The sequence below is a fragment of the Calliphora vicina genome, chromosome 4 (assembly GCF_958450345.1).
Source record: "Calliphora vicina chromosome 4, idCalVici1.1, whole genome shotgun sequence".
In the NCBI taxonomy this organism is placed as follows: Eukaryota; Metazoa; Arthropoda; class Insecta; order Diptera; family Calliphoridae; genus Calliphora; species Calliphora vicina.
This window is the reverse complement of record NC_088783.1, coordinates 118602560-118746738: the sequence shown is the minus strand read 5'-3', so window position 1 is coordinate 118746738 and position 144179 is coordinate 118602560. Positions and strand designations below refer to the sequence as shown.

The window sequence follows — 144179 nt, the reverse complement described above, 5'->3', positions numbered from 1 at the left end:
TAAAGTTTCTGCAAAAATTGTTTTATTCGATTAAAATATTTTTTAAATCGACAAAATATTTATTGACGTTTTTTAATTCGCATTTTATTTCTGTTACCATTTTTTATTCGATTAAAATTATACTAAGGATTTTATTCTAAAATATTTCGATTCGATTAAAATTTCTCATAAATTTTATAATTTGATTGAAGTTTCTCTTAATTTTAATTTTTTATTCGAATCTACAACATTTTTTTATTCGATAAAATTTATCCTAAAATTTTTTATTCGAATAAAATTTCTATAGAAAGTTTTCCATAAAAATGGAACTAAACTAAAGTATCGATTTTATTCGGATGAAATTTCTGTAGATGGTTTTTTATGCGTTAAAATTCCTATAGACATTTTTTATTCGTTTAATATTTCTATTAACTTTTTTGATTTTCTTAAAAAGTTTCTTAGAACTTTTTATGCGATTACAATTTTTATTTTTCATTCGATTAAAAAAAATTCTTCTAAAACTTTTTAATTCGATTCATAAATTTGTTATTCGATTAAAATTTATATTACAGTTATTTATTCCATTTATCTTTCTTTTAAAATTGTTTAATTCGATTAAAATATCTCTCAAAATATTTTTATTCGATTAAAATTTCTCATAAAATTTTTATTCAATTAAAATTTCTCATAAAATTTATATTCGATTAAAATTTCTCATAAAATTTTTATTCGATTAAAATTTCTCATAAAATTTTTATTCGATTAAAATTTGTAATAAAATTTTTATTCGATTAAAATTTTTCATAAATTTTTTTTATTCTACATATTAATCATTCTCTTAAAAATTATTTATTCAATTAAAATTTCTGTCAAAATATTTTTATTCGATTAAAATTTCTATCAAAATTGTTTATCGAATAAAATTTATCCAAACATTTTTTATTCGATTCGAATTTCTAATACAATTAAAAATTTTCGATTAAAATTTCTATCGAAATATTTTTATTCGATTAAAATTTTTTATCAAAATATTTTTATTCTATTAAAATTTCTATAAACTTTTTTTTATTAGATTAGAATGTCTATCAAATTTTCTTTTATTCGATTAAAGTTTCTTTAAAAAATTTTTTATTCGATTCAAAGTTTTATAAAACTTTTTTTCCGCCAAATTTTCTGTAGAAATTGTTTAGTTTGATTAAAATTTCTATTTATTTTTTTATATTCGAAAAAAAAATGCATAAAATCTTAAATTCCATCGAACGTCAATAAATTGTTCAATTAAGAACATTTATTCTATGACCCCTCTAGTTTATTCAATTTCTCTAACCAAAATTCTTTATCAAACAATTATTTTAAAGGTTCATCAAGACATATACTTAATATTGTCATGTACTATAATCTAAATATAACTCATACATCCAGTTGTTTTAGCAGTAGCACATATTATTCATTTAAATGTGTATTTTTTAACTTATATATCTGTGTAACTTTAGCAAATACTGTGCAAAATTCTAATTTACATTTTATTCCTGAACTGCATAGAGCATTTGGGTAGAATTGCACAAAAGTCGTCCTCTAGCATACGATTTCATTAGTTATTTACTACATGAATTAACAAATAACTCTAGAGCACAAATTTTCAAAATACATATTTACATTTCTAACCCAAAAAACACATTCTAAATCCAACTGCCTGATATAGTGGCTGGACAACTAAGTACATTAACCCAAAGTATTATATTTGGTAGATGTTGCTGCACAAAAATGTTGATACTTAAATCTGGGGGTACAAAATTCGTACCTGTTATGTAATAGTCGATATAAATATGTTTTAGTTTATTTTCGAAAATAATTTGTTGTGAGTTATTTAAATAATTTAAGATTTTCTGCACTTAATACTACTGATTTCTGTTACTAACATAGCTTCCTTTAACACCAAACATTTATTTCCAAATAAATTTGTCAACTACAATAGTATATAATCACCTACGCCCACTCATACACAGAATTATATACAATCGTCATAGATTTTGAGGAACCTATTCACACATAATAATGTTTGTTAATTAACCCCGTAAACGAGTTTCAGCCAAACAGCAGGAAAACTAAAGACAACAAATGCTGTGTGTATTTTGGGAAAATAATTACATTGTTCTAACGAAATGTCAAGGGGAAAATCATTTTAGTTAACAAGAAAACCATACTGTCGATAAGTAGAATTTTCACAAAGACAAATTAGTTCAAAAGAATAGAAATCAATAATGAATCCCAGGTATACTTTCAAACAAATTTAATTTAAGAAATATTTCCATAAGAATTTTGCGAGTAATTTATATTGAATATTAATTTTAATCAAATACAAAATTTCAATAGAAATGTTAATTTAATCGATACTTCTTAATGAAATTTTAAACAATTTTTTTGTAAATGGTATTCAAATATTAATCGAATAGAAATTTTCTATAGAAATTTTAATCGAATAAAAAATTTTGAAAAAATTTATTCGAATAAAAAAATTTAAAAAGATAATTAATAAAAAAATCCTGTAGCTATTTTAATCGAATAATAAAAATTCTGTAGCAATTTTAATCGAATAAAAAATTTATAGATATGTATGTGTATATTTTAGTCGAATAAAAAATTATAGAAATTTTAACCGAATAAAAAATTTATGGAACTTTTAATTGAATAACAAATTTATATACATTTTAATCGAATAAAATAATTATAGAAATTTTATCCGAATAAAAAATTGATATACATTTTAATCGAATACATTAAAATGTATTATCGAATACAATAAAAAATGTCAACAGAAATATTAATCGAAAAAAAAATTTTTTAAATTTTTATTCGAATAAAAAATTTGTTTAGAAATTTCTATAAAAATTTTGATCGAATACAAAATTTATGTAGAAACAGAAAATTTTTAAATTTTAATGGAATACAAAAATTTGTTTAAATATTAATCGAATAGAAAAGTTCTACAGAAATTAGAATCGAATAAAAAATGTAAAGAAATTCAATCGAATAAAAAAATTTAAAATATAATCGAATAAAAAATTTCTATAACATTTTTAATCGAATAAAAAAACTATAGAAAATTAAATCTAATAAAAAATGTTTATAGAGATATGTGTAAAATAAAAATTTTAAAAAAAAATGTTATCGAATAAAAAAATTGTATAGCAAAATTAATCGAATGAAAATCAAATCTATAGAAATTTGTACCTAATTAAAAATGTCTTAGCGATTTTAATCGATTAAAAAATATATAAATATTTTGATATACATTTTAATCGAACACATATTATTATTAGATACAATAAAAATAAATGTTTTTAAAAATTTTATTCGAATAAAAAATTTGTATAGAAATTTCTATAAAAATTTTGATCGAATACAAAATTTATTGAAATTTTAAACGAATCAAAAATTTCTAAATTTTAATGGAATACAAAAATTTGTTTAAATTTAATCGAATACTAATGAATAGAAAATTTCTATAGAAAATTTCTATAGAAATTATAATCGAATAAAAAATGTAAAAAAATTCAATCGAATAAAAAAATTTAAAAAAATAATCGAATAAACAAATTCTATAACATTTTTAATCGAATAAAAAATGTATAGATATTTTAATCGAATAAAAAAACTATAGAAATTTAAATCTAATAAAAAATGTTAATAGAATATGTATAAAATAAAAATTTTAGAAAAAATTTGATCGAATAAAAAAATATTCGAATAAAAAAATTCTATTGCAAAATTAATCGAATGAAAATTAAATCTATAGAAATTTGTACCTAATTAAAAATGTCTTAGCAATTTTAATCGATTAAAAAATATATAAATATTTTAATCGAATAAAACATTTTTATTAATTTTATCCGATTTGAAAATTAATAGAAATTTTAATCGAAAACAGCATTCTATCCAATAAAAAAAAATAATCGAATAAAAAATTTCTAAAATATTTAACCGAATAAAATTTTTTTATAGAAATTTTAATCGAACAAAAAATTTGTAGAAATTTTAATCGAATAGAAAATTTCTATAGAAATTATAATCGAATAAAAAATGTAAAAATATTTAAAAAAATAATCGAGTAAAAATTTCGATAACATTTTTAATCGAATAAAAAATGTGTAGATATTTTAATCGAATAAAAAAATAATATAAATTTTATTCGAATAAAAAATGTAAATACGTTTAATCGAATATTAATATTAGATACAATAAAAAATGTTTATAGCAATTTTAATCCACAAAAAATGTCTTAAAAATCTTATTTAAATAAAAAATTTTTATAAAAATTTTAATCGAATACAAAGTATTCTATATAAATTTTATCAAATCGAAAATTCGTATTAAAATTTTAAACGAATTTTAAACCATTTATGAATTTTAAACGTATCAAAATGTTTAAATTTTTATTGAATACAAAATTTGTTTTAAATTAATCGAATACTAATCGAATAGAAAATTTTTACAGACATTTTATTCAAATAAAAAAATTTATAGAAATATTAATCGAATAAAAAATGTTTTAGCAATTTTAATCGAATAAATATTTTAATTGAATAAAGAAATTATATAAATTTTTTCCGATTAAAAAATTTAGAAAAAATTAAAAGTTTTATCGAATTAAAAATTAAAAAAAAAAATTTTGAATTTTTTTATGGAAATTTTAATCGAATACTAAAATAAATGAAATATTCAACAAAAAAAAAATTTTAAAATAATCCAATCAAAATTTTCTATAAAAATTTTAATCGAATAACAAATTTGTAGAAATTTTAATCGAATAAAAAATTTCATAGATATTTTAACCGAATAAAAAAGTTATAGAAATTTTATCCGAATAAAATTTGTTTAAAAATTTTTAATCGAATAAAAGAAATTATTGAAATTTATATAAATGTTAATAGAAATTTGAATCGAATAAAAAATTTCTAGAGATTTCTAAAAAAGTTATGCGACTAACAAATTTACGTTTTTTTTATTGATTAAAAAATTCTAGAAAAAAAACTGTCTATTTTAACTAAAATGTTGTTTAAATTTCATTTTGTTTTTATAGTTTTGAAAGTTTTGCATTAATTTTAAATAATTTCTCTATTTTTTTTAAGCATATAAAGTATGCATTTCTTTTTTAATAAAGTTAGTAGAATTTTTTATTGCCGCCTTTTCACTTAACCCTGCTCTACTGTCATGCCTTGTGCAAATAAGCCGTTTTGTATGCTTTGCATTTAGTTAACTTATTGCTGGTGACAGCTGTTAACAATGTCTCTGTTATCTGTCATTCTAAATAACGAGAAATCTAAGAAAACAAAGTTGAGAAACAAAATCGTTGAAAACTGCAAACAAAAAATCTCCACTATATACAATATTTTTGCAGAGGACAACTTAGACTTTCGGGCTATTGTAAAGCCAGAAGTCATTTAATTGTTTTAAGTGCATAGTTTTAGGAGCAATAGGAAAGGGGTAGCAACGAGTCACAGTTAAATGCGTTTTTTCTATATTATTTTATGTAATATACTTTAAATTTAATTACATTTACAGCTTTTCAAAATCAGGCCATTCTTTATTACTTTATTAAGATTTTAAGCAGATTTGCTTGCTTTAGTTTCAAATGAAATCAAATAATCTTTATTTAATCATTTTGGGGCAACAATAAGAAAAAGTAAAGCAATCCTTAGTTTATTTATCTTGCTATCCTACTTCTTTTTTACTTAAATTGTATCGCGTATTATATTGTTAATGGTTATCCTTGAAAAGAATAATATATTTTATCGTACTGATGTTCGAAAAAGTCTTCAGGGAATTTGCACAAAATATTATCTGGTTTTTTCGGTGTTTGCAGTTTTATGTTAAAATGCGAATAAATCAATCATTTTGAGATTATGCAAAAACTCAGCAATAGAGAAAAATTATATTTAGAGGGATTTTTTTTCACCATAAAGCTGCTTATAAGTAGGATTGTTCATTTATTACTTGGGGGACTGCTGGAATACATAACAAATTAATGACTGAAATTGTTTGACAAGGAAAATAGATTGCTTGATAATTATGAAAGCAATGGAAGATTAAAGATACTTTTAATTAGTTTTTTTAAACTAATTAATAAATTCTTCTTCTAATATTAATCTTTGCTTTATTATTTCGTTCACAGAGTTTACTTTAGATGAAGTTATCCAAACAACCGCAATGAATGAAATGAATTTTATTTTTTCCCCTCCATTGTGAATTCTGTGTACTCCTTAAGCTATGCTCCACTTCTGGCAACTTTAACCCACAACATTTAGCCAGTTTGTTAGCTGAATACAGGCTTCACAGAAAAAAAGAAGAACAACTAACTAAAAACGTAAGCAAACACCAAAAAAAGACTTCTTAATAATCTTTAGTAGTTGCTATGTATTTGATACATTTTGTTGGCTTTAACCAGCTTTCTGCTGCCATAAAATCAACACCTTTACCAGGATATAAGGATTTTGTGTTGTTTGGCTTTTAAACTTGTTTAAAGCAATGTTTGGATTTGGGAACAAGTAAGTGCTATGTATGAGTGTTTACTATAAATATTTGTTTTATTATTTTTCCAAAGTGTTGACACAACTAAGTGCTTTAATATTTAATGGGGGAAGGGGCGAGGAAAGTATAATTGTAAAATATTTTAGCAGATATTCGGAATTTTTAAATTTAACTGTAAATGATCATATAAAACTAAAATTTCTATAGATTTTTTTTTGTTTAAATTTGAATATCAATTTTGTATTCGATTAAAATTTCTATAGAAATTTTTTATTCGATTAAAATTTCTCTACAAATATTTTATTCGATATAAATTTCCATAGAAATTTTTTATTCGAATAAAATTTTTATAGAAATTTTTATTTAGTTCTAATTTTTATAGAAATTTATTGTTCTATTTAAATTTCTATAGATATTTTTATTCGATTAAAATTTCCATACAAGTTTTTTGTTCTACTTAAAATTTTTATAGAAATTTCCACAAAATTTTTTTATTCGATTAAAATTTCTCTACAAATTTTTTATTCGATTATAATTTCTCTTCAAATATTTTATTCGATTTAAATATTTTTTCGATTAAAATTTATTGTTTTATTTAAGTTTCTATAGATATTTTTATTCGATTAAAATTTCCATATAAATTTTTTGTTCTACTAAATTTTTTATTCTATTAAAATTTTCATAGAAATTTTTTGTCTCTACAAATTTTTTATTCGAATAAAATTTTTATAGAAATTTTTATTTAGTTCTAATTTTTATAGAAATTTATTGTTCTATTTAAATTTCTATAGATATTTTTATTTGATTAAAATTTCCATAGAAATTTTTGTTCTACTAAAAATTTTTATAGAAATTTCTACAAAATTTTGCAATAAAAAATTTTTATTCGAATAAAATTTTTATAGAAATTTTTATATAGTTCAATTTTTATAGAAATTTATTGTTCTATTTAAATTTCTATAGATATTTTTATTCGATTAATATTTCCATATAAATTTTTTGTTTTACTAAAATTTTTATAAACATTTTTTATTCGATTAAAATTTTCATAGAAATTTTTTATTCGAATAAAATTTTTATTGTGTTCTAATTTTTATAGAAATTTATAGTTCTATTTAAATTTCTATAGATATTTTTATTGGATTAAAATTTCCATAGAAATTTTTGTTCTACTAAAAATTTTTATAGAAATTTCTACAAAATTTTGCAATAAAAATTTTGTATTCGAATAAAATTTTTATAGAAATTTTTATTTTGTTCAATTTTTATAGACATTTATTGTTCTATTTAAATTTCTATAGATAGTTTTATTCGATTAAAATTTCCATAGAAATTTTTTTTCTACTAACAATTTTATAACATTTTTTATTCGATTAAAATTTTCATAGAAATTTTTTATTCGATTAAAATTTCTCTACACATTTTTTATTCGATTTAAATTTCTCTTCAAATGTGTTATTCGATTAAAATTTCTACATTGTACATTTTTTTATTCAATTAAAATTTTCATAAACATTATTTATTCGACTAAAATTTTCCTAAACATTTTTTATTCGATTACAATTTCCATAGAAATTTTTTGATCGATTCAAATTTTTATAGAAATATTTTATTTGATACAATTTTTTTTATATATTTGATTTAATTTTTATTTAAATTTTTTTATTTGAATAAAATTCTCAGATACTTTTTTTATTCGAGTCAAATATCAATATTAGTTTTTTTTGATTAAAATTTCCACACACATCTTTTTATTCGATTATTATTTTCATAAACATTTCTTATTCGATTAAAATGTACACATCAATTTTAAAATGTCCACATACATTTTTTTATTCGATTAAAATTTCTATAGAAATTTTTTATTCGTTTAAAATTTCTATAGACATTTTTATTTCGTTAAATTTTCTATAGAAAATTTTTTATTTCATTATAATTTCTCTTTAAATATTTTATTCGATTTAAATATTTTTTCGATTAAAATTTATTGTTCTATTTAAATTCTATAGATATTTTTATTCGATTAAAATTTCTATATAAATTTTTCGTTCTACTAAAATTTTTATAAAAATTTTTTATTCGATTAAAATTTTCATAGCAATTTTTTATTCGATTAAATGTCTCTACAAATTTTTCATTTGTTATAAATTTCCATGGAAATTTTTTATTCGAATAAAATTTTTATTTAGTTCTAAGTTTTATAGAAATTTATTGTTCAATTTAAATTTCTATAGATATTTTTATTCGATTAAAATTACCATAGAAATTTTTTGTTCTACTAAAAAATTTTATAGAAATTTCTACATAATTTTTTTATTTGATTAAAATTTCTCTACAAATTTTTTATTCGATTATAATTTCTCTTCAAATATTTTATTCGATTTAAATATTTTTTCGATTAAAATTTATTGTTTTATTTAAATTTCTATAGATATTTTTATTCGATTAAAATTTCCATATAAATTTTTTGTTCTACTAAATTTTTTATTCTATTAAAATTTTCATAGAAATTTTTTATTCGATTAAAATGTCTCTACAAATTTTTATTTAGTTCTAATTTTTATAGAAATTTATTGTTCTATTTAAATTTCTATAGATAGTTTTATTCGATTAAAATTTCCATAGAAATTTTTGTTCTACTACTTTTTATTCGAATAAAATTTTTATAGAAATTTTTATATAGTTCAATTTTTATAGAAATTTATTGTTCTATTTAAATTTCTATAGATATTTTTATTCGATTAAAATTTCCATATAAATTTTTTGTTTTACTAAAATTTTTATAAACATTTTTTATTCGATTAAAATTTTCATAGAAATTTTTTATTCGAATAAAATTTTTATTGAGTTCTAATTTTTATAGAAATTTATTGTTCTATTTAAATTTCTATAGATAGTTTTATTCGATTAAAATTTCCATAGAAATTTTTGTTCTACTAAAAATTTTATAACATTTTTTATTCGATTAAAATTTTCATAGAAATTTTTTATTCGATTAAAATTTCTCTACACATTTTTTCTTCGATTTAAATTTCTCTTCAAATGTGTTATTCGATTAAAATTTCTACATTGTACATTTTTTTATTCAATTAAAATTTTCATAAACATTATTTATTCGACTAAAATTTTCCTAAACATTTTTTATTCGATTACAATTTCCATAGAAATTTTTTGATCGATTAAAATTTTTATAGAAATTTTTTATTTGATACAATTTCCATAGAATTTTACATATTTGATTTAATTTTTATACATATTTTTTTATTTGAATAAAATTTTCAGATAATTTTTTTTATTCGATTCAAATATCTATAGTAGTTTTTTTTCGATTAAAATTTTATTATTTTATTCGATTATTATTTTCATAATTATTTTTTATTCGATTAAAATGTACACATCAATTTTAAAATGTCCACATAAATTTTTTTATTCGGTTAAAATTTCCATAAAAATTTTTGTTCCGATTTAAATTTTTATATACAGATTTTATTCGGTTAAAATTTCTATAGACATTTTTATTTCATTCAATTTTGTATAGAAAATTTTTTATTTGATTCAAATTTATGATTTTTATTCGATTAAAATTTTTTATTCGACTAAAATTTTTAAATTTTTTCTATAGAAATTTTTTTATTTGATTAAAATTTATAATTTTTTTTTTTTATATAATTTTTTATTCGATTAAAATGTACACATCAATTTGAAAATGTCCACAAAATTTTTTTTATTCGGTTAAAATTTCCATAAAAATTTTTGTTTCGATTTAAATTTTTATATACAGATTTTATTCGATTAAAATTTCTATAGAAATTTTTTATTCACTTAAAATTTCTGTAGACATTTTTATTTCGTTCAATTTTCTATAGAAAATTTTTTATATGATTAAAATTTATAATTTTTATTCGATTAAAATTTTTTATTCGACTAAAATTTTTAGTCGATTAAAAATTTTAAAAAAAATATTCGTTTAAAATTTTTCGATATAGCCATGTCCGTCTGTGTGTTGAAATCAACTTTCTGAAGCCCCCAAATAACTTACATACACGAATGATACATCAATATCGCCGAAATTCTTCCTGCTCGGTTGCTATTTAAAATCGAGAAAATCGGTTTTTTTTTCACCAATATTTTTTTTCACTAAATATTAAAAAAAAAAAATTTTTAAATTAAAAAAAAATATAAAATTTAAAAAAAAAATTTTAAAAAACAATTTCGAAAAAACAACTGGAAAAAAAATTTAAATTTGTTTACCTAAAAATATTTAAAATTTTTATTTTAAAGTATAATTTGGTGCAGGGTATATAAGATTCGGCACAGCCGAATATAGCTCTCTTACTTGTTTTATATCGTATCAGTTAAGAAAATATCTACTGATTTTTTATCCATCAATTGATTAAGAAAATTTCTATATATATTTCAAGGAAATCACATTACAAATTTTATTCCATTAAGAATATGTTATTTGAAATAGAAATTTTATTCGATTAGAAAATTTTTATGGAAATTTTATTCGATTATGAAATTTTCTTTAAAAGTTTTATTCGATTAAGAAAATTTCTATAGAAAATTTTTATAGAAATTTTATTCCAATAAAAATTTATTTGGAAATTTTATTCGATTAAGATAATTTTTATAGAATTTTATTCGATTAAAAATATTTTTATAGAAAGTTAATTCGATTAAAAATATTTCTATAGAAATTTTATTCTAATTTTATTCTATAGAAGTTTTATTCGATTAAGAAATTTTATTCGATTAAGAAAATTTTTTTTTTAGAAATTTTATTCATCTATGAAAATTTCTATAGGTTAAAATGGTGTAAAGTTTTGTATAATGAATAATATTTTTTTCGATTAAACAAACTTTTAGAAATTTTATTCGATTAAGAATTTTTTTATAGAAATTTTATTCGATTAAAAAGAATCAGAATTCTATTCTATAAAGAAGATTGCATTGACATTTTATTCGATTTAAAAAAGTTAGCTAGAATTTTTATTCGATTAAACAAATTTCTATAGAAATTTTATTCGATTATGAAAAAAAGTTTTATTCGTTTATGAAAATCTCTTTAGAAATTTTATTGGATTAAAAAATTAAGAAAATTACTATAGAAATTTTAAGATTAAGTAATTTTTTGTGGTATTTTTTTCTGTTAAGAAAATTTGTATAAAAATTTTATTCTATTAAAAAGATTTTTATTGGAATCTCACTTAGCTTGTGTTTTGTCTTTTCTATTTTGTAACACAGTGTAATATGGTCAAGCAATTGTTACCCAAAATTAAGTTCAAAAGGTAACTAGGACATGTAAATATGTAAGTTTGTATTCCTTAGCAAAACAATAGCATTTTGCAAAACAATTGTAATGAAATTCCCAAACGTTTGTTGTAATTGTGATTACAATTTTGCGATATGAAGCAAACAGTTGAAGCAATTTGGCCTTAATTGTAGGACCATAAATGAAGAAATTGGAGGTAAAATTTGCTTACAAAAATTGATTGGAAATTAACGCTGATGTTAACAATAGAAATAGCTAAAGAAATTCAAGGAATAATAATATAATATATCTGTAAATTGAGACAAATTAAAACAATTAAAATTTAAATCAAATTTTATGGAATTTTTAAAAAAGTTTATGTCTTTTTTTGAAATAAAAATTTCGACTTCATTTTCAATTGAAGGGCAAATTCGAAAACTGATTTTACGTATTAATTTTGTAATTTATCTGTTTGTATTGTTTTTTTCTTTAAAAAAACATAATGTTGAAAATTTCATCAAACTTTTCTCGATACATCTCTGTACTTATATTAAATATGTTAAAATATTTTAGCAAAAATGTGTATTTTATGATATTTAGTGTCAAGAAATCACAACTTTTTATAGCAAAATATTTATTTGTTTAGGCCAAAATACAAAAGGAAAAAATTTACAATAAACAAAGAAAGTGAAAAGCAATATCATTTACATTATTTTTTCTTTGAGTGTCAAGCTATTTGAACCAATTGTTATTTATGCTAATTTTTCAATAAGCTTCTCAATAAGGTTTATTGGAATTCATATTTCTTATTCAAACTTTTAGTCATAAACTATTTATTTAGATTTTAAGAAGTTTCAGTTAGTAGCCAATACTTTTTGGCTGTTCAAGTTTTTATTGTCTAAAGATATTACAATGTTTGTCTTAATACAAAACATATTTTTTGGGAGATGCTCAGAAAAGAAGCAAAATTCTTTATGTTTTTGAATAAAATTTGCATAAAATAAAACGTAATACGGGTATATTAGAAATTGTTGAACCAGTGTTGTAGTAAATTAAAATTGAAAAATTTTTATAAAGATAAACTGATCACAAATTTAAACATTTTGAAATTGCGAAAAAAAATGTTTGGTTTTTATAATTTTACTAACGCTTAAGACAAATGATGGTATAAATATACATTTGTTGTTCTATTTGTGAACACAGAACTAACGTAAATGGTAATATTGATCTACAATAATGATCCTTCCCATAATATTCTATGCAGATTTAGTTATGTACTCTTCTCTATTTGCCTGTGTTTGTAAAACATGTTCACGTCCAAAGTAACAGATCTAAATATATAAGATTTTTTCAGGATGTTTATCACAGTCTTAGAAGTTTTGGTATTGAAAACCAGTGAAATCGTTGTAGCGAAAAGAAATTTACAAATCAAAAAGTCTCAAGTCTTTATTATATCGTCCATATTCGCTCGTCTATAGCCCCTTGTTTATAGATTTCCGTCTACAGTCTATGGTTTATACTCTTTCGCCTATAGTTTCTCGTCTATATTCTCTCGCCTATATTCTCTCGTCTATAGTATTTGTTATAGTTTCTGGTCTATATTCGATCGTCTCTCGGCTACAGGCTCTCGTCTATATTCTCTCGTCTATAGTCTCTGATCTATAGTTTCTCGTCTATATTCTCTCGCCTTTATTCTCTCGTCTATAGTATTTGTTATAGTTTCTGGTCTATATTCGATCGTCTCTCGCCTATAGGCTCTCGTCTATATTCTCTCGTCTATAGTCTCTGATCTATAGTTTCTCGTCGATATTCTCGATAGTCTCTCGCCTATAGGCTCTCGTCTATATTCTCTCGCCTATAAGCTCTCGTCTATAGTCTCTGATCTATAGTTTCTCGTCTATATTCTCTCGCCTATATTCTCTCGTCTATAGTATTTGTTATAGTTTCTGGTCTATATTCGATCGTCTCTCGTCTATAGTCTCTCGCCTATAGGCTCTCGTCTATATTATCTCGTCTGTAGTCTTTCATCTATAGTCTCTCGTATATATTCTCTCGTCTATAGTATTTGTTATAGTTTCTGGTCTATATTCGATCGTCTCTCGTCTATAGTCTCTCGCCTATAGGCTCTTGTCTATATTCTCTCGCCTAGAGGCTCTCGTATATATTCTCTCGTCTATAGTCTCTCGTCTATAGGCTCTCGTCTATATTATATTATATATATATTCTCTCGTCTATAGTCTTTCGTCTATAGTCTCTCGTCTATAGCCTCTCGTCTATAGTCTCTTGTCTATAGTTTCTCGTCTATAGTCTTTCGTCTATAGTCTCTCGTCTATAGTCTATAGTCTCTCGTCTATAGTCTCTCGTCTATAGTCTCTCGTCTATAGTCTCTCGTCTCTCGTCTATAGTCTCTCGTCTATAGTCTATAGTCTCTCGTCTATAGTCTCTCGTCTATAGTCTCTCATCTATAGTCTCTCGTCTATAGTCTCTCGTCTATAGTCTCTCGTCTATAGTCTCTTGTCTATAGTCTATAGTCTCTCGTCTATAGTCTTTCGTTTATAGTCTCTCGTCTATAGTCTCTCGTCTATAGTCTCTCGTCTATAGTCTCTCGTCTATAGTTTCTCGTCAATAGTTTCACGTCTATAGTCTCTCGTCTTTATTATTTAATCTATATTCGCTCGTCTATAGTCTTTCGCCTAAAATATCTCATCTATAGTCTCTCGTCAGTAGTTTCTCGTCTATAGTCTCTTTAGTCTATGTTATATCATCTATCGTTTCTCGTCTATAGTCTCACATCTACAGTCTCTTGTCAATGGGCTCTCGAAAAAATTCGTGGATTTATATAACCAAACTATTGTTGCAGTTTTAATTGTGTGAATAAGCCTTAATGTTGAAACAATTGAAGTATAATTTAGATTCGATATAGCCGAATATAGCATTCTAGTTTACTTCCATTAAACTAGCACGTAACATAAGCAGCTATTGTTATTTTTTACTTTAAACAAATGATTTTCATATTTACCAGAAACTTATGCTAAAGCGTGCGTTAAAGAATTTATTGTACTGAGCAAAAAAAAGCAAGTTCTGCTTTTTTTATCATAGAATTTTTCACATAACAGCTGAAATAATAGCTATTGTTTTTGTTAGCATGTTTTTCTTAACAAAATGGTATTTGTTACATAAGAATACTTTTTTATGAAAATGACTATGGAAAAAATGAAATAATGACAAAGAATCGGATTACGTGATGGTAGTAGATTTAGTGCAGTTAAAATAAAGCTGCATAAACATGAAGTTATTTAAAAACTAAAATACCTAATGTTTTTGAAATAACATGTGGTGAAACTGTTAAAGGATTAAACATTATTTCTTACTGAGAGAATGAATTTTTCAGGAAAACTATGAAAATGCTTGCATAAGTCCTTTTCCTCCTTTGAAAATAAAGAAATTTCGTTTTTTTAAAGACAAAGATCATTTATAGCCTCTCAAAAGTATGCTATAAATTTTTAAGTGTTTCTCAAGAGTATAAATTTAATTTTGTTGTCTTCAAAAAACATAAATTATATTAAAACTGCTTTCAAATTCTAGGTGATATATGTTTATCTCCTGAAAAGTATGCTTTAAAAAATTTACATTAAAAATGATATACATTTCAAGTTATTTTAAAATACATGCATATACATAATAATAATTGCCATAAAATTTACAAAACATGTCCTTAAATATAAAACCAAGTTAATAAGGTTTTTTTTTATAAAACAACATAAATTAACTTTAGCATATGCTAAGGCGTACACAGTCTATTAAAAAATGGAAAGACACAAGAATTGTAAAGTTCTTAAAGGTTAAATGAAATTTATTTTTTTTCCAAGTTTTTTACTCTATTTATCATTTTTAATAATACTTATCGTTTAATGTTGAAATGTAGCTTTAAATATATAATAAAGAAAGGAACCAGAAATAAATTAAATTTGTTTGTAATGCCTATTTTAAGGCTTAATGACTGAACATCAATCTTAAAGTTTAAAACAGGAAGTAAGTTTTATAGATGTTTCAAGTTTTTATGGAGAGTTGAATTCAAATGAATATATTTCTTATAAAAAACATGCAAAATATGAATTCGGACATATACTGACTTATAAGAAAGGTTGGTATAACACAATTTGCCTGCATTATATGAAAAATATTTAACAGTTTTGAAAAAGGACAAGGTTTGTTGAGCTTTAGATGAGTAAATACAAGCTTTTTATATAAGTATTTGGTATTGGTGAGAACCTAAGGACTTTTGGTAAAATAAAATAAATGAAGAAAAATATAAAATTTTAGTTAATGTAAAATTTTAACGATAAAAGATATCATAACCAAGTTCGGAAGTAATGGAGATACAAAAGTTCTTTAATCAATGGCATTTTAATTTTTGCCAGTTTTTATTTTCAAAAACTGATTTTTTTTAGAAAATTGTCCACTGTGATGTTATTTACCATGTGATAGTAAAAAGAACATTATCTGTATTTAACTTACATATGGGGGTAATCAAACGTAAAGCTTTCTCAAGGATCAGAACTTTGTGTTTTTAGAATTTTTTCCTCAAACCTAATTTTTTTTTCAAAATTAACCAAGTTTGGATAGAGCTGGGGGAGGATGTGTTCCCTTAGAGGAGCTAAATTTTATTTTGCTTAATTATGCCTTAAGTTGTCTTTACGAATCATATAAAAATTATATATAGTCCTGAAAAAAAAAAATTTTCTATAAAAGCAAAAATAAACACCGACTTTTTTCGAAAAAGAAAAACGTAAATATGACCTTTTTACATCTTTCAACTTTGGATGCATGTAATTTTTTATAGGGAGCAGTTAACTATTAGCAATTTTGTTTTATATTCTTCAGAATTCTTAGAATTGGACCCTCCATAGGCCCGCCATATCGAAAAAACCAAAAAAATCCTGAGACAATTTAAAAAAAAAATTAAACTAAAATTTTATTTAAACTAAAACAGGTACCTACAAATATAACCGATTTTTTTATAGACCTTCTCACGGACTATTTATATTTGAAATTTCAGTTCATTCGGATCAGAAATGGATTTTTGGCGATTTTTTAAACAAATGTGACACCTGAGGTTACCAACTTAGAATGGCGCCTATTTCGCCTACGAAGCAGATCAACTGTAAATCAACTCGAAAACACCTTAGCTCCAATCTTGTGAGTATGTCTATATTTTCTCCTATTTTTCAAATTTTTTATAGACCTTCTCACGGACTATTTATATTTGAAATTTCAGTTCATTCGGATCAGAAATGGATTTTTGGCGATTTTTTAAAAAAATGTGACATCTGAGGTTACCAACTTAGAATGGCGCCTATTTCGCCTACGAAGCAGATCAACTGTAAATCAACTCGAAAACACCTTAGCTCCAATCTTGTGAGTATGTCTATATTTTCTCCTATTTTTCAAAAACAAAAAAAATTTCACAAAATTTTTTTTCACGAATTTTTTTTTTTACCAAAAATTGCTTTGGTGTATGACATATACGATTAGGAAAACCCAAAAACAGCATTCTTTGTTGATTTTTAAAACACATTCATTAGAATTTTTTTTTGTTGAAAAAACTTTTTTATAAATAATTTTTTTGCTCATATTTTAGTTCATCAATTTTAATAAATGGCTTTATATTTTAAATAAAACAAAGAGCCTGAAGCTTTATTGCTTTAACGACATCAAAATATTTAAAACAGCTGTACCATGGCTGGACTTATACTTGATTTTCTCAAAATACTCAGAAATTAATATTAATCATACGCTCTGTTAGTTAAAATTAATAAATAATAAAATTGTACCTAACTTTAGCAATTTTCCAAAATTTTTTTAATTTATTATGGTTTATTTTTAAAGCAGCTATAAATGATTTAGTTTTAAAATACATTTTTTTTAAAAAAATTCTCTTTTGTTAGCAAATAACTTTTTAAAATTTAAATTCTTAAAATTTTTATTTCAGCTTAATTTTTAGTTCAATCATTTTGAAAATGTTCTTAATATTTAATAAAAAATAAGGAGCTTGAATCATTTTTCTTTTAACGGAGTAAAAATATTTGAAATCGCCTTACTATAACAGGATTTATAAGTGATTTCCTCAAAATAAAATAAATAAATATTAATCATACGCTTTGCTAGTGAAAATTTGAAACACACAATTTCACTTAACTTTTGCAATTATCAAATAATTTGTTGATTTATTATGGTTTATTTTTAAAGCAGCTATAAAATGATTTAGGTTTAAAACACATTTATTATGGAAATCCTTTTTGTTAGCAAGGACTTGGACAAAATTCTTAAAAAATTAATTTCAGCTTAATTTTTAGTTCCACAATTTTAAAAATTTTCTAAATATTTTAAATCAAATAAAAAGCCTGAATCATCTTGTCTTAAAAAAAAGTAAAAATATTCGAAACCACTCTACTATAATAGAATTTATAAATGATTTCCTCAAAATATCCACAAATAAATATTAATCATACGCTCTGTTAATAAGAATTAATAAATAATACAATTTTACCTAACTTTTGCAATTTTCCAAAAATTTGTTAAATTATTATGGTTTATTTATAAAGCAGCTGTGAAATGATTTAGTTTTAAAACATATTTTTTAAAAAAAATTTCTTTTTTTTTGCAATAACTTGGACAAAATTCTTAAAAAATTAATTTCAGCTTAATTTTTAGTTCAACAATTTTAAAAATTTTCTAAATATTTTAAATCAAATAAAAAGCCTGAATCATCTTGTCTTTAAAAAAGTAAAAATATTCGAAACGACTCTACTATAACAGAATTTATAAATGATTTCCTCAAATTACCCGCAAAATAATATTAATCATACGCTCTGCTAGTGAAAATTTAAAACACAAAAATTTCACTAAAATTTCGGGTTTTCTAAATAATTTTTTTAATTGTTATTTATAGTTTTTAAAGCATGAAAACTACCTTCCTTTAGAAATATTTTTTTTTTGATTTTTTAAAAATTGTTTAAAAAATGTAACTTCTAAACAAACTCCCTGTGCTTTTGTATATATTTCTATACAACCTCCTTAAAGTATGCTATACTTAAAATATTCTTTAATAATTCACTTTTTCCCTTTATTTTCTATATTTTTCTATTTCTTTAGACAAATATTTAAAATTTTCTACTTCACCTACTGCCTCAGGCCAGCAATCGAAAAATGTAAGCTATTTCTGTTAGATTGCACTTTGAAGGTATTTTTGATTGCATATTTTTGTGGGACCGCTGAGCATGTTTATGCAAATTCTTATGCATACACCTCAGTGTTATATAATATTTATGTTAATATATTTTTCTGTTTACTTTATAGGATTTGGTTTTAAAGAGCAATGTGATTGAATGTAACCCAAAGGATGCAATATTTCAGATGACATAAAAAAAGTTATTTTTTAAAGAAATTAAATGTTTAAAATATATATGTATCTACAGTTCCCAAGATAATAAAATTAACAAAAAAATATTTTGTATATCTATAAAAATGTCATTATATAAAAAAATTTCTTTATTTTTGCATTTAATTTTTTCATGATGACCACAATCAACTTTTCATTTGCAAAAAAAGCTGTTAAATTTAATTGCTTGTATTGCTGATTTTCATTTTCTTGCTTTTCAATTGCAGCAGCCAAGGGCTGCGGAGAAAATAATAACAGCAGCTTCATACACAGCAACATCACGATTTTCAGCAATACAGATCCCATCATGAAACTATACTTAAGCATCAGCATAACGAGGAGTTAATGTCACTGTAAAAAACAAAGATAGACAAGTAACCAAACTGTATCATTACTGTGTATAGTTGATTGGGGAAATGCATTTAAAAACTTGTCAAAGAGTAAACATAAAAATAAAACTGACAAAAAATACTTAACCACTAACTTGGGTTAAAGATACTGTAGATTTTTAAGAGGAAATATAAGAAAAAAATGCGAGCGATAGGGACTAAAAAACTTTAATAATGCATTCTAGGACTTACTGATTTCGTTATTGGTCTGGTTATTTTATTCGGTGCGCTATGGATTCCGAACAAGAGATATTTTCAAAAAGATATTTTGTAGAAAGGACGCACAAATGTATGTAGTTTCTAAAATTACGTTGCATTTTTTAGTTTTTCAAATATTCTAATATTTCGATATATATCTTTTTTTAAATCCAATGATTTTAAGATACATTTTTATATATTTTTAAACATAATAATCTACTAAATAAATTACTTAAAATTGTTTTCAAAATATTACAATTTTTTTAAGTTTCCATTGAATTTTGTTGCTTCATATAATAATTTTGAAAAAGATTTGTATCACAAAGGACGTAAAAATGGATTCTGTTTTTAAATATATAAAAATTTTTAGGAAAGTTTCTTATTTTATTGTAGCCTCCTATATATCCTTTTTTTTAATAAAAAGATTTTATGAAAAATTCTTATATATTTTTAAAACTTATAAAATATAAAACAATGTACAGTAACTTTAAAGATCAAAAATTTTGTTTTGAAAAATTTTCATTGAAAATTTTTGGTTTTTATAAAATTTTCAAAAATAGTTCTATTACAAAGGACGTTAAATTTGATGATGTTTTTATATATAAAACCATTTTTTAAATATTTCTTTATTTTATTGTAGCTCTCCATATATCCTTTTTTTGAAACATATGATTTTAAAACCAAATTTTATATATTTTTAAAATTAATTAAAAATCTAACACCACAAATAAATTATTTTGCCAAAATATTTTTTTTTTTAAATTTTCATTGAAAGTTTTAGGTTTTTATAATATTTTTCAAAAATATTTATAATACAAAGGACGTTAAATTCAATGATGTTTTTATATATAAAACCATTTTTTAAATATTACTTTATTTTATTGTAGCTCTCCATATATCCTTTTTTTGAAACATATGATTTTAAAACCAAATTATATATATTTTTAAAATTAATTAAAAATCTAACACCACAAATAAATTATTTTGCCAAAATATTTTTTTTTTAAATTTTCATTGAAAGTTTTTAGTTTTTATACAATTTTTGAAAAACATTTATAATACAAAGGACGTTAAATTTTATGATGTTTTTAAATATATAAGCATTTTTCAAATATTTCTTTATTTTATTATAGCCCTCCATATATCCTTTTTTAGAAACTAATGATTTTAAAACCAAATTTTATATATTTTTAAAATTAATTAAAAATCTAACACTACAAATAAATTATTTTGCCAAAATATTTTTTTTTTTTAATTTTCATTGAAAGTTTCTAGTTTTTATACAATTTTTTAAAAACATTTATAATACAAAGGACGTTAAATTTTATGATGTTTTTAAATATATAAACATTTTTTAAATATTTCTTTATTTTATTATAGCCCTCCATATATCCTTTTTTTGAAACAAACTATTTTTAGAAAAATTTTTATATATTTTTAATGCTAATTAAAATACAAACACTATAAATAAATTATTTTACAAAATATTTGAATTTTTTAAATTTTCATTGAAAATTTTTATTTTTTACAAAATTTTTCAAAAACATTTATAATGTAAAGGACGTTGAATTTTATGATGTTTTTAAATATATAAACATTTTTCAAATATTTCTTTATTTTATTATTGCCCTCCATATATCCTTTTTTAGAAACTAATGATTTTAAGACATATTTTATATATTTTTGAAGATAATTAAAAACCAAACAATATAAATAAATTATTTTTCCAAAATATTTTATTTTTTTAAATTTTCATTGAATGTTTTTAGATTTTATACAATTTTTTAAAAACATTTATAATACAAAGTCCGTTTAAATTAATGATATTTTCAAATATATAAGAATTTTTAAAATATTTTTTGTTTTTGTATAGCTTTCCATATATCCTTTTTTTTAAACAAGCGATTTTTGGATAAATTTTTATATATTTTTAAAATTAATTAAAAAATATGGTCCTTATGGTCCTTTTTTTAGTCTTTTCAAAAACATTTCTGCTTTAAAAGAATTTATTAGATATTAAACAATTTCCATCAATTTGTTTATTTTATGTATCCTTTTCTGATCTCAAGATTTTTTGCCAAAAAAATAAGATTTTTGAAAATTTTCTTTAATTTTTTTTTTAAATTTTGAAAAATTTTAAGGCTTTAAAGGATGTTAAAATTCATGTAGTTTTAGATTAAGCTTGGACTTAATTTTTTATGCAAAGTGTTTATTTACACAAATCTAGTTTATTTATAAAATATTTTTCATAAGTATAATAAACTCTTGCTTTTTTAACTAATTTTCCTGATGCAATTTGCCGGCATTCATTTCTAGAATAATATTGCTACTTTAAAGGGTGTCTTTGTTTAGTTTTTTGTAAATTTGCGCAAATCTCTCTTTTTGCAAAAATCTCTTTTACCTAGGCATATTGCTTTCTATTTTTACTCTCTTTTTTAACTTAAGAGAGCTTGTGTATTCTCTTTATATTTTTTTTTTGTTTCCTATGAGAATTATGTTTTAACAACACGAGTGCTAAAACGACCTTGTACAAACTGTGAGCCTTTTTGTAAACAATATGAACTTTCTTGACTAGGTTAAGAACGAAATGGTGTGATTAAGAAAAATGTTTCTTAATAAATATTAACTAGAATATATAAAACAAGCGGAAGCAAAACTGTATTAAAAATCGTTTGGTTTTTTTGGGGGGAAGGAGAGGGTTGTAACTTTGTGACTGCATGAATGAAAACATGATTTAAAATCAGGAAGGTAAAATGAGAAAAAGTGTGATACAGGAGCATTTACAAGAACACTTTATATATTTTTATAATCTTACTGTGCCATAATTCAAGGACTTTTGTTTATTAATTTTGCTATAGATATGTTAAAATAAGCTTTATATTCAAATCACTAAAATATTAAGCCTTCAGAGAGATAAAACCCTTGTGATAATTTATTCATTCAAATATAGTTATAAAATAAAATAATTTCCTTAATATTATTCAATGTAATATCTTATTTCCATATTATTATAAACATTTATATACAAAATGCATATCTCAAATTCCTTTTCATTTCAATTCCTAAGCGAAAGGATTGCTTTAAAATATGCAATAGTATTTTCATTTTGCATACATTTCAACTTAGTTAAGCCTCAAAGTAGTTTAGAGTAGATTAAAGGATTTTGTATAACAAACAAACATAATTTGTAAGGGATTTGTTAAACAAAGTTATACAGTTAAAAGAAAACAATAATATAATTTCCTAATACCCAGAAAAAATGCAAACAAAAAATAGTTTATTTTTTTTTTTTGCTTCTATACATTTCAATCATTTAGTCAATAAAGCTGTAGAGATTTTAACTTCTTCGACCTTAATATTGGTATAAAAAACATTTATTTGTCATAACTTTTTAGGGTTTTGGTCTCTTAAGTGTCCTTTTTAACAAAAAAGTAAAAAAACTATCAAGGATTTTAAATTTTACTTGTCTTTTTAGCAGACACATAAAAAATGAACAAAATCTCTTTAAGTCATTTCATTTCTCCCTTTTTTTTGGGACATATAATGTCTTATAAAAACCTTAATAACAACTACATAAACATATCTGTGCAGTTTATTGCCAAAACAAAACATGTTTCAACAATTAAATTTGATAAAGCCTATAAGTATGCTCTCTAAATAAACATACATAATAAAAAATTATAGTGACTGCAGCCAAATAGAACTGGAAATAAATATTCTTTATGAGACAAATGGATTTAATGGTTGTGTCATAAAAACTTTTCAAATACGATTTGTGTTAATCTGTTTTAATCTGTAACTGAAATGTAAATACAACACAGATTAAAACTAGACAGTAAAAATAATGACAGTGTAAAATAAATTGGCTTCATATAAATTGAGTTACATATTAAATAGATAAAAAACAGTCAGACTGAAGAAACTTAAAGTTATTGATACATTTTCTGAAAAAAACTAAGGATAAATTTTCTATAGAAAATTTAAGATAGCTGTAAATAATCTATAGAAAATTCAAGATAGGGATAAATTATGTATTGAAAATTCAAGATAGCAATAAAACAGATAGATATAAAAACAGCATACATTTTAACATCCTTTAAAGCAGAAATTTTTTTGGAGAAATATTATAAATACCAAATTTTTAATGAACATTTTTTTAAATCATTTTTTTTTTTAAATTTGATTGTATTTTGTTTTATATTTCATTAGTTTTAAAAATTCAGGATTTATTTTTATTTAAATCGAAAATTTAAAAAAAGGATATACGGCGGGCTGTTAAAAAATAAGGAAATTTTAAAAAAAATTTACATATAAGAAAACAGCATACATTTTAACGTCCTTTCTAGCAGAAATATTCTTGAAAAATTTTATAAATACCAAACATTTGGAATGAAAATTTTTTTAAATAAAATTTTTTTGGCAAAATATGATTTTATTTTGTTTTACATATCATTAGTTTTAAAAATACAAAAGAGCATTTTATTTAAATCGAATCATAAAAAAGGATATATGGAGGGCTGTTAAAAAATAAGTAAATTTTAAAAAATTTTTACATATAAGAAAAAAGCATAAATTTTTACGTCCTTTGTAGCAGAAATCTTTTTGAAAAATTTTATAAATACCAAACATTTGGAATGAAAATTTTTTTTAAATAAAATTTTCTTGGCAAAATATGATTTTATTTTGTTTTACATATCATTAGTTTTAAAAATAAAGAGCATTTAATAATAAAATAAGGAAATTTTAAAAAAATATTTCATATATAAAATCGGCATACATTTTAACGTCCTTTGTAACAGAATTTTTTTGGAAAAATTTTATAAATACCAAAAATGTTGACTGAAAAGTTTTTTTAATAAAATTTTCTTGGATAAATATTATTGCATTTTGTTTAATATTTCATTATTTTGAAAAATACAGAAGAGTTTTTTATTTTAACCGAAAGTTTAAAAAAAGGATATATGCCAGGCTATTAAAAAATAAGGAAATTTTAAAAACATTTTTGGATATATAAAAACAGCATACAATTTAACGTCCTTTGTAGCAGAAATATTTTTGAAAAATGTTATAAATAAAAAAAATTTTTAATGTGTTTTGTTTTATATTTCATTAGTTCAAAAAATATAGATGATATTTTTATTTAAATCGAAAGTTTAAAAAAAGGATATATGGAGGGCTATAATAAAATAAGGAAATTTTAAAAAAATATTTCATATATAAAAACAGCATACATTTTAACGTCCTTTGTAATAGATTTTTTTTTTGGAAAATTGTTGAATGTCGAAAAATTTTTAATGAAAATTTTTTTAAATAATTTTTTTTGGTAAAATATGATTGCATTTCGTTTTATATTTCATTAGTTTTAAAAATATAGTAGAGCTTATTATTTAAATCGAAATTTTAAAAAAAGGATATATGGAGGGCTATAATAAAATAAGGAAATTTAAAAAAAAATATTTTATATATAAAAACAGCATTTATTTTAACGTCCTTTGCAGTAGAAATTTTTTTGAAAAATTGTATAAATAAAATTTTTTTCTTTTATATATTAAACCAGTACAACTTTTGCACATTATTCTCAGCTGACCTTATTTTATATCCTCGAATCTCACATATGTAGTGCTAAAATCTAAACTCACACAAAGATTTTCATTAAACCAATTTATTTGTCACAAAATAAGTTTAATTTCATTAAGTTGCTGTGCTGCCGAAACAAACGAAATGAAATTTGTTTTGTAAATTAAAATGCTGCATAAGAATAAAGCAACAAATTGCAGTAGAAAATGTGGCAAATATCATTAAAATGAATTTGAATATTTTCAAAAGGATGTGTGTTTACAGAAGAGTGCTGTGTATTATTTGCATTCTTTTATACAAAATGTCAGCAACAAAATCATGTTTTCAAACTATTATGCACAGCACGTTTGAACATTCGTTGTTTACAAACCAATCAAGTGACACCATTAACATTGTAGAATATAAACTAAAAATATAAACTTTGAGTCCTGTAGCATTTTTAAATGCTAGAACTGGAGTGATCAACTTATTAAGTCGGTTGTGTTTTTAAAAGGATATATCAGTTAGTAGAATTAAACAATTTGTTGTTAAATCTCCCTGAATACTTGAGGGTGATCGGTTGAAATTTGTGGACCTTTTTTACAGAGTAAAAATTTGTTTAATTTTGAAGTGAGTTTAATATTCGGCTTAACTCTTATTTGTTAGCTTTGCTTTTCGTTACAAATCTGTTATATTTCTTTGTACATTGTGTTGATTTTGTTTGACCCATTATTATCCCCACTGTGCTCCACATGAACTCATACTGTATTCCAATTGTGCTTGAGCTGGCAATGCCAATGACTAGAAAAAAATATTTTAAATAAAATGTAGCAACAATTTAAAAGTCTAAGTGTTAAACTTTAACAAAAATCTTAAATAACATAAAACTTTATGTTCAGTCCCGTCCACCATACCAGCCAGGACTTTAACCAAGAGGTGGTAGTGTTTTGTAAATAATAAAAGTTTTATATTTCCCGTAAATCTTTTTTGCTTAAAGAAATGTCTGCGAAACTTTTAGCAATTATTTTCACAGTAATAATGAACATATTATTTATAGTTAAAGTTGTTGTCGTAGCTGCCTTTAAAATAGTTTTCCATTTTGTTTCTGATTTTGAAATAAACTTTAAACTTTTAACGAGCTAAATGCTGGCAACTGCCTTATTTTAGTGAAGCGAATGACAGGAGGAGTTGTATAGCAAACGAAATATGAATTGCTTAGCAATTAATGCAGTTAGTTGCTTTTAATTTTCTTATCTGTTTGCTATTTATTTCAAAAAATAACTGCAAACTATTTGCAAAGGTAAAGAAATTGGTCTCTACTTTGAGTTTTAACTAAAACTTTGAGTTTTAACTTAAACAAAAAATATATTATTCAACCAGTTAGGAGATAAGCTTTAGTCTGAAATATATGTAAGTAGCGTATAATGAATTTTCTAGTATAAAAACTTAAACCAAAAGCAAAGGAGTTTTAAAGTACTGACCCTCATATATTTCCACTAGCAATTTCATTTCCTGTTTCCCCTTTTCATTTCTTTCTCCCTTTTTTGACTTACAAATCCTTTTGGCGAGTGAAACCAATTAAAATTGTATTTGTTTCTTTCATTTCATGTCCTTCAAACGGAAATCTTTTACATACTCTAAGGAATTTAGATTTTATGATCCCATATACATTTTGGTTATTACATTCGTTCGTTCATCCAATCTTTAATTCCATTTCCTGCACTTCCTTTGCATAAAGTTATAAAGTGAATTTGTTTTCTCAACCTGATAAAATTCAAAAGGCGTATGAATTTAATGAATTCATTTGGGATACATAAATGTTGTTGTTTATGACTGCTATTGCGAATTGGCCTTTGAAAATAACTCGAGAAAAACAAATAAAAATGGAAAAGAAATAATTTGTTCAGCATTATTGAAATTGTTTTTAAAATATATTGTTAAAAGGGAAAAACTAGAGATTAAACTAAAGAACAGATTAGAGACTAGACTAGAGACTAGACTAGAGACTAGACTAGAGACTAGACTAGAGACTAGACTAGAGACTAGACTAGAGACTAGACTAGAGACTAGACTAGAGACTAGACTAGAGACTAGACTAGAGACTAGACTAGAGACTAGACTAGAGACTAGACTAGAGACTAGACTAGAGACTAGACTAGAGACTAGACTAGAGACTAGACTAGAGACTAGACTAGAGACTAGACTAGAGACTAGACTAGAGACTAGACTAGAGACTAGACTAGACTAGAGACTAGACTAGACTAGAGACTAGACTAGAGACTAGACTAGAGACTAGACTAGATACTAGACTAGATACTAGACTAGAGACTAGACTAGATACTAGACTAGAGACTAGACTAGAGACCAGACTAGAGACTATACTAGAGACTAGACTAGAGACTAGACTAGAGACTAGACTAGAGACTAGACTAGAGACTAGACTAGAGACTAGACTAGAGACTAGACTAGAGACTAGACTAGAGACTAGACTAGAGACTAGACTAGAGACTAGACTAGAGACTAGACTAGAGACTAGACTAGAGACTAGACTAGAGACTAGACTAGAGACTAGACTAGAGACTAGACTAGAGACTAGACTAGAGACTAGACTAGAGACTAGACTAGAGACTAGACTAGAGACTAGACTAGAGACTAGACTAGAGACTAGACTAGAGACTAGACTAGAGACTAGACTAGAGACTAGACTAGAGAGTAGACTAGAGACTAGACTTTAGATTAGACTTTAGACTAGACTTTAGACTAGACTTTAGACTAGACTTTAGACTAGACTTTAGACTAGACTTTAGACTAGACTTTAGACTAGACTTTAGACTAGACTTTAGACTAGACTTTAGACTAGTTTTTAGACTAGACTAAACATTTTTTTTATTTTGCTTTATTTTTATTAAAAAAAAATTTAATTTTTAACTCTTTAATGTAAATTTTTTTGATTTCCTATTTTCATCTTTCTTTGAAATTACAATTCTGGCGTTATCTGAAGGCAGTCATGTATGCAATGATTTCGCTTGTGTCTTTGTCTTTTATCCTTGTTTATCTTACACAGTGTGCTTTTTTTCGAAACATCAGTTATGATTTTATTTCAATTTTAATTTGGCTACCAAAACAAACTACAATACACTCTAACAACCTTGTCGGTTGACATTAAAGACAAAGACAGTCATTAACGAGATATTTGTAGCAACGCTTTGAAGCGTCAAATGCAAACGTAAAGATAGATATAAAGACAATTGACAAATAGAAATGCAAATGAACGCTAAATAGAACTATTGATGTTGCTTTTGCAATCAAGTGGATTGTTATCGACACTTATTATGATTGGACGAATGAACAGGATGTAAAAAGTTTATGAAAAAGAGAATTAATAGGCGATAAGTGTCATAAATGTGTGGTGAAGTGTAAAGATTAGAGGGTAAAGAATGAAAGAAAAATGTTGTATTAGAAATTTTTAGTTTTAGATAAGTTTATGGAAATAGTGATATAGTTTTTAGTGGGATTTAGAGTCCTTAGAATGTTGTGCTAAAGTTAATTAAAACAGGATTTATAAAATACAGAATTGTTCAACAATACCATATGCTGAGCTGAATGGAAAATAGCTTTTTGATTTCTTTATTAACATTAAATGGGTTCCAAATCCCTATTTTAAATTCTTATTTCATGTGTAATTTATCATTAAGAATTATATATTTCATTGAAGTTTTAAAGCGCAAAGCTTTCATATTCTTTTATCGTATAAAACACTCCCTCCTGTACTGACACAAAATGACCATAAATGTCATCCCTTTTTCTCCATCCAAATTTATATGCTTTTGTTATGTTCAAGTGTATATGAGGACGAAAATTTGTTGAGATCAAGACAGCATTGTAAAGGTCATATTGTAACATAATATACTGCCTTGAAAATGTGCTAAAAATGTTGTAAAATTTTAGTAATTGAGCAAGAAGCTGTAAAAAGAAGTGTCTCAAAATTATGCAATTACAAAAAGACAAAAGTTTGTTAGTAATAAGTTTAAGTTCATTAAAAGGGGCGAACAATTGCAGACTACATATAAAAAGTAGGTGTTTAAATGATCTTGTATGATTGGTAGATTAAATATAATATATTCTATGTGGCTAGTTGATAAAAACACTGGGTGTATGAGGCATTTTAGTTATATTTTTTTAAATAAATATTAAAATATTGCTCTAGTTTTAGCAAACTATTGTTAATTGAGGTCGTCTTTATTTCCTTTACTAAACCTTTTGATTAATTGTCGCATTAAATGTACTCATTTGCCTTCAAATTTATCTTTAGATTTCCTTAGAGCGACGTATACTTAATATTTATTTAATATTGAAATAAATATTGCTCATACGTTAACTAATAAGACGTATAAGTGTTTTTAATTATATTTTTTATACAAAAGCTATAACACACAAGGTTTTTATAAATCTTTTTACTCTACTTCATGTTAATGGCTTTTAAATTTTATTTAAGTGATTTATATTTTCAAATCTAAAGCGTATACTTGATATTAATTTAATTCTGCATTAAATATTCCTCATACGCTTTGCTATATTTAAAAATGTCTGTCTTATTAGCATTTCATAATCACTTTTCTTGGCAGTTTTATGGTTCTTCTCAAATTCTTTTACACCTGCTTGAGAGTATTTTCCTGGAACATTAATTGCAACGCATATTATTTGTTTGCCAAAGCACCGCACAAAGAAAGCACATTTTATAATGGTTTCTATGGTTTGGCAATAATGTTAAATTACTTTTTAATTTATTGTTTGAGAAAGACAAACCAAAGGCATAATGTATCGGCATAAAGCAGGAGGGATTAAATTTAAAATAAAGTTTTTACTGGTGGAATTAATTTAATAAAATTTTCTTTAAAATTAGTTTAATAAAACATAGAATAGGAGGGATACAACCAACATTTTAATCAAAATTAAGCATCTAATTGAATATGTCCTCTTTAGGTTTTGTACAAAATTCATTTTTATTTTAACATTTTCACAAATGTTACATATTTTTGTAAATAAGGCGTATACTTAATATTTATTTATTTTTGATTTAAATATTCCTTATCCTTCCAGCTTAAATTGAGGCTTATTACTCTTTCATAATTCATTTATCCCTGGCATTTTGTTGTTGTTCCCAAATTCTTTGAAAAATAAAATTTTTGGTATAAAAAATTGATATTACAAAAAAAGGATATGTGGCTATATTTTGAATTAGAGTAGTGAATTGTAAAATATTTGGTAAATCAACAGAATTGAGAAAATTGCATATTGTAGGTTATTTTGTTTACAAAATTTGCAAGCAATACTAACGGACCGAATGAATTTAATTTAGTGTTTTATCATCTTTCTGAAATTTTTGTTTGTTATAACTGTTATAATTTTTCAGATATAAACTAAAATTGTTTATATACAAAAAAAGGACATATGAGCAACTTCCTAACCAAAAGAGATATTGAACAGAAATTTTATCTAAGAATAGCTTAGTTAAAACTGCATATTGTGGTGCAATCAGAGTTAAAAAATTATGAAAGACAATAAAAGGATAAGTGGTGTAAATTTTTTTGGAAACAGATAATGATTTAAAATTTCATTAAAAACATTAATAAACCTATATTACATTCTGCAGTATAGAAATATTTAAAAAATTAGCAAAGAAAATAAAAGGATATAAGGCGTAAATTTTTTTCAAAACAGCTATTGATTTAAAATTTCTTTGGAAACATAAATAAACCTGAACTACATCCTGCAGTATAGAAATATTTAAAAAATTATCAAAGAAAATAAAAGGATATAAGGCGTAACTTTTTTTGGAAACAGCTAATGATTTCAAAATTCATTTAAAATACTAATAAACCTAAACTACATTCTGCAGTAAAGAAATATTTAAAAATTTCTTAATGAAAATAACAGGATATATGGCGTAATTTTTTTTGGAAATAGCAAATGATTTCAAATTTCGTTGAGACATTAATAAACTTAAACTACATCCTTTAGTGTAGAAATATTTGGGATATCTAAATTATAAAAATAATTAAACAAAAAGGATATATAAGCAACTTCATAATCAAAATAGATATTGAACTGAAATTTGATATAAGAATAGCTTAGTTAAAACTACATATTGTAGGGTAATGAGAGTTAAAAAATTATCAAAGAAAATCAAAGGATATATGAAGTAAATTTTTTTGGAAACAATTAACGATCCAAGTTTCCCTAAAAACATTAATAAAACTAAACTACAGCCAGTAGTATAGAAATATTTAAAAAATTATCAAAGAAAATAAAAGGATATACGGCGTACAATTTTTTGGAAATTTGTAGTGATTTCAAATTTCGTTGAAACATTAATAAACATAAACCACAGCCTGCAATATAGAAATATTTGAAAAGTTATCAAAGTAAATAAAAGGATATGTGGCGTACATTTTTCTGGAAACACTTAATGATTTAAAATTTCCATCAAAATATAAATACACCTAAACTACAGCCATTTGTATAGAAACATTTAAAAAATGATCAAAGAAAATAAAAGGATATGTGGCGAACAATTTTTCGGAAATCTCTAATGATTTAAAATTTCCTTGAATTATTAATAAACCTAAACTACATCCTTTAGTGTAGAAATTTTTAGGAAATTTAAGTCATAAAAATAAAAAAAAATTAAAACAAAATTTTTTCTGGATTTTTTTCCAGAATAAATTTTTCTGTAAAGTTGTTTTTATTCCAACTACGTGTGATCGCCTGTGTTTTTTTTTGTAGAATTGAAAAGGTAGCTTAAATATTCACTGAACTGTAACCGCCGACAACAAATCAGTCACGCTGCATTGTTGTGACCCTTTAATGACACAATGTACATACAATACATTTGTGTTTTTTATATAACAAAAAAACTACAACATTTTTAAATATTTTTCTTATTATTTTTGGTTGGTATTTATTTCCCAGCCACTTGCTCCATGTCAAAAAAATCCGTCGTACAAATTTATATGGAAAAATATTCGAAAATATTTTAAAAATTTAATGTTGTTTTTAACACAATTTCTTTAGTCTGTATTTCCTTTTCACATATACATAGGAATTGAAGGTTTTAATTTAGTTCTACTATTTAATGAGTTTAATTTAGCTTTTAAACTCATGTTCCTAATTAAGGTTTGTTTTTGCCTTTAAGAATTATAATTAAATGGCCAGTAGTGTCTATATAAGGCGTATACTTAATATTTAATTCATTAACATTTAAATATTACTCATACGCCTTGTAACACTCAAAATAACTTTGTTATTTCATAAACAGTTCCCTTGTTGTTTTTGTTATACTCTCTCATTCTTGGATAGAAAGTTTTCCTAGAAGATTCAACAGAATATTTATATTTTAGAGTAAGTAGCAAAACATTAAGGACACTCATAGTTTTAAAATTAGACATTCTGTAAGTAAAACCTACTAAGTACTTTTAAATAAATATAAAGTTTAAATGGAAAATATTTAAGAATCTATGATTTTGTTTTTAAAATAAACCTAAAAGTATGCTTTCTTTTTTCTCTATGTTCACTTTGCCTTTGTGTTCCCACTTTAATTGTTTTCCTCTCAAGAGTTTTGTTGTTTTCAATAGTTTTCCTCCTAAACATTTATCTTTTATAAAATATTTTTTTTTGTGGAGAATATCAAAACAATAGCAGCAACAACCAAGTGGCCATTATGAGTGCTTTTTCATATCCTTTATTATTGTTTTTATTTTTTTTTTTAAAAAGAAAACTTTTCTTTGGAGTTTTCTTCTCAAACTTACTTAAGTGTGTGTTAAGTGTAGGTTTGGTTTATTTATTAAAATTATTTTTTTCTTTTTTCTTCATATTTCGTCCTTTTTTTTGCTGTGTGGCCTAGTTGTGGCCGTAAAATAAAACAATAATTTCTTTCCTGTTCACCACATCTACATAAATCTTAAGAAAACCACAAATATTGTTATAAATGACCAAAGTTTTGTTAGGTTTTGTTTTTTATTGTATTATTGGGGTTTAGCTTGGGGTTTATATGTTGTTTTAGGATAATGATTGCTAATTTGAAAACCAATAACTAACAATTTAACATATTTATGGTCTCTATAAAGTAATTGTCAGGTTTATTGATGACATTAGTGGTTAAAAAAAAAACTGGCCAGACAATAAGTAGACTAGAATTACAAATAATTACCTAGGTAGTAAGTAAAATAAATAAATACATTGCAGAAAGAAAACATTTTAATTGCTTCAACCGAATTTATTGCTATTCGAATGATTTCGTCTTAATGATAAAACTTTTCAGATATGGCTGCAAACAAAATATTTTATTTTAGAACAGAGTAGCAATTGTATATATCATCTGCTGTAAGGTACTAAGGAATCATTATGTTTTCGAAAAAGGATATATGGCAAACTCTGAAACTAAAGTAGCAACAACAATTTGGAGTGTGGCAAAGGCAAAAGCTATTAATATCGCATATTGTAGGATACTTAGTTTTAATTTTTTTTAAATTTATTTTCTTTTTTTACGAAAATATGTTTTTAAATAATATGAATGCTATAAAATAATAAATATTTTGCATTTTTAGTTAAAAAATTTAAAGTTGTAGAAAAAGGATATATGTGAAACTTTTAATCTATAATAGTTACAAAAATTTTGAGTATGGTATATGAAAAGGCATTAAATAACACATATTGTAGGGTATTTAGTTTTTATATTATAAACTTAAGTAAAGAAATTCTTCCTACAATAAATGAAATTTTTAATATTTTTAAAAGAAATTTGTTTTTGAATAATAAGAATGCATTTAAATTATAAAAACTTGCCCTTTTTGTGAAAAAAAAAAATTTTGTAAAAAAAGGATGTATGAGAAGCTTTCAAACAAAAATAGCTACAACAATTTAGAGTACAGCATATGAAGGAGCACTAAAAATCACATATTGTAGGTTATTTAGCTTTCAAAATATTAAATAAGAAGAAGATATTTTTCGTATGTAAAATTAATTTTTAATTTTTTTTTTATTAAATTTCTGCTTTATATAATTAGTGTGATACAAAGAACACAACATATTACTTTTTTAATGCAAAATGTCATTTTCACAAAAAAGGATATATGTGAAACTTTTAAACTATAATAGATACATAAATTTGTAATACATCATATGAAAGACCATTGAATTTCATAAATTGTAGGGTACTTAGTTGTGAATATATTTAATTAAGTAACTCAATTTTTTTGTATATTAAATTAATTTTTAAAATTTTTAATAAAATGTATCATTAAAGGACTTGAATGACAGACTTACTTAAACTTTTTGCATTTTTATTAAAAAAAATTTAAGTTGTAGAAAAAGGATATATGAGAAACTTTTGAACTATAATAATTACAAAAACCTACGGTATGGTATATGAAAGACCACTAAATGTTCCATATTGTAAAGTACTTAGTTAATGAAATATTTATCTATAAATTATGCAAAAGATATATGTATGTATGTATGTAAAACAATAACAAATTTTCATTTTTAGGTAAAATATGGAAAGTTGTTGAAAAAAGGATACAACTTTGAAACTATAATTTACACAGCAATTTAGAGTATGACATTTGAAACAGCTTTAAATGTAGTATACTGTGGAGTCTTTGATTTTCAAATAAAATTTTTGTTAAATTTAATAAATTTTTAAAAAAATTAAAAAAGGATATACGGAAAACTTTTTAACTAAAAGAGTTAGACACATTTTTAGTACGGGAATAGAAGGATCATTAAATGTAGCATATTTTAGGGTATTTAGTTTTTATCTATTTTGTGTAAAAATTTTATTATGAAAAAAGGATATATGGAAAACTTTTAAACTAAAAAAGTTACCCAAATTTGGAGTACAGTATATGAAAGAGCATTAAATTTCTCATATTGTGGAGTATTTAGTTTTCGAAATATTAAATTAAGTAATAAAATGTTTGCTAAATTAATTAAATATTTGAATATTTTTAAAATAAGTTTGTCACTAAATTATAGGAAGGCAATGAAAGGCTAAAAATTTGCCCTATTTTGTGTAAAAATTTAATTATGAAAAAAAGGATATATGGAAAACATTTAAACTAAAAAAGTTACCCAAATTTAGACTGCGGTTTATGAAAGTGCAATAAATTTCTCATATTGTGGAGTATTTAGTTTTCCAAATATTAAATTAAGTAATAATATGTTTGCTAAATTAATTAAATTTTTGAATATTTTTAAAATAAATTTGTCACTTAATTATAGGAAGGCAATAAAAAGCTAAAAATTTAACCTATTTTACGTAAGAATTTAATTATGAAAAAAAGGATATATGGAAAACATTTAAACTAAAAAAGTTACCCAAATTTAGACTGCGATTTATGAAAGTGCATTAAATTTTTCATATTGTGGAGTATTTAGTTTTCGAAATATTGAATTGAGTAATACATAAAATGTTTGCTAAAGTAATTATTTAAACATTTTTAATATAAATGTTTCAATTAATTAGATGAATAAAATAATATGCCCAATATTTCCCTATTTTGTGCAAAAATTTAATTATGTATAAAAAGGATATATGGAAAACTTTTAAACTAAAAAAGTTACCAAAATTTAGAGTACCGTAAATGAAAGAGCATTAAATTTCTCATATTGTAGGATACTTAGTTTTCAAAATATTGAACTTAAAGCTTTAACTCTGCTTTGTTTTCACAATTTAATTGCTAATGTAAATTCCCTTTGATAACTATTTCAAATAACTTGCAATTTCAAAATAACACTGCCTAACAGTTCCCAGAAACACCATGTACTTTAATAATCATTATAATTAAATTCACTTATCTGTTATGCAGGAGGCAATGTGCAATGTTCTTACACATACATAAATGCATAAATGAACACAAGCAAACATGTGTTCTAAATTCGAACAAAACTTTGTATACAATTTTTGCTTTACATTTTACCTATATACAACAGTAATCATTAACTAATATTAACCAGATACTACTAGCAATCAAATTACATTAACAAGTACACATTTGTATACATTTATATTCAAACGTCTTTGTATTTGTCTGACCACTTACATGTATACATACACTAACAAGTTTATTTAGTTTCCTGTGCATATGCATGTGTGAAAAGGATTTCAAAATAGCATCCTTAAACTATTATGGCTTAAATAGCATAAAGCAGTAGGAGAAATTTAGAGGGAATTTAAATTTGAATGAACTAAGTATTTAAATGCTATTTACATACTAAGCCAATAATCCCATTGTAGTGAGTCAAATGTGTTGGGAATCGAACCCACATTCCATGCAAATATTCTAGATTTGAGATATCTTTTTCTCTGTGTATTTTTCTGTTTTTCTTGAAAAGCCCTGCATATAGAACCAAAATTACACTCCTTTCAACATGGATTTCCATAAATAATACACATACAAAAGTACAGAATTCCATAAAAATCAAGGACATGTATTCTTTGTGTTTCATATAAAACAACCAATTTAATAACCTATTTAGTTTCAGTTATGATGCAGGGTATAAACATTTTAGTTGCAATATTTTCTTACACACATTTCCCCATTACATTATTAACTAAAATTCTAGACACAAGTATTGAGTATCGAATAAATTATGTAAGTGTAATCATGTAAAATATCAAATAGCTGTACGTAATATACAAACGTACAAGTTTAACACAACACAAAACTACAACTAATTGTGTATAAATCGATACAAAATGGAAAATTTGTTACTAAATAAACAAAAGAGTTTTCAGAAATTCAAATACTCGGAAGACAGAAAGAAATCAAAGTGATGATTACAAAGAAGTCTATTGTTAAATCATGTTAAAATTGAGAACTGGAATTTTAGAGATGCTGAGAAAAATATTAAAAAATAAAATTACATAATTAAAAACCAACTATGCCACAATATGTAACATTTAATGCTCAATTGGATTGTGAAAGCATAATTGTTGTTTTTGCTTTATTTAAAAAGTTTTTCATATATCCTTTTTTCCAATAATAAATTTTTTAATTTAAAATGCAAAAATTTATGTGTTTTATAACACCATAATTCTTTAAAAATTTATTCTTTTAAAAAATTGTTACGAAATAAATTTTATTTAGCAAAAATACTTTTAATAAATTCAATATTATTAAGTTTATGTAGTTAACAATATGTACCATTTAATGCTGCATTCTAATTCATAACCAAATTTGTTGTATTTTTCATACATTAAAAGTTTCTCATATATCCTTTTTTAGAAACTTGAAATTTTTTAACTAAATATGGAAAATATTTACGTCTTTATTTATTTGCATTTAATTATAGATATATTTTTGGAAAATTTTTGGTAAAAAATACATAATTTGCCAAAAATATAATTATTAAATCAGATATTTTTAAATTTAAGTATCCTACAATAAGTGTTATTTAGTACTCTAATATATAACATACACTTTATTGTTGGTGCTATTTTAGTTTCCAAGTTTCCCTTATATCCTTTTTTTGAAACTTGAGATTTTTTAACTAAATGTGTAAAATATTTACGGCTTTACTTATTTTCATTTAATTAAAGATATATTTTTTGAAAATTTTTTGTAAAAAATATTTTATTTGGCAACAATATCACTATTAAATAGATATTTTGAAAAATAAGCATCCTACAATAAGTATTATTTAGTACTCTAACATATAACATATACTTCAGTGTTGCAGCTATTTTAGTTTCAAAGTTTTCCATATATCCTTTTTTTGAAACTCGATTTTTTTTTAGTTAAATGTGGAAATTGTTTATTGATTTACTTATTTGCATTTATATAAAGATATATTTTTTTATAATTTTTTGTAAAAAATATTGAATTTGTTAAAAATATTATTATTAAATCAGATATTTTTAAATTTAAGTATCCAACAATAAGTATTATTTAGTGCTTTAGTATATAACATACACTTCTTTGTTGTAGCTATTTTAGTTTCAAAGTTCGCCATATATCCTTTTTTTGAAACTTGCAATTTTTTATTTAAATGTGTAAAATATTTAGGGCTTTAGTTATTTGCATTTAATTAAAGATATATTTTTTGAAAATTTTTTGTAAAAAATATTTAATTTGGTGAAAATATCATTATTTAATTAGATATTTTTAAATTTAAGTATCCTACAATTAGTATTATTTAGTACTCTAACATATAACATATACTTCATTGTTGCAGCTATTTTAGTTTCAAAGTTTGCCAAATATCCTTTTTTTGAAACTTGATTTTTTTTAACTAAATATGGAAAATATTTATGCCTTTACTTATTTCCATTTTATTAAAGATATATTTTTGGAAAATTTGTTGTAAAAAAGATTTAATTTGCCAAAAATATCATTATTAAATCAGATATTTTTAAATTTCAGTATCCTACAATAAGTATTATTTAGTGGTTTAGTATATAACATACACTTCATTGTTGCAGCAATTTTAGTTTCAAAGTTTGCCATATATCCTTTTTTTGAAACTTGCAATTTTTATTTAAATGTGTAAAATATTTAGTGCTTTACTTATTTGCATTCAATTAAAGATATATTTTCTGAAAATTTGTTGTAAAAAATATTTAATTTGGTGAAAATATCATTATTTAATTAGATAATTTTGAATTTAAGTATCCTACAATTTGTATTATTTAGTACTCTAACATATAACATATTCTTCATTGTTGCAGCTATTTTAGGTTCAAAGTTTGCCATATATCCTTTTTTTGAAACTTGATTTTTTTTAACTAAATATGGAAAATATTTACGGCTTTACTTATTTGCATTTAGTTAAAGACATATTTTTGGAAAATTTTTTGTAAAAAAGATTTAATTTGCCAAAAATATCATTATTAAATAAGATATTTTTAAATTTAAGTATCCTACAATAAGTATTATTTAGTGGTTTAGTATATAACATACACTTCATTGTTGCAGATATTTTAGTTTCAAAGTTTGCCATATATCCTTTTTTCACAATAGGAAATTTTTCTCCAAAAACGCCACCATATTATTAGTTTATAAGTTCTAAAATATTGCAAAACGTACCACAGTATTTTTCTCGAACTCCGAGCTGTGCTAGAAGCTTTTGATTAGCATTTTCTGCTAACCTTAAACTTTTATCCTGCTGTGCACCAGCTTATATATTTTTTTCTATTAATTTTGTGTTAGTTTTTCCAAAAGATTTTTGTTTTAGAGTTTGTTTTGATTTTCTGTTAAAGCCAAATAAAACCTAATCAAGTATTTTACGTTCGGATATTCTTTAAACTGAGAACTAGCAATAAATTCAATTGTGTCTTTGTTATCCGAAACATTATTTATGTACTTAAAGTTATAAAAACTTTACCACCACTTGTTAGATTTTAAAATTTGGCAAACATTTTAAGGAAGGGAAATGTTAACAGCAAAAAGGTTTTTGTTATACTTTTATTTTCTTTCCTTAACACAATGTTTCATGTATTAAAATACTTTGTTTCCCTTTCAAAAAAAAAGTTTTCTTTTTAATTGAAATTAACACAAGTTGTGGCTGTAAAGATAATCTGTTGTTTGTGTTTCACTTTTGTTGTACATTTTAAGTTTAAACTTCAATTGTTAACTGGCTCTTTTTTTTGTTAAAAGGCATTTCTCTTTAAATAAAGTCATTGCTGCTTTATTTTCCTAAAAAATTTATCCAACTTATTAATTATAACTTTTTGAATTTTAATGAAAATTGTTGGCACTTAATACAAATTTTAAACTTTAAATAATTTCTATAGACAATTAAGTGTTTAAAAAGTACAGAAATAAATGAAATCTTAACTAAAGGAAATGCCTCAGGAAAGATAATATAATTTTAAACATGAAATATTTAAACAAAATTTTCCCTTAAATAAGCCTTAAGCTATTTAGCAAGATGTTTACAAAATCCTATTAACAACAACTTGAGTTCTTTTGTATTATCATCATTATTTTCTTTAAAGGCTCCTTTGCCTTTAAACTTACATACTCTTCAGCTTACATCTTACTTAGTTCAATTTAAGTTAATATTATTCTACTTTTTAATTATGCAAAGTATTTAAAGATAAAGTTTTTAACAAAGTTTCTTTTTTTCACTTTAACTTCAACACACGTTTAAGTAGCTACAACTATATTTACTTATATAAACCACATACAGAGAAACACAAGCATACTTTTAGGCTGTGGTAAAAAATATTTTATAAGCAGTACAGTTTGTAGAGCAAACATATACAAACTTCAACACATTTTTCTTATACTTTCACAATGTTTGAGTAACATGGGCTGCAGTTAAATAAAAAACGTAATAAAAAAGAGAAAAATTGTAGCAGCAAAACCAAAAAGTATTGCACTATACACAGGATATCAAAAAAAAAATATGTAAAATCTTAAACAGCATTGAATTGAATAAAAACATGTTTTGCTTTAGTTTTTTCTAAAACTAAATAGCCTACAATACGAGATTTTCATAGCTTTATCTGACATTTAGTAGTTAAAATTTGTTTACTTTTTCATTTAAAAGATTGCCATATATCCTTTTTTCGTTAAATAATTTGTTTCACTAAAAAGGCACAATATCTTTATTTTATGAAGCTTTATGGAAAAGAACAACAATTTGAGAACAAAAAGAACTACAGTTGAAGGTAAAATTGGAGAATAAAAAGAACTACAGTTGAAGGTAAAATTGGAGCAAAAGATGAACTACGATTGGTGGTAAAATTAGAGAATAAAAAAAACTACGTTTGAAAGTAAAATTAAAGAATAAAAAGAACTAAGCTGGAAGGTAAATTTGGAGAATAAAAAGAACTTCGATGGAAGGTAAAATTGGAGTATAAAGAGAACTAATATTAGAGAATAAAAATAACTAAGTTTGAGGGTAAAATGTGAGCAAAAGACGAACTACGATTGAAGGGAAAATTGGAGAATAAAAAGAACTTCTATTAAAGGTTGAATTGGAGAATCAAAAGAATAACCATTGAAATAGATTTTCTTGCTTTTGATCATAAGTGGCTTCATCCTTTTCATCCAATTATGTTTAAAAACACTAAAAGTCATAAATTTAATTGTCCTCTTAATATTTGTAGGGTATTCAGATTAAAATAAACTTAAGTTTGTTTTCCTTGATCATTTTAATGTTTGACTTTTTGTATTACAAAGTCAATGTCATGTGTTATCTTAAGTTAAATATATGCAAAGTGTAAATGTAAATATACATACATATATAAGTAGAGCATTAGTACAACAAATATTGTCTTAAAGCTTATTATAATGCTTGAATTTTATTCAAAATTATCTTTAAGAAAATATAGTCTTTCAACCTAAGAAAAGAACATTTTGTGTTGGAAAACATGAATATATTAATTTGCAATTGACGTACATTCCTCAAAATGATATTAATGCTTGCTTCAAAAACTGATAAGTAAATACCAAATAATTATTAAAATATAACCTAAATAAAGTATTTGTAAATTAGGGATGTTTAAAGAAATGAAATTTTTCTGGTATCCAAAAAAGTCTCAAATATTTGGAAATTTAGTTGACAATTGAAGCTGCGAATTAATGGATTATTCCTGGCAGCAACTGATTGTATTTAGGAAAATAAGAATGCAACCTTTGCCTATTTTTCCGTCATATTTTTGCTTAAGTACTTGTCAAAAATATAGCTTTTCTTCAGAAAATTGTATTAGGCATGTCAATAATGTACGATATAAACGCATATTTGAAATATTTTTTGTCATTTGTCAGAAAAATGGATATTTACAACTTCGTAAAAATACCTTGCACCAAAATATATATATTAAACCTTTCTTTGTTTATTAATTTGGTTGGCTTTTTTTCCTTAAAGGAATCTGAGTACATAGAAACATTTTCTGATTTGTAGCAATCGACAAATGAATGATATTTATTATTAATCATAGCCAAAGTTAGTAGATTTAGCTAAAGGCAAAATAGTACTTATTAAAATGTAAATCAAGATTAATAATAATAAAATAATTAATTAAATTCATATAAGGAAATATCCCTGCTGAGACGTATGAGTGATATTTATTTCTGTCAAATTAAATATTAAGTATACGCAGAAAAATATAAAATACTTATGGGGGATTATGGATCTAATCGAACAAAAATGTCTTAAAGGAAAAGACTTAATCTTTCTTTTGAGAAAAAAAGGGCCCATTTTGACAAAAAAAAATTGATTTTTGGAAAAAAAAGAAGCACAATAGGTAATAAGTTACATGGATAAGAAAAACCACCTATTTGGCCAAAATGTCAATTATTGGCCAAAATGTCAATTATTAAAATAATTTAAAATAATTTAAATGTACTTGAGATAACACATAACATTGACTTTGTACTATAAAAAGCCAACCAGCTAAATGAAATTTAGTTTGTTTTATTCTGAGTACACTACAAATAATATGGTGATTTTTTTATTGTAGAAAGTATGAAACGAGGCCCTCGATGTCTCAATAAGAATTCTGTGTGGACATGTGCCAATCGAATATGACCAAGTTCAAAAAATTTTGAACATCAATACATCGGGAATTCTTCCATCTCGGTTGCTATTTCAAATCGACAAAATCGGCCACAAATGGAATAAACCAGGACAACCTCGATTTTTGACCTACTTTTTATCTATATCAATACTAAGTCATTAATATAGATAATATGGTTATCTAATGATAAATATTTCAAATCTTTTTTCCATCAAAATTTCTTTTTCCAAAAAAAATTTTATTTAAATAAAAACAAAAATTAAAATTGTTTTAAAAAAATAAAAAAAAAAAATTTTTTAAATAAAATTAAAATTTTGTTTACCTAAAAAAATGTATTTTAAAGTATAATTTGGTGAGGGTATATAACATTCGGAAAAGCCGAATGTAGCTCATTTACTTGTTATATTACAATTTCTATGGTACTTCCTATTTTACCCTAATTTTTATTTCAATATTGGTTCTTTTTATACTTTTACATTTTTATACTTTTATACTTTTATACTTTTATACTTTTATACTTTTATACTTTTATACTTTTATACTTTTATACTTTTATACTTTTATACTTTTATACTTTTATACTTTTATACTTTTATACTTTTATACTTTTATACTTTTATACTTTTATACTTTTATACTTTTATACTTTTATACTTTTATACTTTTATACTTTTATACTTTTATACTTTTATACTTTTATACTTTTATACTTTTATACTTTTATACTTTTATACTTTTATACTTTTATACTTTTATACTTTTATACTTTTATACTTTTATACTTTTATACTTTTATACTTTTATACTTTTATACTTTTATACTTTTATACTTTTATACTTTTATACTTTTATACTTTTATACTTTTATACTTTTATACTTTTATACTTTTATACTTTTATACTTTTATACTTTTATACTTTTATACTTTTATACTTTTATACTTTTATACTTTTATACTTTTATACTTTTATACTTTTATACTTTTATACTTTTATACTTTTATACTTTTATACTTTTATACTTTTATACTTTTATACTTTTATACTTTTATACTTTTATACTTTTATACTTTTATACTTTTATACTTTTATACTTTTATACTTTTATACTTTTATACTTTTATACTTTTATACTTTTATACTTTTATACTTTTATACTTTTATACTTTTATACTTTTATACTTTTATACTTTTATACTTTTATACTTTTATACTTTTATACTTTTATACTTTTATACTTTTATACTTTTATACTTTTATACTTTTATACTTTTATACTTTTATACTTTTATACTTTTATACTTTTATACTTTTATACTTTTATACTTTTATACTTTTATACTTTTATACTTTTATACTTTTATACTTTTATACTTTTATACTTTTATACTTTTATACTTTTATACTTTTATACTTTTATACTTTTATACTTTTATACTTTTATACTTTTATACTTTTATACTTTTATACTTTTATACTTTTATACTTTTATACTTTTATACTTTTATACTTTTATACTTTTATACTTTTATACTTTTATACTTTTATACTTTTATACTTTTATACTTTTATACTTTTATACTTTTATACTTTTATACCTTTATACTTTTATGCTTTTATACTTTTATGCTTTTATACCCTTCACCATGAGTGGCAAGTGCGACCCCACAAAGTAATATATTCTCGATCGTTATAGATGGCGTAGTCGATATAGCCATGTCCGTGTGTCCGTCTGTATGTTGAAATCAAAATAAGAAAGCCCCCAGATAAGTTAAATATGTACATGATTCATACATCAATATATACGCTATAATCTCGGTTCGGTTAATATTTAAAATCGATACAATTGGCTCAAATAACTAAAAATTAATTAAAAATAATTTTTTTAAAAAAAATTCGAAAAAAACTTTTTAAAAAAAATTTTAAAAAAACTATTGAAAAAAACTTTTTTTACCAAAAATTTCACTTAAGCTTTCCTATAGAAATCTACCAAGATTTCCTATAGAGCTCTACCGTCTTAGAATTTTTTTGTCAAAAATTAAAAAAAAAAAAAAATTGAAAAAAAAATTTAAATTTTGTTTACTTTAAAAATTTATTTTAAGGTATATTTTGGTCGATGGTATATACGATTTTGCCTTCAATCGTAGCTCTTATTATTTTCACGCTTTACCTTCAATCGTACTATATTTTTATTGTAGTTTTGTTATTCTCCAGTTCTGTCTTCTATCATAGTTATTTTTATTTTTTGTATTATTATGTTTAATTTACTATTTATGTGTCTATTTATTAGCATTTTGCCATATTTCTTTTTTCATTTCGTTACTATTAAGCCAGTTGCATTTAAATATTCTTTTGATCATCTTTATTTAATTATCTACTTCAAAGATATTTTTCAGTCTCTTTTTTAACAGTTTCCAAGTCCCTTTTGTTTTAGAAATTCCTTTTGTAATAGTGCTGAAAATTTTATTTAAATTTGTGCAGTGAGATTTTAACACCTGATGATTTCATTTGGACTTTTGTGAAAGTAAGTTTTGTCCAAAATATAGAGATTTGCAAATTTGCATAATTGTTTTAAAATATACAGCTAAATATAGGTTACAGTTTCAATCTGAATTTGAATTGTATTTGTAAATTTGATTGAATGAAAAAGGACTGCAATATTTTAAAGAATCATTAAAGAGTAATGATTTTTAACTTTGTAAAACATTACTTTTAAATTTGGTTATTTATATATACAAACATTTGCAGTGACCTCTTTTAATTCAATTCATCCTTGTTTGTCCTATTTATGTTTAAATAATTTACCAAATAGACAATTTTTTTTTCTACAGAAAAAAAAATATTATAATTTATGTTAAGTTAAAATCAATTCAAATTTTATTCAGTTTTCATTGAAAACAATATTTGTCCTACTTATTTTTTTTTATTTACTTTTGTTACCAATTGATTGTGATGATTATGGTGGCGTTGATAATTTTGTTGGACATAAATATTGATATTTATTCACATAGTGTTTTTGCTCATTTAATGTCCGTTTCCTGTTTTTATTCGGCAAATATTTATTTATATATTTTAACATTATTTTTTTGCATAACCAATCAGTTTGCCATTGCCTGATGATGGCTTTACAAATAAATCAGTCAATAATGTAAATATTTTTGGGGGGAAAAACAAAATGTTTAAGGTTTTTGCGATGAAAATATTTGAGGTTTTTAAATAAATTTTCTGTAAATGCTGTAATAAATGAAAACTCTATATTTTGTTAAGTTTTTAATAAAATTTCTTATAAAGATCAGAGAAAAATAGCTTTTATTTCTCATAAAACAATAAAATAATTCTTATTCAAAAATTTCCACTTAATTCAAAACATTTCTCATGTGTCCTCATTTTTGCAAACATCTATTATGTCAGGCTTTTAGGCTTTCACTTTACCTTTCTTTCCTCCCCCAGGAATTTTCTATAGCAGACTTTTTAAACAACAATACCTACTTAAAAGCCATCAGAAATTAGTCTTATTTAAGGTAAAACTACAATTACTATATGTGTATCACTTCAATTCCCTGCACTACTTTATGAGTAACAAAAATGAAACAAAAACTTTATGCTTTTTTTTGTAAAAGAAATAAGCATTTGGCTAAAATGCCACCACATTCATTTTAAAAATGCCATTTGTGAGAAACAGGAGAATGAAATTTTTTTTTATTTCTGTGAATACAATTGTCAACCAGAGACTTATGACATGATTTTGTAACTTTGGTTGGGATATTTAATGTGAAACCAAGCAACCAACCAACTGGAACAACAACAGTCAAAATGGGACATATATAAAATAAAATTTTAGCAGGGAAAACTTAATGTGCCAGACAGGTTATTGTTTAAAAAGGCAGTAGTGGCAGGCAAATGTAATTGGCAGGTCATCATATTGTTTGACATTTAAAGGAATGAGAGCAAATCGTTAAAATATTGAAATGTATTGAAGCTAGGGAGTTATTAGCAGAGCTATCAGCTCGATAATATGTTTACGTTTGCAATTGGGTACAAAATGTGGAATTATAACTCACGTCAGTTAATATGTAAACCTTCTAAACACCAGCTTCTGTGAAAGTACAGCCTTCATAAGTTCTTTTTGCTGCCCTAAAATTTCTACCATTTCTTTTTGTCCTGTCAGTTTAATTTAGCTGCTTCAAATTGTTGTTTTTTTTTGCACATTTGTTTGGTTTGCAGTAAGTACTTAAGTAACACCCAGCATGGCTGTTCTTCAATTTGTTACTTTAGGCTTTTTTTTGTTTTAAAACAAATTTTGAAAAGTAAGTAAAATTTCCTGTAGTTTTATTATGTCACACTTCCCAGAAGCATATTGTAAGCCAACATAATACAGTTCTCCCCAAAGAGTGTTAATATTTAATGTAGGGCGACCTCAATTTCATTTTTGTTACAACACAAATTAAGGCTGTCACTAGTAGTAAAGTAATAAAGGCATTTAATAAAAATATTTAGAGATATTTAAAACAAAAGTTTATGTAGTTTCTATAAGAGATTTAGATAGATTTCTATATTAAATCTTGAGTCTATAGACCAAAGATTTCTATAGGAAATCTTGAGCCTATAGACCAAAGATTTCTATAGGAAATCTTGAGTCTATAGACCAAAGATTTCTATAGGAAATCTTGAGTCTATAGACCAAAGATTTCTATAGGAAATCTTGAGTCTATAGACCAAAGATTTCTATAGGAAATCTTGAGTCTATAGACCAAAGATTTCTATAGGAAATCTTGAGTCTATAGACCAAAGATTTCTATAGGAAATCTTGAGTCTATAGACCAAAGATTTCTATAGGAAATCTTGAGTCTATAGACCAAAGATTTCTATAGGAAATCTTGAGTCTATAGACCAAAGATTTCTATAGGAAATCTTGAGTCTATAGACCAAAGATTTCTATAGGAAATCTTGAGTCTATAGACCAAAGATTTCTATAGGAAATCTTGAGTCTATAGACCAAAGATTTCTATAGGAAATCTTGAGTCTATAGACCAAAGATTTCTATAGGAAATCTTGAGTCTATAGACCAAAGATTTCTATAGGAAATCTTGAGTCTATAGACCAAAGATTTCTATAGGAAATCTTGAGTCTATAGACCAAAGATTTCTATAGGAAATCTTGAGTCTATAGACCAAAGATTTCTATAGGAAATCTTGAGTCTATAGACCAAAGATTTCTATAGGAAATCTTGAGTCTATAGACCAAAGATTTCTATAGGAAATCTTGAGTCTATAGACCAAAGATTTCTATAGGAAATCTTGAGTCTATAGACCAAAGATTTCTATAGGAAATCTTGAGTCTATAGACCAAAGATTTCTATAGGAAATCTTGAGTCTATAGACCAAAGATTTCTATAGGAAATCTTGAGTCTATAGACCAAAGATTTCTATAGGAAATCTTGAGTCTATAGACCAAAGATTTCTATAGGAAATCTTGAGTCTATAGACCAAAGATTTCTATAGGAAATCTTGAGTCTATAGACCAAAGATTTCTATAGGAAATCTTGAGTCTATAGACCAAAGATTTCTATAGGAAATCTTGAGTCTTGAGTCTATAGACCAAAGATTTCTATAGGAAATCTTTGGTCTTGAGTCTATAGACCAAAGATTTCTATAGGAAATCTTGAGTCTATACACCATAGATTTCTATAGGAAATCTTGAGTCTATAGACCAAAGATTTCTATAGGAAATCTTGAGTCTATAGACCAAAGATTTCTATAGGAAATCTTGAGTCTATAGACCAAAGATTTCTATAGGAAATCTTGAGTCTATAGACCAAAGATTTCTATAGGAAATCTTGAGTCTATAGACCAAAGATTTCTATAGGAAATCTTGAGTCTATAGACCAAAGATTTCTATAGGAAATCTTGAGTCTATAGACCAAAGATTTCTATAGGAAATCTTGAGTCTATAGACCAAAGATTTCTATAGGAAATCTTGAGTCTATAGACCAAAGATTTCTATAGGAAATCTTGAGTCTATAGACCAAAGATTTCTATAGGAAATCTTGAGTCTATAGACCAAAGATTTCTATAGGAAATCTTGAGTCAAAGATTTCAATAGGAAATCAAGTAAATTAAGCTTAAAGCGCTAGATGAAATAATAAACTAAATAACAATTAAATATTTTTAAGAATCTGTAGAATGTTTAATCACACATTTCAGTTTAACTGCCTGTCACTTTTTTGTGTAACAAAAGTTTTATTATTTCCTCAAAACCTAAATAATTACACAGGTCATGCCTTTTGGCTCTGCTTTGTGTTCTAATTTTGTTTCCAATACAAATTGCTTGGTTTTTGTAGTATTTTGCCACATTTTCTTTGACTCTTAGATTAATGTACTTAAAACACAATATATATTGTATTTATACGGCCATCAACATACGATTTAGCTTGACAAATGTGTAACTGTCAATATGTCATGTACCAAAACAGCAAAAGGAAACTTCATTAAAATTGAAAAGTTCCACACAATAGAGGGAAAGTTGAATGAACTATTGGCTTATAACATGACAAAGGAATTTTATGGGGAAACATATAGCAAATTAATAAGTGTAGCAGGAATTTTCCTTAAAATTTTACAAAACAAATTGTAGGCGGAAATATCTTTAAAGAATTATTGTTGGTCAAAATTATATTGTACAATTTGTAGTTATTTTATACTTAAATTCTGATTGTTCCCATTAGCCTGCATCTCTCTGTATAATGAACTGTTTTTGTGTTCATGGTTTTCTGTTTAGTTTTAGAACTCATGCAAAATTTATGAGCATTTGAATGTCGTATATTTATGCAAAACTATTTTGAAACTGCAGTAAATGTAAAAACATAAATACATTAAATAAAACACTACTAAACTATTAATATTCAACACATACAAAAAAGAATATGAGGCAGAAAATGAGTCCTTTTACAAGGCCCTATACTTGACATACATTAGTTGCTAGTCCTACTGAAACACATTTTTTCTTATGCAGAATCCTTCCTGCTTATATCGTTTTGAAATACAGCTATTGAATTTAAACAAGATCTTTAATAAGGTTTTATAAATTAAATAAAACAAAATACTATATTTCAAATATGTTAGAAGGCCCCTAAAACTGAATTTGTTTAAATACTCCCCTCTATGTTATGTTTATTATGCGATTTGGAACACATGCATAACATTTTTTTTGGCATAACTCATTCAATGTTTTCCAAATTAAGTACTTAATGCTAATGTAAAATGTGTTGAAATTATAAAATATATCAGAGATTTTATTTGGCTGCAAGTTTTTATTTTAAAGACAGTGTGAAAAATAAGGGAAGAAACAAAAAAATATATCCTCTAGATAGTCTCTAGTTTAAGTGAAATTGTTTTTAAAAATTAATCAAACTAAAAAATTTTATTAGAAATTTTTTTAATTTTTTTTTTCAAAATAATTTTTTTATGAAACAATTTTTAAAAATCCCAAATAATTTCTAATGCCTATTATAACTGTAAATCTTGTGCATACTACAGTTTTTATTTGAGTGCTCTGCGTCGTTTTTAAGTTGAGCTATTTTAAATATAAAAAATGTTAAAAAAATTAATAATACTCATACGCCCCAGGAGATTATAATGTTTAAACTTAGCAAAAATTTAAATTTAAAGAACAATATACAACTTTTAATGCACGAAAATTTGTGTTAAACCTTATACCAGATCATGGACTATATCGTAGACTAGACCGTAGATTAAACCATAGAGTGTAGCATAAACTATGCAGTAGACTATGTCGTTGAGTGGACCATAGACTATACCGTTGATAAGATTTGAGGCCAGACTTTAGATACACTTTTTACTCAATAGACTAAAGAATAAACAAATTAATAAGAATAAAATTGTAATACTCTTGAATTAAACACCTTATTTTATTTAATTTTCAATTTATCAAAGTTTTATAAAACAATTTTTTTATGGAAATTTTGTTTCATAAACCTTCTACAAATTTAATCATTGAACTTTCGATTTCCTTTTTATGTCAAATTCTAAAGTGGTTTGTTTATCCTTGTGCTTTAACTTATTGACTTTTGCTTTTTTCTTAAATAAAGATTCTTTGTTGGTTTTAAAATCTAGCTTTTGATTTCTTATATAAATATGCAAATTTCTTCCATTTTTTGATGTTTTATCATATGTTGCTCTTTGAATAATATTTATCAAATTTGTTAAGCACAATTTCTAGATTAAACAAATATCTAAGAAACAACATAGTCTCAAAATATTCTAGAGCCTCGGCATTTGTTATTTTAAAAATTTAAAAAAAATTTAATGAGTTTTTAGAGGAACAAGTGCCTAAAAATTTTACACTAAAATAGTAATGCAAAGAGAGTTAATATTAAAGCAATACAACGTTAAAATGTATTTAATAATTTGAACTTATCTCCTCTCTATTAGACGTATGATTAATATTTAATTTGAGCAAGTACTATCACTTAGATGAGACCGTAGACGAGACTATAGATGAGTCTATAGACCAGTCTATAAAAGAGCCTATCAACGAGACTGTAGACAAGACGAGACTATAAACGAGACTATAAAAAAGACTATATACGAGATTATAGACGAGACTATAGACGAGACTATAGACGAGACTATAGACGAGACTATAGACGAGACTATAGACGAGACTATAAATGAGACTATACATGAGACTATAGACGAGACTATAGACGAGACTATACACGACACTATACACGAGACTATAGACGAGACTATAGACGAGACTATAGACGAGACGGTACTCTAGACGAGACTATAAATGAGGCGAGGATGTAGACTATAGACGACAATATACAAGAGACTGTAGACGAGACTGTAGACGAGACTATAGACGAGACTATAGACGAGACTATAGACGAGACTATAGACAAGACTATAGACGAGACTATAGACGAGACTATAGACGAGACTATAGACGAGACTATAGACGAGACTATAGACGAGACTATAGACGAGACTATAGACGAGACTATAGACGAGACTATAGACGAGACTATAGACGAGACTATAGACGAGACTATAGACGAGACTATAGACGAGACTATAGACGAGACTATAGACTAGACTATAGACGAGACTATAGACGAGACTATAGACGAGACTATAGACGAGACTATAGACGAGACTATAGACGAGACTATAGACGAGACTGTAGACGAGACTATAGACGAGACTATAGACGAGACTGTAGACGAGACTATAGACGAGACTATAGACGAGACTATAGACGAGACTATAGACGAGACTATAGACGAGACTATAAATGAGACTATACATGAGACTATAGACGAGACTATAGACGAGACTATAGACGACACTATACACGAGACTATAGACGAGACTATAGACGAGACTATAGACGAGACGGTACTCTAGACGAGACTATAAATGAGGCGAGGATGTAGACTATAGACGACAATATACAAGAGACTGTAGACGAGACTGTAGACGAGACTGTAGACGAGACTATAGACGAGACTATAGACGAGACTATAGACGAGACTATAGACAAGACTATAGACGAGACTATAGACGAGACTATAGACGAGACTATAGACGAGACTATAGACGAGACTATAGACGAGACTATAGACGAGACTATAAACAAGACTATATACGAGATTATAGACGAGACTATAGACGAGACTATAGACGAGACTATAGACGAGACTATAGACGAGACTATAGACGAGACTATAAATGAGACTATACATGAGACTATAGACGAGACTATAGACGAGACTATACACGACACTATACACGAGACTATAGACGAGACTATAGACGAGACTATAGACGAGACGGTACTCTAGACGAGACTATAAATGAGGCGAGGATGTAGACTATAGACGACAATATACAAGAGACTGTAGACGAGACTGTAGACGAGACTATAGACGAGACTATAGACGAGACTATAGACGAGACTATAGACAAGACTATAGACGAGACTATAGACGAGACTATAGACGAGACTATAGACGAGACTATAGACGAGACTATAGACGAGACTATAGACGAGACTATAGACGAGACTATAGACGAGACTATAGACGAGACTATAGACGAGACTATAGACGAGACTATAGACGAGACTATAGACGAGACTATAGACGAGACTATAGACTAGACTATAGACGAGACTATAGACGAGACTATAGACGAGACTATAGACGAGACTATAGACGAGACTATAGACGAGACTATAGACGAGACTGTAGACGAGACTATAGACGAGACTATAGACGAGACTGTAGACGAGACTATAGACGAGACTATAGACGAGACTATACACGACACTATACACGAGACTATAGACGAGACTATAGACGAGACTATAGACGAGACGGTACTCTAGACGAGACTATAAATGAGGCGAGGATGTAGACTATAGACGACAATATACAAGAGACTGTAGACGAGACTGTAGACGAGACTATAGACGAGACTATAGACGAGACTATAGACGAGACTATAGACAAGACTATAGACGAGACTATAGACGAGACTATAGACGAGACTATAGACGAGACTATAGACGAGACTATAGACGAGACTATAGACGAGACTATAGACGAGACTATAGACGAGACTATAGACGAGACTATAGACGAGACTATAGACGAGACTATAGACGAGACTATAGACGAGACTATAGACGAGACTATAGACTAGACTATAGACGAGACTATAGACGAGACTATAGACGAGACTATAGACGAGACTATAGACGAGACTATAGACGAGACTATAGACGAGACTGTAGACGAGACTATAGACGAGACTATAGACGAGACTGTAGACGAGACTATAGACGAGACTATAGACGAGACTATAGACGAGACTATAGACGAGACTATAGACGAGACTATAAATGAGACTATACATGAGACTATAGACGAGACTATAGACGAGACTATAGACGACACTATACACGAGACTATAGACGAGACTATAGACGAGACTATAGACGAGACGGTACTCTAGACGAGACTATAAATGAGGCGAGGATGTAGACTATAGACGACAATATACAAGAGACTGTAGACGAGACTGTAGACGAGACTGTAGACGAGACTATAGACGAGACTATAGACGAGACTATAGACGAGACTATAGACAAGACTATAGACGAGACTATAGACGAGACTATAGACGAGACTATAGACGAGACTATAGACGAGACTATAGACGAGACTATAGACGAGACTATAAACAAGACTATATACGAGATTATAGACGAGACTATAGACGAGACTATAGACGAGACTATAGACGAGACTATAGACGAGACTATAGACGAGACTATAAATGAGACTATACATGAGACTATAGACGAGACTATAGACGAGACTATACACGACACTATACACGAGACTATAGACGAGACTATAGACGAGACTATAGACGAGACGGTACTCTAGACGAGACTATAAATGAGGCGAGGATGTAGACTATAGACGACAATATACAAGAGACTGTAGACGAGACTGTAGACGAGACTATAGACGAGACTATAGACGAGACTATAGACGAGACTATAGACAAGACTATAGACGAGACTATAGACGAGACTATAGACGAGACTATAGACGAGACTATAGACGAGACTATAGACGAGACTATAGACGAGACTATAGACGAGACTATAGACGAGACTATAGACGAGACTATAGACGAGACTATAGACGAGACTATAGACGAGACTATAGACGAGACTATAGACGAGACTATAGACTAGACTATAGACGAGACTATAGACGAGACTATAGACGAGACTATAGACGAGACTATAGACGAGACTATAGACGAGACTATAGACGAGACTGTAGACGAGACTATAGACGAGACTATAGACGAGACTGTAGACGAGACTATAGACGAGACTATAGACGAGACTATAGACGAGACTATAGACGAGACTATAGACGAGACTATAAATGAGACTATACATGAGACTATAGACGAGACTATAGACGAGACTATAGACGACACTATACACGAGACTATAGACGAGACTATAGACGAGACTATAGACGAGACGGTACTCTAGACGAGACTATAAATGAGGCGAGGATGTAGACTATAGACGACAATATACAAGAGACTGTAGACGAGACTGTAGACGAGACTGTAGACGAGACTATAGACGAGACTATAGACGAGACTATAGACGAGACTATAGACAAGACTATAGACGAGACTATAGACGAGACTATAGACGAGACTATAGACGAGACTATAGACGAGACTATAGACGAGACTATAGACGAGACTATAGACGAGACTATAGACGAGACTATAGACGAGACTATAGACGAGACTATAGACGAGACTATAGACGAGACTATAGACGAGACTATAGACGAGACTATAGACGAGACTATAGACGAGACTATAGACGAGACTATAGACGAGACTATAGACGAGACTATAGACGAGACTATAGACGAGACTATAGACGAGACTGTAGACGAGACTATAGACGAGACTATAGACGAGACTATAGACGAGACTATAGACGAGACTGTAGACGAGACTATAGACGAGACTATAGACGAGACTATAGACGAGACTATAGACGAGACTGTAGACGAGACTATAGACGAGACTATAGACGAGACTATAGACGAGACTATAGACGAGACTATAGACGAGACTATAGACGAGACTATAGACTAGACTATAGACGAGACTATAGACGAGACTATAGACGAGACTATAGACGAGACTGTAGACGAGACTATAGACGAGACTATAGACGAGACTATAGACGAGACTATAGACGAGACTATAGACAAGACTATAGACGAGACTATAGACGAGACTATAGACGAGACTATAGACGAGACTATAGACGAGACTATAGACGAGACTATAGACTAGACTATAGACGAGACTATAGACGAGACTATAGACGAGACTATAGACGAGACTATAGACGAGACTATAGACGAGACTATAGACGAGACTATAGACGAGACTATAGACGAGACTATAGACGAGACTATAGACGAGACTGTAGACGAGACTATAGACGAGACTATAGACGAGACTGTAGACGAGACTATAGACGAGACTATAGACGAGACTATAGACAAGACTATAGACGAGACTATAGACGAGACTATAGACGAGACTATAGACGAGACTATAGACGAGACTATAGACGAGACTATAGACGAGACTATAGACGAGACTATAGACGAGACTATAGACGAGACTATAGACGAGACTATAGACGAGACTATAGACGAGACTATAGACGAGACTATAGACGAGACTATAGACGAGACTATAGACGAGACTATAGACTAGACTATAGACGAGACTATAGACGAGACTATAGACGAGACTATAGACGAGACTATAGACGAGACTATAGACGAGACTGTAGACGAGACTATAGACGAGACTATAGACGAGACTGTAGACGAGACTATAGACGAGACTATAGACGAGACTATAGACGAGACTATAGACGAGACTATAGACGAGACTATAGACGAGACTATAGACGAGACTATAGACGAGACTATAGACGAGACTATAGACGAGACTATAGACGAGACTATAGACGAGACTATAGATGAGACTATAGACGAGACTATAGACGAGACTATAGATGAGACTATAGACGAGACTATAGACGAGACTATAGACGAGAGTATAGACGAGACTATAGACGAGACTATAGATGAAACTATAGACGAGACTATAGACGGTACTCTAGACTAGACTATAGACGGTACTCTAGACGATACCATAGACGAGGGTATAGTCGAGAATATACAAGAGACTATAGGCGAGACTACAAATGAGAATTTACTCGAGACTGTAGAAGAGAGCATAAACTAACACTTATACGTTACATATCAGTTTACAAATTACCAGGTATTCAGATTTTCTTTATTAAATTGCATATAAATTAAAACATTCTATCTTCATACACTATACTTTTAATACCTTTTAGTTATACCATTAATTTTCAGTGCATATATTAGCAACAAAAGAAAGTTTCAAATGATTTTACTGCTTCACTTAATTATCCTTTTCCATGGCATATTTAAGAAATTTTTCAGAAAAGTATGTGTTTGCTTTTTAAGTAATATTTCAATACATTTTAGTTTTTATTACTTTGCTATGTGGTGAAATATTTATGTTTTTTTACTTGACAAAATATAAAGAAGTTTCTTTTCATTTACAGCTGTGGTTTTCTCATCTTAAACTTTATGCGTTTTCGTTTGAATGCTGTTAAAAACGGAATAGTTTAAAATTTGTTATTTAGTAGGGATTTTGTCATACTTTGTTGTCACATGTTGGAAACTGTAGGTGGAAAAAACATTGTTATTTAATATCACTGTTTTAAAGTGAACACTTAATTTATATTTCAATGAAGTAGATTCAGTTCATAAAGAAATTATTACAGAATATTTCAACTGTGCGAAATATAGTTACCAGAAAACTATATTTAATGTAGATTTTCTTTGCTGCTTATGATATGCACTAGTAATATCTTAATACTTTTCTTGGCATATAAAAGAACCAAAATAGAGCCATCAAACAATATGGCTTTTAGGAAAATTAAAAGCATCTGCAAACTATTGATATGATAAATGCAAATATCAATAAACTGGAAGCACATGTGACCAATGAAGGAGTTAGCATCGGAAATCTATTAAAAATATTGCAAGAAAATTTTAAAAATAAATTGAAACTAAAAAAAACTTTGAGGGCAGGGAAAGAAATAAGAAAATACCACAAAAAAATTAAATGATTCACTGCAATGCACTGAAAGTTTCTTCAGTGTGTTTCCGACTTCTTCAAACCCTTTAAAAACTGCGTATGATTAATATTAATGTACAATATATTAAAAATTTAATTAATATTACTCATACGTCTCAAAGAAATATTTCTAAAAACCCAGAAATGAAAAATTGCCTTATCTTATTTATTTTATTTTTCACTACAAATAAAACTTAGTTGTGCTTGACAACTGCATTTGTTTCATACAATTTCTATGTTAACATTTCCTTTTCCCCACTTCTGCTCTGGGTTTTTCCATGCCATTGACATAAGTTGTCAAATGGACTTTGACAATTTTACAACTAAGTTTAATGTTGTATAAACCAGCAGTATTTTGTTTTTTGTGTTTTGGCCCAAAGAAATGTTGGAAAGTAAATCTTTATGTAGCTGCCAGCATGTTAAATAAGTGCATCTAACAAAAAAAAAAATAAGTTCATAGCAACAACTTAAGAAAAAAGATGTCAGCAAAAGATTGTTGTTTTCAGAGAAACAGAAAGCAGAAACACAAATATAGAGAAGATTTTTCTTGACAAAATTCAGAAAAACAAAACATAAGTGAAAATAAACATACTGAAAAAAGCAAATATCTTATGGAGCGTAAAAGTATTATTTGTTAGTTGTGGGGTAACTAATATGAAACAGCTGCTGGGAAAAGAAAGAACAGAGAAAACATGACAAAAGAAAAAGTTAAGCAAAGATTAGGCCCGTATTACACTGTTATTTAATAACACAGTAGCGTGAATCATATCATCTATATAGGCCTTATTGCTCGGTTTACATAATAACACATTAGCTTTTATTATTCAATCAATTGATCCATAGTATTTCTGCAAAGTCGTAAAAAAGCTTCAATCACAGGTATTTAGATACCTTAGAGAAGCATCAGAAAACGAGACTAGAGACGTCTAGATTAGAAACAAGAGACGAGACTAGTGAAGAAACTATAGACTAGAGGCGAGACTCGAAAAGAGACTAGCGGCCAGACTAGAAAAGAGACATGAGTAGAGAAAAGAGACTAGAGACGAGACCAGATACGAGAATAGGAACAAGAGACAAGACTATAGGCTAGAGTATAGACAAGACCATAGACGAACGAGACTATAAATTAGAGTACATACGATACTATAGACAAGACTAGCGACCAGACTCGAGACTAGACTAGATACGAGAATATAGGCGTGATTAGAGAAGAGACAAGATACAAGACAAGAGACGAGATTAGAGACATGAGTAGAGACGAGACTCGCAAAGAGACTATAGATGAGACTTGAAACGAGACTAGAGATGTGACTTTAAACTAGACTATAGACGAGACTATAGATGAGACTATAGAAGGGACTATATACGAGACTGGAGATGAGACAAGAGACGAGACTATAGACGAGACTATAGACGAGACTATAGACTAGACTATAGACTAGACTATAGACGAGAATATAGACGAGAATATAGACGAGACTTTAGACAAGACTATAGACGAGACTATAGACGAGACTATAGACGAGACTATAGACGAGACTATAGACGAGACTATAGACGAGACTATAGACGAGACTATAGACGAGACTATAGATGGGACTATAGACGAGACTATAGACGAGACTATAGACGAGACTATAGACGAGACTATAGATGGGACTATAGACGAGACTATAGACGAGACTATAGACGAGACTATAGACGAGACTATAGACGAGACTATAGACGAGACTATAGACGAGACTATAGACGGGACTATAGACGAGACTATAGACGAGACTATAGACGAGACTATAGACGAGACTATAGACGAGACTATAGACGAGACTATAGACGGGACTATAGACGAGACTATAGACGAGACTATAGACGAGACAAGAAATGAGACTAGAGACAAGACTAGTGAAGAAACTAGAGACGAGGCTAGTGAAAAGATTTGAAATGAGACTGGAAAAGAGATTAGAAACGAGACTATAGGTGAGAATATAGACGAGATTATAGACATGAGTAGGGACTTGGGACTTGACCCGAGACGAGACTATAGGCGAGACTATAGACGAGACTATAGACGAGACTATAGACGAGACTATAGTCGAGGCTATAGACGAGACTATAGACGAGACTATAGACGAGGTTATAGACGAGACTATAGACGAGACTGTAGACGAGACTATAGACGAGACTATAGAAGAGACTATAGACGAGACTATAGACGAGACTATAGACGAGACTGTAGACGAGACTATAGACAAGACTGTAGACGAGACTATAGACGAGGCTATAGACGAGACTATAGCCGAGACATTAGACGAGACTATAGACGAGACTATAGACGAGGCTATAGACGAGACTATAGACGAGACTATAGACGAGACTATAGACGAGACTATAGACGAGACTATAGACGAGACTATAGACGAGACTATAGACGAGACTATAGACGAGACTATAGACGAGACTATAGACGAGACTATAGACGAGACTATAGACGAGACTATAGACGAGACTATAGACGAGACTATAGATGAGACTATAGATGAGACTATAGACGAGACTATAGATGAGACTATAGATGAGACTATAGACGAGACTATAGATGAGACTATAGACGAGACTATAGACGAAACTATAGACGAGACTATAGAGGAGAATAGATATGTCACTAGAAGAGACTAGAGACGAGACTAGAAACGATATTGAAGACGAGACAAGAGACAAGCCTATAGATGAGACTATAGACGAGACTATAGACGAGACAAGAAATGGGACTAGAGACTAGACTAGTGAAGAAACTAGAGACGAGGCTAGTGAAAAGATTTGAAATGAGACTGGAAAAGAGATTAGAAAAGAGATTAGAAACGAGACTACAGGTGAGAATATAGACGAGATTATAGACATGAGTAGGGACTTGAGACGAGAATAGAAACAAGACTATAAACGATACTAGAGGCATGAGTAGAGTTAAGACTAGAGACTAGACTAGTGAAGGAACTAGAGACAAGACTAGAGACGAGACTTGAGACTACTCTAGAGGCGAGACTAGAAAATAGTCTGGAGATGAGTCTAAAGACGGGATAAGAGACGAGACTAGAAACGTTACTGGAGACATGAGTATAGAGGAAATCACAGACGAGTGTGTAGACCATAATATAGACAAGACTAAAGATAAGACTAGAGACAAGAATAGAGTATACACGATAATATAGTCGAGAGCATAGATGGAAGTATAGATGAGATTATAGATAATATCATATATGAGAGTATAGACGAGATAGAGACTATAGCCAAGACCATGCAGTCTGATTTGAAGAAAACTGGGAATAAATAAACTGGACTAATACTGAACACAGTTGCTGCTAATATAATAACTTGTGAATCCTTTTATATGTTTGTGATTAAAACTCTTTCCAAATTTCATAACTTTTATTAAGAACTCTTTTTAAGTTTGCTAGTAGTAACTAGCAGTTTATTAAAATGCAATACATTTGTGTATTTTTAATATCTTTGGATTTTTGTTACAAAGTTCATAACTATCCTATAGTTGTCTATATTAAGCGAGATTTTCTTAGTAAGAAATGTTTTGGCAAAAGTTTTCAGAATTTAAAAGAGATTACAGAACACAGATATTGCCAAAGAAAGCAGGTAAGCCAAATCAAAGATATAGAGAAAATTAAACCAAAAATATTTAAGGAATTTAAAATGAATTGAATTAATAATGAAAGTAAAAAAGTAAATCTAAACCATTAAGAGAGCTATTTTTGGCTATAACATATTGTATATTCATTTATGTTGCCTGTTTCAAATTTAAAATTTATTTACTTTCTTTATATTTTGCATAAATTAAAGAAAACTTTTATTTTTTATTTCCTTTTTTCTTAAAAAATTTCACAGAATAAAAAAATTGTATGCAAAACAAACATAAATAAAAGAGTTTAAACAAAAAACCAATGACCATAAACACCTTGAGGCACCAGCAGGTGAATGTCATGTAACATATTGATTTCAATTTACTTACGGTCTATGTAAAGTTGACTTATTAATATTCATAACTTGACTAATAAAATAAAAACTTTCAAGAAAATAAGAAAAAAGTAAAAGAAATATAAACTAAAATTAAGAAAAATAAAATAAGTAGAACAAAATATTCATGAGTTTAAGTTTTTATAAAGAAATTTAATTTTAATATAAGGAAATCTTTAGACTTTGATAAACTTGCTATTCCCCTTGAAGTCAATGAAACATTTCAATATTGTTTCGTAATATATATAGGTATCTTAGAGTTTCTTTCCCTATTCTACTGAATTAAAACTGCCATGATTTGTACTTAAAATTATGGCAAAAATGTCAATATTCATTTAGAATTCAATACTCTGCTGAATAAATCTTTACTGAAAAAGTACAATATATTTGTTCTAAATCCTTAAACCAACAAAACGTTAACAAATTTGTACTCTGCACTACTATAATAATAAATTCTATGAACAACTGCTAGTATTATTTTCATAGCATACTTGTAGGTTTGTCTTCATTTCAAAAATTTATATCGAGTAGTCATTTCTCTTCTTTGTTTTTCCTAAGCTATCATGCTAGCAATCATTATTTCAACACACAATAAATCTATAATCTTAACAAAAATCACCGGAAGAATTTCAATGAAGTGTTGTTGCTGGTTGTTAGGCTTCAGGCCGTTTACATTTAGCAATGTAGAAAGGCATTGAATTGTAAAAAAAACAAATACAATGAAAATCAATTTCAGCCTTAAAGTTTACTTGGAAATACGTGTTGTTTTCTCCATACTATTTTACCAGCAAGAGCTGGCAAAAAAAACCTAGGGACTTAAGATGTTGTTATATGAGTTTACAAAAACATGGCAAAAATGATGACTTTATTATTGAGTAGCAACATGAAATAGTGACCAATTTATTGAAACTCAAGTTTGAGGGTTTAAAAAGCCAATAATTGTTAGATATTTTTAAATCTTCTATTATATACTAGAGGGTATGTGTACGGAAAAAATTCAGTTAATGAATTATTTTGGGTTTTGAAAAGGTTAAAGAACTTCCATTCACAATTATAACTAGCTTTTAGAAAATGTAACAATATCTGTAAACAGAGTTAGTAAATGTAACAATTGTTGATGAAGCTTGAAAGACTATACACGACAGACTAGAGACTATAGACAAGAGACTATAGATGGGAGACTAGAGATTATAGACATGAGACTAGATACTATAGATGAGAAGCTATAGGTGAGGGACTATAGACGACAAACTAAAAACAATATTTTAGACTTTAGACGGTACTATAGACTAGAATATATATGAGAACATAGAGGAGAATACACAAAATATTATAGATGTGAAACTGTACATGATAGACTATTTAAACGAGATTCTATAGACGAGAGATTGTCGAGACGTTTGACAAAACTTCAAACGAGAATATAAATGAGACGAGAAACAATAAAGGACTATATAAACGTGCAACTATATGCGACATACTATAGATCAGAGACTATGGACGATTATCGAGAATTTTGACGAGACAACAGAAGACTATAGACGATAGGATAGATAAGACTATAGATGCGAATGTAGGTGAGACTATAAACGAGACTATAGACGAGACAGTAGACGACACTGTAGACGAGACTGTAAACGAGACTGTAGACGAGACTGTGGATGAGACTGTAGACGAGACTGTAGACGAGACTGTAGACGAGACTGTAGACGAGACTGCATACTCTTCTATAGTATCATCTCTAGTATCGTCTCAGGTCTCATCTCTATTCTCGTCTCAAGTCTCGTCTCTAGTCACGTCTATAGTCCAATCTTGTTTATAGTCTTATCTATAGTCCCGTCTCGTCTATAATCTCGACTCTAGTCTCGTCTTTAGTCTCACATCCAGTCTCGTCTATAGTCTCTTTGCGAGTCTCGTCTTTACTCATGTCTCTAGTCTCGTCTATAGTCTCGTCTTTACTCATGTCTATAGTCTCGTCTATAGTCTCGTCTATAGTCTCGTCTATAGGCTCGTCTATAGTCTCGTCTATAGTCTCGTCTATAGTCTCGTCTATAGTCTCGTCTATAGTCTCGTCTATAGTCTCGTCTATAGTCTCGTCTATAGTCTCGTCTATAGTCTCGTCTATAGTCTCGTCTATAGTCTCGTCTATAGTCTCGTCTATTGTCTCGTCTATAGTCTCGTCTATAGTCTCGTCTATAGTCTCGTCTATAGTCTCGTCTATAGTCTCGTCTATAGTCTCGTCTATAGTCTCGTCTATAGTCTCGTCTATAGTCTCGTCTATAGTCTCGTCTATAGTCTCGTCTATAGTCTCGTCTATAGTCTCGTCTATAGTCTCGTCTATAGTCTCGTCTATAGTCTCGTCTAGAGTCTCGTCTATAGTCTCGTCTATAGTCTCGTCTATAGTCTCGTCTATAGTCTCGTCTATAGTCTCGTCTATAGTCTCGTCTAGAGTCTCGTCTATAGTCTCGTCTATAGTCTCGTCTATAGTCTCGTCTATAGTCTCGTCTATAGTCTCGTCTATAGTCTCGTCTATAGTCTCGTCTATAGTCTCGTCTATAGTCTCGTCTATAGTCTCGTCTATAGTCTCGTCTATAGTCTCGTCTATAGTCTCGTCTATAGTCTCGTCTATAGTCTCGTCTATAGTCTCGTCTATAGTCTCGTCTATAGTCTCGTCTATAGTCTCGTCTATAGTCTCGTCTATAGTCTCGTCTATAGTCTCGTCTATAGTCTCGTCTATAGTCTCGTCTATAGTCTCGTCTATAGTCTCGTCTATAGTCTCGTCTATAGTCTCGTCTATAGTCTCGTCTATAGTCTCGTCTATAGTCTCGTCTATAGTCTCGTCTATAGTCTCGTCTATAGTCTCGTCTATAGTCTCGTCTATAGTCTCGTCTATAGTCTCGTCTATAGTCTCGTCTATAGTCTCGTCTATAGTCTCGTCTATAGTCTCGTCTATAGTCTCGTCTATAGTCTCGTCTATAGTCTCGTCTATAGTCTCGTCTATAGTCTCGTCTATAGTCTCGTCTATAGTCTCGTCTATAGTCTCGTCTATAGTCTCGTCTATAGTCTCGTCTATAGTCTCGTCTATAGTCTCGTCTATAGTCTCGTCTATAGTCTCGTCTATAGTCTCGTCTATAGTCTCGTCTATAGTCTCGTCTATAGTCTCGTCTATAGTCTCGTCTATAGTCTCGTCTATAGTCTCGTCTATAGTCTCGTCTATAGTCTCGTCTATAGTCTCGTCTATAGTCTCGTCTATAGTCTCGTCTATAGTCTCGTCTATAGTCTCGTCTATAGTCTCGTCTATAGTCTCGTCTATAGTCTCGTCTATAGTCTCGTCTATAGTCTCGTCTATAGTCTCGTCTATAGTCTCGTCTATAGTCTCGTCTATAGTCTCGTCTATAGTCTCGTCTATAGTCTCGTCTATAGTCTCGTCTATAGTCTCGTCTATAGTCTCGTCTATAGTCTCGTCTATAGTCTCGTCTATAGTCTCGTCTATAGTCTCGTCTATAGTCTCGTCTATAGTCTCGTCTATAGTCTCGTCTATAGTCTCGTCTATAGTCTCGTCTATAGTCTCGTCTATAGTCTCGTCTATAGTCTCGTCTATAGTCTCGTCTATAGTCTCGTCTATAGTCTCGTCTATAGTCTCGTCTATAGTCTCGTCTATAGTCTCGTCTATAGTCTCGTCTATAGTCTCGTCTATAGTCTCGTCTATAGTCTCGTCTATAGTCTCGTCTATAGTCTCGTCTATAGTCTCGTCTATAGTCTCGTCTATAGTCTCGTCTATAGTCTCGTCTATAGTCTCGTCTATAGTCTCGTCTATAGTCTCGTCTATAGTCTCGTCTATAGTCTCGTCTATAGTCTCGTCTATAGTCTCGTCTATAGTCTCGTCTATAGTCTCGTCTATAGTCTCGTCTATAGTCTCGTCTATAGTCTCGTCTATAGTCTCGTCTATAGTCTCGTCTATAGTCTCGTCTATAGTCTCGTCTATAGTCTCGTCTATAGTCTCGTCTATAGTCTCGTCTATAGTCTCGTCTATAGTCTCGTCTATAGTCTCGTCTATAGTCTCGTCTATAGTCTCGTCTATAGTCTCGTCTATAGTCTCGTCTATAGTCTCGTCTATAGTCTCGTCTATAGTCTCGTCTATAGTCTCGTCTATAGTCTCGTCTATAGTCTCGTCTATAGTCTCGTCTATAGTCTCGTCTATAGTCTCGTCTATAGTCTCGTCTATAGTCTCGTCTATAGTCTCGTCTATAGTCTCGTCTATAGTCTCGTCTATAGTCTCGTCTATAGTCTCGTCTATAGTCTCGTCTATAGTCTCGTCTATAGTCTCGTCTATAGTCTCGTCTATAGTCTCGTCTATAGTCTCGTCTATAGTCTCGTCTATAGTCTCGTCTATAGTCTCGTCTATAGTCTCGTCTATAGTCTCGTCTATAGTCTCGTCTATAGTCTCGTCTATAGTCTCGTCTATAGTCTCGTCTATAGTCTCGTCTATAGTCTCGTCTATAGTCTCGTCTATAGTCTCGTCTATAGTCTCGTCTATAGTCTCGTCTATAGTCTCGTCTATAGTCTCGTCTATAGTCTCGTCTATAGTCTCGTCTATAGTCTCGTCTATAGTCTCGTCTATAGTCTCGTCTATAGTCTCGTCTATAGTCTCGTCTATAGTCTCGTCTATAGTCTCGTCTATAGTCTCGTCTATAGTCTCGTCTATAGTCTCGTCTATAGTCTCGTCTATAGTCTCGTCTATAGTCTCGTCTATAGTCTCGTCTATAGTCTCGTCTATAGTCTCGTCTATAGTCTCGTCTATAGTCTCGTCTATAGTCTCGTCTATAGTCTCGTCTATAGTCTCGTCTATAGTCTCGTCTATAGCCTCGTCTATAGTCTCTTCTATAGTCTCGTCTATAGCCTCGTCTATAGGCTTGTCTTTTGTCTCGTCTCCAATATCGTTTCTTGTCTCGTCTCTAGTCTCTTCTAGTGACATCTCTATTCTCGTCTCATGTCTCGTCTCAAGACTCGTCTCTAGTCTTGTCGATGGACGATAGACGTGACTATGGATGAGACTGTAGACGAGACTTTAGGTGAGACGATAGACGAGATTATAGACGAGATGGTAGACGAGAATATAGACGAGACTGTAGACGTGACTGTAGACGAGACTATATACGAAACTATTGATGAGACAGGAGTATAGACGAGACTGAGATTTAGCACAACTTAAAGTCAGATATGACAAAACCATACATTCTAATTAAACATTTATTTGATATTTAATTTCTTATTTGCTAGAAATTTCAAATTATAGTATTTCTGTAGACTCAAGATCTCATCTACAGACATTAATATTTCCTTTTCTTAACATCACTTAATTCCATCACAAATAAATAAATTAATATCATTAATCATAACAACCTTTAAACTGAAATAATATTGCAATAAAAAAATTTATAGCAATAAAAATCATAACTCATGGGTATCATCAGTGTAACTATTGCTTTATCATCTAACGTCGGGGTTTATAAAACATGAAAGGAAACATTATTTATTATAAAAACTAAATTCATATACAATAAGAGCAAATGCCCAGGACAATAGTGAACAAGAAAATTCATATAAAACGTAAATAAAAAACAGCAATAATTTGTATAAATAATATGAAAGTCATATGCTATGAAAATCCTTCAACTTAGAAGCAAAAATAAACTATATGATAGACTAGAGAACAATCCATCGACTAGACTATAGTCGAGCCTAAATAGTGGACTATAGCCTAGACTATAGGGCGAACTATAATGAACTATATAGAGGACTAGAGAGCCTTGACTATAGAGTAACCTATAGTCTAGACTATAGCGTAAACTATAGTCTTTCATAGAGCACATTATAGTCTAGACTATGGAGCCTAGATTGGAGATTAGTCTATACTGTTTTCTTTACCTAGCATTTTAGAAAGCTTAGATGTAAAAATAAAGTATATTTTGTGTAGAAAAGGGTATAGTAGTTAGTTTATACATTTTCTATTTTTTTATCTTAATAAAACACAAAACTGATGATTAAAAGTGAGTCGAGTAAAAATTTATTGAGTTTTCAATTTTAAATATATGACAGACTTAAAAACTATGTTCTGTAGCAGCTACTGTGTAATATAGTTTCATTGAAACGTGCCTGTATTTTTCATCATTTACTTGTGCACAACTCACTCTTATCCTGTTACTGGAAATAACGCCCAAAATAGGTATGAGCAAAATACTAATGGACTACTACGTGACTTTAATTTAAACTCATGAAGACATTTGGTTAGAGATTATATATCTAGATTCTTGGATGCTGCAGGTAATGTAAGTGTTATTTTTAGCTATCTGTTGCATATTTCCAGGCAATTATTATTAATATTATTACTAGTAATAAAAGGAAAAAATAATAAAAATATTTATTTGTTCAGTCTTACTTTTGAGTCAATAAAATACAATTAAATTGTTATCTCTTATATGCAGAATTTGCAAAAGAAGATTCCTCAATTTTGTTTAACGAAAAGAAATGTTTTTCGAAAACCAATTTATTTATTATCTTAAAGTGAAATCAAATATCTCATTATATTTTTTATATTAATGAAATGATTTTCTTTTATTAACCTTCATTGAGGATTCAAGAAATCTCATAATTCATATTATTATACTGAAAGTACAATAATAAAATCAGATTTTTTTATTTCATCCCTTACAAATGGAAAAAACATTACATAAAATGAAAAGTTCAGGTGTTTTATATCAAGTCATACAAATCTCAAGAATAATTTTAAAGGAGATATTATTAATGAAAATAAAAAAACAAATATGAAAATTGTAATGTAATAAAAAATTGGAAAGAATAAGTTTCGTTTCAATTGTGACATATTTTATATTTTTAAATTAAAATGCGTGTTTGAATTGAAGGCGTATGATTAATTTTTAATATTTCGCAGAATTAAATATTACTCATACGTAAAGTAGAACAAAATTGTATTAAAATTTCGTTTAAATGAAAGCGATAAAAATAAATTAGATACTATTCGTACTATTGCATTTTATATAGTTTTCTATTAAAATATGTACAAACTTGCAGTTTAAACTTATTTAACCAACAGCCTGTCATTTGATAAGTAGACGAAAAAGTAGAAAATTCTGTTGCTTAAGAAAATGTTAGCCTACTTTTCCAATTTAAATTATTTAAACATTTTTAAAAGGTTGACAGCATGTTTAAATAGCAAAGTAGCCTTCAAATATGCAGAGTGCTAAAGTGGGCATGCAGTGCACCAAAATACTTTAATGTCAGGAGGAATAATACAACAAGTTTTAAAAAAAATTCTGAGATTCTTTGAAAATTTCAACTATTGTGAACAATATATGTTAAAACTCTATAAACATTGTGTTAAAATGTAGGTGAAATAAATGGAAAAATTAAATAAATTAAATCCCTAAAAGTATGGTCGTTCTAACCAAAAAGTGTGCTGTTATAATAATTCATTTATTTATGTAAATAGTTTATAGTTTTCATTAGATTATGAACATTTTGCCATTATAATTGTTTAAAATTTCTAAAGTTTATAAATTATACTAACTCAACAGCCTAAATAAATAAAATTTTGTTATAGAGAAACTTTTGCAACTTTGTCCATTTATAAAAATTACACACATTGCAGAAATGTTCATCAAAAATTAGTTTGTTATACAATTTACTGGAAATTTTTGCTGGTTTTGTGTAGAGAAATGGTGTATTTGTGTAATAATAAAAAAACCATTTCGAAAAACTTTTTGTATATTTAATTCTGTTATACATAATGTAGATATTTTTCATTATTATGAGCTAGACTGGAAAATGTTCATATATGTGTGTTTAGGAGCTTTTACTACTTTTTTGTAAATAAGTAGAAGTTTAACAAAATAAAATGAAAAGTAGTTTTGTAAAATTACTATTAAATGAAACTGAAGTTTGTAGTCATAATAGTTAGTTTTTATATTAGAATTAAATTTGCATATTTAACAATAATACATAGTTGTAAATGTACAACAGAAAAGTTTATATGATGCCAATTTCTATTGAAAAATTTCATGTGAAAATGAAACTCTATAAAGTTTGATAAAATAATTTATAATAGCTCAAATTTATGTAATTTCAAATTGAAGAATTAAGAAAAATCAAAGTAAATATGCTGAAATTTTTAAAATTTTTAGGTTTTATTTTGAAACATTTACACAATGTAAATTTATTCCCATCTTTCTGGCGATATATGTATTCCAAGCATATTTTATTTCACAAATTAGTTTACTAGTGTTAACTTTATTTTAGATAAATAAAAAAAATTGCTAAATTACTTTAATAAAATTTATTAGAAAATTGTCATCATCATTAAGCTCTTTATATCGTTTAGTGTTTAACTATCTAGAGTTTTGGCAAGGCAGCAGCTTTAGGTAATAACAAATATCTAAAATACAAATCTAATGACAAATGCTTGTTTATCATAATCAAATATCTTTAAGAACTTTATAAAGTAACAGAGGCATATAAAGGAATAAAGAACCACTAAGTTCAGTTCAAGTTCAGTTCTAGTTCAGTTCTAGTTCAGTTCTAGTTCAGTTCTAGTTCAGTTCTAGTTCAGTTCTAGTTCAGTTCTAGTTCAGTTCTAGTTCAGTTCTAGTTCAGTTCTAGTTCAGTTCTAGTTCTGTTCTAGTTCTGTTCTAGTTCAGTTCTAGTTCAGTTCTAGTTCAGTTCTAGTTCAGTTCTAGTTCAGTTCTAGTTCAGTTCTAGTTCAGTTCTAGTTCAGTTCTAGTTCAGTTCTAGTTCAGTTCTAGTTCAGTTCTAGTTCAGTTCTAGTTCAGTTCTAGTTCAGTTCTAGTTCAGTTCTAGTTCAGTTCTAGTTCAGTTCTAGTTCAGTTCTAGTTCAGTTCTAGTTCAGTTCTAGTTCAGTTCTAGTTCAGTTCTAGTTCAGTTCTAGTTCAGTTCTAGTTCAGTTCTAGTTCAGTTCTAGTTCAGTTCTAGTTCAGTTCTAGTTCAGTTCTAGTTCAGTTCTAGTTCAGTTCTAGTTCAGTTCTAGTTCAGTTCTAGTTCAGTTCTAGTTCAGTTCTAGTTCAGTTCTAGTTCAGTTCTAGTTCAGTTCTAGTTCAGTTCTAGTTCAGTTCTAGTTCAGTTCTAGTTCAGTTCTAGTTCAGTTCTAGTTCAGTTCTAGTTCAGTTCTAGTTCAGTTCTAGTTCAGTTCTAGTTCAGTTCTAGTTCAGTTCTAGTTCAGTTCAGTTCTAGTTCAGTTCTAGTTCAGTTCTAGTTCAGTTCTAGTTCAGTTCTAGTTCAGTTCTAGTTCAGTTCTAGTTCAGTTCTAGTTCAGTTCTAGTTCAGTTCTAGTTCAGTTCTAGTTCAGTTCTAGTTCAGTTCTAGTTCAGTTCTAGTTCAGTTCTAGTTCAGTTCTAGTTCAGTTCTAGTTCAGTTCTAGTTCAGTTCTAGTTCAGTTCAGTTCAGTTCAGTTCTAGTTCTAGTTCTAGTTCAGTTCTAGTTCAGTTCTAGTTCAGTTCCAGTTCAGTTCTAGTTCAGTTCTAGTTCAGTTGCCTTAGAAAATTCTCTTGAAAAAAAATATCTCAGATTAAAGGCATTTTAATCAATTTCTCTAGTCCTTCCCTTTAAGAGTTTACTGTCTACGCCTAGGAAAATTTGAAAACCTTAACCTTTGCTGTTTGAATTTAAGGCTGACTTTCTTTGATTAGAATTCGTTTAAAGTTTTACAGTCTGTTGGTTTTGATATGTTGTAAATTAAGACAATTACTGTAAGTTATGTGTTGTATTAGTATGTAAATATTTAATATGTTTCATAAAATATTTTAACATTCAGAAACATACAACATTTATGTTGACATTTATTTGGGGGCTTCGTAAAGTTGATTTCAATATAAAGACAGACAGGCGGGCATTTCTATATCTATAACTTGCTTAAGTGGGTAGAAATTGCGAGTGCTTGCAGTCACTTCCAAATCACTATATTAAAGTTTTGAAAAATTTGTCATTAAATAATAATAAAACTACATTTAATCATTTCAGTTACCCTGCCATTTCCATTGAATAGCAACTAAAGCAAAACAAACTTTAATTTAACATTTCAAATTTACTTTCAGTTAAAAACACTTATTTTTTTTTCACACACAGCAAACGTGACTTTCTGGTCAAATTAGTTTATGGAATTTCTATGGCATCAAACTGAAAATAAACTATAAATCTAACTATGTATAATTAAAACTGAAATTCCTGTTGCTATTTCAGGAACAAAAAAAAATTAAACAAGTCAGGCATGTGCCAAATCTTATATACCCTTCAACAATGTATACTTTAAGATAAATATTAAAAAAGTTTTGGTGAAAATATATTTTTGGTGTAAAAAAATTTCGGTTTAAAAAAATTTAAGTGAATAAATTTTTGATGAACAAAAGTTTAACGGAAAATCTAGTGAAATATCAAATTTTTTAGTGAAAAAAATTGCGAATAAATAATTTGGTGAAATAGTCGAAAAAATCATGTATTTCATTTATTTGGTTGCCTCGGAAAGTTGATTTCAATAGACAGAAAAATTAAATAAAAGAGGTAGAAATTACAAATGGATTGACAAACTTATATATCCTTTGCCACTCATGGCGAAGGGTATAAAAACACTTTTTTTTAAAATAGTAATAAAAATAAGTTTTATATTTTGGCAAACAAAATGTGTTTAGCAAAATAACACGTAGTTTGAAAATTATTTAGAATTATAGAAATCATAGAGTATGTAAAAAAGGTGAATCTAAAAAATAGTTTTTAATTTGTTTAAACCAAAATAATATTTCCAAATATTTTAGGTCTAAAATAAACATTTAAATAAACTAGAACAGAACTAGAACAGAACTAGAACAGAACTAGAACAGAACTAGAACAGAACTAGAACTAGAACTAGAACAGAACTAGAACAGAACTAGAACAGAACTAGAACAGAACTAGAACAGAACTAGAACAGAACTAGAACAGAACTAGAACAGAACTAGAACAGAACTAGAACAGAACTAGAACAGAACTAGAACAGAACTAGAACAGAACTAGAACAGAACTAGAACAGAACTAGAACAGAACTAGAACAGAACTAGAACAGAACTAGAACAGAACTAGAACAGAACTAGAACAGAACTAGAACAGAACTAGAACAGAACTAGAACAGAACTAGAACAGAACTAGAACAGAACTAGAACAGAACTAGAACAGAACTAGAACAGAACTAGAACAGAACTAGAACAGAACTAGAACAGAACTAGAACAGAACTAGAACAGAACTAGAACAGAACTAGAACAGAACTAGAACAGAACTAGAACAGAACTAGAACAGAACTAGAACAGAACTAGAACAGAACTAGAACAGAACTAGAACAGAACTAGAACAGAACTAGAACAGAACTAGAACAGAACTAGAACAGAACTAGAACAGAACTAGAACAGAACTAGAACAGAACTAGAACAGAACTAGAACAGAACTAGAACAGAACTAGAACAGAACTAGAACAGAACTAGAACAGAACTAGAACAGAACTAGAACAGAACTAGAACAGAACTAGAACAGAACTAGAACAGAACTAGAACAGAACTAGAACAGAACTAGAACAGAACTAGAACAGAACTAGAACAGAACTAGAACAGAACTAGAACAGAACTAGAACAGAACTAGAACAGAACTAGAACAGAACTAGAACAGAACTAGAACAGAACTAGAACAGAACTAGAACAGAACTAGAACAGAACTAGAACAGAACTAGAACAGAACTAGAACAGAACTAGAACAGAACTAGAACAGAACTAGAACAGAACTAGAACAGAACTAGAACAGAACTAGAACAGAACTAGAACAGAACTAGAACAGAACTAGAACAGAACTAGAACAGAACTAGAACAGAACTAGAACAGAACTAGAACAGAACTAGAACAGAACTAGAACAGAACTAGAACAGAACTAGAACAGAACTAGAACAGAACTAGAACAGAACTAGAACAGAACTAGAACAGAACTAGAACAGAACTAGAACAGAACTAGAACAGAACTAGAACAGAACTAGAACAGAACTAGAACAGAACTAGAACAGAACTAGAACAGAACTAGAACAGAACTAGAACAGAACTAGAACAGAACTAGAACAGAACTAGAACAGAACTAGAACAGAACTAGAACAGAACTAGAACAGAACTAGAACAGAACTAGAACAGAACTAGAACAGAACTAGAACAGAACTAGAACAGAACTAGAACAGAACTAGAACAGAACTAGAACAGAACTAGAACAGAACTAGAACAGAACTAGAACAGAACTAGAACAGAAATAGAACAAAACTAGAACCTGAACTAGAATCTAAATAAAATACAATATATTAAAATGAAAATACAAATAAATTATGCATTAAATACAATCATAAGATTTCAATATATTTATATTTTATTTGAAATATATTAAATGTACTTGAAATGAAAAACAGAATCTTCAGAAACATGCTGTTCGCCTCTCCAGCAAAAGCTGTAAATCTATTACCATACGCTCAGCTACTGTTGATGTACAAAGTAAAAGGAGTAGAAGTACCATCATCTGCATACTAGTAGAAGTGTTATTGCTTTCAAAACGAAACTGCATATATTTGCAAACAGTTTCTTTAGTTTAGTAAAAATGTAAGAAAAATAATATTTTACATTATAGTAATAGTGAAATAAGTGCAAACTAGTATATCTGAAAACAGCAAAACAAATTTCTTTCATAAGTGTTCACCCCTTTTAGCATTAAAAGCATTTTTATTATGATTTTGTGACAATAATTTTATTGCATTATTTATTTAGTTAAATTCAAAATAATTAGAAATTATATATGTGTCAAAATCCACACACCAGGGAAAGCAATGTAACAGTTTAAGCAATGTAACTTTTCAATATCTAGTTATCAAAACATATTTTTAAATCCAGCCATGAGTTTTCTGTGTAAAATACATATAAATTTCATATGTGTGAAAAACCACACATCAGCTTAAGCAATGTAACTTTTCAATATCTAGTTATCAAAATATATTTTCGAATCCAGCCATGAGTTTTCTGTCTAAAATACCTATAAATTTCATATGTGTGGAAAACCACACATCAGTAATCAATGTAGCTTTTCAATATCTAGTTATCAAAACGTATTTTTGAATCCAGCCATGAGTTTTGTGTGTAAAAAACATATACATTTCATATGTGTGGAAAACCACACATCAGCTTAAGCAATGTAACTTTTCAGTATGGATATCTAAACATATTTTTGAATCCATGTATGAGTGTTTTGTGCAAAATACATATAAATTTCATATGTGTGGAAAACCACACACCAGTGAAAGCAACGTAACTTTTCAAATAGCCTCTTCTTCATATTGCTGCCCCAATGTAAGCAATAGTTGGGTAAGTAAATCTTTTTAAACTTGTTGTTTGCTAAGATAAGTAAAAAAATAAAACAAAAAACTGTAAAACAAGTTGCTTATTGATGGTATTAAACCGTTAGTTCATATGTTTCCCCCATGAAAAGATCACATACATATTGTGCATTTCATGCTTAAGTTTGTTTCCCTTTTATTTCGTTATTTGTGGCGTCCTTTTTTTTATTACATTTAAAGCTTAAAACTCACTCACAAACAAAGTTTAAAATGCTGTTTGCCTTCAATGCACATTTTTTTTAAGCTTAAAAAGCAATAAAAGTTGGGTTTTTATTTTTAGTTTTTCCAAGAAAACTTGCACAAAATCTGCTGGGTTTTGTTGCTGGGGGTAAAATTAAGCAACATTTTTTTATATGTTAAAAAAACTTATTTGAGATATTGTAGTAATACTGGTAGTATGACATAATTGGCTAAATTTTAGATATTTACTAAAACAAGAGACAACTGAAAGAGCAGGAAATGACTTGGAAAGTCACATTTTAACAATATCTAACAGCTGATTTTCCATTAGGCAGATGAAAAATAATAGTATCAAGGACTTTGCAAAGCTTGTTTTCTATTATTCATGTAACCAGCCAAAGTACTAAGGATTTTACAAACTACTTAAATAAAAAGAATCACAAAATTATTTTGTTTTAAATGGAAACCATCTGAAATAAAGACATGTTATTCTCCTCATGCCTCAAAACTGTCCATGTCTCAGTAAACAAATAAAAATACCATGTATTATAATTGACTTTCATGATTTTGAAAATGTATATAAAGCAAAAACTTATATGGTTTATTTTACAATAAATGAATTTTCACAAGAAACACCATTTCAAATCCCACATAATTAATGTATACAGAATCATGGAAGAAAGAGAAGAAAATCCCCTCTTTGTAAGTCATTAAATCTTTAACAGTCTTATATTAACTATACTTTTATAAATGTTTAGTTTATGGTTATTTTACTGATTCTGTTGGTAGTGCAAATTTTTAAAATTTCATAACCTTACTCTTGTGGTTTTGTTGCATATTCATGTGAATAATTTTAGGGTCTTCTGGTTTTTAAGTCTGCACATTTATGTTTATATAAGGCTGAGTAAAGTCAAATTTGTGGGCCATAGTTTGCTGTCAGTAGAGTTGGAAAAGCCAACATAATTTATGCATATTTTATGACAATGTCATTTATTATGATGTAACAACTATAAGCATGGAAGGCATAAATAATACTCAGGTACATATAAGTAAATTAGGAAATAAAAAAAATTTAATTTTAATAAATTTTTGTGAATTTTTTTTTGGAAATTTTTGCTAAAATCAAAATGTCCTAATAAACTTTTCTTTCTAATTTCCTTTTTATATTAAAGCCTAAAGTGTTCTTAATAAACTGCAGTTTATTTCAACTTTCTATCACTTGTGTTAGTAAAGTTATTTAAATTTTTGTAAAATAATACCTAATTAATATTAATCATACGCTCTAGGGCACAATTTTTTAAAACTTTAAATTACTTGAGTGTCAATGAATTTTTCATACAGTTTTTCAAATAAATGTGTATAAAAGTCAACAAATATTTGAAATTTATTTAAATTTAAAGAAAATTATTGAATAATTTTAACTAATATTCAAAATTTTCGCTAATTTCAGTAGAGTTGGAAAAGCCAACATAATTTATGCATATTTTATGACAATGTCATTTATTATGATGTAAAAACTATAAGCATGGATGGCGTAAATAATACTCAGGTACATATAAGTAAATTAGGAAATAAAATAAAAGAATTTAATTTTAATAAATTTTTGTGAAATTTTTTTTTTGGAAATTTTTGCTAAAATCAAAATGTCCTAATAAACTTTTCTTTCTAATTTCCTTTTTATATTAAAGCCTAAAGTGTTCATAATAAATTGCATTTTATTTCAACTTTCTATCACTTGTTTTAGTAAAGTTATTTAAATTTTTGTAAAATAATATCCAATTAATATTAATCATACGCTCTAGGGCACAATTTTTTTAAACTTTAAATTACTTGATTGTCAATAAATTTTTCATAAAATTTTTCAAATAAATGTGTATAAAAGTCAACAAATATTTGAAATTGATTAAAATTTAAGGAAAATTATTAAATAATTTTAATAAATATTCAAAATTTTCGTTAATTTCAGTAGTGTTGGAAAAGCCAACATAATTTATGCATATTTTATGACAATGTCATTTATTATGATGTAACAACAATAAGCATGGAAGGCATAAATAATACTCAGGTACATATAAGTAAATTAGAAAATAAAAACAAAAAATAATTTTAATAAATTTTTGAAATTTTTTTTGGAAATTTTTGCTAAAATCAAAATGTGATAACAAACTTTTCTTTCTTATTTCCTTTTTATATTAAAGCCTGAAGTGTTCATAATAAATTGCAGTTTATTTCTACTTTCTATCACTTGTTTTAGTAAAGTTATTAAAATATTTGTAAAATAATACCTAATTAATATTAATCATACGCTATAGGGGTAACATTTTTTTAAACTTTAAATTACTTGATTGTCAATGAATTTTTCATAAAGTTTTTTAAATAAATGTGTAGAAAAGTCAACAAGTAATTGAAATTAATTAAAATTTAAGGAAAATTATTGAATAATTTTAATAAATATTCAAAATTTTCATTTATTTCAGTTGAGTTGGAAAAGCCAACATAATTTATGCATATTTTATGACAATGTCATTTATTATGATGTAAAAATTATAAGCAGGGAAAGCGTAAATAATACTCAGGTACATATAAGTAAATTAGGAAATAAAAAAATGAATTTAATTTTAATAAATTTTTGTGAAATTTTTTTTTGGAAATTTTTGCTAAAATCAAAATTTCCTAATAAACTTTTCTTTCTAATTTCCTTTTTATATTAAAGCCTAAAGTGTTCTTAATAAATTGCAGTTTATTTCAAATTTCTATCATATGTTTTACTAAAGTTATTTAAATTTTTGTAAAATATTACCCAATTAATATTAATCATACGCTCTAGGGCACAATTTTTTAAACTTTAAATTACTTGATTGTCAATAAATTTTTCATAAAGTTTTTCAAATAAATGTGTAGAAAAGTCAACAAATATTTGAAATTAATTAAAATTTATGGAAAATTATTAAATAATTTTAATAAATATTCAAAATTTTCGTTACTTATTTTTGAATTTTTTGCTTAAAATCTTAAAATCAATATAAAATTAGCTTATTAATTTCCCTTATATATTAAAGCCTTAAGTTTGCTTAATAAACTATATTCCATTTCATCTTTTGACCACCTCTTTTGGTCATGTTATTTAAATTTTTCTAAAATAATAGAAAATTAATAACAATCATACGCTAAAGAGGACACATCTTTTTGAAACTTAATAAAATGCAAATTCAAAATAAGCTCAAAACCAACAGCGTCAACAACTTGATGCTAGTGCAATTGGTGCAAAAAAAATATATATTACAATAATGCCATTATAACCATCAGCATTTTACTTCACTCATAACCATAGTGTGTGCTGCATAAAATAGCTATAGGAAAATTATGATGTCAGACAAAAATGCAAACTAAACTAACTCTAGTATAATGTTATGGCATTAAAGAAATATAAAAATAAAATGAATTGAGTAGTGAAACTCAATTTATTTAAAAGTTGTAAGCATTAAACTTATTACAATGCAATTTTTGTTATAGTCCTATTGAAAGCACTGCTATAACTTGTACTCTAAACAATTTACCAGGAAATGAAGAGTTGAATACACTTTAAATCTTAGATAGTATTATATTGAAATACCATATAAAGTAGTGTAAAACAAACTAACATTTTACATCATCCATGTCCTTTTTGTTTTCTTCATTCTTCAAACTTCAGGTTTAAATCCTCACGTTACTTTTTTTTGAGAACAGCTCAACACATACACCAAATAAACCCTACAACACTTTGGTCTCACAAAGCTGCACGTATTGTGGGTGTGTTATATACAACACATACATAAACTTACATAAATTTATTCACACAAAAACACACCTGTGCTTCTAGTGCGGTGACAGTATAATACAGGTGGTTTTCTTCTACATACAATTTGACATTTACTGACAACTAGATAATACCAGTTGTGGTTAAAGCAACACAGCTGCTGTGTCAGCTTTGAAGTACAAATATGTATAATGAAATTATTTTTGGAAAATTGTTTGTTTTTTCTAACTAAACATTTTCAAGTTTTAAAAGGTAAAAAAACAAATCTAAAGGATTATATATAAAAAAGGATATATGAAGAGCACTTTATTTTATTTATATTTTTTTTAAGATTTACATATATTTTTAAACTACATATATAATTACGTATTGTGAAAAGAGTAAAATTCTCAAAATTACAATTAAGCGAAAAAAGGATATGTGAAAGGACCTCAAAATATTTGATGAAAATGAAAAATTGCTTTATAGTTTTTTACTCTATACAAATCTGCATGTTTTTTAACTAAAAAATTCGCAATATTTTAATTTTACGGAAAAAGGATATATGAAGAGATCCTTAATTTAATAATAAATTTCAAATATTTTTAGTTATTTTGGTACTATACAATAATTAAAGAGTTGTGAAGAGAAAAAATCTTGAAATTTAAATTAAGCTAAAAAAGGACATATGAAAGAATCTTAAATTAATTGACAATTTATCAAAGGTTTTTGTATATTTTTAAATTAGATACAAATCTTTAAGTTGCTAAAGCAAAAAATTCACAATATACATATTAATTTTTCGTAAAAAGGATATCTAAAGGATCTCTTCATTTAATAATAAATTTAAAACAATTTTATATAATTTTGAATTATACGATAACTAAAGTGTTTTGAAGAGAAAAAATCTTGACATATCACATAAGCGAAAAAAGGATATATGACCGGTCCTCAAAATAATTAATAAATATGAAAAGTTGTTACATATTTGTTAACTACGTACATATTTGCGTGTTGTTTAAGCAAAAAATTCACACAATTTTAATTTTTCTATAAAAGGATATATGAAGAGATCCTTAATTTATTAATAAATTTCAAAATTGTTTCGTTATTTTGGAACTAGACGATAACTAAAGTGTTTTGAAGAGAAAATTTTTTCAAATTTTACATAAGCGAAAAAAGGATATATGACAGGTCCTCAAAATAATTGATAAATATGAAAAGTTGTTACATATTTGTTAAGTATGTACATATTTGCGTGTTGTTTAAGCAAAAAATTCACAAAATTTTAATTTTTCCAAAAAAGGATATTTGAAGAGATCCTTAATTTAAAAATACATTTCAAAATTGTTTCGTTATTTTTGAACTAGACGATAACTAAAGTGTTTTGAAGAGAAAAAATCTTGAAATTTCACATAAGCGAAAAAAGGATTTATGACAGGTCCTCAAAATAATTAATAGATATGAAAAGTTGTTACATATTTGTTAACTACGTACATATTTGCGTGTTGCTTAGGCAAAAAATTCACAAAATTTAAATTTTTCTATTAAAGGATATATGAAGAGATCCTGAATTTAAAAATAAATTTCAAAATTGTTTAGTTATTTTGGAACTAGACGATAACTAAAGTGTTTTGAAGAGAAAAAATCTTGAAATTTTACATAAGCGAAAAAAGGATATATGACCGGTCCTCAAAATAATTAATAACTATCAAAAGTTGTTACATATTTGTTAACTACGTACATATTTGCATATTGTTAAACAACAAAATTCACAAAATTTTAATTTTTCTAAATTTTTCACATATGCGAAAAAAGGATATATGACAGGTCCTCCAAATAATTAATAAATTTGAAAAGTTGTTAAATATTTGTCAAGTACCTACATAATTGCGTGTTGTTTAGGCAAAAATTTCACAAAATTTTAATTTTTCTAAATAAGGATATATGAAGAGATCCTTAATTTAAAAATAAAATTCAAAATTGTTGCATTATTTTGTAGTTATGCGATAATTAAGGTTTTGTGAAGAAAAAAATCAATAAATTTCAAATAACCAAAAAAAGGATCTTAAAATTATTGATAAATAAACAATGTTTTTATATATTTTTCATCTAAGTAGAAACATACATATTGTAAAGCTTAAAAAAGCACAACATTATGATATAGTAAAAAAGGATATTTGAAGGGATCTTTATTCATTGATATTTTTTAAAAGATTTTTATAAATTCTTAATCTATATAATTATTAAAGCATTATGAAGAGAAAAAATTCTCAAAATTTTAACAAAATAATATAAAGGATATATGAAAGTATATATGTACATACTTAAATATAATTGAAATGTGAAAAAAGTTTTGTCATACAATTAAATTAAAAGTAATCTCGCGTGTTTTAAAATGTTAATGTTTAAAAATTTGGATTTTCTAAAAAAGGACATATGAAGAGGGCTCTCATTTATTGGTTAAAAATTAAAAATTTGTATGAAATATTTAACTATGTATGCATTTATATGTTATGTAGTACAAACTTCTAAAAAGTATCGATGTTTAAAAAAAGGATATATGAAGGGATTTTAAATTAATTAAGCAATATTGAAGCAGTTAACTATATTTTAATATTTGATATATTTTACGAGTTTTTTCATAAAAAAAGTTTGAATATTCGTTTCATTATCAGTATTTCTAAAGGGAAATTGTAGAATAAATGTTTGATATTTAATTTTATGCAATTTTGTTGGTTTAAAATAGAAATATAGATAATTTCTATATTCTACTTTAAGGGTTTAAGACTTTTGCTTAAAATTCTTTATATTTCATTAATTTCTCATTCCAACTGAATAACCCAAAACAATGTCTACTTAAACCTGTTCAATTTCAGTCCCATTCACACTTACTCTCTATAAAATCCTTTGACTCATAAACAATATCTAGGGTTTTGTATTTGTATTATATTTTCTATATTATGTATAGCATACTTATATGGTTTTTATTTAAATAATTGTTAAATCATGTTTTGGTTTGCCTTAATAATCATTCAGCACAACAAAAAGCCTATTCATAAGATACATATATGTATATGTGTAAGAATAAGTGACTGAGTGCTTCTAATCTGAAGGTCATTTATTGTTAACCATTGTTATGAATGGCTATAATATAGAAATCTTTTTAGAATTTTTGATAAAATACTCGTCGTATACTTGCTTAAGATTTTCATGTGCCAGACACTTAATGGTTCAAACATACATATATAAACCCTAAACGGACAATAATGTGTGCTTTCATAGAAGTTAAAAGGACATAGGAAAAAGGTGCTCTTGAATATTTGGGTTTTTATATTTTAAGTAGTTTATTTAAAACTAAATAATAGTTAAAAATAAATAAAAGCAAAGATTTGAAATGCTTGAACTTTAGTTAATCATAACGTAATAAAAACGTACATTAATATTTCCAGATAAGACAAACAATATTTATAATATATTCCATCATATCTTTAATACATACAAATAATTTAGGTATTCTATAAAAGCACCAGAAAGAGTAGAGCGAAAAATATGAACTTTAAGAAGACATACACAAATTTTAGCTAATATGCCAAAAGAAAAAGTCCTTTCTAATATCCTTTTTTAGAAAATTTAAATTTTCTATATTTTTTTTAGCAGTTTTTGTTAAATTTATATCAAATAATAAATATTTTTAATAAGAATTTCTTAATCTGCAAATAAAAAGTTTTAAATATCAAATAAATTAAAGTTCTCTTTAGACTTTTTAATAAAATTAATGCTAAAAGAACGTAGAATTTAATGAAGTTTAAGAAGACATATACAAATTTTAGCTAACATGCCAAAAGAACAGGTCCTTTCTAATATCCTTTTTTCCAAAATTGAAATTTTGTATATATTTTTAGCAGTTTTCATTAAATTATTTTAATATATTTCATTTTCAATATAATAATTTTTTAATGCACAAAAAACAATTTTTAAATATCAAATAAATTAAAGTTCTCTTTAGATTTTTGAATAAATTTATTGCTAAAAGAACGTAGAATATAATGAAGTTTAATAAGACATATACAAATTTTAGCTTATATGCTAAAAGAACAGGTCCTTTCTAATATCCTTTTTTCGAAAATTTAAATTTTGTATATATTTTTAGCAGTTTTTATTAAATTATTTTTATATAATCCATTTTTAAAATTAGAATTTCTTTTTGTACAAAAAACAATTTTTAAATATCAAATAAAATCAAGTTCTCTTTAGATTTTGGAATAAATTTAATGCTAAAAGAACGTAGAATCTTATGGCCTTTAATAAGACATATACAAATTTTAGCTAACATGCCAAAAGAACAGGTCCTTTCTAATATCCTTTATTTGAAAATTTAAATTTTGTATATATTTTTAGCAGTTTTCATTAAATTATTTTTATATATTCCATTTTTAATATAATAATTTCTTAATGCACAAAAAACAATTTTTAAATATCAAATAAATTAAAGTTCTCTTTAAATTTTTGAATAAAATTAATGCTAAGAGAACGTATAATTTAATGAAGTTTAAGAAGACATATACAAATTTTAGCTAACATGACAATAGAACAGGTCCTTTCTAATATCCTTTTTTCCAAAATTAAAATTTTGTTTATATTTTTAGCAGTTTTCATTAAATTATTTTTATACATTCCATTTTTAATATAATAATTTCTTAATGCAAAAAAAAAAATTTTTAAATATCAAATAAATTAGAGTTCTCTTTAGATTTTTGAATAAAATTAATGCTTAGAGAACGTAAAAATTAATTAACTTTAATATGGCATAAATAAATTTTAGCTAACATGACAAAAGAACAGGTCCTTTCTAATATCCTTTTTTCAAAAATTTAAATTTTGTTTATATTTTTAGCAGTTTTCATTAAATTATTTTTATATAATCCATTTTTGAAATAAGAATTTCTTTTTGTACAAAAAACAAGTTCTAAATACTAAAAAAAATAAAGTTCTCTTTCGATTTCTTAAAAAATTTAATGCTAAAAGAACATACAATTTAATGAACTTTAATAATAAATTCACAAATTTTCTCTAACTTACCAAAATATTAGGTACTTTCATATATCCTTTTTTCGAAATTTAATAATTTGCTTATTTTGTTAGCAGCTTTTTATTAAATATATGGTTGTAGCTTTTTTAAGTTTGAATAAAATATATCACTGGTTTTTAGTCACAAATTTAACTTTTCATTTTTCATTTGTTTTTTATTAAATTTTTCTGTAATTTTCAATTTGAATTTATTTCACCTTAAATCTTTGCCAGCCTCAATTTACTATTTATAAATTATTCCAAAATTCGTGCATTGTTTATCAACCATGTCAAGGATAAAGGTTGTAGTAATTATAATTACATGCAATACTCCTATAACAATACAATATTTCAAGCAAGGACAATATATTGAAGTACGTGTAGAAATGAGAATTTTTAGTTTTCAATAACTTTTAATACAGACATACAACAATATTCAAACCCACATCAATATTCATCAATTCGTTATGTAAATATAGACTACATGATTGATAAGGCAAATGGATTAACTCCAACTTTTTATCGAATCACTTGATCAATTTTTCAACTACATACATATTCAATATTCCTTGTTCTTTCTTAAACCTGATTTGTTTAGTTACTACATACAACAATCTGTTTTATTTTCTCACATTCTTTTACTTTCAGTTTCAGGCAGTTAAGCTATTTGGCTAATAAGCCAAATATACGCAATGAATAAAAGTTGTATGGAAAAATATTGTAATAATTGTCTCTGGTATAATGATGCATGCATGAACAAAACATGAATTATTCAATATTAATTGATGATTGTTGTAGTAATGATTATGATGATGAATATATAACGGAATAGTAAATAAGAAATTCAAGAGTTAAACGAATACATTGAGCGCTATTCTAAAGCTAAGTTAGAAGAAATCATAAAAAATACTTACTGTCCCTAAAATCACGCAAGATTTGAACTTTGTTTGCCATTTGGTCATCAGAATTTCTTTGTTTTTATAAAGTAATTTAATGCAAAATGATCATGGAAAATTTCGACAAAAGATTGCGTAAGTTCCAGCAATTCGTAGAGACCATTTTTCCCATGTGCTACAGCTGTTCACTTTATAATTCCATAAAAAAAATAAGAATCCAAAGAAAAAAATCTGTATTTTGTATTTATAATAAAATAAATGCATTAATTTTGGGCAACCCTTTATGTAAATGTTGTACGTAAACAAACAAATGTTTAGACATGTAAAAAAAGCAAACAAATATTTGCATATGGTAGACGAAATAAACGAAAAAAGGACCTACAAAATTGGATAATAACAAAAGGACATGCTCCCTTAGAATAAAGATAACAAGCAAGAGAATATAACTTAAGGTTCCTGTAGAAAACAAAACCAAAGTCATATCGAAAAACGAACAAAATTTGTCGCTGTTTTTAGCAGTACATTACCTTTTTTCTTACAATTGTATGAAACTATAAACCATAGAGAAAAATATATTGTACATAGAGCCGAAACTCTCCGGTCAAAGACCTAACTCAGTTGTGAAAAACCTAAGTAGTGAGAATATATTAGTACTTAAAGCAATATAAAATCAAAACTCGCATTATTTGTCATTATTTTAAGTAATTTTTTTGTTTGTGTTTTCTTTCTAGTATCCATTCTATGTTCATTTCTCTGTGGTATAAACATTTGTGTGTGGATATAGAAAATGAAGATAATAAAGAGAATTTTTAAATAGTTTTCAAGCAATTTACTCTTTCATTCTCTTTATTTTACCTCTCTCACTCTCAGTTACTCCAGAAAACAAAATGCCGCTTAGCTTTTGCAGCAGGCCAACAAGTCCAATAGCCGGTACTCAAAAACAATATTAATTTAAGTAAAATAAATGGTTTAAGAGATATATTGCAATAAGAAAAACAAAAACATCAAGGAAAACATTTCGCTTAGTGCCAAGGCAAGAAATAAAAAGCGACAACACAGCCTAGTCATATGAATACTCAAGCAAGACTGATGGGTTTTGTTCAAAATGTGAGCAGACGTCAATAGGTGTGATAGCAAATAAACAAAAGGCACATCTTTCGCATAACTCTGTTATATACCCAATAAACAAAATATATGATTTCAAGCTTAAAGAAGACAGAATTGTTTTTGCACTCGCCTTAAAAATTTCAATGCAATACTTTAGCCACTACTATAGGAATTCAGTACAATTTTTACCAATAAAAGAGACTTTAATTCAGAGCTAAAGAGCACATCTAAAGAGAGTAACAAAAACTGCTCACACAAGCCAGAAGTCATAACAAAACAGCGCCCTTATAAGTACAACAGCATGTGTTGTTAGTCTTGCTATGAATGTCGGTCATAGTTCACTTGTAAATATTTAAAAACGGTTAAAGGAAAATAACAAAACGAAGATAGTTTTACTAGCAGAAACGAATAAATTAGTAATTTATTGAACAAATGTAAGGAAAATACATATCTAGAAGCCTATAGAGTTGAATTATCTTAAAAAACTGAAATTGCAAAAAAAGGATATATGGTATGGTATAAGAAAAATATAGAATTGTTAAAAAATGTTTACATACTTTAAAAAAGGACACAAAACTACGTCCTTTAAAAGAATTTGAGATAAAAAATTTCAAAATTTTTAGAACAAAAAATTAAAAAAAAAAAATATTTTCAGAAAAAATAGATAAAATAATTAGGAAATGAAAAACTATCACGACCTTAACAAGAAAATGTTATATTAAAAGTTTTTAAAATAATATTCTTTATTTAGCTTAATAAAATATATGAGAGTTATAGCAGATGAATGGAATAATAATTATCAAATTGTTTTACTGGAAAAAAAACATAATACATAAGCAAATCTATGGCAAATCAAAATAATTTTCTTAATTTCTTTTTGCAGTGAAATTTTTTAACAAAGTTCTGAAACAAATTTAAGATATCATCAACAAGTTTTAGTTCATTTTTAAGTATTTCGATGGCTACTACAGAAAGGACATAAACGGATTCTTCATTAGTTTTCATTTGAAAGCAAAAACTTCTTTAAAAGCTATTATAAGCCATCAAAGTCTGCCCTTAGATAGGTTCGTATGATTTGTATATGTGAGATCAGGCGATATACCCAGATTTTGAAATTAAAATCACCAAGTTGGTAGCATTTCACTTGTTCCGAAAACCTTATGAAAACTTTTTTAATTCATAATTAAACACCTGTTCTTTTAAATGTTATTTAGGAAAATCTTAAAATAAAAATTTTCAACAATATGAGTGGAATGAATATAAAAGGATCTTTCTAAAAGTCAAATTTAATTTTCAAAATTTATACATATATTCTAAAGCAACAGTCTATTATAAGTCCCTTTATTATTATATTATTTAAGAAAATCGTAAAAAAATAAATTTTTTTCAACAATATGAAAAAGGATATATGAAAGGACCTTTCTAAAAGTTAATTATTTGATTTAAAATTTATATATTTTAAAACAGCAGACTATTATACGTCCTTTTAGAGTTTTATTTGTTTTAAAATTAACAAAACTTAAAAATTATGAAGCAATAAATTTTGAAAATTTAAAAAAAAAATTTTTTCTTTGCTAAAATTCATTTCTACTTGAAAATATAAAAAACCTGCTAAAAATTTTAAGAAAATTGATATTATTGTTCATTATGAAAAAAGGATATATGAAAGGACCTTAATAACAGTCTTTTGTCATTTTCAAAATTTATATATTTTAATACAGCAGTATATTATAAGTCCTTTTAGAGTGTTATTTGATTTGAAATTAACAAAATTTAAAAATTATGAAGCAATAAATTTTGAAAATTTAAAAAAAATATTTTTTTTTTCGTTGCTAAAATTCATTTCTATATGAAAATCTAAAAAACTTGCTAAAAATGTTTAAGAAAATTGATATTACTGATCTTAATGAAAAAATGATATATGAAAGGACCTTAATAAAAGTCAATTTTCTTTTTAAAAATTTATATATTTTAAAACAGCAGTCTATTATAAGTCCTTTTAGAGTTTTATTTGATTTGAAATTAACAAAACTTAAAAATTATGAAGCAATAAATTTTGAAAATTTAAAAAAAATATTTTTTTTCTTTGCTAAAATTCATTTCTATATGAAAAACTCCTTTCAGAGTTTTATTTGATTTGAAATTAGCAAAACTTAAAAATTATGAAGCAATAAATTTTGAAAATTTAAAAAAAAATATTTTTTTTCTTTGCTAAAATTCATTTCTATATGAAAATCTAAAAAACCTGCTAAACATATAGAGGAAATTGATATTACTGTTCATTATGAAAAAAGGATATATGAAAGGATCTCAATAATAGTCATTTGTGATTTTCAAAATTTATATATTTTAATACAGCAGTCTATTATACGTCCTTTTAGAATTCTATGTGATTTGAAATTAACAAAACTTAAAAATTATGAAGCACTAAATTTTGAAAATTTAAAAAAAAATATTTTTTTTCCTTGCTAAAATTAATTTCTATATGAAAATATAAAAAACCTGCTAAAAATTTTAAGAAAATTGATATTACTGGTTATTATGAAAAAAGGATATATGAAAGGACCTTAATAAAATTCATTTATCATTTTGAAAATTTATATATTTTAAAACAGCAGTGTATTATAAGTCCTTTTAGAATTTTATTTGATTTGAAATTCACAAAATTTAAAAATTATGAAGCAATAAATTTTGAAAATTTAAAAAAAATAAATTTTTTCTTTGCTAAAATTCATTTTTATATGAAAATCTAAAAAACCTGCTAAAAATATAAGAGGAAATTGATATTACTGTTCATTATGAAAAAAGGATATATGAAAGGACCTTAGTAATAATCATTTGGTATTTTCAAAATTTATATATTTTAATACATCAGTGTATTATAAGTCCTTTTAGAATGTCATTCGATTTGAAATTCACAAAATTTTAAAAATTATGAAACAACAAATTTTAAAAATTTATTTAAAAAAATAAAATAATTGTTTTTCCTATGGAAAACAGCATTTCTCTATGAAAATCTGCAAAAATTGTAGAAAAAACTAATATTACTGTTTATTATGAAAAAAGGATATATGAAAGGACCTGAATAAAAGACAATTATTCTTGGTAAAATGTTTATATTCTAAAACTAGAGTATATTTTACGAGTTTTAAACACCTTAATTGTTTCAAAACGAACCAAAACATTGAAAAAAATTTAATTAAAAATTAAAAAATTTAAATAAAAACTTAAAAAAAAAATATTTTTTTTGCTCTTGTTTGTAAAAAAATGTTCAATATGAAGGATAAAGGATGTATGGACAATTTATAGACATTGGAAAGGCTTTTTAAAGTACATCATTTAGCGTAGTCTTTAAAGAAATCTTAAGGAAATCTCTAGCAAAACTTGTAATGTTAAAGAAACAATTGGAAAAAATTGTATTTTCTTTAAGAAAATCACTAACAAACTTACTAAAAATGTTTTAATTATCCCCACTTAAAGTCAAAAACTAAGCATAACTTCAAATATCTTTTGTAAACCCATTTTATAATAATTTCCATTAAATTCAAATCATATTTAACAATTTCAATTACAATGAATTTTAATATTGCCTTTTGATTGAAACTAATGGCTACCAGATGAATGTTTCTAGCAAAAGGATATTTTCTTAAATCAATAATTTGTAAATGAATTTAGGCAAATTTGTATTTAATTACATTCCTTAACCAGAATACAAGTGTTAATTTATTCTTGTATTATGTAAATTGAATTACAGATAGCAAAAATATCAGACAAGGATAAACAAGTTGAACAGAACTTTTGATTTTTATAGAAAAACAAAAGTTGGAAATTAAGAAATTATAAGCAATTACATTATTTCTAATAGAAAGGTATGATGAAAATAAAACATTCATTAATTTTCAAATTCATCTTAATAAGGCTCTATACAACAGCTTGTTATTGATACCAATAAAAAGGTAAATTAAACAAATACGTACAAGGATATTGCCAAGGACCCTTTGAGAAAGTACTTATACTTGTAAAAGTAACAGCAGCAAAAATGTAACAATGAAAAGGTTTCAAGCAATATATACCAGCTGTCAAAGTTAATCAGATTACAAGCGCGAAAAAAACAAGAAACATATGTCAGATTTGGAAAAAGGTCAAATTTGATTTCTTCTATAAAAATTACACTTCTATGACAGTTTGAGGATGCAGATAAATACAGGCAAGTGTGATACAAACACAAGTTTTGGTCCTTAAGGCTTCTTAAACAAAAAAAAGGACGAAAAACTGTTTGAAACATATTAAGGGACAAATAGGCAGACAAGGAAAAGAGAAACATATTGAGAAATGACAAGTGGACTACATATAGTATGAGTAATAATTTTAGCAAATATTAAGATTCGTTTTTCCCGCTAAAGGGAAATTATCTAGGATTTTTGCATTTATTCTTTTGTAAGAATATTAGTATAATAAGTTTTCATGGTTTTTTATCAACTCTTTAAATGTAGTGGTATGAGTAATTAAGGATACAATTATAATCCTGTTGGTATGTTTCCACAACATATTTCTTGTTAATTTTTCCAAACAAGAACATTTGCTTTTATAAATAAATAATACGAAACATCATTAGCAGATGCTAATTAATTTGTATAACAAGGTAATTTTTCAAAGATAAAAGGGAGTTTTTGCTGTAATTAAAAGCATAAAAACAAATAGAAATTTTATAAATTAATTATGAATAAGGGGCTCATATTGTAAGAAGAATACTAAGAAAAGGCTTAGAATTGATTTATTGTTATTTTCCATAAAAAAAGACTTTGTTAGTACTATTTTAAAAATATTGTTAAATTGATAGAATTGTTTCTTAAATATTTGCCAAAATTTATCAATTTTAAAGAAAACAAGTAAGAGTGCTATTATACTTCAAAATTTTAAATATTTTTAGGTAAACAAAATTTAATTTTTTTTCCAGTTGTTTTTTTAAATTTTTTGGAAAAAATTTTTTCTCGATTATTTAAATTTTTTTTTTTAAATTAAAATTTTTTTTTTTTAAATTTAAAATTTTTTTTTTTAAATTTTAAAATTTTTTTTTTTAAATTTTAAAATTTTTTTTTTGTTTTTTCAATTTTTTTTTTGAAAAAAAAATTCGGGTTAAAATTTTTTTTCCGATTTTGACCCATTGTAGGTCCAACTTACTATGGTCTTATATACGTCGTTGCAAATGTCTTTGAAATATCTATCATTAGATATCCATATTGTTTATATGAATGTCTTAGTAATCCAGATATAGGTCAAAAATCAAGGTTGTCTTGGTTTTTTCCTCATATCTCAGCCATTTGTGGACCGATTTTAAATAGCAAAATTCTCGAAAGCATGTCTGACAGAATTATTGAAGACTTGGATCCTGAAGATATCTGGGGTCTTCAGAAAATTGATTTCAACAGACAGACAGACGGACGGACATGCCTTAATCGACTCGGCTATCTATAAGGATCCAGAATATATATACTTTATAGGGTCGGAAATGAAAAATGTAGAAATTACAAACGGAATGACCAACTTATATATACCCTTCTCACGAAATAGAAAGTTATAATTAAAAAGCACTTTTTTAGTACTATTTTCAAAAATTCATTAAATAATGCAAAATTGATAAATTTTGTTTATTATCTTTATAATTTTTTTTTAAATTTATAAATTTTTAAAATTTAAAAAAAAATTTAATTAAAAAAAAAAACAATTCAAAAAAATTTGTTTTCCAAAAAATTGAAAAACTGAAAACAAAAATTTTGTTCACCTAAAAATATTTAAATTTTTTATTTTGAAGTATAATTTGGTGAAGAGTATATAAGATTCGACACAGCCGAATATAGCTCTCTTACTTGTTTAAATTCAAAAAAGAAGAAATTCATACGAAATGTACGCATTTTAAGTGAAATTTAAAAAAAGTACTTTTTTAGTACTATTTACAAAAATTTGTTAAAAATGCAAAATTGTTTAATTTCTTTATAAAATTATAAAAAAAAAAATATATTTTCAGCACAAATTCAAAAAGAACTTTTTAGTACTATTTTTACAATTTCGTTAACTATTTCTTTATGAAATGTATAAAAAATTTAATTTTTATCAAACAGCTGTAATGAAAACTAAAAAAGTTATATTTTTAAAGGAAATTAAAAATAGATACTTTTTAAAATTGCTAAATTGTTTAAATTTTCTTTTTAAATGTACTCAATTTAAATGAAATTTACAAAAAGTACTCTTTTAGTACTATTTTCAAAAATTCATTAAATAATGCAAAATTAATAAATTTTATTTAATTTTTTTATAAAATGATAAAAAAAATTATTTTTAGCAAAAATTCAAAAACTACTTTTAGTACTATTTTCAAGATTTCGTTAAATATTTCATGAAATTTATAAAAAATTTAATTTTTAGCAAACATTTTATTGGTTGTAATGCAAACTAAAAAAAGTACTATGTATTTTTAAATGAAATTAAAAATAGTACTTTTTAGTACTATTTTCTAAAAATGTCTAAATGATGCAAAATTTATAAATATTGTTTAATTTCTTTAAAAAATCAAAAAAACATTTAAATTTTTCAAACATTTTACTGGCTTTAATAGAAAATAAAAAAGTACTTTTTTAGTACTATTTTCAAAAATTCGTTAAATGATGCAAAATTTATAAAATTGGTTTATATTCTTTATAAAAATTATTCAAAATAAAATTTTTGCCAAAAGTACTTTTTAGTACTATTTTATAAACTTCTTATTATTTCAGTTAAAACCATTCTTTGTGAAGATCGCGTTGAAAAGACCCGTACTTTGACAAATATATTGTCGTTATGCAGAAGTTGGTATCCGAGATATGTATATTTAAACTTGTTTCCAAAAATAAAGGTGGTCGTGGCTTCATATCTCTGCAATTTGAAGACCAATTTGGCTGATTAATTGAAAAAAGATTTTGCTCCGTCATATTTGAGGTCAAAATTAAATTCATTCCAATATAACAATGTAGCTTGTTTTTACTTACATCCTTTCAAATCATATATTTCGAGAATTTAACATTGATTATCTTGATGTGTTGTTTTCCACACATACAGTATATTTGCGTATTTTTCACTTTTTTGTAGTTAAAATCATGATTTGCCACCGATATACTTGTTTATATCCTAGTTATATCAAATTATATAATTTTACTCAAACATTTCGGTTATGAGTACGTTTACATAATTTACTTTTTGTTTGGCTGTTATTTTTGAAAGGAATTGTATTTAATTCATTTGTTTGCTTTAATATTTCTGTTTATTTCTCAGGTCCAATGACTCATGCACATATTTGTATTATTTTCTGGCCAATTTGCATTCTCTTTCACATCCGTTGAGGTGAATGGGAAAATATGAATAAGATGCATTTAATATTCTTAATGGTTTTACATTAATGTTAAATGATTTACCGTAAACAAACGGTTCGGCATGCAACGACAAAATACACTGTCTTTCATTATCCCGGTCATTGTGCACTTCATCATATCCTTTGCCTTTTGCAAATGACTGAATGCCAGTTATAAAGCATTGAAGCTTGCAATTGCTATGACTGCAATGGTCTGTCTCTATAATAAGATTTCTGTAATACAGCTTCCTTTGTAGCTTACAATTACTACAATAATTTCGTCTTGGATTTTTCGTTATTCTGTGAAATTATTGCAAAAACTTTTGTAGTTTTATTATATTTCATCTTAGTTGAACATGTTTTAAACGAGTGGCAATTGGTTTGCATTAATAAAATGCAAAATAAAATGTGTTCATCATATGCAGCTGTTTGCAGTTTCCACAGCTTCCTTGGCTATTAGTGTAAGACTGCTAATTTATTTGCATTTATATTGAATGGGTTTCATTTGTGCTAAATAACTAATTTAATTAAAGGGATGTTAAATAGTAGATATAGTGGTCGAATTAATAAATAATTACGAATTTTACTATGTGTGGAAAACCACACACCAAGGTAAACAACTTAACTTTTTAAGCATCTATTCATCAAAAATTAGGTTTGAATCAATAAATGCATTTTCTATGCAAAATATATAGGAATTACATATGTGTGGAAAACCACACATCAGGGTAAGCAATGCAAATTTTTAAAGATCTCTTTATAAAATATATTCAAATCAATAAATATGTTTGTTATGAAAAATACATAGAAATTACATATGTGTGGAAAACCACACAACAAGATAAGCAAAATAAATTGTTAAATATATCGTTATCAAAATTTATTTCTGAATCAATAGATATGTTTTCTGTGCGGAATATATAGAAATTACATATGTGTGGAAAATCACACATCAGGGTAAGTAATGTAGATTTTTATAGATTTCTTAAAAATATTCGTTTATTATTTTATTTATTTTAAAACTGCCTCTCAATTTGTTTAGATAATTGTGTTGCCACTTTAGTTACTGTTTTGTGTCATAATGTTGTATATGAATTGGTATTGAAACAAAGAAAATTTCTGCGTTTTTAGCATGAAATCGGGGAGAGAAAAGAATTCATTAAAATGTCTTTGTTTAGCAGGGTGTAAAAATAAAATTATTATATATAAATGCTGAATACAATACCTCGACAGTTTGTTGACTTTTCTGGCAGTTTTGTGGAAAGGGTTAAAAAAATAAAAACCTACAAAATAGGGGAACAATGTAAAGGAAATACAAAACTAAACAATAAAATGAAAAATATTTAAAACGTCAGCTTTTACTGCTGAACATAAAAATCTAAACTGCACTGCCACTAAATTTAAATAAATATACAATAGAAAAATAAAAGGCTCTAAAATTTATTTTAATAAATTTCATATACTTTTATTTTAATATGATTTTATTATTTTCTTTCTATTTAGCAATAATTTGATAGAGAATCAAATAAATTTATCATAAGGCAATTTGTTTTGTTTGAATATATTTTGAAACAAATTTCAAATGAAATAGATAGCTATTTACCCCCAATAATACGAAGCCTGGTTATATCTTAACAAATAGTAATACTATCGGTTAACACAAAACCAGACTTCGTGCTAATGGGAGTTAATGTTTTTATATAATGATTACAGCAAATGATAAACAGTAATTGCTGTTTTTTATTTAATAAATCAAATTATCTTGGTTTCACAGAAATATAATGAAATTAATTAATTTTAAAAATTTAAAGTTCTAGGCGTATACTTAATATTTAATTCAGCTATTTTCAGAATTTTGCTTATAACTTTTTTAGTTTTTTGACAATTTTCAAATTTTATATATCTAATGAAAGATAAGTTTCTAGGGTTTTTAATTGTTAGAAAATAATATTTTCGCTTTATAGAAAATTATTTAATAAATGACTTCAAAAAGCAATATACCAAATTTATTTATTCTAATGAATTATTAAAATTATAAAATTTGTTAAGGTGGTTGTTTATATATAGATACAGCAAATCATAAAAAAACAATTGCTGTTTTGGTTTTTAATAAATAAAATTACATTGGTTTCACAGAAATATAATGAAATAAATTAATTTTAAACATTTTAAGTTCTAGGCGTATACTTAATATTTAATTCAGCTGTTTTCGGAATATAGCTTATAACGTTTTTAATTTTTTGTCAGTTTTCAAGTTTTATATAGCAATTGAAAGCTAAGTTTAAAGGGTATTTATTCTTTAATAAATAATAGTCAAAAACAGTTTAGTTTTTTCACTTTATTCAGAAACAACACAATCATGAGTTTGTTTGAATTACTGACCATTATTTCAACATAGTTTAGGATTAAATATATAATAATTAATGTCATGATATTATATTAAGAGGAAAGAGTTAAAACCAGCATAAAAACCATAAATAATAATAAATTTGAGGTTTTCAAACAACAAAAAAATTCTTAATTTGAAATATATAGCCAAACCTGTTACAAAATGCTGTTGATTATTTATATTAATAATAATTTAAATATGACAACAAATAAACCGCAATAAAACATAATTAATAAAATTGAATACCTACACAAGGATTTATTATTTCCATGAATTTCTGTTTTGATTGTAATACGTATAGGCACATTGCAAAATATCAACAAATACTTAAAGTATGCAATCATATTTGACACTTAATTATGGCTGATTTAAATTAATAACACACACAGCATAATAAATAAATATTCACAAATATTGATTGTGATTAAAATAATAGATAGTTTTAATGTAAATTATGTCAAACACAAAGTTGTTAAAAATTTAATTATTACATAGAATTAAACCTTTATAATAAACCTTAGTTTAACGTAATTTGAAATTTTACTACTCAAATCAAAAGCTTAAACTTTCAGCATTCATTTAACATATCAAGTATAAAATTCGTGAAAAATTTAGAAAAGTTATGGGGAATATTGTTCAAAAAATAATAATTAATATTAAGTATACGCAACCTTCATAAGAAAATATACTTTTCAGAAAAAATCGTAATATAGACAACTTCTCTATAAGAAAATTCTGTCTATTCTAGACAACTTTTCTATAAGAAAATTCTGTCTATTCTAGACAACTTTTCTATAAGAAAATTCTGTCTATTCCATACAACTTTTCTATAAGAAAATTCTGTCTATTCTAGACAACTTTTCTATAAGAAAATTCTGTCTATTCTAGACAACTTTTCTATAAGAAAATTCTGTCTATTCTAGACAACTTTTCTATAAGAAAATTCTGTCTATTCTAGACAACTTTTCTATAAGAAAATTCTGTCTATTCTAGACAACTTTTCTATAAGAAAATTCTGTCTATTCTAGACAACTTTTCTATAAGAAAATTCTGTCTATTCCATACAACTTTTCTATAAGAAAATTCTGTCTATTCTAGACAACTTTTCTATAAGAAAATTCTGTCTATTCTAGACAACTTTTCTATAAGAAAATTCTGTCTATTCTAGACAACTTTTCTATAAGAAAATTCTGTCTATTCTAGACAACTTTTCTATAAGAAAATTCTGTCTATTCTAGACAACTTTTCTATAAGAAAATTCTGTCTATTCTAGACAACTTTTCTATAAGAAAATTCTGTCTATTCTAGACAACTTTTCTATAAGAAAATTCTGTCTATTCTAGACAACTTTTCTATAAGAAAATTCTGTCTATTCTAGACAACTTTTCTATAAGAAAATTCTGTCTATTCTAGACAACTTTTCTATAAGAAAATTCTGTCTATTCTAGACAACTTTTCTATAAGAAAATTCTGTCTATTCTAGACAACTTTTCTATAAGAAAAGTCTGTCTATTCTAGACAACTTTTCTATAAGAAAAGTCTGTCTATTCTAGACAACTTTTCTATAAGAAAAGTCTGTCTATTCTAGACAACTTTTCTATAAGAAAAGTCTGTCTATTCTAGACAACTTTTCTATAAGAAAAGTCTGTCTATTCTAGACAACTTTTCTATAAGAAAAGTCTGTCTATTCTAGACAACTTTTCTATAAGAAAAGTCTGTCTATTCTAGACAACTTTTCTATAAGAAAAGTCTGTCTATTCTAGACAACTTTTCTATAAGAAAAGTCTGTCTATTCTAGACAACTTTTCTATAAGAAAAGTCTGTCTATTCTAGACAACTTTTCTATAAGAAAAGTCTGTCTATTCTAGACAACTTTTCTATAAGAAAAGTCTGTCTATTCTAGACAACTTTTCTATAAGAAAAGTCTGTCTATTCTAGACAACTTTTCTATAAGAAAAGTCTGTCTATTCTAGACAACTTTTCTATAAGAAAAGTCTGTCTATTCTAGACAACTTTTCTATAAGAAAAGTCTGTCTATTCTAGACAACTTTTCTATAAGAAAAGTCTGTCTATTCTAGACAACTTTTCTATAAGAAAAGTCTGTCTATTCTAGACAACTTTTTTATAAGAAAAGTCTGCCTGTCTAGAATGGGCAAACTATTCTTTAGTACAAATTGTTATATTATGGACTACTTTTGGCCTTTTTTTAACCACTTATATCTGCATCCTTTATATCTATTTCTTTTTAGGTTTTTTCAAGTTTTAAACAATTGCCTGATAAGTACAGCTAAATCAGTACAGGGGTAGAAGCGGCATATCTGTTTAAATGGTGGCGTCAAAAGCAACCTTTGCACCAACTTAGAAAAGTAATATGATCGAAATACTGAAAGGCTATAACACCATTTTTTTCTAATAGAAAACTATCCAATTGGGGGCTTAATACCGGCAGCAGAATTCAGACTATATATACAAATGTATTTTTCTATACCAAATAAATTAAATCGCTTATTTGTGAAATAATATTTTTTTAGCTTTTTAATAATTGTTATAGAGAAAGATTCGTATTAAGAAATGTACAACGTTGGTAAGTATTCTATCTTTGAAGGCAATTCCAAGTAAAGTTTACAGATTTACATTTGACAACAAAAGCAGAGATATAAATTAAAAAATACATATAAATACTGTTTATATTAAATTTCCTCAAAATCGAATGGATTGAATAGGATCTCTGGAATTTTATTTATAAAAATAAAGCAAAAATATTTACTATAAAAGTATGCTTAATTTTAATTGAACTCACTTAAGAAACATTCATCGTACGCTGCCAGTTACTCTTAAATTAAGTAAAAACTTTTTGCAAGTAGATTTTTATTGAAATTTCATAAGAAATTTAAATAAAATTTTATTTGATTTTAATATTTCTACAATTATAGTCTTTGAAATATATGTTTTGTGGCTCTCCGAATTCCTTCACTTACATCAGTTAGTTTAAATTGCAGCACAATTACAACATACGCGAAGATGACCAAAATTGTCTAAAACAAAAAAGGAAAAAAACGATTATTTAAAACAAAAGTAACAAAATCATGACGGCGAAGATTATTAGCTGCAAATTTAGCTCCAGATTATAAGCTATCTTGAAGAGACAGGCATTTCTAAGAGAAAAGTTGTCTTTAATAGACAGACTTTTCTCAGAGAAAAGTTTCCAGGAGTTGTCTAGAATAGACAGACTTTCCTTATTGAAAAGTTGTCTAGAATAGACAGACTTTTCTTATAGAAAAGTTGTCTAGAATAGACAGACTCTTCTTATAGAACAGTTGTCTAGAATAGACAGACTTTTCTTATAGAAAAGTTGTCTAGAATTGACAGACTTTTCTTATAGTAAAGTTGTCTAGAATAGACAGACTTTCCTTATAGAAAAGTTGTCTAGATTAGACAGACTTTTCTTATAGAAAAGTTGTCTAGACTAGACAGACTTTTCTTATAGAAAAGTTGTCTAGACTAGACAGACTTTTCTTATAGAAAAGTTGTCTAGACTAGACAGACTTTTCTTATAGAAAAGTTGTCTAGACTAGACAGACTTTTCTTATAGAAAAGTTGTCTAGACTAGACAGACTTTTCTTATAGAAAAGTTGTCTAGACTAGACAGACTTTTCTTATAGAAAAGTTGTCTAGACTAGACAGACTTTTCTTATAGAAAAGTTGTCTAGACTAGACAGACTTTTCTTATAGAAAAGTTGTCTAGAATAGACAGACTTTACTTATAGAAAAGTTGTCTAGAATAGACAGACTTTTCTTATAGAAAAGTTGTCTAGAATAGACAGACTTTTCTTATAGAAAAGTTGTCTAGAATAGACAGACTTTTCTTATAGAAAAGTTGTCTAGAATAGACAGACTTTTCTTATAGAAAAGTTGTCTAGAATAGACAGACTTTTCTTATAGAAAAGTTGTCTAGAATAGACAGACTTTTCTTATAGAAAAGTTGTCTAGAATAGACAGACTTTTCTTATAGAAAAGTTGTCTAGAATAGACAGACTTTTCTCATAGAAAAGTTGTCTAGAATAGACAGACTTTTCTTATAGAAAAGTTGTCTAGAATAGACAGACTTTTCTTATAGAAAAGTTGTCTAGAATAGACAGACTTTTCTTATAGAAAAGTTGTCTAGAATAGACAGACTTTTCTTATAGAAAAGTTGTCTAGAATAGACAGACTTTTCTTATAGAAAAGTTGTCTAGAATAGACAGACTTTTCTTATAGAAAAGTTGTCTAGAATAGACAGACTTTTCTTATAGAAAATTTGTCTAGAATAGACAGACTTTTCTTATAGAAAATTTGTCTAGAATAGACAGACTTTTCTTATAGAAAATTTGTCTAGAGTAGTTAGGCTTTTCTTGTAGAAAAGTTGTATAGAATAGACAGACTTTTCTTATGGCTAGGGTAGACAGACAGAAATAGACAGTAGTCTTACAAGTTTTAATACTATTTTGAAACTTCTTACTTACCTTACCATAGTAACTTAGATCGATATCCATATAACCATTACAAGTAAATTGTATTCTTTGATGCATCAATTGCAGTGAATATTCCCTTGTGGTCATTCTCATTTGCACATCATGAGGATACAATTTAAAGTTGAGCAGCAAATAGGAAAACTTTTGGTACTAAAATTAAAAAAAAAAAATCAAAAACTTGTTTTATAGCAAAGGAGATAGCTTAAAATTTACTTACCTCATTTATGCATTTTTGAGTCAAATAACATAATAAAAGCATATTGAGTAGGACAACAGTAATGTAGGCCAAGCGTACTAAAAAAAAGTGGGAAGAAAATAAGTTTGTCAGGAAATTTTCAATATACCGCTTCGTGTTTCATTACATTCCACTTACATATTTGATAAGTTGCTTTAATTTCATAAAGATATTGAACATAGGCCCAGCTAACCGTACACAGAATGATAATTCCATTGTAGAAGAACAGTATCAATATAGACCAGCCAAAATATTGTTCCAATTTATAGACCACAAACCAAATTTCCATTAAACAAGCTTGGTTTTGCCTCAAAGTTTTGTGATAATATCCAACCAAAGGTTGTTGCCTATCCACTTCATTTTCCACCTTCTCTCGTAGGCACTTTAAGCTTTCCAGCAACATCAACATATATTCGTATATCAGTTGAACATAAATTCCATAGTCTATGAATTTTATTTGAACCACCATCAAGAAAAATGTAACGAATAGTTTATTTCGCATTCCCAAATTGTTAGAGCTCAGATAATAGTTGAGCAAAATTAGGAAGGAAATCAACATGATTAAAAATAGGCTAGTGGTAATCAGCAAACGTTTTCTTAACATTTGATTTTTAAATATGATGGGACATATTTTTAGCATATTATGTTCCAATTTATTGATCAATTCTAAAATCTCTAGCAGATTGTGATGGCAACACCAACATTTATATAAGAAAAAAAGTTGCAATCCCGCCATGCCAATGTTTTGCATATAAGTAACTACTTCCGTCATATAATCCAACTGCAGTCTAACCGCAGATCCTTTAACAATGACATTGTGAATATAAGCAGCCCAGAAAGCAACTCCCAAAAGTATTATACAATATAGCAAATAAATGATAAGCACTACGTAATATCTAACATCTTTATATGTACGATATATTAAAAATGGTGGAAAATTCAAGCCAAAAATGGAAAATATCCATTGGTAAAGTTTTAGTTCTTTAAGCAAAACACTAGCGTTCAAGTCTCCGGCCATAGCTTTACTAGTTTGAATACAAACATAATAGAAAACTGACTAAACATGGTTAAATTCCGGCAGTAATTAGCTGTGGCTAAAGTGCGAAAAGATATCGATCTTTATCTAGTTTGATAAAGGGCAACAAATTAAATTAGTTCATTAATATTAATTATTGAGTTTTGAGGGAATAAAATAATTATTTAAGTGGCTAATCAAATGTTGAGAAAAACCCTTAGTTTTACTACTCAAATCAAAAGCTTTCATTTAACATATCAAACATAAAATTCAAAGTACTGGAAAAAGACAACTGTTATATAAGAATAGTATGTCTAATTTAGTCTATCTATTCAAGACAACTTTTCTATTAGAAAAGTCTGTCTATTCTAGACAACTTTTCTCTGAGAAAAGTCTGTCTATTCTAGACAACTTTTCTCTGAGAAAAGTCTGTCTATTCTAGACAACTTTTCTCTGAGAAAAGTCTGTCTATTCTAGACAACTTTTCTCTGAGAAAAGTCTGTCTATTCTAGACAACTGTCTATTACAGACAACTTTTGTGTAGGACAAATCGAATTATTACGAACTTCCTTTGACCCATTTCTAGCCAAGTTTTGATTGTCTACTTATATGTATATTCTTTATATCTTTACAGTGTATTTTTTGTTATAAAAAATGGCCATATAAGATTCCCTACATTTGCTAAAATACGGAACAGTTACTGTAAAATGCATCAGCACAATATGATCGAAATACATAAGCAGTCAGTCTTTAGATGTATTTTTATATACCCAAATAAATTCATTGTTTAGTAATGAAATAATATACGCATCTCAGGCCTTTTGGTTATAAAAATAAAGCAAAAAATATTTAATATAGACGTATGCTTGATATTAATTGAATTCACTTAATAAATATTCATCATACGATGTCAGTTACTCTTAAACTATTTGAAAACTTTTGCAAGTAGTTTTTGAATTTTATTTTATTTTAACATTTCTACAACTAAAGTCTTTGAAACATATGTTTTGTGGCTCTTCGAATTCCTTCACTTACGTCAGTTAATTTAAATTGCAGCACAATTATCACATACGCGAATATGACCAAAATTGTCTAAAACAAAAAAGAAAAAAAAAAACGATTATTTAAAACAAAAGTAAAAAAGAAAATAGTTGCCTGGATTAGACTGACTTTTCATATAGAAAAGTTGTCTAGAATAGACTGACTTTTCTTATAGAAAAGTTGTCTAGAATAGACTGACTTTTCTGATAGAAAAGTTGTCTAGAATAGACAGACTTTTCTTATAGAAAAGTTGTCTAGAATAGACAGACTTTTCTTATAGAAAAGTTGTCTAGAATAGACAGACTTTTCTTATAGAAAAGTTGTCTAGAATAGACAGACTTTTCTAATAGAAAAGTTGTCTAGAATAGACAGACTTTTCTAATAGAAAAGTTGTCTAGAATAGACAGACTTTTCTAATAGAAAAGTTGTCTAGAATAGACAGACTTTTCTAATAGAAAAGTTGTCTAGAATAGACAGACTTTTCTAATAGAAAAGTTGTCTAGAATAGACAGACTTTTCTTATAGAAAAGTTGTCTAGAATAGACAGACTTTTCTTATAGAAAAGTTGTCTAGAATAGACAGACTTTTCTTATAGAAAAGTTGTCTAGAATAGACAGACTTTTCTTATAGAAAAGTTGTCTAGAATAGACAGACTTTTCTTATAGAAAAGTTGTCTAGAATAGACAGACTTTTCTTATAGAAAAGTTGTCTAGAATAGACAGACTTTTCTTATAGAAAAGTCGTCTAGAATAGACAGACTTTTCTTATAGAAAAGTCGTCTAGAATAGACAGACTTTTCTTATAGAAAAGTCGTCTAGAATAGACAGACTTTTCTTATAGAAAAGTTGTCTAGAATAGACAGACTTTTCTTATAGAAAAGTTGTTTAGAATAGACAGACTTTTCTTATAGAAAAGTTGTCTAGAATAGACAGACTTTTCTTATAGAAAAGTTGTCTAGAATAGACAGAGTTTTCTTATAGAAAAGTTGTCTAGAATAGACAGAGTTTTCTTATAGAAAAATTGTCTAGAATAGGCAGAGTTTTCTTATAGAAAAATTGTCTAGAATAGGCAGAGTTTTCTTATAGAAAAATTGTCTAGAAGAGACAGACTTTTCTTATAGAAAAGTTGTTTACAATAGGCAAACTTTTCTTATAAACAAGTTGTCTAGAATAGACAGACTTTTCTTATAGAAAAGTTGGCTAGAATAGACAGACTTTTCTTGTAGAAAAGTTGGCTAGAATAGACAGACTTTTCTTATAGAAAAGTTGGCTAGAATAGACAGACTTTTCTTATAGAAAAGTTGGCTAGAATAGACCGACTTTTCTTATGGGAAAAGTTGTCTAAAATATACAGACAGAAGTAGACAGTAGCAAGTGTTTATAATATTTTGAAGCCTCTACTTACCTTACCATAATAACTTAGATCGATATCCATATAACCATTACAAGTAAATTGTATTCTTTGATGCATCAATTGCAGTGAATATTCCCTTGAGATCATTTTCATTTGCACATCATGAGGATACAATTTAAAGTTGAGCAGCAAATAGGAAAACTTTTGGTACTAAAATTTAAAAACAAATCAAAAACTTGTTTTATAGCAAAGGAGATAGCTTAAAAGTTACTTACCTCATTTATGCATTTTTGAGTCAAATAACATAATAAAAGCATATTGAGTAGGACAACAGTAATGTAGGCCAAGCGTACTAAAAAAAGTGGGAAGAAAATAAGGAATTTCATAATTTTGTTTGCTATTCTAAATGAGAAGTTTAATTTGTGGGAAATTTTCAAGAAATCGCTACCTGCTTTTTTTAAATTACACTTACATATTTGATATCTTGTTTTAATTTCGAATAGATATTGAACATAGGCCCAGCTCACCGTATACAAAATGATAATTCCATTGTAGAAGAACAATATAAATATAGGCCAAGCAAAATATTGCTCCAATTTATAGACCACAAACCAAATTTCCATTAGACAAGCTTGGTTTTGCCTCAAAGATTTGTGATAATATCCAGCCAAAGGTTGTTGCCTATCCACTTCATTTTCCACCTTCTCTCGTAGGCACTGTAAGCTTTTCAGCAACATCAACATATATTCGTATATCAGTTGAACATAAATTCCATAGTCCAGGAATTTTATTTGAACCACCATCAGGAAAAATGCAAAGAATAGTTTATTTCTCAGCTCCAAATTAGTAGCGGTCAAGTAATAGTTGAGCAAAATTAAGAAGGAAACCAACATGATTAAAAATAGGCTAGTGGTAATTAGCAGACGTTTTCTTAACATTTGATTCTTAAATATAATGGGACATATCTTTAGCATATTATGTTCCAATTTATTGATCAATTGTAAAATCTCCAGAAGATTGAGATGACCACACCAGCATTTATATAGGAAAACCAGTTGTAATCCCGCCATGAAAATGTTTTGCATATAAGTAACTACTTCCGTCAAATAATCCAACTGGAGTGTAACAGCCCATCCTTTAATAATAACACTGTGTATATAAGCAGCCCAGACAGCATCTACAAAAAGTATTACACAGTATAGAAAATAAATTATAAGCACCAAGTAATATTTAACATCTTTATGTGAACGATATATTAAAAATGGTGGAAAATTCAAGCCAAAAATGGAAAATATCCATTGGTAAGGTTTTAGTTCTTTAAGTAGAATACTAGCGTTCAAGTCTTCGGCCATAGATTTACTAGTTTGAATACAAACATAACAGAAAACTAACTAAACAAGGTTAAATTCAGGCAGTAATTAGCTGTGGCTAAAGTGCGAAAAGATATCGATCTTTATCTTGTTTGATAAAGGGAAACTAATTAAATTAGTTCATTAATATTAATTATAGAGTTTCTATTTCATGCTATTCTATAGAAACCGGTTTCTATTTCATGCTATTCTATAGAAACCGGTTTCTATTTCATGCTTTTCTATAGAAACCGGTTTCTATTTCATGCTATTCTATAGAAACCGCTTTCAATTTCATGCTATTCTATAGAAACCGGTTTCTATTTCATGCTATTCTATAGAAACCGGTTTCTATTTCATGCTATTCTATAGAAACCGGTTTCTATTTCATGCTATTCTATAGAAACCGTTTTCTATTTCATGCTATTCTATAGAAACCGGTTTCTATTTCATGCTATTCTATAGAAACCGGTTTCTATTTCATGCTATTCTATAGAAACCGGTTTCTATTTCATGCTATTCTATAGAAACCGTTTTCTATTTCATGCTATTCTTTAGAAACCGGTTTCTATTTCATGCTATTCTATAGAAACCGGTTTCTATTTCATGCTATTCTATAGAAACCGGTTTCTATTTCATGCTATTCTATAGAAACCGGTTTCTATTTCATGCTATTCTATAGAAACCGGTTTCTATTTCATGCTATTCTATAGAAACCGGTTTCTATTTCATGCTATTCTATAGAAACCGGTTTCTATTTCATGCTATTCTATAGAAACCGGTTTCTATTTCATGCTATTCTATAGAAACCGGTTTCTATTTCATGCTATTCTATAGAAACCGGTTGCTATTTCATGCTATTCTATAGAAACCGGTTGCTATTTCATGCTATTCTATAGAAACCGGTTGCTATTTCATGCTGTTCTATAGAAACCGGTTGCTATTTCATGCTGTTCTATAGAAACCGGTTTCTATTTCATGCTATTCTATAGAAACCGGTTTCTATTTCATGCTATTCGTTTAGTTTCTAATTTTGTCTATTTTGGGGAATTACAAAATTTGTTTAAATAAATTTTTTGATTTTTTCTGTTAGTCTTGCTTCCCTGTTTGAAATACCTTAGCGATGATTTCGTATTTAGTTGCCTGTAGCCATTTTCAGAGCCATATTTTAATGACACCAAATTCTTTATAACTCTTGGATATTTGTGCTCTCCTATTCTGTAGTTTTTAGCCTTAACAAACAGTTTATGGAATGCTTAGTAAACTACAACGTTTTATTGTACTATATTTTATATTTTTCTATGTTAGAAAATATTTTTCTGTATAAAATAACAAAACTAAAATTCATGTTTCATTTGTAGCTAGAAATTGACAATGAATGTGTACTTAAAATGGAAAAAAGAATCAGAAAATAACATTGTTTCATAAAACAAGATATGCGAAAAGAAATTCTTAAAAGTTTACAGCAATATCAAGACAAGTATTTACAGCATAAAAGAGTCATCAAGGCAACAGCCCACGCTACAGTTCCATTGTTCACTTGTTTGTTTATCAGCTAAATTTTTTCCAAGCAACAGGAGCAGCACAAATTTTGTTCATATTGCAAAATAATTAGAAATTACATATGTGTGAAAAACCACACACCTGGGTTAGCAACAATACTTTTTAAATATATCGTTATAAAAAATATTTTGTAATAAATTAATGGGTTTTCTGTGCTAAATTTATGTGGCAGGAAATTATGTGAACATTAAATTATCTTTTCAATATCAATTTTTTCACCAATATTTTTTTCCACAAATTTTTTTTCGGGTTTTTTTCAGGAAAAGCTCTTTTAACGACAACAAATTTTGTTTATATTTTAAAATAAATAGAAATTACATATGTGTGAAAAACCACACACCAGGGTAAGAAACGTGACTTTATAAATATCTTGTTATCAAACAATATTTTTGACTAAATTAATAAGTTTTTTGTGCCAAATTTATATGTCGAGAAATTTTCTCAACACTATTTTTTTTTTAGCAAAAATTTTTTTCTCACTCAAATTTGGTTTCAGCAAAAAAAAAATTTCGTAGATTTTTTCGGTTTTTGACTGGAACATCACATTTCAAGACAACAAATTTTTGTTCCTAGAGCTTAATAAATAAAAATTACATATGTGTGGAAAACCACACAACAAATATTGTTTATATTTGAAAATAAATAGAAATTACATATGTGTGAAAAACCACACACCAGGGTAAGCAACGTCACTTTATAAATATCTTGTTATCAAACAATATTTTTGACTAGATTAATAAGTTTTCTGCACTAAAGTGATGTGTCATGAAATTTTGTGAACATCAAATTTTTTATTTACCAAAAAAATTTTTTCACCAAATTTTTGTTCATAATTTTTTTTCGGTTTTTTACTGGAACAGCATTTGATGACAACAATTTTTGTTCCTAGAGCATAATATATAAAAATTACATATGTGTGGAAAACCACACACCAGGGTAAGCAACGTCATCATTTAAATATCTTGTTATCAATATATATATATTTGTTTTCTGAGCTAAATTGATGTGGCATGAAATTTTGTGAACATTAAATTTTTTTTCTTCAATTTTTTTTTTTTCCAAATTTTATTCACCCAAATTTTTTTCATAAAATTTTTTTCACCAAAATTTATTTCTAACCAATTTTTTCGGTTATGAGTACGCTTACATAATTTAACTTTTTTCATAGTGCAAAATTAATATAAATTACATGTGTGTGGAAAGCCACACACCAGGGTAAGCAACGTCACTTTTTAAATATCTCGCTATCAAAAAATATTTTTCGAGAAATTAATGCGTTTTCTGTGCTTTTGAGAACTTGACAATATTTTGTTTGATGTATAAAAAATATTTCTTTTGTGTTGTTTTCCACACAAGGGTGATATATGAGTTAATTTTTATTTAACCTTCTATAATTCTAAATATTTTAATATCCCCCATGATTATCCTCCTTTGCCTGCAAAATCCATTAATTATGAAAATATATTTTACAAGATTTTCAAGTTACACCATTCCACTTCATTCATTATATTGTATCCTTTTTGTTCATAAAACAGCACTTAATAACTGTTGAGTTTTAACAAGGATATATTGGTATATTTACCTCATGATTAAGTGCGATTTCATGATTACATGACTTTTGGTTAAAATATGTAGCACGAACCCAAAAGATTATCCGTTTTTTTTTTCAGCTTTTCATCAAATTTAAATATCAACACGTTATTGTGGGAAAATTGAGAAACAAAACAGCATTTTATAAAGTGCTGGTTTTAACCTGTACTTTTTGGATGTTCTAAATCATGCTGCATAATAATGAAAAAAGAAACTCCAACACTTTGTTATTCCAACACAATTTGTGTTGAAAAATGATGGATTAACGATACAGTTCAAAGAGTGAATGAACAAATATAAAACATTATAATTATTTTCAACTTTTAGTCACTGTTTTGTGGTTGACTTTAGCTTTTCATCACTCTGGAAGAATTTCACTAACCTCCTAAACGAATTAAATAGGATATGCGGCATAATTAAGTGCTTTTTATATATATTTTTGTTCATCTTTTCAGTTTCGCTGTTGAAGTGGCAAGTGGTTGGCATTCAATCATTTTCATGTATGTTGGCAGCAGCCAAGGAAAGCAGCTATACATATGAAGGACAACAGGGGAAGTACTTCTAGTCATGTCATAGTTGTAAAGTTTTTTTAAAAAAATTTTTGTAAAGAATAATATTTAATAAAGGATCTTCCGATAGGATCTTTCGAACTTTGAGAGTTGCAATGAATCGCAATGAAAAGATATAGTTTTCAACAAGACGTGCAAATGTTAAAGTTGCTTAATCCATTTTACAGTGAGTGGGCCTTCTGTGACGATACCAGGAAATGCAGGAGCGGATTTTGTGCTGGCGACCATATTTTTTTGAGGACGACTTTGGAAGCTCTTATTGAAAGACCCTGTATATAAATGTTTTTTTTATATTTTCAAGTCTTACTTTATTATTCTATGACAGCCCCAATTTGTCAGCACAAAAAACAGGTTGTTGAGAAAAATGTGCAAAAGTGAACAATTAAATTTTAAAAAAATATAAAAAATTAATAGAAAAAGTTTTCAAATTTAATTTTTGTATTATGAACAAAATACATGCGTAATAATGCAGTTTTTGCAAGTAAATAAAATCAAGGTTTTTGCAAAAAGTACTCAAGAAAACTTAAAAAAATGGAAAAAATAATTTTTATATTGAGGGTGCGTATACTTAATATTAATTATTATTTTTCAGACAAATTTCTCTATAACTTCTTCGGATTTTCTTTGAATTTCAAGCGTAATATCTTAAATGAAAGCTAACATTTAAGGCTTTTTATTTAAAAAATAAAATTAAGTAACATAAAGCCAAGTTTAAGTTAAGGTCAACACATCAAAAAAATTTTATAATCAAAATACAAGTGGAATTTTTTATTTTTATAAATAAATTAGGTTATAAAGTGAAATATGTCAAGTTCTGTACTTTTATTATTTACTAATATGAATTTGTATAAAAATAATGCTTAAAATTTAATAAAATTTTCAAGTTTTCTTCACTCATGGTGTAGGGTATAAAAAAATAAAACAAACTGAAGTTACATATATCTGCTTAAATAAACAAATGTAAATTAAAAATATCTACTGCGGCAGAATAAAGATATATTTCAACTTTACATATCAATAAAATTAACCAACTGAACATAAATGAAATTGAAATTAAAAAGAACTGCTGATATGTAAAAAAGCAAAAATCATGCATAAAATTTTACTTACATAAAATAAGTTTTAAATACATGTTGAGCAAAGCCACCCACGAAGCACTTTACAAATGTCGAAAGGATGCAGGAGTAAGTAAATTTAATTAATAAGCTTTTTAAGCTGTCTTTGGTGTTTAAATAATTATTACTCATGATGTTGTATATTAAAGGCATTTTAACTTATATCTACTGCTTTTTTTTTTAATGTTAAAATTTACTTAACCTTCATCTCGTCATGAAATTTCTTGGCATTTCCGTGGCGTATCAATTTAGCACAGAAAATGCATTAATTGATTCAAACATATTTTTTGATAACGAAATGTTTCAAAAAATACAGTACTTATGCGAATGTGTGGTTTTCCACACATATGTAAATCCTATTTATTTTACACAGAAAGCACATTAATTGATTCAAAAATATTTTTTGATAAAGAAATATTTAAAAAGTTACTTAACATGATGTGTGGTTTTCCACACATGTAATTTATATATAATATAGAGATTACATGTATTGAAAATCACACTTATATATACATATATATTATATTATGCACAAAAAAACTCATTAAATGATTAAAATATATATTTTAATAAAGAGTTACGTTGCTTACACTGATGTGTGATTTTCCACACATATGAAATTTCTATGTATTTTGTACAGAAAACACATCTAATGTTCCAAAAATTATGGGATAAAAGATATTTAAAAAGTTACGTTGATTACCCTAATGTGTGGTTTTCCACACATATGCAATTTTGAGTATTTTACAGAGAAAACGCATAATTGATTTAAAAACAAGTAAGAGGTCTATATTCGGCTGTGCCGAATCTTATATACCCTTCACCAAATTATACTTTAAAATTATTTTTTTTAAAATTTTTAGGTAAACAAAATTTAATTTATTTTTTAATAGTTTTTCCAAATTTTTTTTAAAAAAAATTTAAAATTTTTTTTTTGGAAAAAAAATTTATGACAAAAAAAATTTTTGGATGAAAAAAAAATTCTCGTTGCAATGGACTTTGAAATATATATCATTAGATATCCGTATTGTCTATATTAAGACTTAGTAATCCATATATAGATAAAAAATAGGTCAAAAATCAAGGTTGTCCCGGTTTTTTGCTCATATCTCCGTTATTTATGAAACGATTTTGCTGATTTTAAATAGCAAACTTCTCGATAGCATGTCTGACAGAATTATTGAAGATTTGGATCCCGAAGATATCTGGGGTCTTCAGAAAATTGATTTCAACAGACAGACGGACATGGCTTAATCGACTACGCTATCTATAAGGATCCAGTATATACATATATACCTTATAGGGTCGGAAATGAAAAATGTAGAAATTACAAACGGAATGACAAACTTATATATACCCTTCTCACGAAGGTGAATTTCTATTTATTTTACACAGAAAACGCATTAATTCAGTCAGAAATAATTTTTTATAGCGAGATATCTAAAAAGTTGGTGTGTGGTTTTCCACACATATCTAATTTCTGTGTATTTATTATAGATAACGCTTTTACTAATTCAAATATACTTTATAAAGAGTTCTTTGAAAAGTTAAGTTGTTTACCCTGTTGTGTGATATTCCATACATATATAATTTCTATGTATTTGCATAGAAATCGCATTTATTGGTTTAAAAAGTGACGTTGGTGTGTGGTTCTTCACATATAGGAAATTTCTACATATTTTGCACTAAAAAGTACGAAGGCTAGATTCATTTGTGACGAATCTTATATACCCTGCACCAAAGTATACTGAAAGATAAATTTAAAAAACTAGTTTTGGTGACAAACAATTTTTGTGAAAAAAAATTTGAAAAACTAGATTTGGTGACAAAAAATTTTTGTAAAAAAAATTTGTGTAAAAAATTTTGAAGAAAAAAATCTGAAAAAAAAAATTTGAGTGAAAAAAATTAGTTGAAAAAAGTATGTTTGAAAAAAATATGAATAATTTTATCTATTTGTATTTCTTAGTTTTCTTAAGCACTTTTATCCATTTAGATAATTTAATAATGCTTTAAATTTTGTTTATTTTTTTGTTTTTTGAGAAATGAAATATTTTACATATTTTTCTATATATCTCTTGTATTTAACATCTTTAAATATTCTTTAACAATACGATTTTATTTTTCTTTTATTATCTGTTTCAACAAATCCTTTGTGTTTAACATTTTTGTCATTGTGTTGTAATACAAATATTCACACTTTGTCAATTTCTGTTCAATTTCTTCCTTTGGCTATTCAACAATGCAAGAGTTTTGAGAATTTCTAAAGGAATTTTTGTGTAGAATATTTTATATATTATGAACAAAAATTCTCAAGTGCTGTTGGAAATACTTACTAAGAATAAGTGCTTTTATGGAAAATAAAAAAAGAATATATTTATTATTAACTAAGACGAATTGTTGTAGCTTTAATATCTAAATGTATTTGTAAAAATATTTTATATATTTCTGTTATTGTTATTTATTTTTTACTATAATTTAATTTACTGTTGCATAACTATTATGCTTTATTGTTTGGTTATATTAATAAATAATAATTAAATCAACTACTATATATTTTAAACAACCCTTATACATATATTTGCTTATTAAGTTTCTTCCTGGAATATATTAAAATAGAATATTTTTTTTTGTATTTAATTCATAGCTAATATTACCTGGCAATATAATACTTCTAACCTGATTTAAATTAATTAAACTAATGAGCATAACTTATACATTCATCAGCAAAATTTATTGCAATTATTATGCAGCCCCTAAAAATATGCTAGAATTTTCCAAATTCTCTTTTTTTACTTATGGCAATAAATTAAAACTAGTTTTAAAGCCATATTCGGTTATAACGAATCATGTATACCCTTCATTGTAAATAAGAATTAAATTTTTGAATAGAACAATTATTTTAGCTTGAACATTTTTTTTTGCCGAATAAATTTTTTTTTGATTAATAAATTTTTTCATTATTTTTAGCTATTTATATTAAGCAATTTTATACTAGTCCTTATTTTATAGTTTTCTTCTGTTATATTTCCTTTTATTAAATTTATTTTTTCATTTTAATTATTATACACATTTATTCTATACATTTCTTCTTTTCTCTTTTATATTCATTTCCAGTTTAAACAAATCATATTTACATTTTTTTTTTATTCTTCTTGGTAAAAAATTGCAAAATATAGAGCAATGCATATTTTTTGTGCAACAGTCAGCAGTAGTGAAAACAAAAATCCGCATAATTCTAGCAATTAAGTGAAAGTTTATTTTTTTACCCCTAATTACTTTAAATTAACATTATAACAATGATGAAACATGTAAATTTCCGGAGAAATAAAAGTAAGAAAATGTTAACAACTGCAACAATTTAACAAATGTAGAGCAGCCTATAAATATGCAGCTAAAATTGTCAACTAATTGCAAATGTTATAAAACAATGTGTTTTTTTAAGGTTTTTCTATTGAGAGTAAAACATCCATGATATTTTACTTGTTTTACTGTGTATTGTTTCCACACATACGTTATGTCTACATATTTTGCACTGTGTGGTTTTCTACACATGTTTAAATTATATATATAATGCACAGAAAACACATTAATTGATTCAGAAATAATTTTTGATAACGAGATATCTAAAAAATTTATGTGTGGTTTTCCACACATATGTAATTTCAGTGTATTTATTATAGATAACACTTTTACTAATTCAAATAAATAAAGAGATCTTTGAAATTTTAAGTTATTCACACTTATGTGTGATTTTCCACACATAAAACGTACGAGGTCTAGATTCGTTTGTGTTATGTCTACATATTTTGCACTGTGTGGTTTTCCACACATGTTTAAATTATATACATAATGCACAGAAAACACATTAATTGATTCAAAAATAATTTTTGGTAACGAGATATCCAAAAAAATTGGTGTGTGGTTTTCCACACATATATACTTTTTGTATATTTATTATAGATAACACTTTTATTAATTCAAATATACTTTATAAAGAGATCTTTGAAATTTTAAGTTATTCACACTGATGTGTGATTTTCCACACATAAAACGTACGAGGGCTAGATTCGTTTGTGACAAATCTTATATACAATGCAGCAAAGTTTTTTTAATTTAAAAAAATATTTTTGGTGACAAGAATAGTGCAAAATACATAGAAATAACATATGTGTGGATACTCACACATCAGGGTAAGCAACGTAACTTTTGAAATATCTCTTTATCAAAAATGTTTTTGAATAAATTAAGGCATTTTCTGTGCTAAATTGATAGAAAAATTTTTGTTAAAAAATTTTTTTTTTATAAAAAATTTGGTGAAAAAAAATTGAAAAAAAATTTTGGTGTAAAACAAATTTTTGTTTTCGTTTTTTTTTTTCGAAAATTAGTTGGACTATAGGGGTTGTATTGATCTACATATCATGTATATATGTTATTTGGGGGCTATGGTGCTTGATTTTTTGTAGTTTCTCCTCAATGTGCATTGTTACACTTAAATAGATAATATTCTAGATAATGGAAATTTCTGTTTGAAAACAAAGTCATTAAAATAAATATTCTATTTATTTAAAATGCAAACAAATATATACAAATTACCCTCAAACTCATTAAATTGCAATAATAAAGTGACCAGTAGTTTGATAATGATATTAACAATACTTGTGTTGCAAATTGTTATAATTTGCATTTGTTATGAAGCAATTTAGAGAGAACAAGCTGTAAAACTAGGAGCCAGGAAGACTACAAGGACAATATATAAAGGAAATGTAATAACAAATGCCGGAAAAAATATCAGATTTTAATGATAATTATAGTGTATAACAAATAAAATGGGAATTCAAAGAAGAATCATGTTAAAAACTCAGAAATCGCATTAATTGATTTAAAAATATTTTTTGATAACTAGATATTTGAAAAGTTAAGTTGCTTACATTGGTGTGTGGTTTTCCACACATATGTAATTTCTATGTATTTCGTACAGATTGCGTTTTTGTTGATTCAAACATATTTTTTTATAACGAGATATCTGTAAAGTTGATGTGTGGTTTTCCACACATATGTAATTTCTATGTATTTTGTATAGATAGCGCTTTTACTGATCCAAATGTACTTTTTAAAGAGATCTTTAACAATCTAAGTTGTTTACCATGATGTGTGAATTTCCACACATATGTAATTTCTATGTATTTTGTATGGATAGAGCTTTTACTGATTCAAATATACTTTTTATAGAGATCTTCAACAATCTAAATTGATTATCATGATGTGTGATTTTCCACACATATGTAATTTCTATGTATTTTGCTCAGAAATCGCATTGATTGATTCAAACATATTTTTTGGTAACGGGATATCTGAAATGTTGATGTGTGGTTTTTCACACATATGTAATTTCTATGTAATTTTTATAGATTGAGCTTTTACTGATTCAAATATACTTTTTAAAGAGTTCTTCAACAATCTAAGTTGTTTACAATGATGTGTGATTTTCCACACATATGTTATTTTGCACAGAAATTGCATTTATTGATTTAATTATTAAAATTTTGGAGAACATTTATTTATAATGCTCCAGAATATCACCTCTTTATAGGGTCGCAAAGGAATGCTGTACCAATCACCATAGCACTCATGGTGAAGTTTATAATAAAAAATCAGCTTTAATCACTTCAAGGAAATATATGAATACCTCACATCATAAATCCTTTGCAATCCTTGTTCAAAATCGTAGCAACAACTTTAATAAAACTCACATTTACATTGAAATACATACAATATAAATATGATTTTTCCAGCAACTTCCTGGCAATTTTGAATTCATAGAAAACCTTTATAAAACTACCTGTATTGTTGGCTTTGAATCATAAACTTTATTATGTCCAGCAGAAAATTCTGTTGATCTATTATATACAGCTTGTGTTTTCTTCTGGTTTTTAGATAAAACTATAGGTAACCATAAATTTTTGTTAAAGAAATATTATAAAAGACTATAGAACAAAAAAAACTATTATTGTTTATTTAACAAACGTCCATAAGTCATTTAACAATAGGGACAAAAATAAAATTTGTTTATTATTTTTACAGAGAAATCAAGGACTAAAATATTATTTATAGTAAAATATCGGCTTCGAGTACACACTCAAGATACCCAACCCTTATAATTCTTTTGTTTAATTTGTTTAGCAATTTATAAAATATGGAAAAATTGATTGTTGAGAGTTCAAAAGGCAAAATATAAACAAAATCTTAATAAAAATAATGAAAAACTAGAAAATTTGTTAAAAAATAATACTTGAACGTATGAGTAATATTTATTTCTATATAAAAAAATAAATATTACTCATACGTCTGGACCTGAGAATTCTAATAAAGTCTAATATTTGGATATTCAGAAATATAAAACTAGATTTTTGAGGGAAACTTTTTGCATTGGAAATGTAACATTTTGCTCTATATTGCCCTATGACCTATAACGAAAACATTTTCAATTCAGTTAATTTATATAATGAAGGTTATCAATAAAATCAACTAAAAATGGTTGCAAATTGTTTAATCGTTTCAAGAAAGCAAAGCAATGTAATAAAATTTGAACATTTGCCAAACCATTCACCATTTTGACTTAATATACATGGACGTATGAGTGATATTTAATTATAAGAAAATTAAATAACAATCATACGTAACGATAAACCCATAATCGAATAAATTGGAATAAATTAAAACAACAAAACATCTTAAAAAATAAAAAAAACAAGATACATGAAGATTTAAAAAAAAACATACTTAAGTACGTAAAGGTAGCTCATTGAATAAATTCTAAGAACTTTTAAGAGACCATTATCTACAAACACGAAATTTGTTAAGTATATCTGTATTATACATTCAATTTGTTTTTTCACAACATTGATAACAAGATATTTTGAAGTATTTTAAGAATTTTATTGGTTGTCTTTATAGCCTTCAATTTTCTGGCCACAATTGCTTTCCGCCAACTTGCTGTTTTCAGCGTCCTTGTAAACGCATTTAAGGCAACAAGTTTTTTTGATGACCATATTTTATTGCCACATTTATGGTTACTGTTTTTCATTTCCATTGTTTTTGTTCTTAATTTTAAAAGCAATTCACAGAATACCACTTATGGCTAACAAGAAATGTCATTTATGACACAATATTTGTAAAACAATGTTTCGCTTTATTTTGCAATTTTGTTACGCAAAATATAAATGACAAACTTGTAATTCCAACAAAGTAACACAGTAAATATTTACATTCATTTAACACAATTTTTATAAAAAATATATTATGATTAAAAAATGATGGCTGACATATGAACTTTATTGAACAGTAATTGTTTTAAATATTATAATGATACTGAAAAACACATTTAAGAGTACAAAATTGAATAATAATTGCAGAATTCATAATATGGATTTAAAGTATAAGGTTTATGAAATATTAAGCCTTAGTTCAGGCTCTACTTCAGGCTGTAGTTCTGTTCTAGTTCTGTTCTAGTTCTGTTCTAGTTCTGTTCTAGTTCTGTTCTAGTTCTGTTCTAGTTCTGTTCTAGTTCTGTTCTAGTTCTGTTCTAGTTCTGTTCTAGTTCTAGTTCTGTTCTAGTTCTGTTCTAGTTCTGTTCTAGTTCTGTTCTAGTTCTGTTCTAGTTCTGTTCTAGTTCTAGTTCTGTTCTAGTTCTGTTCTAGTTCTGTTCTAGTTCTGTTCTAGTTCTGTTCTAGTTCTGTTCTAGTTCTGTTCTAGTTCTGTTCTAGTTCTGTTCTAGTTCTGTTCTAGTTCTGTTCTAGTTCTGTTCTAGTTCTGTTCTAGTTCTGTTCTAGTTCTGTTCTAGTTCTGTTCTAGTTCTGTTCTAGTTCTGTTCTAGTTCTGTTCTAGTTCTGTTCTAGTTCTGTTCTAGTTCTGTTCTAGTTCTGTTCTAGTTCTGTTCTAGTTCTGTTCTAGTTCTGTTCTAGTTCTGTTCTAGTTCTGTTCTAGTTCTGTTCTAGTTCTGTTCTAGTTCTGTTCTAGTTCTGTTCTAGTTCTGTTCTAGTTCTGTTCTAGTTCTGTTCTAGTTCTGTTCTAGTTCTGTTCTAGTTCTGTTCTAGTTCTGTTCTAGTTCTGTTCTAGTTCTGTTCTAGTTCTGTTCTAGTTCTGTTCTAGTTCTGTTCTAGTTCTGTTCTAGTTCTGTTCTAGTTCTGTTCTAGTTCTGTTCTAGTTCTGTTCTAGTTCTGTTCTAGTTCTGTTCTAGTTCTGTTCTAGTTCTGTTCTAGTTCTGTTCTAGTTCTGTTCTAGTTCTGTTCTAGTTCTGTTCTAGTTCTGTTCTAGTTCTGTTCTAGTTCTGTTCTAGTTCTGTTCTAGTTCTGTTCTAGTTCTGTTCTAGTTCTGTTCTAGTTCTGTTCTAGTTCTGTTCTAGTTCTGTTCTAGTTCTGTTCTAGTTCTGTTCTAGTTCTGTTCTAGTTCTGTTCTAGTTCTGTTCTAGTTCTGTTCTAGTTCTGTTCTAGTTCTGTTCTAGTTCTGTTCTAGTTCTGTTCTAGTTCTGTTCTAGTTCTGTTCTAGTTCTGTTCTAGTTCTGTTCTAGTTCTGTTCTAGTTCTGTTCTAGTTCTGTTCTAGTTCTGTTCTAGTTCTGTTCTAGTTCTGTTCTAGTTCTGTTCTAGTTCTGTTCTAGTTCTGTTCTAGTTCTGTTCTAGTTCTGTTCTAGTTCTGTTCTAGTTCTGTTCTAGTTCTGTTCTAGTTCTGTTCTAGTTCTGTTCTAGTTCTGTTCTAGTTCTGTTCTAGTTCTGTTCTAGTTCTGTTCTAGTTCTGTTCTAGTTCTGTTCTAGTTCTGTTCTAGTTCTGTTCTAGTTCTGTTCTAGTTCTGTTCTAGTTCTGTTCTAGTTCTGTTCTAGTTCTGTTCTAGTTCTGTTCTAGTTCTGTTCTAGTTCTGTTCTAGTTCTGTTCTAGTTCTGTTCTAGTTCTGTTCTAGTTCTGTTCTAGTTCTGTTCTAGTTCTGTTCTAGTTCTGTTCTAGTTCTGTTCTAGTTCTGTTCTAGTTCTGTTCTAGTTCTGTTCTAGTTCTGTTCTAGTTCTGTTCTAGTTCTGTTCTAGTTCTGTTCTAGTTCTGTTCTAGTTCTGTTCTAGTTCTGTTCTAGTTCTGTTCTAGTTCTGTTCTAGTTCTGTTCTAGTTCTGTTCTAGTTCTGTTCTAGTTCTGTTCTAGTTCTGTTCTAGTTCTGTTCTAGTTCTGTTCTAGTTCTGTTCTAGTTCTGTTCTAGTTCTGTTCTAGTTCTGTTCTAGTTCTGTTCTAGTTCTGTTCTAGTTCTGTTCTAGTTCTGTTCTAGTTCTGTTCTAGTTCTGTTCTAGTTCTGTTCTAGTTCTGTTCTAGTTCTGTTCTAGTTCTGTTCTAGTTCTGTTCTAGTTCTGTTCTAGTTCTGTTCTAGTTCTGTTCTAGTTCTGTTCTAGTTCTGTTCTAGTTCTGTTCTAGTTCTGTTCTAGTTCTGTTCTAGTTCTGTTCTAGTTCTGTTCTAGTTCTGTTCTAGTTCTGTTCTAGTTCTGTTCTAGTTCTGTTCTAGTTCTGTTCTAGTTCTGTTCTAGTTCTGTTCTAGTTCTGTTCTAGTTCTGTTCTAGTTCTGTTCTAGTTCTGTTCTAGTTCTGTTCTAGTTCTGTTCTAGTTCTGTTCTAGTTCTGTTCTAGTTCTGTTCTAGTTCTGTTCTAGTTCTGTTCTAGTTCTGTTCTAGTTCTGTTCTAGTTCTGTTCTAGTTCTGTTCTAGTTCTGTTCTAGTTCTGTTCTAGTTCTGTTCTAGTTCTGTTCTAGTTCTGTTCTAGTTCTGTTCTAGTTCTGTTCTAGTTCTGTTCTAGTTCTGTTCTAGTTCTGTTCTAGTTCTGTTCTAGTTCTGTTCTAGTTCTGTTCTAGTTCTGTTCTAGTTCTGTTCTAGTTCTGTTCTAGTTCTGTTCTAGTTCTGTTCTAGTTCTGTTCTAGTTCTGTTCTAGTTCTGTTCTAGTTCTGTTCTAGTTCTGTTCTAGTTCTGTTCTAGTTCTGTTCTAGTTCTGTTCTAGTTCTGTTCTAGTTCTGTTCTAGTTCTGTTCTAGTTCTGTTCTAGTTCTGTTCTAGTTCTGTTCTAGTTCTGTTCTAGTTCTGTTCTAGTTCTGTTCTAGTTCTGTTCTAGTTCTGTTCTAGTTCTGTTCTAGTTCTGTTCTAGTTCTGTTCTAGTTCTGTTCTAGTTCTGTTCTAGTTCTGTTCTAGTTCTGTTCTAGTTCTGTTCTAGTTCTGTTCTAGTTCTGTTCTAGTTCTGTTCTAGTTCTGTTCTAGTTCTGTTCTAGTTCTGTTCTAGTTCTGTTCTAGTTCTGTTCTAGTTCTGTTCTAGTTCTGTTCTAGTTCTGTTCTAGTTCTGTTCTAGTTCTGTTCTAGTTCTGTTCTAGTTCTGTTCTAGTTCTGTTCTAGTTCTGTTCTAGTTCTGTTCTAGTTCTGTTCTAGTTCTGTTCTAGTTCTGTTCTAGTTCTGTTCTAGTTCTGTTCTAGTTCTGTTCTAGTTCTGTTCTAGTTCTGTTCTAGTTCTGTTCTAGTTCTGTTCTAGTTCTGTTCTAGTTCTGTTCTAGTTCTGTTCTAGTTCTGTTCTAGTTCTGTTCTAGTTCTGTTCTAGTTCTGTTCTAGTTCTGTTCTAGTTCTGTTCTAGTTCTGTTCTAGTTCTGTTCTAGTTCTGTTCTAGTTCTGTTCTAGTTCTGTTCTAGTTCTGTTCTAGTTCTGTTCTAGTTCTGTTCTAGTTCTGTTCTAGTTCTGTTCTAGTTCTGTTCTAGTTCTGTTCTAGTTCTGTTCTAGTTCTGTTCTAGTTCTGTTCTAGTTCTGTTCTAGTTCTGTTCTAGTTCTGTTCTAGTTCTGTTCTAGTTCTGTTCTAGTTCTGTTCTAGTTCTGTTCTAGTTCTGTTCTAGTTCTGTTCTAGTTCTGTTCTAGTTCTGTTCTAGTTCTGTTCTAGTTCTGTTCTAGTTCTGTTCTAGTTCTGTTCTAGTTCTGTTCTAGTTCTGTTCTAGTTCTGTTCTAGTTCTGTTCTAGTTCTGTTCTAGTTCTGTTCTAGTTCTGTTCTAGTTCTGTTCTAGTTCTGTTCTAGTTCTGTTCTAGTTCTGTTCTAGTTCTGTTCTAGTTCTGTTCTGTTCTAGTTCTGTTCTAGTTCTGTTCTAGTTCTGTTCTAGTTCTGTTCTAGTTCTGTTCTAGTTCTGTTCTAGTTCTGTTCTAGTTCTGTTCTAGTTCTGTTCTAGTTCTGTTCTAGTTCTGTTCTAGTTCTGTTCTGTTCTAGTTCTGTTCTAGTTCTGTTCTAGTTCTGTTCTAGTTCTGTTCTAGTTCTGTTCTAGTTCTGTTCTAGTTCTGTTCTAGTTCTGTTCTAGTTCTGTTCTAGTTCTGTTCTAGTTCTGTTCTAGTTCTGTTCTAGTTCTGTTCTAGTTCTGTTCTAGTTCTGTTCTAGTTCTGTTCTAGTTCTGTTCTAGTTCTGTTCTAGTTCTGTTCTAGTTCTGTTCTAGTTCTGTTCTAGTTCTGTTCTAGTTCTGTTCTAGTTCTGTTCTAGTTCTGTTCTAGTTCTGTTCTAGTTCTGTTCTAGTTCTGTTCTAGTTCTGTTCTAGTTCTGTTCTAGTTCTGTTCTAGTTCTGTTCTAGTTCTGTTCTAGTTCTGTTCTAGTTCTGTTCTAGTTCTGTTCTAGTTCTGTTCTAGTTCTGTTCTAGTTCTGTTCTAGTTCTGTTCTAGTTCTGTTCTAGTTCTGTTCTAGTTCTGTTCTAGTTCTGTTCTAGTTCTGTTCTAGTTCTGTTCTAGTTCTGTTCTAGTTCTGTTCTAGTTCTGTTCTAGTTCTGTTCTAGTTCTGTTCTAGTTCTGTTCTAGTTCTGTTCTAGTTCTGTTCTAGTTCTGTTCTAGTTCTGTTCTAGTTCTGTTCTAGTTCTGTTCTAGTTCTGTTCTAGTTCTGTTCTAGTTCTGTTCTAGTTCTGTTCTAGTTCTGTTCTAGTTCTGTTCTAGTTCTGTTCTAGTTCTGTTCTAGTTCTGTTCTAGTTCTGTTCTAGTTCTGTTCTAGTTCTGTTCTAGTTCTGTTCTAGTTCTGTTCTAGTTCTGTTCTAGTTCTGTTCTAGTTCTGTTCTAGTTCTGTTCTAGTTCTGTTCTAGTTCTGTTCTAGTTCTGTTCTAGTTCTGTTCTAGTTCTGTTCTAGTTCTGTTCTAGTTCTGTTCTAGTTCTGTTCTAGTTCTGTTCTAGTTCTGTTCTAGTTCTGTTCTAGTTCTGTTCTAGTTCTGTTCTAGTTCTGTTCTAGTTCTGTTCTAGTTCTGTTCTAGTTCTGTTCTAGTTCTGTTCTAGTTCTGTTCTAGTTCTGTTCTAGTTCTGTTCTAGTTCTGTTCTAGTTCTGTTCTAGTTCTGTTCTAGTTCTGTTCTAGTTCTGTTCTAGTTCTGTTCTAGTTCTGTTCTAGTTCTGTTCTAGTTCTGTTCTAGTTCTGTTCTAGTTCTGTTCTAGTTCTGTTCTAGTTCTGTTCTAGTTCTGTTCTAGTTCTGTTCTAGTTCTGTTCTAGTTCTGTTCTAGTTCTGTTCTAGTTCTGTTCTAGTTCTGTTCTAGTTCTGTTCTAGTTCTGTTCTAGTTCTGTTCTAGTTCTGTTCTAGTTCTGTTCTAGTTCTGTTCTAGTTCTGTTCTAGTTCTGTTCTAGTTCTGTTCTAGTTCTGTTCTAGTTCTGTTCTAGTTCTGTTCTAGTTCTGTTCTAGTTCTGTTCTAGTTCTGTTCTAGTTCTGTTCTAGTTCTGTTCTAGTTCTGTTCTAGTTCTGTTCTAGTTCTGTTCTAGTTCTGTTCTAGTTCTGTTCTAGTTCTGTTCTAGTTCTGTTCTAGTTCTGTTCTAGTTCTGTTCTAGTTCTGTTCTAGTTCTGTTCTAGTTCTGTTCTAGTTCTGTTCTAGTTCTGTTCTAGTTCTGTTCTAGTTCTGTTCTAGTTCTGTTCTAGTTCTGTTCTAGTTCTGTTCTAGTTCTGTTCTAGTTCTGTTCTAGTTCTGTTCTAGTTCTGTTCTAGTTCTGTTCTAGTTCTGTTCTAGTTCTGTTCTAGTTCTGTTCTAGTTCTGTTCTAGTTCTGTTCTAGTTCTGTTCTAGTTCTGTTCTAGTTCTGTTCTAGTTCTGTTCTAGTTCTGTTCTAGTTCTGTTCTAGTTCTGTTCTAGTTCTGTTCTAGTTCTGTTCTAGTTCTGTTCTAGTTCTGTTCTAGTTCTGTTCTAGTTCTGTTCTAGTTCTGTTCTAGTTCTGTTCTAGTTCTGTTCTAGTTCTGTTCTAGTTCTGTTCTAGTTCTGTTCTAGTTCTGTTCTAGTTCTGTTCTAGTTCTGTTCTAGTTCTGTTCTAGTTCTGTTCTAGTTCTGTTCTAGTTCTGTTCTAGTTCTGTTCTAGTTCTGTTCTAGTTCTGTTCTAGTTCTGTTCTAGTTCTGTTCTAGTTCTGTTCTAGTTCTGTTCTAGTTCTGTTCTAGTTCTGTTCTAGTTCTGTTCTAGTTCTGTTCTAGTTCTGTTCTAGTTCTGTTCTAGTTCTGTTCTAGTTCTGTTCTAGTTCTGTTCTAGTTCTGTTCTAGTTCTGTTCTAGTTCTGTTCTAGTTCTGTTCTAGTTCTGTTCTAGTTCTGTTCTAGTTCTGTTCTAGTTCTGTTCTAGTTCTGTTCTAGTTCTGTTCTAGTTCTGTTCTAGTTCTGTTCTAGTTCTGTTCTAGTTCTGTTCTAGTTCTGTTCTAGTTCTGTTCTAGTTCTGTTCTAGTTCTGTTCTAGTTCTGTTCTAGTTCTGTTCTAGTTCTGTTCTAGTTCTGTTCTAGTTCTGTTCTAGTTCTGTTCTAGTTCTGTTCTAGTTCTGTTCTAGTTCTGTTCTAGTTCTGTTCTAGTTCTGTTCTAGTTCTGTTCTAGTTCTGTTCTAGTTCTGTTCTAGTTCTGTTCTAGTTCTGTTCTAGTTCTGTTCTAGTTCTGTTCTAGTTCTGTTCTAGTTCTGTTCTAGTTCTGTTCTAGTTCTGTTCTAGTTCTGTTCTAGTTCTGTTCTAGTTCTGTTCTAGTTCTGTTCTAGTTCTGTTCTAGTTCTGTTCTAGTTCTGTTCTAGTTCTGTTCTAGTTCTGTTCTAGTTCTGTTCTAGTTCTGTTCTAGTTCTGTTCTAGTTCTGTTCTAGTTCTGTTCTAGTTCTGTTCTAGTTCTGTTCTAGTTCTGTTCTAGTTCTGTTCTAGTTCTGTTCTAGTTCTGTTCTAGTTCTGTTCTAGTTCTGTTCTAGTTCTGTTCTAGTTCTGTTCTAGTTCTGTTCTAGTTCTGTTCTAGTTCTGTTCTAGTTCTGTTCTAGTTCTGTTCTAGTTCTGTTCTAGTTCTGTTCTAGTTCTGTTCTAGTTCTGTTCTAGTTCTGTTCTAGTTCTGTTCTAGTTCTGTTCTAGTTCTGTTCTAGTTCTGTTCTAGTTCTGTTCTAGTTCTGTTCTAGTTCTGTTCTAGTTCTGTTCTAGTTCTGTTCTAGTTCTGTTCTAGTTCTGTTCTAGTTCTGTTCTAGTTCTGTTCTAGTTCTGTTCTAGTTCTGTTCTAGTTCTGTTCTAGTTCTGTTCTAGTTCTGTTCTAGTTCTGTTCTAGTTCTGTTCTAGTTCTGTTCTAGTTCTGTTCTAGTTCTGTTCTAGTTCTGTTCTAGTTCTGTTCTAGTTCTGTTCTAGTTCTGTTCTAGTTCTGTTCTAGTTCTGTTCTAGTTCTGTTCTAGTTCTGTTCTAGTTCTGTTCTAGTTCTGTTCTAGTTCTGTTCTAGTTCTGTTCTAGTTCTGTTCTAGTTCTGTTCTAGTTCTGTTCTAGTTCTGTTCTAGTTCTGTTCTAGTTCTGTTCTAGTTCTGTTCTAGTTCTGTTCTAGTTCTGTTCTAGTTCTGTTCTAGTTCTGTTCTAGTTCTGTTCTAGTTCTGTTCTAGTTCTGTTCTAGTTCTGTTCTAGTTCTGTTCTAGTTCTGTTCTAGTTCTGTTCTAGTTCTGTTCTAGTTCTGTTCTAGTTCTGTTCTAGTTCTGTTCTAGTTCTGTTCTAGTTCTGTTCTAGTTCTGTTCTAGTTCTGTTCTAGTTCTGTTCTAGTTCTGTTCTAGTTCTGTTCTAGTTCTGTTCTAGTTCTGTTCTAGTTCTGTTCTAGTTCTGTTCTAGTTCTGTTCTAGTTCTGTTCTAGTTCTGTTCTAGTTCTGTTCTAGTTCTGTTCTAGTTCTGTTCTAGTTCTGTTCTAGTTCTGTTCTAGTTCTGTTCTAGTTCTGTTCTAGTTCTGTTCTAGTTCTGTTCTAGTTCTGTTCTAGTTCTGTTCTAGTTCTGTTCTAGTTCTGTTCTAGTTCTGTTCTAGTTCTGTTCTAGTTCTGTTCTAGTTCTGTTCTAGTTCTGTTCTAGTTCTGTTCTAGTTCTGTTCTAGTTCTGTTCTAGTTCTGTTCTAGTTCTGTTCTAGTTCTGTTCTAGTTCTGTTCTAGTTCTGTTCTAGTTCTGTTCTAGTTCTGTTCTAGTTCTGTTCTAGTTCTGTTCTAGTTCTGTTCTAGTTCTGTTCTAGTTCTGTTCTAGTTCTGTTCTAGTTCTGTTCTAGTTCTGTTCTAGTTCTGTTCTAGTTCTGTTCTAGTTCTGTTCTAGTTCTGTTCTAGTTCTGTTCTAGTTCTGTTCTAGTTCTGTTCTAGTTCTGTTCTAGTTCTGTTCTAGTTCTGTTCTAGTTCTGTTCTAGTTCTGTTCTAGTTCTGTTCTAGTTCTGTTCTAGTTCTGTTCTAGTTCTGTTCTAGTTCTGTTCTGTTCTAGTTCTGTTCTAGTTCTGTTCTAGTTCTGTTCTAGTTCTGTTCTAGTTCTGTTCTAGTTCTGTTCTAGTTCTGTTCTAGTTCTGTTCTAGTTCTGTTCTAGTTCTGTTCTAGTTCTGTTCTAGTTCTGTTCTAGTTCTGTTCTAGTTCTGTTCTAGTTCTGTTCTAGTTCTGTTCTAGTTCTGTTCTAGTTCTGTTCTAGTTCTGTTCTAGTTCTGTTCTAGTTCTGTTCTAGTTCTGTTCTAGTTCTGTTCTAGTTCTGTTCTAGTTCTGTTCTAGTTCTGTTCTAGTTCTGTTCTAGTTCTGTTCTAGTTCTGTTCTAGTTCTGTTCTAGTTCTGTTCTAGTTCTGTTCTAGTTCTGTTCTAGTTCTGTTCTAGTTCTGTTCTAGTTCTGTTCTAGTTCTGTTCTAGTTCTGTTCTAGTTCTGTTCTAGTTCTGTTCTAGTTCTGTTCTAGTTCTGTTCTAGTTCTGTTCTAGTTCTGTTCTAGTTCTGTTCTAGTTCTGTTCTAGTTCTGTTCTAGTTCTGTTCTAGTTCTGTTCTAGTTCTGTTCTAGTTCTGTTCTGTTCTAGTTCTGTTCTAGTTCTGTTCTAGTTCTGTTCTAGTTCTGTTCTAGTTCTGTTCTAGTTCTGTTCTAGTTCTGTTCTAGTTCTGTTCTAGTTCTGTTCTAGTTCTGTTCTAGTTCTGTTCTGTTCTAGTTCTGTTCTAGTTCTGTTCTAGTTCTGTTCTAGTTCTGTTCTAGTTCTGTTCTAGTTCTGTTCTAGTTCTGTTCTAGTTCTGTTCTAGTTCTGTTCTAGTTCTGTTCTAGTTCTGTTCTAGTTCTGTTCTAGTTCTGTTCTAGTTCTGTTCTAGTTCTGTTCTAGTTCTGTTCTAGTTCTTTTCTAGTTCTGTTCTAGTTCTGTTCTAGTTCTGTTCTAGTTCTGTTCTAGTTCTGTTCTAGTTCTGTTCTAGTTCTGTTCTAGTTCTGTTCTAGTTCTGTTCTAGTTCTGTTCTAGTTCTGTTCTAGTTCTGTTCTAGTTCTGTTCTAGTTCTGTTCTAGTTCTGTTCTAGTTCTGTTCTAGTTCTGTTCTAGTTCTGTTCTAGTTCTGTTCTAGTTCTGTTCTAGTTCTGTTCTAGTTCTGTTCTAGTTCTGTTCTAGTTCTGTTCTAGTTCTGTTCTAGTTCTGTTCTAGTTCTGTTCTAGTTCTGTTCTAGTTCTGTTCTAGTTCTGTTCTAGTTCTGTTCTAGTACTGTTCTAGTTCTGTTCTAGTACTGTTCTAGTTCTGTTCTGGTTCTGTTGTTGAAAAATATTCATAAAAAATACCAAAACATATTTGTCCTTCTAGCGCTATCATTTATATAATTTTCATTGACAACGCTAGCATTTGATTTCTATACCATGGGATTTGCCCTTTGATGCATTTTAGTTAAACAATAAAAAAAACTGGAAACAACTTCAAATTAAATCTGAATATGTACATGAGCAATTTTTTATCATAGTGGTTGTTTTGCCGCAGGACTTGTAATTGTGGCTACTGTTGTTTTTATACTGTAATTGTAATCAACAAAAGCTGAAGCGTGCTGCGCATTAATTTGCATGCAACTAGAAATAAAAACAACTGCAGGAATTTAATTCGAAATTGTTTTGATCTAAGCAATAATAAAAATATTATATGGAAAAAGACTTTTTCAAATATGATGCAAAATAAATTGGCTTAAAAAAATCACAAACAACTCATTGAAAGCGCATACATAGAAATAGATTCAGATGTCAGTGAAAAGGCAAGTTTATATTAAAAAAAAAAACTAAAAGAAAATTTTATATATGTTGAAGAACTTAAACCAGTTACTGGCTTTTGAAAAATTATCCTAAATATCTGTGTTTTACATAATTCTCTATAATTGAATTATCTTTTCTTCAATTTACCCCCATTATACGAAAACCATTTGCTTTTAATTCACCACAATCTGATGTCATTTCCTTGAAACAATTATATTTATATTTCCTTATTATTGCTGTGACAAAATTGTTATTATGCAAATAATATTAATTAAATATTTAAACCAAAAACCAGGCTGTCATTTTACAACAAAACTTTTTATAAAGAAATGACTTTATTACAACACAAATAAAACATGCACAGAAAAGTTTATCTTTATAAGAGCAAGAAAGGAAATAATACCAAAAAGTTCAAAGGATAATAAAGAAAAGGATTTAATATAGAAGCAGTTTTTCTAAGGACAGATTTAAAAGTTATTAAAAAGGAATCTTTATGAACAGTTTTGCTTAATTTTGTAGAACAGACTGATTAAAAAACATTTCTTATAAAATAAATTAAAAAAATAGAAATATGAGGAAAGAATTAATTAAAATCATATATCAGTGTGTGTTTTTAAAATAACATATTCATTTGGGATAATAATTTGAATTTAAACACTTTTTTATATTTATTAATGAAAAATATTTTTTCTATATTTTTTTTAATTTAGATTTCTTTAGCTATTTTCTATGCAATAATGTATATATTTGTTTTCCACTTTGTACTATAAACTCTTTACTTTACAACTGTTTTTACAAAACCAAAATATTCCTTGTAGTTAGAAAACTACGTCGATTTTTATAAACTTAGCTCTAATTAAAAATAATCATACGCCACCTTGTACGAATTTTTAAAATGTTGCAAAAAAGCAAGTATAATCCAAATAAATCAATATTTTTGATAAAATATTTTACATTCAAATCAAGGAGAATTAATTTAGAAGAAAAGACCAAGAAATCAATTAAGAAAATAAAAAGCCATTTGAATCAAAAATTTTGTCCAAAAAAATTGTTCTTTATTTTATATAAATTTTAGACAATAGTACTGATTTTATGCACTTCTTTGGTTATTCATTTTATACTTTGGACTCTTGGCTTTAAAACTGCCTTTACAGAATAAAAATATTCTATTTCGTTTCAAAATTATTTCAGTTTTAGTAAAATTATATGAAATAAATAATAATCATACGCCACCGTTTATGAAATTTTAAAATGTTAAAAAAAAACAAGTATAACCCAAAAAATTCTACTTTTGGCAATAAATTAATTCTCTTCAAAGAACATTTTAATTGCTATATGATCTTTATTTGGATTAATGTTGTTTTTAATGGATTTTATTTTACAATTTACTAAAATATTTAAATTTTCATTAAAAAATATTTTTTATTTTTCTAATATTTTCTTATGGTTAATTTAAACAGTTTTAAATTTTCATTTACAAAACAAAAGTAAATCATTTCCTTTGGAAATAGCAAGCCTTTTTGCCACCGAGAACAAAATTAAAGATTATTTGGAAAAAAACAAAGACCAAAGTTAAAATTTAAAATGTTTGTCACATGTTATTTCAAAATTTGAATATTTGTGCCTTGAATCTTTAATATGTTGAGTTGAAATTTATATTTTTTTGACTTAAACATTTTTTTTTCATAAATTAAAAATTTATTATTTAGTTTTTTAATGACTAAAATCAAAATATCCTCTAAGATTTAAATTCTTGATAATTAAATTTATGCTTTAAGCTCTTGGCTATAAAACTGCATTTTCAGAACAAACATAAAACATTTCCCTTGGAAACTACAACGCTTTTTGTAAAGTAGTATAAATTAAATAATAATCATACGCCACTATGAACAAAAATTTAAAATTCCTGGAAAACAGTAAAAAATAATTTTAATGAAAATCTTTTTATCTCATGCTATTTTAAACTTAAAATTGTTTATTTTTTGTAATATAAATTTTAATAATATTGAATAAAAATTTATACTTTTTTTAACTTGAAAAATGTTTGATGTATAAAAAGTGCTCAAATGTAATAGTTTTCGTAGAATTTTGTAAAAAAACAACCTTTCACTTTAATATTTCATTTCAATAATTTTATTTCCTGTGAAAATTGTCTTTTCACTTCACTGTTAACACTTTTATTCTGCAAATATAAACATAAATTTATTTTATATTTTTCATATTACTTTTTGTTCCTGTATTTCCTTGAAAATTGTCATTTAATTCATCAAAACTGCATAAAAAAAACTTAAAATTTTCATGGATTTATAAAAAAAAAACACAAAATTCAAGTTGAAATCAGCATGAAATTTATTTATAAGTGTGAAAGGCTATATTTTTACAAAATAATACAAATAAAGTCGAGAAGAATTTTTAATATACAGTAAATAACTGGGTAAACCAAAAACAACAATGTCACCAATATGTAATAGTGTTGCAACACATGGCCACATATTTAAAGGTAAACATTTCTATAAATATAGGTAAATGAATAAGCAGTAGTGGATTCTGACATTAAGTGGCATAAAAAAACTATTAAAATATTGAATTTTATGCAAAAAAATATTCACCTTTTGTTTATTCAACCATTATAAACAGCAGCAGCAACATAGTTATCAGCAACAACAGTTTAACACAGCATATCAGCAGCATAATTGTGGAGAAAAAACATATAATTTTTTGCAGTAAATATGTTTACCATTCTGTCATTTAAAAATAAATGAAAAGAAACTTAAAATTAATAAACAATGAACTAAAAATTATGAATAATTTAAAGCTAAAAAATGTATTTCTTATATTGAAATTTAATCTTATTGTAATCATAAATTCTTAATAAGAAAAGTTCCTTTATAGCAAACATTAGTAAGAGTCCATCCTGTGAATTTTTCCTTAAGAAAGTAGAACTTTAAGTTTTCAAGCTAGTTATGGACTTCAGAATGATCTATGTATAACTTAGGAAGGAGACAACACATATGATACTTTATGGCAAAAAAGTTTATGACGAAAAAACTAAAACAATTTATAGAAAATACAAATGACATACTGATTTGCTTTTCATCACTTCATCACCAGAAAATACAGTTTCTTTATAAGATAGTTACTTAACCAGACAGTTGTTTTATACTAATGAAAGTTGTCTTTAGACTTACTTACTCTTTAAATGTAACTAAATTTATATAACAGCAATCACCTAAAAATTAAATAAAAACTAAAATAAGAATGCGTTTTCCCCAAAAAAAAATTTTATATTAAATATAAATTTGAAGATATAGTTGTGAGCAAAATGTATACATTTGATTATTGAGTATATACTCTGATCTCTTGGCTTTAAAACTGCATTTACAGAATACAAATATTATATTTCGTTTCGAAATTATTACAGTTTTATTAAAACTATATGAATTAAAAAATAATCATACGCCACCGTATATGGAATTTTAAAATGTTGCAAAAACAAGGATTATTTACAAAAAAACACCACATTTTTGATGGATGTCAGATTTGCTAATCAATTAAAATTTATTCAAAAGGGCATACCAACAAATCAATTTAGTTTAAGATTGTTAATGACTAATTAAATTAAAAAGGATTAAGAAATTAATTAAATTTTTTTTTGGTTTTTTACTAATGAAACAAATACAATTGGGGTACTCACACGGTGTTTTATACTAAAGAAAGTTGTATTTAGACTTACACTTTTTAAATGTAACTAAATTTATATAACAGCAATCACCTAAAAAATTAAGTAAAAACGAAAATAAGAATGCGTTTTCAACAAAATTTTTTTTTTATATTAAATATAAATTTGAAGATATAGTAGTGAGCAAAGTGTATACATTTGATTATTGGGTATATACTCTGAGCTCTTGGCTTTAAAACAGCATTTACAGAATACAAGTATTATATTTCGTTTCGAAATTATTACAGTTTTAGTAAAATTATATGAATTAAAAAATAATCATACGCCACCATGCATGAAATTTTAAAATGTTGCAAAAACAAGGATTTCCACAAAAAACTACACATTTTAGATGGCGTATCAGATTTGCTAATCAATTAAAATTTATTCAAAAGGGCATATCAACAAATCAATTTAGTTTAAGATTGCGATTGACTAATTAACTAAATTAAAAAGGATTATGAAATTAAATAAAATATTTCTTTGGTTTTTTTACTAATGAAACAAATACAATATATTAAAAAATGTGTGTAAAAAGAAACATTTTTTGATGGTTAAGAAAGGCAAGTTACTATGTGCAAATTTTGTATGTTTTTTTCTATATTATTGTATTTTTGTATGATATCATGTTTCTGTTTGTTGTTTGTTTAAAAAACACTAATATTTGTTCGCTTTTTCAATTGCTGTTTCTGAATTTACAATTAATTTCACATGTTTATATGTTTTTTTTTGAGATGAATGAAAAAATTCCTTTTTGCTACTGTTAGCAATGCAATAGTTTTTTTTATTATTTTTTCAAGGAATTTTTATAATATTAAACAAGTAAATACAAGTTGCTCATACATAAATTAAAGTACCTAGAAATAACTAAGTTTGAAAATAAATTTTAATAATAAAAGTCAGTTAAAGTGAAAGTTAACAGCCAACAATTTTTTTTTTTTTTTAATATGAAATTTTTTTGGAACGTAATTATTATTATTTATACTTCAAAGTAATGTACGAAATTCATAAGAAAATTAGCTGAAGCTGTTGTTTATTGATTACTTTTTATAGAATATAAAAATCTATTGCCTAAAATAAGTTATTAAAATTTTAATAAAATTATACCTTAATTAATATTAATCATACGCTCTAGGTTATCAAAAAATAAAAATCTCTTTTTCTTACTAATGTTAAAGATTTATGCGAATTTATATTATAGAGTTTATAGATATTGAGTATTTATACAAAGGACTACTACTAAGGTTATTGAAGGGACTAACAAGAAATTTTTAGAATTAAATTTAAAGATCTATGAAAATTTAAAAGCATTTAAAAACTTTTATAAAATTATGTACTTAATAAGAAAAACATTTAAATGAATCTATAAGACCATACATTAAAAACCACATTAAAGACATAAATCAACACATACTTTCAGGGGCTACTTAAGTAAATAAAGAATGTTTGTCTTAAATTAAGAAGCATTCAAATAAATTCAATTAATATTTGCTTGAGGCTGCAGTCATTATATAACAATAGGTTTGTAAATCCCCCTTTACCATTTCCACTCAAATATTTGTATATATTTTTGAAGGCATAACAAAATGTTGTCAGTTATATTTTTTATTTCAAACAGCAGCCCAACTAAATCAATTAAAATAGTTTCGTTATTTATATGAAATTTTTTTTGTATTACTTAATCTTTTTTTAGCTCAATTAAATGGCAAATAGTTTCACTTTAACGCAAGTGTCACACAGCAATTTTACAAATTTGTGGTAAATTTTTTTGACTAATTAAATGGCATTAAAAGCCATTTTTATAATCCACTAAACCATATAATAACAAACAATAAAAATATACATACAACTTTAGCAATTATTTGGTGGCATAGATTTAAACCCTTTTGTCTAAATGATTGGAAAAATCTAATCAAATAAATAACTACAGTAGAATATCTAAAAAAGAGATGGAATACTTTGAAAAGAAAATTAAGCTAACGTTTTTTTGATAAAAAGGTTCATTATTAAGCCAAAGTTTTCCTGACAGAAGGATCCACGATTAAGCTAAAGTTTCCTTAACAGAAAGATCCTCGATTAAGCTGAAGTTTCCTTAATAATTAATCGAGGGATTAAGCTAAAGTTTCCTTAATAGAAAGATCCCCGATTAAGCTAAAGTTTCCTTAGTATAAGGATCCACGATTAAGCTAAACTTTCCTTAGACGAAGCACCTACGATTAAGATAAATTTCCTTAATATAAAGATCTTCGATTAAGCTAAAGTTTCCTTAATAGAAAGATCCTCGTTTAAGCTAAAGTTCCCTTAATAGAAAGATCCTCTATTAAGCTAAAGTTTCCTTAATAGAAGGATCCACGAATACGCTGAAGTTTCCTTAATAGATGGATCAACGATTAAGCTAAAGTTTCCTTAATAGAAGGATCCCCGATTAAGCTAAATTTCCTTAATAGAAAGATCTTCGATTAAGCTATAGTTTCCTTAGACGAAGCACCTACGATTAAGCCAAATTTCCTTAATAGAAAGATCTTCGATTAAGCTAAAATTTCCTTAATAGAAGGATCCACGAATACGCTGAAGTTTCCTTAATAGATGGATCAACGATTAAGCTAAAGTTTCCGTAATAGAAGGATCCCCGATCAAGCAAAAGTTTTCTTAAGAGAATGATCCTGGATTAAGCTAAAGTTTCCTTAATAGAAGGATCCTCGATTAAGCAAAAGTTTCCTTAATAGAAGGATCCTCGATTAAGCAAAAGTTTCCTTAATAGAAGGATCCCCGATCAAGCAAAAGTTTCTTAAGAGAATGATCCAGGATTAAGCTAAAGTTTCCTTAATAGAAGGATTCCCGATTAATCAAAAGTTTCCTTAATAGAAGGATCCATGATTAAGCGAAAGTTTTCTTAATAGAAAGAACCACGATAAAGCTAAAGTTTCCTTAGTAGAAGGATCCACGATTAAGCTAAACTTTCCTTAGACGAAACACCTACGATTAAGCATAATTTTCTTAATAGAAAGATTTTCGATTAAGCTAAAGTTTCCTTAGTAGACAGATCCATGATAAGACTAAAGTTTCGTTAATAGAAGGATCCACGAATAAGCTAAAGTTTCCATAATAGAAAGATCCTCGATTAAGCTAAATTTCCTTAATAGAAATATCCTCGATTAAGCTAAAGTTTCCTTAATAGAAAGTTCCACGATTAAGCTAAAGTTTTCTGAGTAGAAGGATCCTCAATTAAACTAAAGTTTTCTTAATAGAAAGATCCACGATAAAACTAAAGTTTCATTAATAGAAGGATACACGATTAAGCTAAAGTTTCCTTAATAGAAGGATCCCCGATTAAGCAAAAGTTTCCTTAATAGAAGGATCCATGATTAAGCGAAAGTTTTCTTAATAGAAAGATCCACGATTGAGCTAAAGTTTCATTCATAGAAAGAACCACGATATAGCTGAAGTTTCCTTAATAAGAAGATACAGGATTAATCTTAAATTTGGTAAAAAGAAAGATATACGATTAAGCTTAATACAGATGTCCACGATTAAGCTAATGTTTCCATAGTAGAATTATCCACGTTTAAGCAAAATTTCCTTAATAGAATGACCCACGATTAAGTTAAAGTTTCCTTGTAAAAGGATCCACGTTCCTTAATGAAAACATCCACTAGTAAGCAAAAGTTTCCTTAATAGAAATATCCACGATTAAGCTTAAATTCTTTAATAGAAAGATCCTCGATTAGACTTACTTGTAAGTCCATTTATATTAGTTTTAACTGTTTTATGTAAATACTTCCACCCAAACTACATTTGCAGGTATTTGTATAGATCAACCATTCAATAAATGATAATTTTGTAATACATAAAATCAATAAATTTCCCGCATTTATATCAAATACAGATGTAAACTCTCACATCTATACGTCAATTGAATTACAAAAATAACTAAATTGGGACAATCACCAAATTGACTACCCAATAGTGCTGCATGTAAAACTCCAACCATTTTTTCAATACTTTTGGCAAGAGGTCGGACACAAAGTGACCAAAATTCATGTAATATCCCCATATTTTCCATTATAGTATCAATTGATACTATAATAACTCGTGGCTGTTCAGAGAACAGAACTGCTGGGAAATCGGAAACCATAAAATTTCCATTCATTTATTTATTTTGTTGGAGTGTTAGTGTTTTGTCACTCTATTAGATAAACACTAATAACAGACATTTGGTCAATAAATTTTGTATTGTCTATAGGTGCTTATGTGTAAGAATATTCCTGTGTGTTGCTATTTAAGCTGGTATCTAAATCCTATTGTTAGATTGCTGTTTTGTGCATAATTTGCATATCAAAGTGTAATGATTGCAAAGCAATCAAATATAAGTTTAGGGCAAAATTAGAGTGTTTTTGGAAATCGGTTTTTGGAAAAATAATAAAAGAGAAAGCTAGAAAAAAAGAACGTTTTGAGGGCTATAATGATTTCTTTTGCAAAAACAGCACATTTAGCGACAAAAAAATTAGCTTTCTAGTGCAAAATACATAGAAATTTCACATGTGTGGAAAAACACACACCAGGATACTTTTTAAATAGCTATCAAAAAATATGTTTCAATCAATTAGTAAGACAGGAAATGTTAATTTAAGTAATTTTAACAAATTTTCTTACAAATTTTTTAAAAAAAAAAATATATTGTGTGAATTCCCACAGGAAATGTAGGTTAAATATTTAATCATTTGTTCGTTTGTATTAAATAGTATCACTTGTTAGGTTGTTTTGTGTTCATTAATGTAACTGTGTGTTGTTAGACAAGGCTGAAGCTTTTATTATCCAAAATTTATTGGTTTTTTGTTAAGAACAAAAAAGTAAATCCTTCCTAAACATTTTTTTTTGGTTTTTATTACTTCTTTCTACATGTCCGACATGACAATCATTGTGGCAAGGTTAACAAATGTGTGTAAAACAGAAAAAAGGAAAGATATTTCAAGAAGACAGTTTATTAAGATTTAAAAGAAAGCTAAATATGTAGTACCTTAAAGAATTTATCAGTAATTTAATGATTTTTTAAATATATTTTTTTTTTTGAAGAATTTTTTCTTAATTTTAAGCAATTAATTTATACCCACAATAATTTGTTTTATTTTACTTCAATATAACTTTTTAACACAATCAAATTTAGCAGTTTTTATAAATTATTATTTTTTTCAATATACGACGTATGATTGATATTAATTATGATGTAGTTTTAGAATTTCTTTAATAACTTTTAAACTATAATAGCTTTTTAGAAAATTTCAACAGCTTAGCTTAGAAAACATATCAAGCTACTTATGGTTTAAAGCTAGGATTTTTAAAAAAATTTTATACTAAAAACTTTCACCGAAAATTGTAGAAAATTAAATTTGAAACAAATTTTTTTTTATTATTATTTTCTAGAATACATTTTCCTTAGATTTATTATAAATATAAAAGCAATATGAAATTAAAACAAAATTAAGAAAGCTATGTTATTTTTGCTTTTAATGACAAATATATTTGACAATAATTTGCATAGAAAACGAAAGAAATCAATATTTTAAATTCAGAATTTTTTAAATTTTGTTTTTTAATTTGTTTTATATAGATTAATTATTGTACTTTTTGTATTTCAAAATAACTTTTCAAAAAGCTAAAATGCAGAAATTTTTATAGATTATTTATTTTTTAATACAAGGAGTATGATTGATATTAATTATTATGCAATTTTAGAATTTCTTTTATAACTTTTAAACTGTAATAGTTTTTAAGAAAACTTTAATAGCATACTTTAGTTAACATTCCAATCTACTTTTATTTTTTAAATCCGATTTTTAAAGAATTTTTATACTCAGTAAATTTCATAAAGAAGGGAAGGAAATTTAATTTATGAAATTTTTTTTTTTAAATTTTTAGACAAATTTTGTTTCCAATTTTATTGAAGTAACTTAAATCATATTTAATATTGGTTTATTTTACTATTTTCAATTCAAAATAACTTTTCAAAAGGTTTAGGGAAGCAATTATCAAAAATTATTTTTTTTTTATTACACAGCGTATGATTGATATTATTTGGGGTGTAACTTGAGAATTTTTCCCACTACTTTTAAACTATAACAGCTAATGCAAGTATACTTTAGTAAACATTCCAAGTTACCTATGGTTTTAAGCTGGAATTTTTAAAGAATTGTTTACTTAGTAAATTTCACAAAGAAAAGAAGAAAATTGAATTTGAGAAAATATTTTTTTTTTTATATTTTTAGACAAATTTTGTTTCCAATTTTATTGAAGTAACTGAAACCATGTTGATGTAAGTTTATTTAACTATTTTAAATTTTAAATGACTTTTCAGTAAGCTCTAGGGAAGCAATTATCAAAAATTATTATTTTTTATTACACAGCGTATGATTGATATTATTTGGGGTGTAACTTGAGAATTTTTTCCACTACTTTTAAACTATAACAGTTAATACAAAAATTTAAACAGCATACAATAGTAAACATTCCATGCTACCTATGGTTTTCAGCTGGAATTTTTAAAGAATTTTTTTGTTAGTAAATTTTACAAAGAAAGAAGAAAATTGAATTTGAGAAAATATTTTTTTTTTATATTTTTAGACAAATTTTGTTTCCAATTTTATTGAAGTAACTGAAACCATGTTGATGTAAGTTTATTTAATTATTTTCACTTCAAAATAACTTTCCAAAAGGGTCTAGGGAAGCAATTATCAAAAATTATTTTTTTTATTGCACAGCGTATGATTGATATTATTGGGGGTGTAACTTGATAATTTTTCTTACAACTTTTAAACTATAACAGTTAATACAAAAATTTAAACAGCTTATTTTAGTAAACATTCGAAGCTACCTATAGTTTTAAGCTGGAATTTTTAAAGAATTTTTTACTTAGTAAATTTAACAAAGAAACGAAGAAAATTGAATTTCAGAAAATATTTTTTTTTTATATTTTTAGACAAATTTTGTTTCCAATTTTATTAAAGTAACTGCAACCATATTGATGTAAGTTTATTTAACTATTTTCACTTCAAAATTACTTTTCAAAAAGGTGTAGGGAAGCAATTATCAAACATTTTTTTTATTACACAGCGTATGATTGATATTATTTGGGGTGCAACTTGAGAATTTTGCCCACAACTTTTAAACTATAACAGTTAATACAAAAATTTAAACAGCAGACATTAGTAAACATTCCAAGCTACCTATGGTTTTACGCTGGAATTTTTAAAGAATTTTTTAGTACATATCACAATGAAAAGAAGAAAATTGAATTTGAGAAAATAATTTTTTTTTATATATTTAGACAAATTTTGTTGCCAATTTTATTGAGGTAACTGAAACCATGTCGATGTAAGTTTATTTAACTATTTTCAATTCAAAATAACTTATCAAAAGGGTCTAGGGAAGCAATTATAAAAAATTTTTTTTTTTATTACACAGCGTATGATTGATATTATTTGGGGTGTAACTTGAGAATTTTTGCCACTACTTTTAAACAGTTAATACAAAAATTTAAACAGCATACTTTAGGAAACATTCCAAGCTACCTATGGTTTTAAGCTGGAATTTTTAAAAAATTTTTTACTTAGTAAATTTCACAATGAAAGAAGAAAATATTTTTTTTTAATATTTTTAGACAAATTTTGTTTCCAAATTTTATTGAAGTAACTGAAACCATGTTGATGTAAGTTTATTTAATTATTTTCACTTCAAAATAACTTTCCAAAAGGGTCTAGGGAAGCAATTATCAAAAAATACTTTTTTTATTACGAGGCGTATGATTGATATTATTTGGGATGCAATTTTAGGATTTTTTTTAATAACTTTTAAGCCATAACAGTTTTTAAGATAATTTCAATAGCATTATTTATTAAACATTTCAGACTATATAAAATTTTAAAGTCCTGTTTCCCAACAAAATATTTTATCAATTAATTTTATAGATAAATGTAAAAAATTTAATTATATTTTTTTTTTAGGTTTTTAAAAAAATATTCTTTCCAATTTCATTGAAGTATCCTAAACCATTATTATGTTGGTTTATTTTATTATTATCACTTCAGAACTGCTTCAAAAGGTTAAATGTAACAATTTTTTAAATTAAGAATTTTTTTTAATACACAGCGTATGATTGATATTATTTAGGATGCAATTTTAGAATTTCTTTAATAACTTTTAAACCATAACAGTTTTTTATAAAGTTTAAATAGCAAACTTTTGCTAGCATTTTAGGCTACTAATGCTTTTAAAGTGGAATTTTTTAAAAGAATTTTTATATATAAAAAATTTCGCTGAGTAAAGTAGAAAATTAAATTTATGAACAAAAGTTTAAGTCAAATATATATGTATGTTTGGTTTATTTATAAACAATTTTAAAATTATATTATTTCATAAATAAGTTTTTGCTGCTCAATAGCTTAACTACTTATAACTTCAAAGACAAATTAATTTGATATAATAAAGTTTGTTCATAACATTATAATTTGTTTATGATTTAACAATTGCTTACAAAATCCTAAGTGATATATAAATACAAACCATGGCAATTTCATTATGAAATCTACTTAAAATGTTATTTAATATAAAACCCACTTTGTATATAGTCAATAACATTTAAATATAATTTCATTAAAACTAATTTTAAATTTCCAAGAAACTAAAATTATTGTACACCTAATAATAAATTACATTATGCCATGTATAAAACAAAATTAGTATATTTTGGAACTAAGAATTTTGTTTTTTTATTTAAGTAATTTTTAGTTGTAAAGTTAAGCTAAAATGCTTAACAGTAGATTTTATAACATTTTCATTTCCCGAAAGTAGGCTATATTTTTTCACACGTTTAATTTGTTTGTATGAAGTACCGTTTTTAAAAGTGCCTAAAAATATGCTACAATTTGTGTATCATGTTTAATTTGTATGTATTTGTTGAAGAAAATGGTAGATAAAAATAGAACGTATAAGTGGAAAGTTAAGCGCCTTTCATTTTAGTAAAAAATTTTCCAGAAATTAATTTATTTTTAAACATTTACTCCTGTTATCAACATAATTTTCTAATGTTTTCAAACGATTTTATTATTAGAAGCTGTAGCAATTGCGTTCAATAAAATATTTTTATATTTCTGCCAGAATTCAATACAATTTCCTTGTATTTTTATTAATTGTGAAATCTACATCAAACATTTTTGATTCATATTAAAATGTATGTATGAATGAATGAATGTATGCTTGTCTATTGAGAATTTTCGCAATATTGTTGTAAAATTTTTAATAAATTTTTTATCTAAAAAAAAACTCTGTTATCAGTGTGGTGACAGTCAACTGTTGACTATATGAATATAACACAGAAAATTGTAAAATAAGAGAAAACTATAGATCTAAATAAATAACGTAAAAATATTCATAGCAGCTACAATTGTAAAAGTAAAACAATTCATATTCATATGCAAATTTATTTTAGCAAAGCTGATAAAATAAATAACGACTGTTTTATATCCTTCACCGGGGTATATAAGTTTGTCATTGTGTTTTTAGTTTCTACATTTTTTCTATATAAAGTCTGAATCGTTAAAAATAGAGGAGTCGATACAGAAATGTCCGCTGAAATCAACTTTCCGAAGTCCCCCAATAACTTGCATACATCAAAGTAATTTTGTTTATTGTTCAACTAAAATTTTTTTTCCCCAAATATTTTTGTTTTTCAAATATTTTTTTTTTTTCAAAATTTTTATTTTTGAAATTTTTTTTTTTCAAAATTTTTTTTTCAAAATTTTTTTTTACAAAATTTTTCTTTTTTACAAAAATTTTTTTCCAAAAATAATTCACATGTTAGATTTTGGGTTTTGCACCTTTTACAACATATTTTTCAAAGAAACATTGTAACCCTTTTAAATATATCTTCATGAAACCCTGAAAGAGTTTTTGCGTTTCATCACTTGTCTACATATTGCCTGTTTGATAAATTTATTTATGCATTCATATTCATCATGCTTTTGTCCACTGCTCAATGAATTTGTTACAGAATTTTTAAAATTTATTAATACTCTTCCTCGTAGTTTAGTTGTTATGCCAATAGTTGCGATTGAATGAATTTTTAGGCAAATTCTCTTAGGGATTGAAATACAAATATAGAAATTGACATACATTCATATATAAATGTATATTTAATAAACTGTATGATATTGTACAAAAACAAATAGAATTGGAATAAAGAAATTATGAATTCTTTTATAAATATAGCCATAAATGGGTTAAAAATGTGAATTTTGAATTTTTGTCTAACATGACGTATGATTAATATTAATTATGGTGTAATTTTAGAATTTTATCAATAACTTTGGAACAACAGAAGTAATCAAGACAAATTTAGTGTCAATCTGTTGTAAATAGTTAAGGCTTTATTTATTACTTTCATAGGTTTTCTTTAAATGGCTTTAGTTTGTTTTTATTTTCATTTAAATTGAATAAATTTTAAAAATTGTTTCTCTAAAATAAAAAATTTAATTAAATTTTCACACCAGAAATAATAAAGTAAGAGGAAGTTAAAGAGAATACAAACAGCTATTAGCTAAAAAACGAAAAAAATTTAAAAAAAAATTAAAAAATTCTAAAGAAAATAATGACTCTTTACCTTCTAAGACAAATGTATATAAATTTAATATTATCGAAATAAATAACACAAAACGAAAAAAAAAAAAATAATGAAGAAAAAAATATATTTTCGATTTTTTGGGTAAAACTTTCCAGGATTTTAATTTGTTTTGAGAATATAGATTAATTTCAGCTTTGTTTCTCCAAAATGTTGATCAAACGGTCAAAAAATGTGAAATATAAATTTTTGACTTACATGACGTATGATTAATATTAATTATGATGTAATTTTAGAATTTTATCAATAACTTTGGAACGACAAAAGTAATCAAGACCAATTTAGTGTCAATCTGTTGTAAATAGTTTAAGCTTTATTTATTACTTTCATAAGTTTTCTTTAAATGGCTTTACTTTATTTTTATTTCCATTTAAATCGTATAAATTTGTTTTATATTATGATGGTTTCTCTAAAGTAAAAAAATTAATTTAATTTTTACGCTAGTAATGGTAAAGTAAAAGGAAGAAAAAGAGAATTAAATTTTTTAGTAGCTAAAAAACGAAAAACTAAAAGAAAAATAAAAAAAATCTTAAAAAAATAATGAAAAAATATATTTTCGATTTTTTGGGCAAAATTTCTTTCAAAGATTTTAATTTGTTTTAAAAATATAAAATGCATGAAATAAATATTCATAATCAGCATTATTTATTTCAAAATATCCGTAGAATGTGCTACAAATGGGAATTTTGAATTTTTTGTATAACATGACGTATGATTAATATTAATTATTGAGTAATTTTGGAATATTAGCAATAAATTTGGATCTATAAAAGTAATTAGCCAAATTTGTATGTCATTCACTTGTCATTATTTAAGGCATTATTTATTACCATCAGGAGATTCCGCTAAATGATTTTTCTTTAGTTTTGTTTAAATTTAAATTCCACAAATTTACTTTTTATTAAGATATTTTCTTAAACATAACAAATTGAATTAAATTGCCACACAGGTGTTGATAAAGGGAACAGGGAAAGCAAATCGTACGCTTAGAAGAAAAATAAAATCTTAAAAGAAATGAATGAAGTAAAGAGTAGTGTATATTGTTGTCATTTATAGCTTAAATCTCATTGTCAGTAAAGATAAATCCACTTTTTTATTGTTTTGTTCAGTTTTATTGTTCTTTCCTCAATTCTGTATCTAGCTGTTATTACTTTGTGTATTTGTTTACCTGTAGTAGAATTTTTATTGTATTTGTTTTTGGTTTGTTTGTTTGTTATTTAGAACAAAACAACAAAAATCCTTTTAGTATAAAGAGTTTGTTCTTTATTTGAGATTAAATGGCTACAATTGTTGTATAAAAACAAACTCACAGTCTAGAAATAAACACAGCTAGACAGACACATGCAGCCAAAACAAAGACTTTCTTTGCTGAGTGTTTCCACCCAAACACTTTCCGGAGTGTTGGATAAAGAAAATAAATCGATTAGTAAAATGAACAAATAATAGCATTAGAAATAATAAAACAGGAGTGTAAAAATAAAAACAAATAGTGGGAAAAAAACAAAACAAAAAAAATTATTTTAAAGGAGACAAAGTGTTTATGGTTAGTAATAATGATTGATTGAGTTAATGTCTTAAGAAGTGATTGATAGAGGAGTTTTATAAACGAAATTAGTTTCAGTAGGGTTTATTTATGCTTATAGTTTTGACGTTAAATTGTACTCAAGATTTAAATAATCCTGTAAAGCTAAATAAATTGTATAACATTTAATTTCAGTTCTAGTTCTAGTTCAGTTCTAGTTCAGTTCTAGTTCAGTTCTAGTTCAGTTCTAGTTCAGTTCTAGTTCAGTTCTAGTTCAGTTCTAGTTCAGTTCTAGTTCAGTTCTAGTTCAGTTCTAGTTCAGTTCTAGTTCAGTTCTAGTTCAGTTCTAGTTCAGTTCTAGTTCAGTTCTAGTTCAGTTCTAGTTCAGTTCTAGTTCAGTTCTAGTTCAGTTCTAGTTCAGTTCTAGTTCAGTTCTAGTTCAGTTCTAGTTCAGTTCTAGTTCAGTTCTAGTTCAGTTCTAGTTCAGTTCT

General features: G+C 26.8%; 2 protein-coding genes across 2 annotated transcripts; both read right to left on the bottom strand.

Moving 5' to 3' along the window:
* Positions 1 to 57401: 57401 nt before the first annotated feature.
* LOC135958740 (putative gustatory receptor 98b) lies at positions 57402 to 101154 on the bottom strand. Its single transcript, XM_065509635.1, has 5 exons — positions 100884 to 101154; positions 100728 to 100804; positions 100502 to 100660; positions 98978 to 99034; positions 57402 to 57605 (listed from the first exon to the last, which is right to left on the bottom strand). Exons 1-5 carry the CDS (start codon positions 101152 to 101154, stop codon positions 57402 to 57404), a joined length of 768 nt encoding a protein of 255 aa, XP_065365707.1.
* Positions 101155 to 102744: 1590 nt separating this feature from the next.
* On the bottom strand, positions 102745 to 105506 carry LOC135958739 (putative gustatory receptor 98b). The gene is made up of 4 exons (XM_065509633.1): positions 104627 to 105506; positions 104430 to 104506; positions 104206 to 104364; positions 102745 to 102852 (listed from the first exon to the last, which is right to left on the bottom strand). The coding sequence occupies exons 1-4, from the start codon at positions 105504 to 105506 to the stop codon at positions 102745 to 102747; spliced, it is 1224 nt and encodes a 407-aa protein (XP_065365705.1).
* Between the last annotated feature and the right edge of the window lie 38673 nt (positions 105507 to 144179).

What these genes read in the sequence shown, in the direction of transcription:
- LOC135958740 (XM_065509635.1), bottom strand. Translation starts at nt 101,154, where the DNA reads ATGTTGATGTTGCTGGAAAGCTTAAAGTGCCTACGAGAGAAGGTGGAA. An exon ending in CTCAAAAATGCATAAATGAG is followed by an intron (nt 100,661 to 100,727) that starts GTAAGTAAATTT and finishes TTTTAATTTTAG; the next exon opens with TACCAAAAGTTTTCCTATTT. An exon ending in TGCAATTTAAACTAACTGAT is followed by an intron (nt 57,606 to 98,977) that starts GTAAGTGAAGGA and finishes TATTTTTAATAG; the next exon opens with ATTTCCGATGCTAACTCCTT.
- LOC135958739 (XM_065509633.1), bottom strand. Translation starts at nt 105,506, where the DNA reads ATGGCCGAAGACTTGAACGCTAGTATTCTACTTAAAGAACTAAAACCT. An exon ending in TAAAACAAGATATCAAATAT is followed by an intron (nt 104,507 to 104,626) that starts GTAAGTGTAATT and finishes CACTTTTTTTAG; the next exon opens with TACGCTTGGCCTACATTACT. An exon ending in ATCTAAGTTATTATGGTAAG is followed by an intron (nt 102,853 to 104,205) that starts GTAAGTAGAGGC and finishes TTTTTGTTTTAG; the next exon opens with ACAATTTTGGTCATATTCGC.